The following is a 124482-nucleotide window of genomic DNA, read 5'->3' as shown; positions in this document are numbered from 1 at the left end:
CCTAATGGGGCGCACTCCTTGCGCGTGGGGCTCCCCTACGCAGGGTTCACCCCTGTGTGGCACGGCACTCCTTGTGCGCATCAGCGCTGCTCATGGGCCAGCTCCACATGGGTCAAGGAGGCCCGGGGCTTGAACCGCGGGCCTCCCATGTGGTAGACGAATGCCCTAACCACTGGGTCAAAGTCCGTTTCCCCCCCCCCCCCCATTCTTGAGAGCACCATAATCCACAATCCTAATTACCAGCCTGACTTTTCCTGGGCCCTCACTGCAGTGGCGCCAGCCCCAGGAAGGAAGGAACCTTGAACACAGAGGAAAGCAAGCCCCAGGAACGTAGGAACCCAGGAAGCCTGAACACTCACAGACATCAGCAGCCATCTTGCTCCTACAAGTAAAAATAGCCTTTGGTGAGGGAAGAACTTATGCTTTATGGCCTGGTATCTGTAAGCTCCTACCCCAAATAAATACCCTTTATAAAAACCAACCAATTTCTGGTATTTTGCATCAGTACCCCTTTGGCTGACTAATACAGATGGCAAATACCTAAGTTAAATAGCCTTATACATGAAAAAGGGAAGGAGAGGGGAACTATCTGGAAAGTTCATATAATTAATAAATGAAGGGAAGGGCAGAGGTGGGCCTCCAAGATGATAAATGCCAGGACTAGAATTCCACTGGAATTCCTCATCTTGCATCTCTGCCTCTTCTTGTGTGGACTTCTTACTTCACACCCACTCCAGTGTCTTTCATGAGAGGGGGCATGTGCAAGGTTTACTCTGAGGTGCATTTCCATCTATCTTCCTCAGTGGGTAGACAGCACTGCCACATATGGCTGTGCAGGTTGTGCACAATTCTTGGAAATACCTTTCACATCATGGACCGTGGCTGAGAAGCAGAGATGCTGGAGATGCTTGGTTGAGCCAATGCCCTAGAAAATGCTGAAAGGAAAGAAGAAAAGGACAAGTTTTCCTAGCATGTCCTTCTCTGGTGGAGAATGGTGAGCCCCATTCTAGGGGAGCTGAAGAAATCCAATCTTAATCCTTGATGCTTAACCTCTCTAATAAAGCTGCCAGGGCATATGTCAAGTGCATTGGCTCTGTGAAGTTTTGTATCCCCAGGCTTGAGAGCAGAAGACAGGTAAACCTGACTGCTGACCCTGTACAGGGCCTATTATTAACAGAAATGGGGAGAGATTTATAAGGGCCATTTCTGAGAAAAGCAGCACTTAACAGCAATGCCTGACACTGGAACAAACTTCAAAATTGCTTAGAAATTGGGGGGATGGGGGGGCAAGGAAATGTGAAAGCTAAATTCCTACATGATATTTCACTATAGAAAAGCTGTCTGCCTTGGGGTTGGGAAGGAAAATATTTTTTATTACAAAACTCCTGCCCCAATCAAACCAGTGTCTCAAGCAGATCTAAATCAAACAACATAAAGGCTGGTGTCCTTCATCACATCCTATGATATCACAAATGCAACATATTTCACTAAGCAAGGATGGGAAGACTTTCTCATTCCTTTTCTTTGCACATTCAAATATAATCTGTCTTGTGACCCATTTTACTGAACTGTTGGGCCAGTCAACTTCAGTGGGTATCAGGATTCTGATACCCTCATAGTCCGACAAAGGGCCTCAGGGGCACTGAAGACCAGCACATTGGGGAGAACCCTCTGATCTCCTGTCTATACCTACCATTGACAGTAAATTCCCCATGTGAGAATCCATATGCTCCCTCCTGGTGGGAAATCAGTCCTAAGAAAGCATTTGAGGGAGTGGAGGTGGCTCAGGCAATTTGGTGCCAGCCTCCCACATGGGAGGGGCTGGGTTCAGTTCTCGGTGCCTCCTAAAGAAGACAAGCAGATGCCGCAACCAGCAGACACTTGCAGACATGGCAGTCAGCAGACTCCACAACCGCCTGAGCAGATGCTGTAAGCAGCAGATGATACAACCAGCAGGGAGCAGAAGTGGCTTAAGCAGTTGGACACTCGCCTCCCAAATGGGAGGCCCTGGGTTCGGTTCCCTGTGCCTCCTATAGAAGATGAGCAGACAATTAGCAGACAGACGAGGGAGCCATTGGGGGGGGGCAGAATAAAAAAATAGAAAGCATTTGAGTTTATAAACTTCTCCTTATATACTGTTTTAGCTACATTACACAAATTTTGATATACATTATTTTCGTTATCATTTCAGCCTAAGTATTTTCTACTTTTGTTTTTGTTTTGTTTTGTTTTGATTTCCCTTGGACTTTAACTATGTTTTAGTCATATATTGTAATCTGTATGATACTGGTTCTTTGTAGCACAGAATGTGATCAATTTTGTAAGTGCTCCAAAAATAGTAAAAAATTAAAATTGTAAATGCCCCAAATGTGCTTGAGATATGTATGTATTCTCCGACTGTTGCATAAAGATTTCAAAATATATTCTTTTTATAAAGTATTTGTTTAAAATCAAGCTATATACCAAAGGCTAAAGTATGGAAGGTGAAAATAGTAAACTTTATGGTGGAGAAACCTGGCAGTCACTACCGTAACAAAGTGATGGAGGTTAGCATCACCAGTGATGAGCCATGTGGATATCATGTATATCCTGACGGATGTGATGAGAAGGGCACTTTACCTCTGTGATCTTCTTCCCAAAAACCTATAACCCCAATCATGAGAAAACATTAGATAAACCCAAACTGAGAGAGATTCTACAAAATACGTACTCTTCAAAACTGTCAGGTCATAAAAAACAAGGAAAGATGGAGAAACTGTCCCAGATTAGAGGAGATTGAGGTGACACAACGAATAAATATAAAGTTGTTTTCTGGATTGGGTCCTGGAACTGAACATGGACATTAGTGGGAAAACTGTGAAATCCAAATAGAGTTTGTAAATTGGTTGATAGTAATGCACCAGTGTTAATTTCTTAGTTTTGACAAATGTATTGCAGTTAGTTACATAAGACTTTTTTTTAAGATTTATTTTATTTATTTCTCCATCTCCCCATTCCCCCATTCCCCCTGTTGTCTGCTCTCTGTGTCCATTCACTGTGTGTTCTTCTGTGTCTGCTTTTCTTTTCATTAGGCAGCTCTGGAACTGATTCTGGGACCTTCCATAGTGGGAGAGAGGCGATTACTCTCTTGCGCCACCTCAACTCCCTGTTCTGCTACATCTTCTTATTTTCTCTCCTCTCTGTCTCTTGTTGCATCATCTTGCTGCACCAACTTTCCACATCAGCTGGCACTCCTGTGTGGGGCATCTTTCCTGCGGTGGGCAGCATTCCCATGCAGGGCAACACTCCTGCATGGGATGGCATTCCCACTTGGGCCAGCTTGCCCTTACCAAGAGGCCCTGGACATCGAAACCTGGACCTTATATATGATAGACAAGAGCCCAATTGGTTGAGCCACATCCGTTTCCCATTACATAAGACTTTAATGTTAGGGGAAGCTGGGTGATGGGTAAATGGAAACCCTCTGTACTATGTTTACAACTTTTATGTAAATCTAAATTTATTCCCAAATAAAAATTTTATTTTAAGAAATCAATCATGTCAATTAACTGTGTTGTTCAGGTCTTCTAATAAAAATAAAGAAAAAATAAAAGAGTGAATTCTGTCTAGATTTCTCTAGAAACTTCTACTCTGGGGGCTTCAACTCCAAAGTCCTCAAAACAAGGAAACAAACACAAAACTTGGCCATCTTCTTATTATGGTATAGAACTTCTGATTAACAATAACAACAGCAGGAGAGGGCAATAATTCAACAGTCCATCAGAGCGTCCACCATACCAAGAGCTTTCACACACCACTCTGTTTAATCCTCACCACATTCTATAACTGAGGCCCACAGAGATTGAAATTGCCCTAAGTCACTTGGCTGGGTAGACCCCAGGTTTGTATGACTCCAAAACTAGCGTTCTGACACCCCCTCCAGGATGCTACTGTAATCATCAGGGTTGCATGCCTGCCACACCAGCTGTCCTTAAGCTCCTCAAATAAGTCTCATTCCTCCGTGCATCTCCTACACTGCTTTTGCACATAGACCACACTCTCCTCCTTGCAGTTAACTGTACTTCTTCAGGAAGACATTCCCTGACCCTCAAGAGGCCAGAGTTCCTTATTTATACTGACTTTGACTTATCTGTCATAGCATTTCTTATAGACTGCACTGATTTCTTCATTTATGTGTTACTATATTAGTCAGTCAAAGGGGTGCTGATGTAAAACACCAGAAATTGGTTGACTTTTATAAAGGGTATTTATTTGGGGTAGGAGCTTACAGATACGAGGCCATAAAGCATAAGTTACTTCCCTCACCAGAGTCTATTTGGAGCAAGATGGCTGCTGACGTCTGCAAGGGTTCAGGCTTCCTGGTCTCCTACGTTCCTGGGGCTTGCTTTCTTCTGGGTTCAAGGTTCCTCTCTTCCTGGGACTGGCTTCTCTTTCCTCTGTGAGCTTACTTCTCAGCTCTTCAGCATCAAACTTCAACATCAAAACTCCAGCATTAGAAACCCTCAACTCAGCTCTTTGCCATGCCTTTTGTCTGTTGAGTTCCCACCCCTTGGTGAATAAAGCCCTAATCATAACTCAATCATGCCCAGGTACAGATCAGATTACAAGCATAACCCAATATTTCTTTCTGGAATTCATCAATAATATTAAACTGCTACAGTTACTTGGCTCTGTCTTGCTAGACTGTGAACTAGTGACTGTCTTACATTCACTGCTGTGTTCCCAGTGCTTAGCACAGAAGCTGGCACTCAGTAGGTGCTCAATAAACAAGTAGTGAATGAATGAATGAACAACTTTGGACACAATAAGGTTAATTCCAGTAGGTGGGACTTACACTGGAAAATCACACTTGGGACTTGGCATCCTGCCTATAGAAGGCTCTGAAACATAAGGTGAGACACACCTGATATACCTGGCCCAGTTCTGCCCAGATCTGGGAAAGAGGATGATTTTCGGGGATGTGGGACCCAGGCTGGAGCAGCTTCCTTAAATCTGTACAAGATGCAGCAAACTTTCTGTAAAGAAGGCATCCCAGCAATACTTTTATGGAACCCTCCATAGCCTGGATCTGTGCTGTCCAATATGGTAGCCACTAGCCACATATGGCTATTGAGTGCCTGAAGTGTGGCTAGTTTAAACTGAGATATGTTACAAGAATAAAATATACACCAGCTTTCAAAGATTTCATTTGGCAAAAAAATGTAAACTATCTCATTTTTAAAATAATGATTATATGTTAAAATGATAATGTTTGGGATAGACTGGATAAAATAAAACATATTACTGAAACTTATTTCAATAGTTTTGAATTACATATGTGACTCTTATTACATTTCTATTGGACAGAGCCTATCTAGACTTTTCTTTGTTCAGAGCTGTATGCCTAGCTGAGAGCAAGGCCCAGCATACAGTGACTGCTAAATAATATCTGGGCTGTGAAGTAACAGCATTTATTAACTACACATTTGTCTGTGATCTCCTCGAGGGCAAAAACTTTCCTATTCATCATTGTAGCCCTATTCCCAGCACACTGCCTAATAAATAGTATTTGAATGGATGAGTGAGCCTTCATTCTGTCCAGCTCTCCATTCTCCGGGCTCTCAATGTCAATTCTATATAAACTCTGCCCCACCCCCACCCCATTTTTCATCCAGTTCTCCAGTTCCAAGGGGGTGCATGTCAAGGTCGTGGCTCTTCTTGACCCTAGGTCTGCTTCTTGGGCTACCTCAATAATATCCCTCTCAGGTTTCCTCAAGCACTGAGGATGTGGATGATGCCTGCTTCAGACACAACAGCAGAGAGAGGGATGGTTGATATTTTGGTGTCAGCTGAAACATGCCCATTGCCCCTGTACATGTCAGACTCAAAAGTTCAGCCCTCAAGTCTGTTGATTTAGATGGGAGTATCTTAGAGAGGCTGGATAATAGGCAGCAACTTGAAGCAGATGGCTGAAATTGTAAAACATCCTAATTTCCAATTTCCCAGTACAAACAAGCATCTGACAGCCTGGTATGCAGGCTTATGCTATTTATGAAATCAGCCTGGGACATTTTCACTATGTAATACACTAGGAAAGGCAAAACCAGCTAAGCCACTTGTTCAGGTATGAGACAAGTCCCTTCATGTCTCTGAACTTTAATTTCCTCATTTGTAAAATGGAGGATAATTAAATTTACCTCACTGGGTTGTTGTAAAGATTAAATGAGGGAAACAGACTTTGGCCCAGTGGTTAGGGCGTCCGTCTACCATATGGGAGGTCCGCGGTTCAAACCCCGGGCCTCCTTGACCCGTGTGGAGCTGGCCATGCGCAGTGCTGATGCGCGCAAATGAGTGCCTTGCCACGCAAGGGTGTCCCCCGCGTGCGGGAGCCCCACGCGCAAGGAGTGCGCCCGTGAGGAAAGCCGCCCAGCGTGAAAAGAAAGTGCAGCCTGCCCAGGAATGGCGCCGCCCACACTTCCCATGCCGCTGACGACAACAGAAGCGGACAAAGAAACAAGACGCAGCAAATAGACACCGAGAACAGACAACCAGGGGAGGGGGGGAAATTAAATAAATAAATAAATCTTAAAAAAAAAAAAAAAGATTAAATGAGGTAATTATACACACACATACATGTATAGTGCATGGCATTTAATAAAAGTTTGATCAATAATTAATACCAGTCCCATTAGGATGTTTGCAAATTAGTAAAGAAGAAAGCATTCATAGTGTCATGTTAACAGATGAGTTTGTCATTGTATTAGTTAGCCAATGGGTGCTGATGCAAAGTACCAGAAATCTGCTGGCTTTTATAAAGGGTATTTATTCGGGGTAAAAGCTTACAGTTACAAGGCCCTAAAGAGTTCAACTCAAGGTTACTTCCTTACCAAACTCTGTTGCCACATGTTGAAGCAAGATGGCAGGTGATGTCTGCAGGGTTGAGCCTTCCTCTTTCCTCTTAAGGCTCCATAGGTCCAACTTCTTCCACTCTCAGCTACAGGGTAGCATAGGGATTGTCTCTCTTCCTCGGGCTCGTTTCTTTCTGGACTCAGCTGCTCTGGTCTCTTCATAAAGTCAGCTGTAAACTATCAGGCGAATAGCTCATCTCTCTCCCCAGAGTCCCAGGATCCTCTTCTGAGTCTATGGAGCTCCCTTTCTCTGTGTACCTTCTTGGTATATCTACTTTTGTGTTCTTGATTGAGTGTCCATTTATATAGCCCACCAAGGGAATGGGGACTCAAACTGAGTCACCCTAGCAACATGGTCGAATCAAAGCCCTAATCTTAACATAATTTAATCAAAGACATCTCAGCTGAATCTAATACAATCAAAGAGTATCATGCTCAGAGGAATAGACAAGTTTACAAATATAATTAATATTTGTTTTTGGAATTAATAAATAATATTAAACTGTCACACTCCACACTGGATTCCAAAAAAGAAATTACAATATTTAAAAAAACACCTTAAATCCTTTCAGTTAGCAATGCTGAGTACAAAATCACATCACAGTTATTTACAGAAATGAAGTTTGTCTTGGGGGAAAGTCCTGTCTGGCTGTAGATCTGTGAAACTTAAAAAACAATTTATCTACTTCCAATATACAAAGGGACAAAGGATAAACATTTGCATTACCATAAGGAGAAACTGGAAAAGAAACACGAGTCACTGATTCCCTAAGGTTTCGAAAACCTGCAGGGTGTACTTCATTAGATTTCAAAGTTTGAGAGTCACTCTCAAGATGATAGTTTCTTTGCCCCAGGGCTTCATGGAGACCCACCCTTTCCTCAGGCTTGTCCAATGGCCATTTTTTTGGTTCCACCCTCATCAAGCATCTGTGTGGAGACTGAGTTCCAGACCTCACCCTCCAAGAACATTGGGGTGATGGCCACATTTTCCCTGACCTATGGGGAATAAGTCCACCCCTCTCACAGCATATCACCCTTGGGGAATGTGCTCCACCCCCTCTGTAGCCTGGGGTGCCAAAACTCTCCCTGAACAGCGGGCTGGGACATGCACCCTCTTCAAATGCTGGGGCAAACTCACCCTCTCCATACACCTGGGTGGGGTCCTTCTCTTGGCCCAAAGAGATGTCTTAATTCCAGACCTGAGCTTCCATGGTTTTCCTCCTAAAACCATTTTCCCTTCTACCTTTCCCCTCCATGTCCCTTTCAGTTCAGGCTGACAGTGGTTTTGTTCATACAGCTTTTTCAAAAAGCTTGTTGGTGGGAAGCGGCTGTGACTCAATCAGTTGGGCTCCTGTCTACCACATGGGCCTCCTTGTGAAAGCAAGCTGGCTCAAGTGCCGCAGAGAGCTGATGGCCCATGCACCATGGAGAGCTGGCACAGCAAGATGATACAACAAAGGGAGACAAGTAGATACAGGAAAAAAAAAAACACGCAGAAAATGGACAGAGAGAAGAGACAGCAAAGAAAGGAACAAGCTGCAAAGGGGGAAATAAATAAATAAAATACATAAATCTTTAAAAAAAAAGTTTGCTGGTTTAGCATGCAGGAAGCAAGAGTCTAAGCCATCAGACAGTAAGACTTTCCACAAGTCCTTCTTAGATAATTGTATTTTCAATTCCAACTTACAAGTTCCAAGTTTAGTTAATCCGTCAAATGGGGTACTATCATCTGGGGGCTTATTTCCAGAGGATTGGAATTTCTGGAATCACTTTCTGTTTTCTTTGTGCCCCCAAATCCAGTTATCAGCTTATATGTTTCCTTTAACATTTTGCTATAAGCTGCAAGGCTGCATTTTCAACATTTAGTTTGGAAATCTCCTTGGCTAAATGTCCAACCTCATAGTTTACAAATTTTGCCTTCTGTACAACATCAGGAGTCAATCATGCTATGTTCTCTGCAACTTTAAAACACAGTTCGCCTTTCCTCCAGTTTCCAAGAATGGTTTCATCATTTACATCTAAGGCCTCATCAGAAGTCTCTTTTGTGTCCACATTCCTTCCAACAGTCTCTTTAAAGCAATCTAGGCCTTTTCTATCAAGTATCTCACAATTTCTCCAAAAAATACTCCTTAAGCATTTATAAAACCATTGCAGCATTTTGGTAATTCAAAAGCACAACTCCACACCAGGTACCAAATTCTCTGTTAAAAGGGGTGCTGATGCAAAGTACCATAAATCTTTTGGCTTTTTAAAAAAGATATATTTTATTTATTTCTCCTTGCCCCACCCCCCATTGTTTTGAGCTCACTGTCTGCTCTCTGTCTGTTCGTTGTGTACTCTCTGTGCCTGCTCATTGTTTTAGGAGGCACAGGGAATCGAATCTGGGACCTCCCATGTGGGAGAGGGGTGCCCAATCACTTCTGCTTCCTGCTTTTTGTGTCTCTCATTGTGTCTCCTCATTGCATTATCTCGTTATGTCAGCTAGTCACATCAGCTTGCTGTCTTGCTTGTCTTCTTTAGGAGGTACCAGGAACTAAACCCAGGACCTCCCATAGAGTAGGAGGGCACCCAACTACTTTAGCCACATCTGCTTACCTCTGTTGGCTTTTTTTTTCTTTTTAAAGATTTATTTATTTTACATGGTTTATTTATTTATTAATGTATAACACCCCCTCCCGGCCGCCCCCTGCCCCGCCACCCTGTGATGGTTCTCTTGTCTGTCTGCTCATTGTTTGCTCACCTTCTCTAGGAGGTACTGGGAACCGAATCTAGGACCTCCCACATGGGAGGGGAATGCCTAATGGCCTGTGCCACATCTGCTCCCCGTGGGCTGTGGCATTGGCTGGCTTGTGGCATCTGCTCATTTAGGTGTCTGCTCATTGCTGCGGGGTGTGGTGTCTAGCTCCCATTGCAGTGGGTGTAGGCGTCTAGTTCTCATGGTGGGTGCAGGCGTCTAGCTCTCATGGTGGGTGCCAACATCTGCTTGTCTTCTTTAGGAGGCATCGGTACCCAAACCCAGGACCTCCCATGTGGTAGGTAGGTGCCTAATTGGTTGAGCTACATCTGCTTTCCTGTTGGCTTTTTTTTAAGGTTTATTTATTTATTTTTCTTGTCCCCCCCCCATTGTTTGCTCTCTGTGTCCATTCGTTGTGTGTTCTTCTGTTTCTGCTTGTATTCTCATTAGGTGGCTCCAGGAACCAATCCTGGGACCTTCTGGAGTGGGAGAGAAGAGATAATTCTCTTGCACCACCTCAACTCCCTGTTCTGCTACATCTCTTATTGTCTCTCCTCTGTGTCTCTTGTTGTATCATCTTGCTGTACCAGCTCTCCATATCAGCTGGCACTCCTGCATGGGCCAGCACTCCGCGTGGGGCAGCTTGCCTTCACCAGGAGGCCCTGGGCATTGAACCCTGTATCTCCTATATGGTAAACGGGAGCCCAACTGCTTGAGCCACATCTGTTTCCTTCTGTTGGCTTTTATAAAGGGTATATATTTGAGGTAAAAGCTTATAGTTACAAGACCCTAAGAGTTCAACCCAAGGATACTTCCTTACCAAACTCTATTGCCATGTGTTGAAGCAAGTTGGTGGATGACACCTGTGAGGGTTCAGCCTTTCTCTTTATTCTAAAGGTTCTGTGAATAGAGCTTCTTCGCATCTCAGCTGTAGGCTGGCATAAGGCTCGTATCTCTTCCCGGGGCTCATTTCTTTCTGGGCTCAGCTCCTCTGTTCTCTTCACAAGATCTCTTCACAGTCATAATGACGTTTTATATTTGCTCATCATTTTAACTAACAAACTATATATGCTCATCAAAAAATAGCTGACATTTATTGAACACTCAGTATGAGACAGGTACCATGTTATGCATGTAAAATGCATCATCTTAATCACTTACTGTGACAGTTTGAGATCACTTTTGTGAATCCCCAAAAGGGAAAGATTATGTTTATAAACTAATCTCTTCTGGATGTGATATCCTTTGGTTATATTGGATTTGGTTGAGGGCCCCTTGATTAAATTACTTGTTAAGATGAGGGCTTTGATTTGGCTAAGTCAGTAAGGCATGGCTCAGGTTGAGTTCCCACCCCTTTTTGGTGGGCTGATATAAACGGACACTCACTTGAGATGCTGGAAGAGTGCTCTGTCATTTTTTATCCTGGGGCCCTGGGACGAGAGATGAACCATTTGCTTGATAGCTTGCAGCTGAACTTGGGAAGAGAACAAGACAGCTGAGACTGATATAGAAAGCCCGGAAGAGATGAGTTGTAGGCCAGGAGAGAGAGGAAACCCTGAGACAAGCCCTATGCCTGCCTGCAGCAGAGAGAATGGAAGCCCAGAAGGGAAGGTTGAACCCTCACAGAGATTAGGGCCATTTTGCTTCAACACGTGGCAACTGACTTTGGTGAGAAAGCAACCTTGAGTTGGATTCTTCAGGGACTTGGAACTGTAACCTTTTTACTCCAAATACCCTTTATAAAAGCCAACAGATTTCTGGTACTTTGCATTAGTACCCCTTTGGCAGACTAATACACTTACCATTTGCGATAGGTGCTATTCTGATGGTCAAATTTCAGAGCCAGAAACTGAGGTTTGGGGAGGCCAAAGAACATGCCCAAGCCCCACAGGGATTAAGTGACCATACCAGAACTTGACAGGCTCTTAATGATTTCACCAGGTTGCCTCCCAATGTGGGCCTTGTTGAGCATCCTACGGACATGGCAGTTGTAGCCATGGGGGCAGGAAGCCTGGGTGAGCCATCCCTGGTGCAGAATGACAATGCCACCACTGGCTTCATTCCTCATCCCTGAGGCTAACTGAGCACCTTCCACATGCCAGCCACTATGCTGTTAACTCCCTTTTGGTTGTAATGAGCAGAGATTTGTTTAGCTCACTCTAGTAACGGGCACAGTGGTGGCAAACGGAAGGTCTCTCGTAAAAATGGGAATACTGGAATCTTAGTCTCATAGCTATGCCTTATAAAAATTTAGAGAAAGCTGACCCCTCAGGTTGTATGGCCAGTACAAGTACTGCTCTGCTCATAGCCAGGTTTGTGGTGCCCAAAATTGGTTTGGAAATGAATATCGTACTCTACCCAAGAGTTCTGGAAACTGGGTTATCTTGCCTGCAGCAGGAGCTCAATACTCTGCACCCTTGGCTCTACTGTTTAGGGGGCTCACCTACTCTGTCTCTTCCCGAGACCAATTGCTCAGGCTCTTGACACATCCCTGGGTGAGGCCTATCAATGGCTGCCCTTGGAACACTGCATTTTCCTAGTCCAGTGAACTAGGCTAGGGAACAGAGAGATGCAGAGCTGACAGGTATGGTGTTATCCCCGAAACATGCACAGTCACAACATGGCAGACATTCAAAATCAGGGCAGCACTGCAGTGGTTTTAGACTCTTCATCTCTCTAGTTTGATGGAGCTGGTATCCAAAAGGAAAGCCTTCCATCATTCCTGGTCCATGCACATGCTTTGGGGAACACCCAGAGGTGGAGAGGTGGAGAGGTGGAGAAGTGAGCACCCCTCACTTTACTCAAATACCTTCCCTGTGAGGCCTTCCCTGTCTACTCAATTTAAAATGCCACTCCCCCCTGATGGCCCCCATACTTTTCTATCTTCTTTCCCTGCTTTATTTTTTCCCCTTAGTATTTCTCAACTATACTATATATTTTAGAACTTTATCTTAGTTTCCGGCATGCTTCTCTGTCCCCTAAAATTTTAGCATTGTGATTGATGGCAGGGGTTTGCTCTTTTGGCTGCTCTGCTTACCAGTTCCTAGCATTGTGCCTACACATAATTGATACTCAATATGAATGAAAGGAAGGGTAGTGAATCCAGTCTGGGTGGAGGTTTAGCCAAGGAAGGCTTCCTAAAGGAATTGACAAAAGCTGAGTCAGCCAAGTGTCTCAAGTGGAGAATGCATTGCAGGCACACAGGACAGGAAAAGGACAGTGTGTTCAGGGCCCTTAAGTGGTAGTGTGGCTGGGGAATAAGGTGCTTGTGGGAAGTGACGTGTGAGATGAGGGTGGACAGGACAGGCCACAGGCAGAATGAGGAGGGTCACATGTGTTTCCTCTGGAGAATGGGCAGCCTCAGCTAGAGACTGTGTTGTCAGGTGGGGCAAGGGTGGCAGAAGGCATGGGAGGGAAGGCTGAGGCTGGTCTGGCGATGAGGATGAGGAATTTACTTAGCACATATTTTATTATGTTTACAACACATTTATTTTAAAAGTAAGCAAGCTAATGATTGAGAAGGGCTGCCCTTTATTGAATGCTCACTTTCCTGAGTGCTCTGTGCTAAGTGTGTCCAATGTATTAGTTGCTAAACTAGGGTGCCATAGAAACAGGACAAGGGTTGAAGGAAACCTCCATGAATTGACAGTCTGGCTTATTAGAAAGGAAATTTTGATAACCTTGTGCCAGTCACCCAAAGTGATCATGCCCCTCCTGCCCTGAGACCCCTCCCCCATGACATCAACCACAGTGTGCTCCCCTTCTCCCCACTTCTCCAGTACTCCATCACCCTACTATACAATATAGAGTAAACGGCATCAGGGACCTCCCAGACTATTGGATTGAGATAGAGGGTGAACAAAACTGTTAGAATTAACAGACCTAAAAGCAGGGGAGGGGGATTTAGACCCTACTGCCCAGAGCAAATGGGAAGCTGCTTCACAATGAGAGGGCACCATCAATCTGTTCAGGAAAAAGAGGTCTACAAATGTCAAGGCAACAGCAAATTGTAAAACTTCTCTAACAGTTGTCAGTGGGCTCAGGAAAAGGGGGGACTTTGGCCATGCTGGGGAAAATGAGTTCATTTTTTACTAGTAGACAGGAGCCATGGTTGGATGAGACTGGCCAGAGACGAGTTGGGGTAGGGTGGGGGATCTTCAAGAGAGAAACGGGAGGTGCCAGATGGTCCTTGGGTAGGAATGTAGAAGCAAGACAGGAATAAGGATCTGCAATTTCTGGATGCCTCTGCTGGAAGTGACTGGCAAAGAGGACTCTTCTGCCACCAAGAATGCCTCCTACTGGCACAGGCCATTAATGGGCTCAACTCAGGAAGCGGGACCCCAGACAAGGTGATTCCAATTTCAACTGAAGTAATGGACCAATCCATTCCTTTCCCCCAGTGGCTTCTGGGAGAATTCCTGTGTGGACTGAACCTGAGAAAATGAGGACAAATTAACATGTACCACATAGGCTGGTGATGCATATACATGCTTAACACCTCACTGCAATTACTGCTACCAGACATCATCCCCAAAGACCAATCTACCTTGTGGTAACAGAAACCCCGACACCTGGCATTTGGCTGACCACATCCCGAATTCTCCCAAGGGCAGCTGCTCCTCATATACCCCACTCCCATCTCTGCTCAAAATCAGTCTCCGGAAATTCCCCCCAATGGAGTTTCATCACCCAGAGCTCAGAGCACTTCCTTGGGGAATTCAGCCTCTGCTGTGGTCTCTGAAGTCCACTTTGTCATCATCCCTCCCAAAGCACTGGACAAATATTCCTCAGCCAGCTCAATTCTAATGTTCCTTTCTCTCCTAAACTGAGCTACCCAGCAGCACCTGAGAGCATTCAACTCCTAACCTAAATTCTACATCCCATTTCACATCCCATATGTCAAGTCTTAGGTGTGTGCTACGCAGAAAGTCTCGAGGAGCAGAAATAAGAAGAATTGTCCCTGTGGCCCATCCTCCATACCAAAACTTGCTGGAATATTACTTAAAAACAAAAAAGAAAAGAAACCAAATGAGCAGCAGGACAGTTCCAAGATTTATTGAGGGAGATGGGAGGACCACAATGCATAGCACAGTAAATTTCAACATTCTTAGTTCTTAAAAATTATACCAGGTGTCAGCAGCAAGTCAGGGAGGCTCCCACTGCATTACCCAGGTAGACTACAGGAAACCAGCCTTCCTGGTCCCAGGTGCTCTGTGGTACTGCTGTTGAGGGGCAGAGCTGGCTGAAAGGTCTCAAATTCTGGATGCTGTATCCCCACAGTCCCAGGGCTCCCCCTCTGGCCTCTCATGTAGAGTGAAAAGTGGTTCCATGCAGTACTGAAGTGAAGGTCTGATGATGCTTTGTGCAGCAACGCTGCTCCTCACTCTGTACTCCAGAGTCCATGATCAGCCCCAAAATAATGTAAAGGAGAAAGTCAAATGAGGCCGGAGGTTTGGCATTTCCATCTGCAGAAACACAGAGCAGCATTGCCTCCTGGCACTAACTTACCACGAGGAGGGCCCTCCAGGGGAGCTGGGACCCCAGGTCATCATCCTGAAGGCGTAAGTGCCTCATCACCTTAGGGCTGCCTGTGACAACCTCTGGATCCATGGCTGTTCCCCAAGAGTGGGGAGGAGGCCCACAGAGCAGGAGGTCACTAAAGTATTTGGTCTCCAATATTATCTTCTCCCTCTTTGAGTTGACATCAAGGAGAATGCCCAATTACTCAAGCATGAGCTGCCAATTTATTAACACCAAACTCATCTTGAAAAGGAATCTCAGTGCTCACAGAGAAAAAGTCAAATGAAACATCTATTAAGAGTCCAGGTTTTCCAAAAATTATTTTATTTCAAACAGTGCTTTTGAGGGCCCAGAATAAATGGCAAAGAGCTTGCTCTCAGGAGCTCTCACCCTTCATATTGTCACTACTTGGCCTGTGTATGTCTCCCTGGTGGGACTGTGAGCTCCTGAGCAGGTGCTCACACTAACTCCAGCCTCAAAGTTCTGCTCCTGCTGCTCCCACTTCCGAAATACCTTCCTAATGCCCAGTGCATTTCACTCTTTCAAAGCCTGGCCAGAGCCACCAGCTATAAAGCCGCTTCTCCCTGAAATTCTTATGATAATCACCATCCACCACCGAACATCATACTTACTCACTATATGTAATTCATCTTGGCTCCTTAAAAAAGGTATTGTGGGTCATAAAAGTAGGACTAATGCTCTATAATCCTCAACTGCCCTCAACGTATCTAAATATTGATATATACACAGCCTGGTCTCTGATAACAGAAGCTAAGAAAGAGCAAGCTACAAAATCTATCACTCTCACACAGCAGCCCACAATGCCCCCATGGCTGCAAAGAGCTGGCAGGAGAAAAGCAAGAGTGTGTGAAAGCGCCAGCATTTGAAAGGGACAGGTGTGGACCCTCCAAACACGGGAAACTGCTTTCCACAATTCCTCTCCCTGCATTATCCATGACCAGGACACAGGCAGCCCACGATCACTTTTGACTGCAGGTGCATACGAGGGCAGAGAGAGATCCAGGAAAGGAAGCAGCTGCCAGTGGCTTGTGGAATAGGTTGGTTAATGAAGAACTCAGCTGTACAGAGGACCCCAGTAGCAGCCATTCTTTCCTGCAAAAGACCCCAAAATCTCCCTGCCAGGGGGAGGCAAAGAAAAATCACTTGGGGCACTGGAAAAATATTAAGGTTGGAGAAGAACAATGTGGTCCTAAGTACAACAAAAGTCACCTCTATCACAGGTTTGTTTTTTCGGATAAGAAAATGAGGTTCTGAATAGCTCATGGACTGACACAGTGGCAGAAAGGGAATTCAGACCCTGGGACAGGAGTCTCTGATTTGAGACCCACCATCTTTCACTGTAACATGCCGCTGCTGACACTCCAATACCAGGGAAGGCAGATACTCCAGAGAGCTTCCAGTGCCCAAGGCAGACTCTGGAGGTCCTTCTCCTGCAGGAGCTGCTCAAGGCATGTGAGGGGCCAGAGGTGTTCTGGGAGGTACAGGATTGGGGTGAGGGGAAGATCTGGGGACCCTGGACACCATCTTCATCTCACCTCCCAGCTCCTCTACATCATCATGCAAAGCCCCAGGGAACATGCATATGACTTACGAGAACGAGACAACGGACTGGAGATCTTACCTCAAGGACATCAGGGTCAAGAACGTTCCTGACATGATAACCCCCATGGAGCCTCTGCAAATAGCCTTGTCTGCAACAGATGATAAGCCATTAGTGAGTAGCCGACTTGTCCTCACTCACAGCAGCGCCTGATAGGCAACAAGAAAGGACTTTGTGCAGGAGTTACTGGACAGTAAGACTTCCACAAATGTTGGCTGTTGTTACTGCCTGAATAGACACATTATTTTCTCATGGAAAAGAATAGCTCTAAAGGCTGAGACAGTGGCCCATCTCTGAGAGGGTGGCCAACTCTGATAAAGGTGTAGTTACTCAGTGACAGGTTGAAAAGGACACTGAGGCCAAGTTTATAGGAATGCGCCATGGCTGGCAGCGCCTCTACTGGGCACTGAGGGAACTTAAGCAACAACATAGCCTGGTTTCCCACAGAAGCCTCAACAATGATACTTAGTAACGATAGCACACATGCAGGGGCTCCCGAGGTCTTGGAGGCCTGAGGTGGGTGCATGCATAGGAGAAGTGTTGGAAAGCTCCGGAACTGGAAAGGGGGATGCAGACCCTCCAGAACACGGGGTGACCCTTTCCACATTTCCTCTGCCTGCATTACCAATGACCAGGATGGGGGTAGCCCATGATCACTTACGAATGCAGGGGGCAGAAAAGGACAAAGCATTTGCTAAAAAGGGGAGACCAGCTGCAGAGGCCTGGAGAAATCTCGTAACCAAGCACAGGACTCCCTCAACATACCCAGCCAGGAGAGGTTCACAGAAGATACTTCTGAAAGAAAACTGACAGAGTTCTTAGGTTGTAGAAGACAGGGAGTGTGTGTACGTGATCCTAATAAAAACTGCCTCATTGTATTCCTACTTTCTAGATAGTGAAACTAAGGATAAAGACATGATTCCAAAGCTAGGAGTTATGAGATCTAAGGACAGGAAGATCTGATCCTAAAATCTTCTCTGCTTTAATTCAGCTCTTCTGTTGCCTATACTACAATTTGAAGGACGGTTATCCAAGGGTTCTCAGAACCCAAGCAGGATACATAAGAACCAGATACATTCTCAAAGGCTCCAGAGATGGTAAAACTGGGGACCAAGACAAAGCTACCCTCATCTTGCCTCCCCTTCCCAGACAGCATCATGCCCAAGGAATCTGCATGCGCCTTTATGGGAATCAAAACCCCAGAGCTCCAGAGAACAGCCTCACTTTGGGAGCACCATGGTTCCTGACATGTTGGAGACACCTTTCGTGAGTGTCTCTGCACCAAGTTGCCCCTAGATGAGCAACCTAGATGTCACCTGGTCACAACACTTCCTGCTAGCTAAGCACATCTGAGTAGCTCATTGCCTGATAGTAAATGTTTCACAAATGTGGTTTTGTTGTTTTTAACCCACGAGTTATACCATCTTCTCATGAAGAAGTTTAAAACTCCAAAGAAATAAAAGATCATCTATGGCAAATATGGCTTTCTGGTATCATCTTATGTGCAACCTATGATTAAACTGTAGACACTGACCTTGACTTCAGAGTAGAGAGAGGTAGAGGGACAACAAAAAACAACTATTTTCACAAGGTATGACTAGTGCCCTCACTCAATACAATTCCCCACACTACATCAGACCCAGGGAACCTAAGTGGCTAAGGACTTGGAAAGGGAGGGTGGGGGGTGGGGCAGAGAGGGCTTTCAGGGGTAGGGTCCCTAGCTGAAGAATAACCCACATGGTGGCTCCACAGCCAGCCCATAAGCTCTTTAAGACACAGCCCATGCTTCAGCACTAGGCTGCACACAGAGGGCACTCAGAATGAATCAGAATGCACCAAGTGGCACACAAACAGTGGTGGAAGGAAGAAGTGTGGGAGAGCTCCAGGATTTGGAAGGAACTCAGAGAATTGCTTTCAGCAATTCCTCTCCCTCTGCTATTAATGATCAGGGCACAAGATAGTCCATGGTCACTTTCGCATGCAGGGCAGAGGGAAAGACAGAAAGAGAAGCCAACGTCAGCAGTCTCCTAACGTGCCCAAGTAGGAGAAGCAGTCCAGTCAAGCCCTGGACCCTGACAGCTACCAGCACTTCATATAAAGATTCCATCTCCCCACATCAAAAGATTTTTACCTGGAAGACCAACTTCAGGTAAAAATGCCTAAATTGTTGAGTCATCCCACAAACATTTATTAAGTACTTACTGTGTTCCAGACACTGTGGGTTCAAAAACAAAGAAAAACCAAGACAAGATCTCTGCCCTCACAAAACTTCCATAATTTTTCTCCTTACAGACACTAAAGCTCAGGAGAAGGACAAGGTTACACAGCTAATGAGTGACTGACAGTCTTCTTACAGACACTAAAGCTCAGGATAAGGACAAGGTTACACAGCTAATGAGTGACTGACAAAGACAGGTCTTTCTGACTCCTAATCCCATCTATTACACCAGGCTTCTGTCACTTACCAGGTGCCTGTGTGGTAGGGGAAGTGCTGGCTTCCAGGTGCTCACAGGGCTCACCCAGGAGGAGAGCATTTCAGGGAGTGCCTGCAGGGTTTGCAAGAAAGAAGGGGGCACTGGAGGACAGAGAACCAGCAAAGCAATCCAAGGAAGATTTTCCATGGCTCTGCAAGACTATCATATATCATAGTCCAGCGTGGCCTAGAGGAAGAGCAAGGGAAAGGACTTTAGTGTGAAGCAGGTGCAGGAATCCAGACTCTTCTTCTCTGGTGCCCCAGGAGCATCCTGAATTAAACCTCAGCAAGCGGTCTGTAAAATGGGGAATTTATCATTTACCTTTCAGAGTTATGAAGGGAAGAACGAGTTAACAGTCATAAGAACATAACACAATGTCTGGCAGTTTTGTAGGCAACAGACAAATGGCTCTGCATCTTCAAATACCAGGAGTCCCCAGAGGTCCCCAGGGTAGTGAACCTCGCAGGGGCTTTGGTGTCACTACCAACGGCTTTAAGTCCTTTCCCACAAGATGGTTGTGAGGACAGATGATCTGATACGGGGCCTGCTCTGAACTAGCTCTGGGCTGACGGTGACACAGACATGACAAATCTTAGGTCTAGGAAACACGAATACCTTGAGGTCCAAGGCCGGTGGAGGGGACGGAGCATCAGAAGCTGGGGTCTGGGCTCGCTCGGGCTCGGACCTTCGGCAGGAGTTCTCCCCTCCGCCCTTCTTCCAGCCTCGGTTTCCCCTCCTGTCGAGAAGGCGGCGCGGCATCGGTTTTGGGGACCGCCCAGGTTTCCGCGCACACGACGCACCCAGCACGGCCCATAGGGGACTCACCCGGGGCTGGAGAAGCAGGATGGCTGCAGGGCCAGAGGGACCTCGCGATTAGGTGCAGAATGTCAGGAGAGAACGCCGGGAGGTACAGAATGGCGGCGGAAGAGACAGGACCGCAGCCTCAAGCTCAAAACACACACCACTCGATCCGCGACGGCGGAAATGCAGCGGGAGGCTCGGGAAGCTGCGGAGAAGGGCGTCTCCCCCGGCGCAAATAGGCAAGCGGTCCTGCAGCGCCCCCTCGTGGATCGGAGCTGAAACTCTGACTCGACATTGAGGACCACTAACCATGCATTCAACCCAGCATCTATCTTACTCTCTTACTCTACCCACCCAACCACCAACTCATCCATCCATCCATTTAAACAGAAAACATTTCTGGAACTTCAGCTTCCTCATCCATCCATCCATCTTCCCAAGAACTTCTTCATCTAGACTCCCATTCATCCGTTCAATCTTTATTGAGCATCTCCGTCATATCAGCGTCTGGCCTAAGCATTGGAGATGATTGAAGAAGACAAAAATTGTCCCTGATTTTATGTTAGATACATTCTAGAGGGAATAGTACACACGCGAACAGTAAATGCAATAATTACAATTCGTGATAAGTGCTACAAAGGAAATGGACAAGATAGTATCACAGTAACAGTGGGGACCAACCTAGCCAGGGTGGGGATCTCCAAGGAAATCTTATTTAATTTGATGGAGAAGAAGGAGCTAGCCATGAGAATATTAACAGATTATGTCCAGGAATATATGTCAAAAGTAAAACATGGTGAAGATGCAAAATTCATGGAAGCATGTCAACAATGTTTTTCATAGTATTATATCTGACACTCTAATACTTTCCGAAAATACTAGAGGAAGGCAACTGTAATGTCAAATAATGACTAATAGTTTTGAGCATGCACAATATTTCAGGTATTTGAAACATTTAATTATCATACCAATCCTATAAGGTAAACATTATTTTATCCACATTTTACTAATGAAGAAATAAAAGCTTAGAAAGTTTAACTTACGCAAGGTCACAGAGTTAATATGTGTCAAGAACTGCACGTGGTCTGAGAATTAACCCGACCCACCAGCTAATGAGTTAACCTGCTACTGTTTAATGGCTGCTGGCAGAAGGCACAGAATTCCTGAGTTGGCGTTTAAGGACTTTGTTGTTTATGGCAGAGCAGTAGGTAGGGTTTCATGTTTGTGTTGGTTGCCCATGCCCTACAAGCCCCACCATGGTGGCACAGGGCCCACAGTGTGCTGTGTTACTGGAAAGGAACGCTGAGCTTTGGGATGCACCATTTTTATGGCAGCAAAAGCATGCCTGCTTTTAGCCTGGAAGGAAACTTTACCCCATCCTTCAAGGCTGTTCGCTGCAAATGACCCAGGTGCAGAGCAATGGGGGACTTGCCTTCTTGGCATACCTAACAAGAATGTGCAGAAATGCTCAGGGTCTATCCCAAGTTGTTTTGCCCAACAGTAGGTAGCATAGCCAAAATTCAAATGAGAAAGCGACCTAAGAGGAATTTAAGAGATACTCAAAAATGTATTTGATAATATTCAATTTCTATTACTGATCTGAAAAATATTTTTTGTAATACTTGGTCCACAAGGATATTTCATCATGTGATACAAACCATAACCAATCAATAACATTATACTTAGAGGTAATACCTTAAAGGCAACACAGTGCTTAGTATCACATAATCTGAATAGTAAGTACTGAAGACATCTGTGGTTTTGACCTACCCACCACCCGGCCCCCACTCATTATTAGAAAAGGACCCTGCTTTTTCTGAGGCTTCCACTGTTCCTGTTGAATTCATTCTTGTTGAGAATATCAATTATGGTGTTCTGCTCCCCCCGGCAAATGGTTGAACATGAGACACAAGCTGGGTAAATTTTATTTTCTTCCTTGTATTTGTATCTTGTGTGTGTGAAAGTATGGATCCTAAAGGAGCTTGGAGGCTAGTTGTGAAGGCATGAGCAGGGTCAGCTCTCATTCAAGGCCTCATATTCCAGAAACTTGGCCTGCTACACACTCCCCTCTCTTCCCTTGTCCTTGACATTTATGACATCTCACTGTAATCATTGGTTTGCTGGTCTCTTTCTCCCTCTCTTGAAGAGAGATTAAGATCTTGGGATCTTGAAGTCTGTGTCTGAGCCTCTCTTCTTGTGTGCCAACTATTCAGTGTTCAATAATTGTGGAACCAAAGACAAAGGAGGAGAAAGAAAAGAGTAAGAGAGGACGAGGAGAGACCCATTGTTGGAAACTGAGGCACAGTGGCCTCACAAGGAGAGACGTGCTGTCTCCATGGCAACGCTTGCTACCTATGGAATGCGGTAATTAAGAGTTCCAGGCAAATGGGATGAAGCTGTTAAAAGCTGAAAGAAAAGATGAGCACATATCTTTTATAGTAAATAGAACACTTAGACTTTGTACCTTGAGATAAGATTTTTTTGAGTTTCTTAGACTTTGAGTAATGCTCATAGTTAACTGCATGTTGCTGCTTGTTGTCACGCAGGCTATGTTTTCCTGCTTGTTGTCACGTAGACTGGGGTATATAGAGAGCCCCTTGTAAACAATAAAGTTGTCTGATGAGTCTCTACTTGCAGACCCCTTGATCCCAGCTCTCTCGTTCTTCCTTTCTTTTTCTTTCTTTCTCTTTCTTTCACTCTCCTTTTTCTCTTTCTTTCATTCCCGATACCCTTCGGGTCCAAATCTCCAACAATCCATGGCTGTCACAGTGCCCATCACACCTTAGAGCATCTGGGGGAAATGCTACACTTCAGCAAACGGAGCTACCTGGGGACGAGAAAGTTCCCAGTTGTTCCTCTACTTGGAAGTGTTCTCTCTTCAGGGACACATTCATTAGAGTCTGCTTTAAGTCCTTCCACGTGTGGGAAAGTGGGAAAGGGGTAAGTTTAATTTTCACAAGGGGACGCCGGAGCTGGCTCCGCTGCTCGAGGAGGGAGGGTAGGGGTTCCAGCAGCTTTCGCGCGCCAAGAATTTGAAAAGTGGCGCCGAAATGAGGAAGAGCCAATGGTGAGTGCTGGGGACGGGGCTAGAGCAGGGAGAGCCAATGGTGAGTGTTGGGGGCGGGGTTAGGGCGGGGAAAGCCAATGGTGAGTGCGGGGGGCGGGGCCAGCAGTGAAAGCGATGCCAAATTTGTGAAGCGCACGAGGGGTGAAAGCGATGCTGAGCCTGCCCAGCCTGGGGGAGTGTAGGGAACCGGGAGGGGGAATCAGAGCGGGAACCGTAAGTTAGTTAGATCTCTCGGATAGGCTGTAACCCTTGAAGTAACCAATCAATGGGGAACAGAGGAGGGACCCGCGTGTTAGGTTTAGGTTATAAATATCAGTTTCTTGTTGTTTGTCACGATGGCCATTTTATCTAGGTGGAGAGCCCAGTTCTTGCAAGATCGTTAATGAAATTCTTTTCTCCTCCACAATCAGGTGAGCTTTTGTTTTCTTATAAGTACAGCTTTCTTTCTAACACATGGGAAGCTGTTTGGCATGCAACAGGTACAAAAGCCTCCAGGAGAAAATTTCTCCCCCTGGCCTTTTAGATGGCAGGGGCCAGAGCAGTAAAGAGGTGGTCCAAGCAGAATATAATCCAGGGATCTATGAACACAGCCCTACACAGCAGCACGTGGCAGACCTGAGGCCCTCCTGCCACCAAGAGGGCTCAGGTCCATGCTAGTCACTACCAGTCAGCCATGGCACAATCCCACAAACTTTGTGGCTCGGAGCCCTTTTCAACCCATCCCTGAGTACTATGCATTGATCTGAGTTGGCCACTCTGCATTGACTATCCACTGTCTCCCTCTTTATGGTCAAACTGCTTTTCTTTTTCATTCTGTTTAGGTAACAATAATAATGGTGAGCACTTGCAGAATGCTTCCTGTCTAGTATCTACCATGCTGAATGTTTTCTTTGGACCCACAGGACCTGCTGTGAGCAGGGACCAAGTCGGCTGCTCATTTGCAGCTTCTTGTCTGTTGTGGATGAGCCCACTGGGTGCAAAGTCTCCTTGGGAGTGGCCGTTGTCATGTCAAGAGAACGCTAGACCCTGGTGCCCTTGGGGTAAGCTCTCTGATCTGTTGTTTGAAGTGTTGGTTCCTTGCAGCTGGTCAATCTTGTGCCTGTTCCCTGGGGGTCGTGGTGTCAGGGGACCTGAGAGGCAGGGTTGCTGCTCCTTTGGTCCTCAATTTTGCCCCTGCTGAGCCACTATCTGGGTCACATCTGACTCCTTCAGAGGCTGCTGCTGTAGGGGAGGCACGTCCAGAGTCTGATTCGGGTAGAGAATGCCCTAGGGTCTCTACCTTCCTTCCTGTAGCAGAGTACCAGCAGCAGCGTGCTGTAATGGAAATGGGTGCGTTAGACATCAGACCATCCTGTCTCTGGGTTCCAATTCCTCCCCTACACCGTCTAGTTCTGTGGCCTATCTGAACCCATTTACCCTTCTAGAAAACAAAGCTAGGTAGAAAGGAATTTCTATTTCTGCTGTTAATGACAGTATCTTTTCCAATGCCAAGATATTCCCTCTGTTTTGCCAGAAATATCTTCCCTTTCATTCCTCCTGGCAGGGACATGGTTTTTTTTGTTTGGTTTGTTTTTTAAAAATATTTTTATTTATTTATTTAAATTGTATTTTTTAAAGATACATAGATCACAAAAAAAATGTTACATTAAAAAATATAGGCGGTGGACTTGACCCAGTGGTTGGGGCATCCGTCTACCACATGGGAGGTCCGCAGTTCAAACCCAAGGCCTCCTTGACCCATGTGCAGTGCTGATGCGCGCAGGGGATGCCCTTCCACGCAGGGGTGTCCCCCGCATGGGGGAGCCCCATGTACAGGGAATGTGCCCTGTAAGGAGAGCCGCCCAGCGCAAAAGAAGGTTCAGCCTGCCCAGGGATGGTGCTGCGTACACGGAGAGCTGACACAACAAGATGACGCAGCAAAAAGAAACAGATTCCCGTGCCGCTGACAACAACAGAAGGGGACAAAGAGGACACAGCAGAAGGAGACAGAGAATGGACAACCGGGGTGGGGTGGGGGGGGGTGGAGAAGGGGAGAGAAATAAATAAATAAATTAATTAATTAAAATATATATATATAAAAGGTTCCCATATATCCCACCCCCTACCCCTTTTAATATTTTTTATTTATTTTAAAAAGATACTTAGATTACATAAAATGTTACCCAAAAAATATAAGGGATTCTTATATGCCCCACTCTCCACACCTCCTACATTTGCCCCCATTAACAACATCCTTCATTAGTATGGTACATTCATTACAATTGATGAACACATTTTGGAGCATTGCCACTGAGCATGGATTACAGTTTACATTATAGTTTATTCTCTCTCCCACTCCATTCTGTAGGTTATGGCAGAATATTTAATGGCCTGTATCTGTCGTTGCAATGTCATTCAGGACAATTCCAAGTCCTGAAAATCTGGCAGGGAGGTTCGAGGGGTCTCTGCAGGACAAGACAACACTTGCTGGCAGCTCTCTCCAATTCTGGCCATCGACATCAGCATTGGCATTGGCCTCCCTCCCTGGCTCTGCTCATCTCTGGCACTGCGTTTCAGGGCAATCGCTGCTGCTTGTGTCCTGGTCACTGAGAGTGCAGTGAGAAGAATTGCAGAAAGCATTTCCCCAGGTTTGGAGGGCCCATCCCCATCCCCTGGGAAGACAGGCGCTTTAACACACTCTGGCTTCTCTTGCCAATGCTTTCTGCCTCTGGGGCTTTGTGAGCTGCTGTTTCCTCATTTGACCTTTCTCAGCTTGACCTCTTGGTAGAAACTTGGCTATGTGTATCGAGGACTATTTGTTCCCCAGGACAGGTTAACTAGTGTGAGGGTGGCTGAGGATCAAAGAATCCTGCAGAGAGGAAGGAGGCAACATTCCATTTCACTAGCCAGATGAATTCTAATAACTGAATGCATGAATAAGTTTGACGTTAAGTGCATACAGTGGTTGCCATAGGATTTCTAAAGAAAGATGACCATTTGGAGGTAGTGTGCCTGGATAAGGTTTTTGAAGGACTCAAATAGGAAGGGACATTGGGAAGGTGATCAGGAAAAATGATGAAAAAGCAAATTTTGGTTTTTGGGGAAGAGGGGCTCAACTAATTCTGAAAAAAAAAAATTCCTCATGTCCCAGTCTGCTCTTGCCTCTGAGGGATTAAAAAGTAAAAAAAGAATAAACCAAACTGATCCAAATAAAGTGATATTAATAAAATAACAAAAGCATAAATCAAATGGCAGAAAATGAATGTAGCTTACTTGAGAGCAATAGCCAAATGATTTTAGGAATGAGAAAAAAGACCCAGTACAAAGTAGAGAATAAAAAACTAGTTGGAGAATAACATGTTGGAATTTTTACCCCAAACTTTAAAACTTCAGTAAAATGAATACATTCCAAGAAAATATTTAACAAAACTTATTTAAGGAAAAAAGACAGCTTGAATAATCTGATAAGAAAATTTGAATCAGTGATTAATCTTTCCACAAGTAAAACACCATATCCAGGCAGTTTTATAGGTGAATTCTACAAAGTCTTTAAAGCATAGCCTTAAAAAAAAAACCCATAGTACTGTAAAATACAAACTTGAATTCAATTGTAAATGATGGACTATAGCTAAATAGTACAATTATAAAAATGTCCTTTCATGAACTATAACAAATTACCACATTAATGGAAGGTATTTACAATAGGGTGTATATGGGAATTCTGGATTTTGTTAATGATTTTTCTGTAAACCTATGACTTCTCTAAAGAAAAAAGAAAAAGAAAAAGAAAACCTTACACAAACTTTCCCAGATAATAGAAAAAGAGGGGACAGTCCCCAATCCACATAATAACTATGGATTTCAAATTTAGACAAGATCGATAAAAAGAAAGTAAATTACAACCCAATTCACACATGGATGTAGATGTAAACATTCTAAACAAAAACTCTGGGTGGAAGTTCATTTCCCGAAGGCACATAACCTGAAAACCAAAACCTGCTAAAGAAAAGTATAAAAAAAGAAAACTTACTTGTAAACAGCTTGGCTTATGTAAGCATTTGTATATGTACATATGTTTGTACATATTCACCAGTTCTAAATAAAATACTAGAATAGAATTAAAAAACAAAAACCAAAAAGCTCTGGGTGGAAACTGCCTTGGCTCTGATGCCATTGAAGGGCAGGATTAGTGAGGAGGAAGATACTGCCAGCCACTTGGAACCACTGATAACCACTGATGATCAAGACAAGATAACATGGGAAGTGGATGTGGTTCAAGTAGTTGGGAACACGCCGACCACATGGGAGGTCCCGGGTTCAGTTCCCAGTGCTTCCTAAAGAAGACGAGCAAGACAGAGAATTGATGTGACAGGATGGCACAGCAAGATGATGCAACAAGATGACGCAACAAAGAGACACATCGAGGAAACACGAGAGACACAACGAGCAGGGGGAGGAGGTTGCTCAAGTGATTGGCATCTCTCTCCCAAACGGGAGGTCCCAGGGTCAGTTCCTGGTGCCTCCTAAAATGAAGACAAGGAAACACAGAGAGCAGACAGTGAATGCAAACAACGAGGCAGGGGAGAAATAAATAAAAATAAATCTTAAAGACAGGACAGTAGCATCAAAAAGGGGGGAAGAGCACTGCTGAACCTTCTGTTCATTCATTTGTTCAGCCATCCATCCATCAATTCATCCATCCATTCATCCATCCATCCATCCATCCATCCATTCATTCATACCTTTTTTTCTAATGGTCCTGCACAGGTTTCCTTATTGCAGGTTTAATTATCTTCTGCTTGACCTGAGTTTGGGAATAGAAAATTCCCCCAAAACATTGTTCTTCTGATATTCACAAGAGTCTTTTATCAAAAATCCTTTGCTTAAGGGTCGGAGTGGGGATTTTTTTTATCTCCCCCACAAATGTTATAATATAGGGTCACCAAGCTGCACCAGAGAAGGATGTGCTAGGAAAGTGTCTTCTTTCTGTTAAGTAAATCATTTTTCTATGGCATTGGCTCAGCCAAGCCTTCTTAGCATCTCTGCTTCTCAATAATGTGAATGGTACTCCCATGAGTTGTGCTGTGCACAACCTGAACAGCCATATGTGGCAGGCCTGCCTACCCATAGAGGAAGATAAACAGAGGTGTGCCTCAGGGTAAACCTGGCATGTATCCCATCCCACCCCATGCAAGGAACTAGAATGCGTGTGAAGTCAGATATCCACACAAAGTGAGAGGCAGAGTTGCAGGACAAGGAGTCTCAGGGGGATTCCAGTCCTGGTGTTTGTTTCCTTGGAGGCCCATTTCTACCTCTGCCCTTCCCCTTTTTGATTACATGAACTTTCCAATAAAGCATTTCTTTTTTAGCATAAGTTTGACTTTTGTCATCAATGCATCCTGGCTAAATTTGGAGTCTTTTCCTTAACTTGCACTAAGTGGCCAATTATTCCGGTTTTCCACTGGGAGTCTGGCTGATTCATGAGACAATGCAGGCATTTTGCTTATCCAGGTTGACTTCCCATCTGCAACACTGGCCTAGCTGACTAGGGAGTCCAATGAACAGGGTGGTATACTCAGCCTATGAAATAAAGGTGTCATGACAACATTCACTCATGTGTCAGGACAGCCATCGCTCAGGCCATTCATTTTCAGCAGCTCCCCCTTATTTGTCAGTCACCCAGTGTATCTGCTGATGTTTAAAACAAAGCAAAACTGCAGGTATACTCTCTGCAGGGGTAACATATCAGAAGTGGGTCTTTTTGAGTGAAGAGGTGCTAGCTCCTTCCAGTGGTGGTCCAGGCAGGTATGGGCTCAAGAGTGAGGGAGGTGGGGCTTGAGGAGGCTGTAGGAAGAGGAGGAGGCCCCCAGACACTTGGAGCCACTAGTCATCAAAACAGAAGAATAGTACTGAGAGGGATGTTGTGTGTGTCTTAGTTTGTCAGGCTGCTAAGACAAATACCACATAATGGGTTGGTTTAGATAACAAGAACTTATTGGCTCATGGTTTAAGAGGCCAGAAGTCCCAAATCCATGGATCAGCAAGACCAGGCTTTCTTCTGGAGTTGGAAATGTCCTGGTGCTGGCTTGCGGCAGGCCCGGGGGTTCTGGGGCTTATGTTCCTCCTCCTGCCTCCTGGAATCCCTCACTTCTTGGGCCTGCTCTTCCTGTTTCCACTGACTTCTGGCTTCTTGCTGTGGCTTTCTCTGACTGCATCTAAATTTCCTCTCTTAATAAGGCCCCCAGTAATATGGATTAAGACCCACCCTGATTCAGTTGGGTCACATCTAAATAGGATCTCAGAAGATCCACCTCACAAATAAGTCCACACCTTAACTGATAATACATCTTCCAAGGATCCAATATACAAATGGGTTCATAACCACAGGAACACAGACTAAGAACAGGTCTTTTGTTGGGGTGCATCACTCAACCTACCAACGAGGTAGGGGGCAAACACTGTTGAGCCAATGCATTCATTATTTGCTCACTCACTCTTTCGTTCATTCATTCCTTCATTACTTGGTGACTGAGCACCGACTCTCTATTTGACAATGTGCTAGGAACTCGGAAGCCTAAGCGGCCTACTCAACAGATACCCTGATGTCTACCAAAGCCTGATTCTGTAGGAAATTAAAAAAGGGGGAGAAAAAAATCCCCCCAAAATGAAAAATGACTAGACTTTTCTCCCCATAACAGAACTTGAAAACTTACACTATTTCCCTAACAACTGTCTTTTGTTATTGTTGTTTTGTTTTGTATCATAACTGGGAGGTGAAGGGATAAGTGAGAGAAACCCATGGTGTCTGCCTTCCCCCCAACTTGAAATCAAATATAATAACCCACCAATATCAAATGAGGTTTGTCCCATGAATGAAAGCATGACTTTATTTTAGGAAGACTAGGAGTTTATCACATTAGGAGGTCAAAAGTGTGGTAAATATCATAGTGTTTGGAGTAAGACAGACACACAAAATCTTTCTCTACCACATCTTAGCTGTGTGTTTGCAAGTTAATCTTTCTGAACCTCAGATTTTTTTCATTTTAAAATAGGTAAAATAATAAATTGAAATACTGTTTTACTTTTCTAACTGCTAAAACAAATACCTTACAATGGATTGGCTTAAACAATGGCAATTTATTGGCTCACAGTTTAGAGGGAAGGAGAAGTCCAAAATCAAGGCATCAGCAAGGCGACGCTGCATTTTGCAGCTGGCTGCTGGCAATCCTTGGGGTTGCTTGGCCTTTCTGCCACATGGCAATGTGCATGGTGGCATCCTTTCTCTTCCAGGTTCCGTTGACTTCCAGCTTCTTGCTTCCCCAGGGTCTTCTAGCTGTGGCCTTTTTAAAAGGTCTCCAGTAATAGGATTAAGATCCACCCTGATTTAGCTGACCACACCTTAGCTAAAAATAACCTAATCAAAAGGACCTATTTACAAAGGGGCTTCATATCCATGGGATTGGATAATGGTTAAGAACATGCTCTTCTGGGGTACATAACTCCAAGGCACCACAAATACAGTACCTCAAGCATAGTTGTTGGCTTATCATAAGCTACTGTAATAAATCATAGATATCATCAATAGCCATTTGACAAAATTTAATGTCATTCATAATTTTAAAAAATACTCAGCATAGCATAAATAGACTTATGTCTTTGACCATCAACCAATATCATACTTATTGATGAAATCATAGAAATGTTCTTTTGAAAGACCAGGAAAACCCAGGGTACTTAACAGTGAAGAATGACATGGTCAGCTAGCATGGTGAAAAAGAATAAACCAAGTCAAGTATTGTTAGAGGTTTGCAATAATTAACAAGCTGTAGCTCAGTTTCCCCTCTTATGCATTGGGGAAAGGCTAACCCCATTCCCCATAAGCCTACGAGCCTAAGGGCACGACACTTCCCCACAAGTTAAATAAAGAAGTCACATAGAGACAGGAGAGTAAAGGGAAATGGACACCTTCCCTACCTACATATCAGAGGGAGATAAAATCCCTACTGATCAGGGAAGTGCACTTGGTCCAATGGATAGGGCGTCCGTCTACCACATGGGAGGTCCACGGTTCAAACCCCGGGCCTCCTTGACCCGTGTGGAGCTGGCCCACGTGCAGTGCTGATGTGCACAAGGAGTGCCACACAGGGGTGTCCCCCGCATAGGGGAGCCCCGCGCAGGGAGTGTGCCCTGTAAGGAGAGCTGTCCAGCGCGAAAGAAAGCGCAACCTGCCTAAGAATGGCGCCGCACACCCAGAGAGCTGACACAAGATGACGCAACAAAAAGAAACACAGATTCCTGGTGCCGCTGATAAGGATAGAAGTGGTCACAGAAGAATGCACAGTGAGTGGACACAGAGAGCAGACACCTGGAGGGGTGGGAAGGAAATAAATAAAAAATAAATCTTTAAAAACACAACAAAACAGAACTCTACTGATCAAAGAAACCTCTGCTCCTGCAGCATTCCAAGAAACCATAACTCCCTTAACCCACTATCTTGCAGTCACTATCAAGGAAAGTTTTTATCTCTAGAGCTTTCTATTGCCCTGCACTTCACTCAGACCCTCAACCCTCTCCCACCAACTATCATTTCCCCGCCTAGGAAAGTTCTGTATAAATTCAAATCCCCCCTTCCAGGGGCAGGCTGAAGTCTCTCTTCAGACCCCAGCCATGCTGGTGGGGGGGCTGATGTCTGTTCTTCTGACCCCGTCCGTTGGGAGAGCTTCTCAATAAATCTCTCTTTGTCTATAGTCACTTCAGTCTCCATGTCCCAGTAAGTGCTATATTTTCTCCAACAAATATCATCATGTTGGAATGTCCAGCTATTTAGGCAAGAAATTTATGTTTCTCAAGACAGGAAAGTTCAAGTAATTACCAGAAATATCTCAGTTAGTTAGTGAGGAAGATATAAAGCTGTTGCTCAAGAAGGCTGAAGTTAGTTAGCTGAGACCTTCCAGATTCATTAGTCAAGAAGGTTATTTTCTGGGATTGTCCACTATCAATGAGCAGGAAAGTCCAGTGTGACTGACAGAGGTTATCATCTTTAGCAGGGCTCCAGCTGCAGCTCCAGCTTTCCGAATGGAGAGGGCCATCTTTTCTAATGCCTTTCTCTAGCACATGTGCCCTTCATCTCAGGGCAAAAATGAACCAGAAACAAAACTAGTGACTGAGAGACTGTGGGGGCCCAAGGATGCAGCTGGGGGATCAAGGAAGCAGAGGTGCTGAAAGCTGGGTGGTGGCTTTTTTTTTTTTCTCTCTCGTTATTTCCTTCTTAAATTCTGCATCTGGTCCAATACTTTCTTTGGAAGGCAGCTGCCATTCTATCAGATGGAACCTTAAAAGTTGTTGCTATTAGATGATTTTTGACCTATATGGTTCATCCTTATATCTTGGTGCCTCCCTGGTGTTTCCACCGAAACTTTCATTTTAATATCCTGTTATACTAACACTTAACATGCATCAGCCACTCCTCTTAGATGCCCAGCCTCCTTTTGGCATTGTAGATGCACAAATGAACTGACCAAGCTCCCCTCCCTGGACTCATGGGAGCAAGGGGTGTAGACAAAAAAAATCCAGGTTTGAATTGTGGCTTTGCCCTTTCCCAGCCTCAATTTCGAAGCATAATCAGATCCCCAACATGAGAGGTGCTGGACACCCAGATCCCCCTAGGATGTCCCAGGCTCACAACTGGGGGCACTATGGAACAACGTGCTTTCAGCTTCCCATTTGCTGCATCTCTCTTATGGCTCTAAAGGGCTGATCAGAGCCAGATTGCCATAGACCTGCATTGCTTAATGTACATAGCACACGTGGCTATTGAGCACTGGAAATGCGGAAAGTCCAAATTACAATGTACCATAAGTGTAAAATGCACACTGGATTCCAAAGACTTAGTAGAAGAAAAATAATAGTAAATATCTCATGAATAACTTTTAAATATTGATAACATGCTAGATAATATTTTGTTTATACTGGGCTAAATAAAATGTTATTAAAATTAATTTCACATGTTTTTACTTTTTAATGTGATTATCAGAAATTACATATGTGGCTTGTATTATATTTCTTTTTAAAGATTTATTTATTTATTTATTCCCCATCCCCACTCCGTTGTTTGCGCGTGCTGTCTGCTCTCTCTGTCTGCTCATTATGTGCTCTCTGTGCCTGCTTGTTTCCTTTTTAGGAGGTACCTGGAACTGAACCTGGGACCTCCCATGTGGGAGGGAAGCACCCAATCACTTAAGCCATCTCTGCTCCCTGCTTGTTGTGTCTCTCATTGTGTTTCCTCGTTGCATCATCTCATTGCATCATCTTGTTGCATCAGCTCGTTGTCTTGCTCATCTTCTTTAGGAGGCACCAGGAACTAAACTCGGTACATCCCATGTGGTAGGCAGGTGCCAAACTGCTTGAGCCACATCTGCTTCCCTGTATTATGTTTCTGCTGGACAGCATTGCCTTGAACTTTTCCAAGTCAGCATTCTCTCTCTGCCTTGGAAATAGTCCCACAGAGTTCTCAGTGCCAGAAGCCTCAGCTTCTTCAGAAATATTAAAATATAGCAACTACTGTGCCTCAGACATTTGTTCTGAGTTACAGTCTTGATATAAAACATCGTACTTAATTCTCACAGCTATTCTATGAAGGAAGAACTAAGACCCTGCCCAGGAAACTAAGGCTCAGTAGAGAAGTTAGGCCACTTAGCGGAGGTCATGCAGAGAGTAGGAGCAAGAGGAGAAGGCAGGAGAGGACACCAGGGCCCTGTGGCCACAGTGTGCCTTCGACCTCACCCAGTGTTCTCACAGTCAAAGCATTCCATAGCCCCTCCTGTCACAAAGACCCCCAACAGTCTGAGAATCCTGTGGGCTTCTCCTAGATACAGGATGCAGAATCTTATCCTCAGGGACCCGTTTCCATCATGGTTGCATTGATCAGCCCTGGATCTCCACGTCACGCCATCCCAGTGAGATCCAGGAATCTGACTGAGGGATCCCCACCCTTAGGTCCAAGGGTGGGCTGTTTACACTTCAGAATGTGGGCAGAGTTAGTGGCAGGGTAGCCCCAGGTCTGAGAGGCACACCTGATTCAGGATGCAAGCAATGCTGGTGTTTGTGAGGATTTGGGGACCAAACTGTCTCCAGGGTGCTGGACATCTGGTGTTGGGAGCATGGGACATCTGTGTGTCTTCTCAATCTCATTAGGTCCCTTGAATGCAAATATGATCAGGTTACTTCTATTTCAAGGACCTTCTCTATTCCCCAATCCCATTTATTTTTTCTCTTTTTTTTTTTGAGGTACCGAGGGCAGGAGATTGAACCCAGGACTTCGCATGTGGGAAGCCAGCACTCAACCCTCAACCACTGAGCCATATTGTTTTCCCTGAGTTGGTTTCTTCGTTTTTTTTTTGCAGGCAGGAAGTTTACTGGGAAGCTCTCCCAATGGAGGGGATCTGAAGATTAGACTTCAGTCCCCCTACTGGCATGTCAGGGCTCCGAAGAGAGATTTTAGCTCTCTTCGTTCATTTTTGCTTATTTTTGTTTTTGCTCCTTCAGGAGGCACCAGGAACCAAAGCTGGGACCTCCCATGTGGGAGGTGGCGCTCAACCGCTTGAGCCCCATCTGCTCCCCCATTTACTCTTTGCCCCCCTTTTATATAAAAGTCTTTAATAAAAACAGCCCTCTCCAGTTTTTTCTTTTTCTTTTTATATAAAAGTCCCCCATTTACTTTTAGCATGAAGTTAGTAAAACATCTGTCTTCTGCTCATCTCTCCAGGCTCCTTCTCTTCACATCCTCACGCTGGGTCTCAGGCCATTTGAAAAATATTTTAATCCCTCAGTGTCTAAATAAATATATGGCCAGAATTCATTAATTTGTTCAGTTTACTAGGTGAATCATAGTGGTGGATCAAACATATAAGATCCCTATGGTCCTTTGCAGAAAAAAGTCCAAACCAAATAAAATCCGCATAAGTGCATGCTGGCACGTGGAAGATTGTCCTTTCTTACAGATTACTGACAAACCAGTGACCAAGGAACACTTTCAGAACAAACGCAAAAACAAAGCAAGTGAGGGAATGTTATTTCCAGTACACTAGCCTGGCAAATTATCCCACACTCTTCTCTAGGTAGTGATTTCTTCAGGAAAACTTCCTGAGTTGGCAGATGCAGGGGGTGAAAATATTTCTAACGGAATGAGATACCTACTGCCGTGTTGCTTAGCCCTGTGCCTGATATAAATGTTTTATGGACGGATGGGTGGATGGGTGGATGGATGGACCGACGGATGGATGGAGGGATGGGTGGGTTGAATGATGGGAGCATAGATGAATGTTTAATTGGATGGATGTTTGGATGAAGGAGGGCGTTGACCTGAGAAATCGAGCCGGAATTTCAACTCCACTCCATCAGGGGGCGCTGCAGGACGTTTGCTCCGCTGAGGTTCCGCTCTAGGCCGCTGCCCACACCTCCCAGCTGCGTTTCCGCCGAGGCCGGGCAGGTGAAGAGATTCCTGGCGAGCGGCCATGGTATGGTGTGAGTCTTCGCCGACTTGCACCATCGGGCGGCATCTCCCGCCATCCTACACCCTCTGGCGCCTTCCCTTCTGTCCCGCTGCCAACCCGCGCCGTAGGTGTCGGCGCTCCGGGTGAGTCCACTGCAGCTCGGCTCTGGGCATCGTGTGCGCGGGGAGCGGTCCCCCAGGCCCTGCGGCGGCCCTCCCCTCCCCCCTAACATACACCTTCAGAGGGCGGAACCCGAGAGGGCAAGGGAGGGGAAATCCTGCCGAGCCCGAGCCCACACCGGCCGCTCGGGATTCGCATTTCCTAGAGAAAGCGGTTTGTCAGTTCATCGTGACCGTCGGCCGAGCGCTGGTTCTGAGCAGACCCCGTGCGGGTGCCAGATCCCCTGTCTTTACAGCCACCCCGTGGAGAAGGGTTTAGTGTCCTGTTAATGACGAGGACGCCAGGGCCCAGCCACGAATGTGCCGAAGTCCCGCAGTGAGACGAGCCGAGTTTAAACCCGGTTCTGAGGGGCTCCAAAGCCCTGTGGTTTTCCCTTACTGCGGGACCTCCGATTTTGGGCATTTTAAGCCCCAGAAGTCACCTTGTTGGATGCTTATAAAGAATTGGCCATTGTGCTATGTCCTTATGACCTTTAGCTCATTCTTTAGTAACTTAAAGTCCAGTGTTAAATCCCCCACTTTACAGACTGAAGTTTAAATTCAGGACCCCCTCTCCCTCCCAGGGCCCCAGGGGGATGGAGTCTGGGTTCCAGGTCCTGTATCAGCCAACGTCCCCTTCTCTCCTGCAGGACCCTGATCCACACTTCTGGATGTGCCTGCACTCTGGCCTGGGGATGAGGATGCCCCATGGGTAAGTTCCTCTGCTTGTAAGCACCTTGCAGACCGGTGGTCTCCAGGCCGGTGTGTGTTCTGAGAACTGTCCAGCAAATCCCTTGTGTCTGAGTGTAGACAGAAGCCTGGTGTAGAATTGGGGGACTGAGTTTGGGGGCCAGAAAGACTCAAGTTCAGGCTTTGGCTAAGCAACTTATTAGTCATGTGATTTGAGGTAAGATACTTCCTTCTGAGCTTTAGTTTCTGTAAAGTAGAAAAACTGCAGAAGCTCTCTGAGGGCGGAGACCTTGTCTGTTTTCTTTGTATGTGAATCCACAGTGCCTACAACAAGGTATGTACTCAATAAATGAGGGACGAGTGAAGAATTTTCACTTGGTCTTCTTGTGGCCTCTCCCGATGTGGAGAGATGGAATCTTTATATGAAGTGATGGTAGCTTCCAGGGTCTGGGGCTCAGCTGGACTGCTTTCTCCTACTTGGGTGGGTTGCAGGCTGCTAACGTGAGCTGCTTGTCCTGGCTTGCCTTCTGCGCTCTTACCCCTGCATACGAAAGTGATTGTGGGCTGCCTGTGTCCTGGTCATTGATAACGCAGGGAGAGAAATCACTGAAAGCAATTCCCCGTGTTTGGAGGGTCCATTCCTGTCCCTTTCAAACCCTGGAGCTTTCCCACACTTCCTCCTTCCCACCACCTTTTGTCTGCCTCCTGGTGCCCAGTACATTCTGGTTCATTGAGTGTACTTCAGGTGCCTACCACTGCTGGTTCCTGTGAGGCTCTGAGAAGGGAATATGGGGTTGGGGTCTTGCTTCAGGGATTGGTTTTGAAGACACAATTGAGGTCAGCCTTTTTGAGAGCTCCCCACCAGGAATACTTTTCTGCCTCACCTTACCCTTGCCTCCCAGCACTAGTCACACCCTGTGACAATTACTGGTGTTCCTGCCTCTTTGCCTCGAGCTATTGCCACCTTGAGGGCAGAGTCTGAATCTTTTCTTTTTGATTTGCCCAATGCCAGTCAGATGGTTACAATTGTAGAATAAATGAAAAACAGGAGATGGGGAAAAGGTTGTTGTAACATGTCAGGGCTCATTGCCTGGTGGCTTGTCAAGGAAATCCTTTTGAGCAAGGCAAACTGTGTGGACAGGGGGAATAAGGGATTTCCCCCAGTGGCCTGGTGCTCAGCCCACTCATGCCCCCTTGACGGGGGTTGGGTCTGTGGGCCACCAGGAAAGATGCCCCCATGGATTGTAGTTGTGATGTGAGGCACCAAAGCAGAAGTACAGCCGGGCAGGGCTGATGTAATTGAGCAAGCCATGAAACTGGCTCTGACTCAGATAGAGATGAGCCACTCCTGTTCCTGATTGACCTCCTTGTCCACACCAGACCCTGCTGTGCCAGGATGATGCACTCCCAGACTTGTCCCAGGTTTAGCATGCTATAGCAGTTTGATATAGTTATGAGTTCCAAAAATAGATATTGGATTGTTTGTAATCTGATCTGTACATGAGTGTGATTAAGTTATGATTAGGACTTTGTTTGGGCTACATCATTAGGGTATTGAGAGCCCAACCCTTTGGTGAATGGGGACTCCCAGATAAAAGGCATGGCAAGGTAGAGATTTGGAGGCATTTTGATGTTGGGGTTTTTGGTATTGGAGTTTGATGCTGAAGCCTTAAGTTGGAGCCCCAGGAAGAAAGCTCATAGAGGAAGGGGAAGCCAGCCCCAGGAAGAGAGGACCTACGCCAGGAGAAGAACACGGAGAAACAGAGATGGCGCCTTAGACATGGCTGAAGCCCCAGGGAGGGAGACAGAGCCATTTGCCTGATAGTCTACAACTGACCTTGTGGAGAAACTAGACAATCTATGCCCAGAGAGAAGTAGGACCTGGGAAGAGAGGAACCCTGGAAGCCTGAACCCTGGGAGACGTTTGCATCTATCTTGCGCCAACATGTGAAAATAGACTTTGGTGAGGGAATTAACTTATGCTTATGGCCTGGTAACTACCCCAAATAAATACCCTTTATAAAAACCAACTGGGAAGCGGATTGGGCTCAACTGATAAGTGTGTCTGCCTACCACATGGGAGGTCCAGGGTTCAAACCCAGGGCCTCCTGACCCATGTGATGAGCTGGCCCATGCGCAATGCTGATGTGTGCAAGGAGTGCAGTGCCACGCAGGGGTGTCCCCTGCGTAGGGGAGCCCAATGTGCAAGGAGTACGCCCTGTAAGGAGAGCTGCCCTACATGAAAAAAAAAGCACACTCTGCCTAGGAGTGGCGCCACACACATGGCAGAGCTGAGGCAGCAAGATGATGCAGCCAGAAAAAAAAGAGACACAGATTCCCGGTGCCCCTGACAAGAATGCAAGCGGGCACAGAAGAATACACACAGCTAATGGACACAGAGCAGATGGGGGGAGGCGGGGGGGGGGGGTAATAAATAAATAAATCTTAGAACAAAAAACAACCGATTTCTGGTATTTTGCATCAGCACCCCTTTGGCTGACTAATACACATACTGTTCATTATTGTACTTCAGGACCAGTAGAGTGTACATAAGATGAAGCTTAGAAGCTGCAGAGGAGGTAACTCAGTGCAGGAAGACCCAGGAGAGGTGTCTTCATCCTGTCAGGAAGCAGCTGGACCTTGAGGACCGGAGGTGAGGTCTGTTTTCTCTGGAGTTCTTGGGCCTTGTGTCCCACTAGGGTACACATGGGTTCTCAGGGCATGATAGATTCTGGGAAGTAAACTGAGGTGAGATGGAGGTGGCTTTGTCTTGATCCCCAGTTTTATATCCTCTGGGGCCATCATCAAGAGTGTATTTGGTTCCTCTGTGCCTACTTGGGTTCTGAGAGTCTTTGGGGAATCTTTAGATTGGTGTTAGGCATCAGAATATCTACCAGGACTCTCTCAATTCTCTGCTCTGGAGTTTGCTATCCACTGTTTCCTCATCTAGAAAGCAGGATTATAGCAAAGTGATTTTTAGTTAGGATTAACAGTCCCTGTCTTCCATAATGTAAAAATTCCGTCAACTTTTGTCTCCTACTGGGGAAGGTTAAGTTTATACAGGACAAGATGGCAGCTGCTGGGTCCTATGCTGTGTTGCTTTCCCCAGCTCAGACTGTTTTTTGGGCTTCTGATACTTTCAGCATGCCCTGGGTCCTTTTTTGTCCTTCTGTCTGATGTGATAACAGGCTGCCTGAGTCCTGGTCATTGCTTATGCTGGCAAAGGAAAAATTGCAAAGGTGTTGGGTCAGCCTTAGGTGACGCAGTGGGGAGAGCATGAAGTAGGCAGGGAACTGAGGAAGCTGTCAGCAGATTCGCTTCCTAAGGCCCCGATTTCCAAGGATTTCCCTATTAATGAGCATAATGGTTTCTTGGACATGTTGTAAGCAGTGCCAGGTGGGCTGATCACATGCTGGCTTCTTGTCCTCTGCAGGAGTGTCACATGTCTGCTGTTCGGGTGTGTGAGCGGTGGGTGTCCTTGGGTCCAGGTAAGCAGTGTCCTGCCTTGTTCTCTAGAGCTCTGGTTCTGTACAGGCTGCAAGGCCAGAGGTGTTTAGGTCATGTGATGTGGGGCGAGAATTCATACAGGAGAAGGCTGCTTCCCTCTGCTCCCAGCTTTATCCTTGTCTGCGCAGTGGGTCCAGGTCCAGGCCGCCTTCTACCTTTGTAGAGCTGCTGTAGAAAAACTGCTTCCAGAGCTCTGGGCTCTGAGAGACCCTGAGGAAGGCCTCTTTGATGTTGAGAGGAAAACAGCAGCAGGTTGAAATGGACAGGTGGCTGCATTTTGGTGTCACTTAGATTTATAACTAGCGGTCAGCTGAATGCATTTCTGTGAGCCTGAGTAGGAATATTGTTAAACTTTGATATTAGTACCGCTCAATTCCAATCTTTTAGAGCCCAGGGATTCTCAGTATTTTTTGCCAAAGTTAGTCTTCCTTCCAACTCCTAGCAGGGAAGCGGTAAATAATCACTGAGAGAACCAGGGGCAGCTTCTGTACCTGTAGGCTGTGACTCTGCTCCTTGACCTGTTCGCTGCTCTGTTGTTCAGTTCCCAGGTTGCTGTCATCAGCCTCCCCTCTCAATTCACCATCTGCCCTTTTCTCCTGCATTTGAAAGTGATCATGGGCTGCCGGTGCCCTGTCACTGATTGTGCATGGAAAAGAATCGCTGAAAGTATTTCCCCATGTTTGGAGGGTCTGTCCTTTTCAGACCCTGGAGTTTGCTATAGTTTTTCCTACCACCTTTTTTTTTTTTAACCTTTTATTTTGAAATACTTTCAAACCTACGGGATAGTTACAAAAAATAATACTATCGTGCCACGCAAGGGTGTCCCCCGCGCAAGGAGTGCGCCCGTGAGGAAAGCCGCCCAGCGTGAAAAGAAAGAGCAGCCTGCCCAGGAATGGCGCCGCCCACACTTCCCGTGCCGCTGACGACAACAGAAGGGGACAAAGAAACAAGACGCAGCAAATAGACACCAAGAACAGACAACCAGGGGAGGGGGGGAAATTAAATAAATAAATACATCTTTAAAAAAAAAAAAAAAAAGATAACAGTTGTGAATAAATGCACTATGGGGTGCATGCAGTGATTTCCATAGACTTTCCGCAGAGCAGCTTCCTGAAGGTGGTGTGCCCAGGTAGGTTTTTAAAGGACAAATAGGAAGGGCACATGTGTCAGGGAGAGGGAACACCATGAGGGAGACCTTAAGGCTGGAGTGAGCAGGGCTGGGTGGATGGAGGGGTGGTGTGTGTGCATAGAAGTTAGGAGCAGGATGGGGTAACATCTTTACATGTCATTGGTCTGAAATAGATGGCCATTAAGTGTTGGGAAGAGAGACGAAAGGGCAAGTATGCACAGTTACAGAAAGAGTGCAGCTCAGTTCTGAGATGTAAAACAAATTCCTTCTCAGCCTGCAGGGGCTCCTGAGTTTTGCCTACTCCCTGGCTCTTTGACATGTGCATTGGCATCACTCACTGGCCTCTGTTCCCAACTCTTCATTCCTCTGCCATTTTTCTTTTGGGGACTCCCCTTAGAAGGGCTGTTTTTTTCAGGTCATCCTGGAGGAATCGGTTGGAATTAAGAGATAAGAATGAGATGAGAGAGGGAGGATTAAAGGGAATCCTTTGATGCAGCCACCTTCTAGTTCCTTCCATGCTCTCCTAATTTAGAATTTTTTCTTCTCTCTATAATCTTGGCTTGTTGAATATGCTATGGGAAATGATGCATTGCAGGGTTTTTTTTTCAGTGTGGGATTGCCAGCTAACTGTTGTCCTGTGTGCTCAGGACCCCGTGTAATGTGTTTTCAAGAAGAGACTGGACCATGGTGCTTTTAAGGTGTGAATCGGTAGTGCTTCTCTAGAGCACGAATATTCAAGCTGCAAAGTCAAGGTCACTAGAGGGGAGGGGAAGGCTGCTTCTAATTGCTTGCCTTCCCCACTGGGACCACAGGGGCATGTGGTACTCCCCTCCTTTTAAAAAAAATTTCTTTTTTCACAATTCCTGAGGCACAGTAGGTATTCTAAGCACTCTGGGAGAAGCCATGTATCTTGTCATGTTAATTTGGATCAGCAGTAGCTTGTCGAACTAGAAAGAGGGCTGGATTTTGGAGTCAGGCTAATAAGCTGAATGGTTTTCTCTGGTAAGAATACTTGTTAAAAAGTTACTTGTGGTATCATCACAATCCCAGACTTCCTGACACAATGAGTTCTTAACATTTGCCCACAAGTGATCTTTCCTCTTATTCTCTTACTGGGGAAGCATTAAAGAGTGGTTCTCAAAGTGTGTTGTCTGGACCAGCACCACCACCATCACCAATTCTTGATCACACTAAAGGTTGAGAAGCACTGTGTTAAGAATCAGTGAGAATCAGAGGCAGCTTGTCTTCTTTTATCCGAGCTTGGGCTGTTTCCCAAGCTGTTGGCAGTGACTGCCCTTCTCGGCACACTCACTGCTATTTTCTTCACCTGCATTCGAAAGTGATCATGGGCTGCTTGTGTCCTGGTCATTGATAGTGCAGGGAGAGGAACTGCTGAAAGCATTTCCCCGTGTTTGGTGGGTCCATTCTTACCCTTCCAAACCCTGAAGCTTTCACACACATCTTTTTTTCCCACCAACTTTTTTTTTTTAATTGTGTGTGTATGTATAAAAGATAAAATTTCCCATTTAACTGTATTTAAACATTCATTTCATTTCAGTGGTATTAATTACATTTACAATGTTGTGTTACCACCCCCGCTATCCACTGCCAAAACATTTTCATCACCCAAAACAGAAATCCTATAGCCATTAAGCAGTAACTCTGTTCCCTTACCACCAACACCCCCAGAGTCCCTGTCAACCTCCAATCTAGCTTCTGTCTCTATGAACTTGCTCATTCTAGGTATGCCACCTAAGTGGATTCATACAGTATTTGTCCTTTTGTTTGTGGCTTATTTCATTCAAAGTGTTGTCTTCAGGGTTCATCTGTGATGTAGCATATTTCGGAACTTCATTCCTTTTTATGCTGAATAATTTTCCATTGTATAATATACTATATTTATCCATTCATTTGTCAATGGACATTTGTGCTTCCATCTTTTGGCTCTTTTGAATAATGTTATCAACAGTAATGTACAAGTGTCTGTTCAAGACCCTGCTTTCAATTCTTTGGGATATATACCTAAGAGTGGTAACTTTTGTTATCTCCTGGTTCCTGGTGCTGTATGTATGATCTGAGTGCCCCTTCTGGCCTGCCTGGTGTAGGGTACTCTGAGGCTTCAGGACGGGATGTTGAGGCATGGGCCCTGCCTCAGGGACCTTTTGGGCTGGTTGTGGAGGGCTTTGAGAACTCCTCCCTGAGGTCTCCTGGAAGCTTTCTCTGCCTCCCCATCACATCTATTTCCATGCCCCTGTGGAAATTGTTGGGTTGCTTGTCATTCCCTTCTGCTATGATGTTCCTGAACACAGTTCCTCTGTCTTGCACTGTGCCTGGTGCTTGACAGGAGCACCTGGACAGAGAGAAAATGAGGAGAGACAATTTATTGTAAGGTGACAGGACTCATCACATTGTGGAGTGTCAGGGAAAGAAAGTGCCATTGAGCAAGCCATCCTGCCCAGGCCTGAGGAATTTTCCTCGTTTTTCTTCTCCCATTCTGTGTTTTCCCCCTGGTGACCTGGTTTATTATAGCCTGCCTTTAGCCCTTGCCCTGGATTGCTCTGTGGCATGAGAAGAGCTCATGGTCCATGAGGGGTGGACTTGCCCTCTGGCTTGGATTAGGGTGGCAGGGACTAGAGTGGCAGTCAAGGTGGGCAGAGCACAGGCTATCAAGGAAGGTGTGAACACAGCCCTGACGCACCAGAGGTGGACCTGAGGCCTTCCCGTCACCTATTACCCTGCTGGGTCCACGACTCCCCAAAATCTCCTGGCCTTGTCACACACACTGATTAGCAATCCACTGATCACAGATTGTCATATACAGTGAGACGTGTTATTACTGGCACAGGTGATCTGCAGACTCCTTCCTAGAGTTACACTTTCCTAGTCCCTGAGAAAAGAATGGCAGTTCAGGGACTGATGGTAATAGCCAGCATTTATCTGCACCACTGTGAGTGTGGGAGGTGTTTCTTTTTTGTTTGTTTTTTCATCCTTAAAGTCATGTGCATGTTCCCTGGACTTTGGAGGTTGATGATCTAAAGGGAATTGAGATGAAAATGGCTTTCTGTTTCTTTCCAGTTTTGTCCTTGGAGCCTCTTCCTCTTGGGTACTGGAATGTCAGCAGGAGTATGTTGTGATGGAAAATGGGTGGATTTAGGCAGCAGACTCTAGTTGCTCCTTTTAACCTACCTAGCTCTGATCTGTGCCCAACCTCTATTTCCTCTCCCAAAATACAAAGTTAGGAGAGCAGTGAGTTGTTGGGTGTGTGTGTGTTTGTGTGTGTATGTGTATGTGTACTTATGACCACATGATCTTAATCTTTTCTAACCCTAAACCCCAAACAATTCCAATTTCCTGGCAGGGCAGTTTTATGTGGGGCCTTAACAAGATACCATGGTAGCTTCTGGGGCTGTATGCTTGACTGAGCTGCTCTCCTTGACTCAGCCATTCCCCCGGCCTCTGGCATCAGCCCCCCTTTCTGGCTCTCCCACTGCCCTTTTCTCCTCCTGCATTTGAAAATGATCATGGGCTACCTGTGCTCTAGTCACTGGCACTGCAGGGAGAGGCATTGCTGAGAGAATTTTTCCCTGTATTTCTATTTGGGTTGATGGAAAAGTTTTGGTAATGGATGGAGATGATGGTAGCACAACATTGAAAATGTAATTAACAGCACTGGATTATATGTTTGAATGTGGTTAGAAGGGGAAATTTTAGGTTGTGTGTGTGTTACTAGAAGGTAAAAAATTGTTTTAAACCTATAGGGAACCCTAATGTAAGTCAGAGACTATAGTTAATAGTACAGTTATAAAAAGTTCTTTCATCAGTTTTAACAAATGTATTACACTAGTGCAAGGTGGTAAGAGTAGGGTGGTGTATGGGAACTTGGTATTTTGTACCTGAATTTTCTGTAAACCCACAACTTCTTCAATTAAGAAAAAGAAAGTATTTGCACAAGGTGAAACATAAGATGAAATACTCCATAGGTTTAAAACTTTACCTTTCTGGTGATTTGGGACAGCCTGTGTCCAAGCATTTATTTGAAATATCTTCCACAAAGTAGAGCTGAGTGGGGCCAAAAAAGTCAGTTGTTTGAGAAACAATTGACATACTCTTGACTAAAATGTAGTAATCCCTCACTCAATCTGAGAATAAATGGAATGTCCTTCACTTGATGAAATTAAGAAATGTGTTTTATCCAAAAACAAACAAAAAAAGACCTCAGTGTCAAAAGCCCCTGATGAAGTGGATGTGGCTCAAGTGGTTGAGTGCCTGCCTCCCACATGGGCGGTCCCGGGTTTAGTTCCCGGTGCCTCCTAAAAAAAATGAAAAAATCAAAGCAACCAACTCAGGAAGTCAGTGGTTGAGTGCTGGCTTCCCATATATGATGTCCCATGTTCAATCCCCGGCTCCTAGAACCTCAAAAAAAAAAAAAAAAAAGACCCTGACAGTGCTAGTCAATTGCCGTAATTGTGAGAGGCTTGAAAGAAAATTGTTTCTTGAGACTAGTTTGTTGTACATGAACTGGGAGCTTTGGCATGGTTGATTGGGACCCCCTTCATGTCAGGTTGGGGAGGAGATGGTGCTAAAGACTAAGTACTCATATGCTTCCTTGACCTCCCAGGTCTCATCCTTAGATCTGGAGACTGAGGGGAGTCTGGAGTCAGTGACCCTCTGGTAACAAGGGATCTGGGTTTGCCTGGTTATTCTGACCATGGTGAGTTAATGCTGAGGGCTGGGAGCCCATAGCCAGAAGCTAAGCTGGGTTATCTTTATGTAGGTGGGAACCCTGAACCATTGATCTCACCTGTCTTTGTCTCTTTCAGATTCATGATGGTATTTGTGGACACCAGAGTGGCACAGAACCGAGATTGAGGCTGCCAGATGAAGCATCACCAGAGCTCCTTCATTCTGCACAAGAGAAGAGAGGGAAAGGCTTAGGGTCCAGACATTGGAGATGCTGTAGCTGGGCTCTGGATTGTACCAACAGGGCCAACAGAGGGCAATGGGCAAGGCCCAGTCCCATGTCCCTCCACCATACCTGGCACGGCTTTATAATAACAAAGAATTTTTCTCTTAGATTTGTAGCCCTTTTCGTCATCATCCTCTCCTCCCACCCATTCAATAAACAAACTTGCTCAACCTGCCTTTTAAATCAGTAATAACCCATGTGCCAGCAAGGCTTGGTATGGAGAAAGTGGGCCAGACCTGCGCAAAAGCAGGCCCTTGCTGTCCATGTTTGCAGGACATGGAACTTTTCAGTGCTGAAACCAGAAAAGTTCTGGGCAAACTGGAGTTTGCCTGTCTGGAAGGTAAAATTCAGGGTGTCAATCTGAGAGGATGGGTATTTAAATGTAGAGCAACTGTCAGTGAAACTTGGAGGGGAAGGGGTGTGTTCAGGGAAATGGGTCAGAATTTCTGTTAATGATGTGGTTTTTGGAGATATGGTAAAATCAATAATTGCAGCAGTGCATCAATCTGCTAAGGATGTGTGTGCACGAACTTTAATCCCGAGGTTACAGGTGGAGGGGACTGCACAGTGGAAATTAGTCCCAAAGGCCATTAGGGAAGGGTGGAGTTAATTGCCCCATTCCTTCATTTGAAATTCAAACCATCTTGGCTGAGGTTGAGGTAGAATTCACGTTCTCAAGCCTGCCTTGATGAGGTTGGCACCCTGATAATCTGCTGGGAGTAGACTTTTTTTTTAAGGAGGCACTGGTGATTGAACCCAGGACCTCCTCATACATGTGAAGTTGGTGTGCAGTCGCTGAACTACACCGCTCTCTGGGGTAGGCATTCTTGATGGTTGAAGTGCTCCTCTCTGCCAGCCAGTTCTTTGCAAGAGCCATCTGTTAGGCCTCAAAGCAAGGCCTTTATGGATAACCAGAGATGGCATGAAGAAAACTTTAACATGAGAGTTAGGCAAACTCACATTGATTATGTCAGCAGAGGTAAGGCGCCAAGGCCAGTCCAAAGTGACTCAGACCTGACTTCCTGTGTTGCAGTTTCACCCTTACTTAAATACCCAAGTTACTACTTAGCATTTGCTTTGATTATGCATTAGTTTTTATACATATGGATGAACACATATAGCTGGTTATATAATTGTATGATGAGCATGTTCAGGAAATCACGCTTGTACATACATTGCTTGATCAAGAAAGGGGCAGATAACTCCACCCCTGGGTAGAAATTTTACTATGTTAATTAAGCAAGTTGAAGTGAGGACAGCAAGGGCCTGCTTTTGCGCAGGTCTGGCCAACTGGTAGAAGCTAGTTTTCATACTTCATTGCTTCAACAGGGTATTCTTGACCACCAAAAGCAGAATTTGGCCCAAAGAGGGTTGCATTTCATTACCTTCTGATTTACATACACTTCTTTGTATCCTAGCAACAGGGAGAGAAACAAGTTACTTTCAGGTATTCTGTCATCCTACATCCATCACATCCAGAAGTTGAAGTTCCTTTTTCTGCCTTCCCCTCTCATGCAACTTTAATCAACTAGTTGTGGCTCCCAGAAGAGGGCCAAGAGGAGTCTGGGGCCACATGAGAAAGCTGTCTGCTGGTATGGATGGGTGACAGCAGAATACAGGCTTGCATGGAGACACCAGGTGTGTTTGACCTGGAACCGCATCACCATGTAGAGCCTCTCACTATTGTGGCTGAGGTAGGAGCCATCCCAGCTCTTCAGGGCCTGAGGAAATTGTAGAAGGGCATTAGAACCAACATGGCCCAAGAACCAGAAATGAGGTCAAGGAAACCAGAGCCTGAACTACATACAGGGCCTGTAAAGCAGCTGGTGGGAGGTTACATAGCAGGACTGCAAGGAGAATGGAGAACTGGACAGAAAGAAAGTTCTTTCACTCAAAACATTACAAGCCAGATACTGAGCTAGGAACAGGGATACAATGATTAATGAGTAAGACAGTTTCTGCCCTCCAGGGTATCACAGTCAAGTGTGTGGATAATAGTGGGTAATAACTGCTGTTCATCAAGACAGACATGGTGCCTCATGGACCTTGTCTAGAACAGTGCTATGCAATATGGCAAGCCAATAGCCACGACAGGCTATTTAAATAGATTTTTTTAAAATAAAAAATTCAGTTTCTGTGACTGGCCAGTTCTGCGCGCCCAGCCTCCTGGGGACGCGGCCCCGCCCCCACGCTGTGGCCCCGCCCCCACGCCGTGGCCCTGCCCCACGACGTGGCCCCCGCCCCTGCAGCGGTTGGAATTTGAATCTCCCGCCGGTTGCGACGGAAGTGGTGGCCCCTGAGGCCTTAGACCGGCTGTGGAGAGGCTGGACCCCAGCGCGCGGTGCAGAGCGGGTGAGATGCTGAATGTTCCAGAGTCTTCAGGAGGCAGGGCCCCAAGTCTCAGGTGTGATTTTCCACACAAGCCCTGCCTTCATGTGCCTGAATTCACTCAGTAACTGTTCAGTGAGCATTTGGTGTGTCAGCCTCTGCTCCGCACTGGGCACAGGGTAGTCAACATGACAGACCTAGTTCACGGTCTAGGTGGGCAGAACGGAGACGACCCACAAATGAAGATATTACAAACCACGAGATACGCTCTGAAAAGTGAGGGAAAGGCTAGGGTACTATGACGCAGAATAGGAAGATTTGACCTTTAGAAAATCGGGGAAGATATCCCAGATTTGCCAATTTTGTCTTTCAGATTGTAAATCCCAAAGCTGAATTTTCTGTTGAAGCAAAAATAGTTCTCCTCCCACTCTTAAAATAGGATTTGTAAAATGCAGTGATTAAGCTTGATTCAATAGTATTTAGAAATTTTTACCCGCCCCCCCATGAGAGAATAGCTGTTTTTCTCAGTTATATAAGGAAAATTTACGAATACTTTTCACGTTCTAGATTTACGAAACAAGTAGCAAAGAACTGGTATCATCCAAACTACATTTGTGCTACAATATAAGAACAATTGCAACAAAAACAAAAGAGGTTTAAAAATTCCATGTATTTGGGAAATTAAAAACACTTTTAAATGACTCATTAAAGAAGACACTGCAAGGAGAATTAGAAAAGACTTGTAACTGAATGATAATGAAAATTCTATAAATCAAAGCTTTTGAGGTGCAGCTAAGATCAATCCTTAAATGCTTATATCAAAATAGAAGGACCGATATTTAACACATAATGAAAAAGTGAGAAAAATACAACAGTACTGCAAAAACTAGACGAGCAGAAACTAAAAAAGCAGAAGGCAAATATACAATAATGAAGAGCAACATAGCAAAAAGTTACTTTTTGAAAATAATAAAAGGGAGAAACCTCTGGTAAAACTTCTGGTGAAGAAAAATAATGACAGTCATTTTTAGGAATGAAAAAGGTGTTATAGGACAGAACTGGGATTAAAAAACTAGAGAATGATATAGATTACTTTTTGTCCATAAAATGTGAAACTTGAACAAAATGAACATATTTCTAGAAAATATCATTACATAAACAAAATTGCCTTAAAGAGAAATGGAAAATCTGGTAAAGCCCATCTGATAAAGACCACAAGGGACGTATCTATAGTTAAAAAAGTCAGATTTGTTGGTTTATTGCTATAAGGTAAGGAACTGCAGAGGAACTGTGCAGTCTCACCAAAAAAGGAAGAGTTATAGGATTTGGGGAATTTTAGGGAAAAGGGGAATTTTAGGGAAAAAGGGAATTTTAGGGAAAACGGAAATTAAGTACTGTTTTGATAGGATCAACAAAAACTAGGACTGTGTGTAGTATGCATATCAAGTCCGGACTGAGAAGCAGATTTGGGATCCTGTTTCCTTGGAAGCTACAAAATTAAAATAAATGTGGAATGCTGAGTCTGAAAACCTTTTATGCGAATCTGCAGAAACTGCTTGTCTGTATTGAAAAGTCTGACGTATCTCAGATCCTCCAGGCAAAAGTGAGAATGGCCATTCTTTCTGATATGATTTCAAATAAATTTTCTGACAATTGATGATTTTAGAGAACAAGATTTCTCAGTAATCTTTGTTCTGGAGATGGATGAGTAAAGAAGAGCTGGGGTTATCCTTGGTAAGAAAGCGTGGTCAGTCGAAAGAGGGTTGCACTTCATTACAGGAGTAATGCTGAACTTGACTATAAAGACTGTGGCTTGGGGTGGATTCTTTTGAGTGCAACTTGAGCACTTACAAAGAGAAAATGACAAATCGATTTGTTAATTCTTAGCTCAACTCATGGTCTGAGCACCAGAGAGCTTCCAACATAGCCTTACAGTAATTTCTTATTCTTATAGTGCAGATTAATTTTCCTGGAAATCAAATAAAAAATTTAATTGTGCAGGTTGCTGAATTACAGCTATAGTATGACCTTGAGAGAAATACTGTTTCCTGTTTAACTTTGCTGATGGCTTCATTTGATCTGTTACCCCAGTCTGGTTAATGGCTGAGCTGATTTTTAACTTTCTCAGTCTGAGCTGATTTTTGTTCAGTTTTAGGTTCAATTTTTTTTTTTTCAGTCCCCTCCTGGCCAAGGGCAGACAGTCTCCCTATGGGACATTACTCTTTCCCACAGATCTTCACTATTGTCCTGTTTTCATTGATCAAAATGATTTTTCAGCAAACATGGTTGGTAGTTGGACAAAAGTCAGTCCTTCACATTCTTTTATTATGAGTTGTTGAGTTATCTGACATGACAGTAACTGCATAGTAGCATTTATGATTCTAGAGATCAAACATTTGAGCACTTCATAGATCTTGGGTAGAAGCTGTCTGTGGTGAATTAATTATGTATCCCAAGTTAGATGTGTTCTTGGTCTTGTTCCTCTTTCCTGTTGTGAACAATGAGATGTTATTTTAGGTAGGATGAGGCCCAACTGAATGAGGTTGGATCTTAATCCAGATCTCTAGAGTCCTTTATAATCAGAGGAAATTCAGACAGAGAGAGAAAGTCACAGGGAGGAGCTGGAAGTCAGAAGTCAGTGGGAACCCAGAAAAGAAAGGAAAGAGGACATCATCTTGTGTTGGGAAATTCAGAGAACCCTAAGACTGCCAGCCAGTCGGAACGCTATTGACCCCGCAAGAAAGCAAATCTTTCTAGCCTCTGAAACCATGAACCAATAAATTTCTATTATTTAAGCCAACCCATTGTATGCTATTTGTGATAGTAGCTCAGAAAACCTAAGACACCATCCACTTCTTATAATTATTTCCTTGCTGGGATGGTCTTGGATGTGTAATTCCTTTATACATTTATTGGCTTCTGAAGAAGAGGCCTTTGGCTAGGATGGTATTCCAGTGATTTGAGGATGGGCTATATCTTTTTTTTTCTGTTTTGGAGGTACCAGGAATTGAATATGGGACCTTGTACATAGGAAGCTGGTGCTCCAATCACTGAGCTATACCTGGTCCCTGGGGTTGTAGCCTTTGAACTGAGAAACGCTGGATCAATACCCTCAGGTTTTTACTGCTCTGTTAGTTATGAATAGTACCTGGTAAGACCCTTCCCATTGAGGTTTGAGGTAGTCTTTGTCTGATGTCTCTTCCAGAGAACATGTCCGAAAAAAAAACTCATGAAGAGATTGTTTCAGAGGATGATTTTGAAATGCTTCTTTCATCTGTGAATATAAAACTATGTGTGCCACATGAGTTACTTACACTAGTTGTCTGTATCAGCCTGTATAATAAGGCAGTCTGGGAGTGGGCTGATATTCACAGATGCATCGGATGCCCAGTTATCAATCCATAGATGAAAGAGCTGATGGACTCCTGAGGGAGGTGGACCTCATGGTCATTAAGCACCAGGTAACACTTTAGGCCAAGGGAATTCAATAATTTATGAAAGCCTGTTTAATTTAAGTATGGCAGGCTGAAAAGAGAGCACTCTATGAGTGAAAATGCTGTTCGCCAAAATGGACAACTGGTCAGAAATGATACCATGTATGGCATTTCAAATATAGATACTTCAATTGAAGGAACTTCAGATGACATGGCTGTTGTAATGCAACTTCATTAAGATGACAGATAATCAAACTAAACAGACATCTACATGTCTCTTCTAGAAGAGGAGAACAAAGAATGTGCTAAAAGAGAAATGGTCATGTATTCAATTACTGTAGCATTCTGGCTGCTTAATAGCTGGCTCTGTTTCCGCCGCTAGAGGTAACCTCAGCTTTCAAGAATATTTGTCTCAACAGCTGGAAATATAAAGAATTTGAAAAAAAAAAAAAAGTCCATTTGTCCTGTTTTACCTGAAGACTGAGGGTGGTGTGCACAGTGGGGGTTTCGAGTAAGAGGAAATGTCATGCAAAGCTCCTTAGCAACAGTTCCAGTGAAGGGAGTGTTTCCATCATTAAAGAGATAATTTGGGATTTCCCAAATTCTTGACACAAAGTCAAGAAACTTTTTTGTCATTGTTGAAGCTGTGTGGCTTTCTGAGAAGAGAAATTTTGATCCATCCTGGAATAGACATTTTATGACCCAAACATATTTATATACCATTTTTAGATGCAATTGCCTTTTTGGAATAGTTTAAAGGGTCCCTGAAGCTTTGGCTTCAGACCCTGTTCCTTTTTTTGAGTTTTGTTAAAATTAAGTCATAAGCAGTTAAGATGTGTTTTTAAAAAATGGATCTTAATCTACATTTATTTGTTTAGACATAAACAAATATGTAACTGTGTATATAGATGATAAAATTAAAGCTTTTAACTTTAATTTCAAAAGATAATTAATCATATCAACATATTAAAGAATGTGAATATTATATTGAATTTACCCTAATAAATTGTAATAATTCCCTTAATCAAATGACATTATCTTCAATACGTATTTGTATCTCTCTGTAATTATTATAGCTAATATAACCTTATTAATTTTTGTTAATTACTACTCTTAGCAAAGTAAACAACCTTTGTTTTCTCTAGACACAGAAAACTAAGACAGGAAACCAAGAACTGTCTAGCTGTTTTTTTTCTTTCTATTTTATATTATCTTTATATATTGTAATGTTACAAAAAATTATTATATAATATTAATCTATAGCCATTTGAAATATGTTAGAATAATAGTAAATTGAAACTATTTAGTAAGCAACATTTTTAATCTTTTTTTTTAAACTTTTTAATTGTCCAGCATCCAAAATTATTTATCCATTGACTCAATTTAACTTTGTCCAAGGTTTTAAAAGAAGTTAATTAAGGATCTGGAAGTTTTGATTTTAGCTAATACAATAAACCCTTATGATTGGTAGTATTATAAGAATTTTACAAGATTTTAGAAGGCATCATTACAATTTTATGTAGTGAAATACAATTTTATTTTTGTAATCATAAACAATTTATGAAGACAGTGATAATATACTTACCAAACCAGTGTAGGAAATTTAGAAAGTTTAAATCATAGGAAGTTTAACCGTAGTCTTATGTAAATGAGGGTATTGTGTTGACATTAACTTTATTTAATAGAACTAGGTAAAAGACATGGAGTTTCTGTAAATTAATATTACCTCATTTTAATTTTTAAAGATTCATCTCTCTCAAGAATATTACATGAGCCTTATAGGACTCATATTTATGAACTAAATTTTAAAGATTCTTTAAATCATGTTTAAAAATTCTTATTTTATCATGGAACTAAGATGTTTGTTTTAGTATGCTAAAGGCTGCTAAGCAATATACCAGAAATGGATTGGCTTTTACAATTAGAGCTTAACAGTTCTGAGGATGTGAAAGTGTCCAAATCAAGGCATCATCAGAGATGCTTTCTCACCAAAGTCAGCTACTGGTGAACCTGGCACAGATGCTGCAGCTGTGGGTGATCAGGTATATGGGAGGATACCATGACACATCTACTTATTTCTCCCTTTCCCCCAGGCCTACTTGCTTTCAGCTTCTGGCTTCAGTGGCTCCTCAGCTTCTAGGAGTTTTTCTTTCTGTCTCTGCAGCTTTTTTTGGTCTCTGTGACTTTTTATACCTCCATATATAAAGGACTCTGGTAAAAGGATTAAGATCCACCCTGGGTCACGCAATCTAATCAAAAGCCCTTAACTGACATAATTTAATCAAAAGGTCCTACCTATAATAGGTTTACATACACAGGAAATAATTGGCTTTAAGAACAGGATTTTTTGGGGGCCACAAAAGACTCAAATTGCCACAATCTTTTTTCCTTAATTTGCAACTCTAGTGACAAAGACCATTATTCAAATACATGTCTCAAGATCCACATATTTTAGAATAAAAGAGACACAAACAGTTTAATAACTTAAACTCCCCTTAGGAATTCTTAACTGAACTAAATACTTAAATGTGGGCACATCAAGACAGGATAATTGTGTGTTCCTGTGATCACTTAATTTTTAAATTTTCCAACAGAACAAGAGGGAGAGGAACAGAGCAGGGAGAAATAAGAAAAAGTGAGAGGGAGCCAACTTCTGACAAATGTAAAATTTAGATATAAAATTTAGACACATGCAAAAGAGTGAGAGTCATTATATATAACTTCAACAATAACTTGAGCCTTTGGCAATTTGATCAAGTTGTACAATTAAAAAGCCAGTACTTATTAATTCCTAATGTACAGAAACATAGGAGGGGGTTGCCTCATATGCTAAACAAAGTGATCTGTCTCTTAGACAAGACAATTTGCTTTAAGGGGCTCTCCAATGAATAATCTTGTTCATGTCGAAAGTTTTCAAAAGTGGCCAGTACAATTCCAAATTGTCCTTTTTAAGTTGTGCCATTTAGAAAGAGAAATGCAGAGATGAGACAATAGCCAGAGTTCTTTCAGGAGGAAATACACATTTATTAACCCAAACCTAAGAGGCACTGGCTGACAATTGGCGAAAACAGAACCTTGTGTCTCGGGCCCACAATCCCTAAAGTTATACTATTCCAGTTGATGGCTCAACGAATCGGAGGCCTCACAGAAGGTGGAGTGTGAAGAGATCTCCTCCAAAACCAATTTCTCATGCACAGACCAGACTGAGGAAAAATGTGGACATGCAGTCAGATGAGAAAAGGTGGTGTTAAAAGTCAGATTTTCCCAGTGGATTCTGCACAGAGATGCAGGGGTTCTTAGAGGTACACATCATTCCAAGTTGAGAGTTTCAGTCCATGGCAGTGAGGGTCTTACTAAATCTTTAATAAAGTCCATCTGATAGAGACCACGAAGGACAAATCTGTAGTCCAACAAAGTCAGGTTTGTTGACATATTGCAATGAAAGCAGGCACTCCAGAGGAACCATGGAGTGCCTTTCATCAAACAAAGAAGAGACAGGACTACTGTAGAATTTGTTGGGAGAGTTGAGATTAGTGTTTTGATAGGCTCAAAGCAAAGCAGGGCTGTTTATGCAAGTACTAACAAGGTAGAGGTGGAGACGTCAACCAAAGTACTCCAGCTGAAGAAACTCATGCTCTATGCATAGCTGGGTTTTTTCCCGTCGGCAACCTCTCTAAATCTCTTAAAAACTGATCTGTGCATAACACATTTCCACTTGTCTCTGAAAGAGGCAGTTCTGCTGCTGTGACTATCCTGGGGTGGTACTTGAACTCGGTCTGGGTCAGGGACAAGATGCTTGTCATGGACGAACAGCTTCATGCCTCCATCACACTCCCTGGCGGGCTTCAGTTTAAGCTGTGGTGGAAGAACAGCTCTCTCTTGACTTGTAAGTAAAAAAGTCTAGGCCCCATTGTCCTTTAAGAGTAATAGTATTGCTCACTCCCCTCAAATACTCACAGTCTTGTACCAGATGAGGGAAACAGGAATCAGGCAGAAAGAGATAAAAATGTAGCTTTACTACTCAGAAGAGCTAGAAGGAGGTTGTGGCTTAGATATGCACCCATTGTTGGGAGGGCTCCTTAATACCTACTATCGCTTGTTGCAGGCTTGCTGTCCACTGCCTCACAGGGACAGAGCTTGCATGAGACCCAATAGGCTGCTTCATTTGGAAGACTTGCCCATCTCTGACACTGGCCTAGCTAACCAAAAAATACGGCAATCAGGGTGATGTGCTGAGCTCTTAAAAGTGTATCAGTTGTTGATCACAGATGTCAGCTGAAAATCATTAAGGCGTTCTGATGACTGGCCAACCAGGGAAACCCTGGAGGAGCTGACTCAATGCATGCTCAACATCTCCCACATCCACCCATGAGACAAGTCAGATGAGGGAGCCCCTGAGATGGGCCAAGCTATTCTTCCAGAACTACTTCAGAAAAGGGCCAAGACAGGAGTGTAGGAGGAGAGAGAGGATGGTGACTTCACAGGCTTTTTGAGGAGAACACTCACTGAGCTGTCCCAAAGAATTGGGGTTGGAAGTAAGAGCCAAGGGAAGCAGAAACCACAAAACTGGAAAACTCACCACTCTCTAGGAAGGGGACAGGGATGCTGCAGGTTCCCTACCCAGCAATGACCAGGTCCCTCACAAAGCTCATTTCTCTCTCCATGAGAGGTAACAGACCCTCTGATGGGTGAGGTGCCAGAGGGTTGACTTTGGGTAAAAGACCCTCATGCCCAAGCCTGGATTGGAGACACAAGAATTCCCACCTTCAAGGGATGGTGTGGATTCATTAGACCGGGAATTTGTCAGCACACAACAGTGAAGACTAGAGACCACAGGCCCCCCTCCTCAAGTATTCTGGACTAGGAATCACCCCAGGACCTTTACATGTCCCTAATGGAATAAGGAATCCTATTATCAGCAGAGGTTGAATTTCCTGGTAGTTCAATAAAATGGGGGCACAGAGGAGATTATATTGGATTTAGCAAAGGTAAAGGAATGAGACTGTTTTGTGGAATAAAACACATACCTGATATCTATAGGAGGTGTTGAAGCAAGGCAGGCTTTCTGTTATGTTTTATTTATATCTGCTAGAGATACTGGTTTTTGTCTTTTTGTCTTTTTTTTTTTTTAGATACTGTTTTGTTTGATCAATATTCCAATAATAGTAGTAGAAAATGTTTTCCTCCCCAAATCCAAGGCAGACAGATTTTTTTTTTTAGCAGTGAAACAGATAACTTAAAAAAAAAAGGAGTTGTGAGTTTATAAAACAGTCATGTGGTGGATTCCCATATACCATCCACCACCAACAACTTGCATGGTCATGTTACATTTGTTACAACTGATAAAAGAATATTACTACCAACTATGGTCTATAGCAGGGGTGCTTAACAAGGGGTCCATGAGCTTGAATTGAAGTAAAAAAACCATTCTTCTTGTGGGAATGTGTTGGTGTGAGTGTGATATATTCATTAAGTAGTACACAGTTAAGTGTGGACTTAATAAGGAGTCTGTGGTTTTCACCTGTCTGGCAAAGGGACCCATGGAACAAAAAAGGTTAAGAACCTCTGGTCTATAGCTTACATTAGGTGTATTTCCCCCATAAACCACCTGCATTCATCAGCCGAAGGGGTGCTGATGCAAAATACCAGAAATCAGTTGGTTTTTATAAAGGGTATTTATTTGGGATAGAAGCTTAGTTACTAGGTCATAAAGCATAAGTTACTTCCCTCACCAAAGTCTTTTGCCATGTGTTAGAGCAAGATGGCTGCTGACATCAGCCAGGGTTCAGGCTTCCTGGGTTCCTCTCTTCCCAGGGTTTGTTTCTCTCTAGGCTCGGGTCCTCTGTTTTCTCCACAAGGTCAGCTGTAGATGATGAGGCTGTCTAAGGCTTTGCCTCTCTCCACAAGGCCAGCTGTGGACTATCAGGTGACTGGCTCTGTCTCCTTAGGGCCTTCTCTCTTTCCTCCCAACCAAGCTCCTCTGTGTGTTCACTTCCTGGGCTCCGGCTCAAGACTCCAGCATCAAAAACTCCATCTCTGTCCTTTGCCATGTCTTTTATCTGTGAGTCCTCACCTACCAAGGGGGCAGGGACTCACTACCCTACTGACATGGCCCAATCAAAGCCCTAATCATAATTTAATCAGGTACAGACCAGTTTACAAACATAATCCAATATCTATTTTTGGAATTCGTAAACCATATCAAACTGCTACACCACCCTATTATTAACACCATGTATTAGTGTTGTACATTTGTTATAATAAAGAATGTTCTCATTTGTACAAAACAGTCAATTTTATGTATATAGCTTTACCAATTATCTTTCTGGCTTGACCACTTCAGTGACATAGCTTTGTAATTAAGGGCAACACTTCTTAAAGAGCTCCTATACTTTTTGTAAAACCACCTCCATTTCTATTAAGCCCTGTATGAGTTTGGCTGTAAGCAGGTTTAGTTGTCCTTTGTTTAAAGAGAGTGAAGTTTGAGAATAGAAAACTCCACAGGGGCTTGGCTCGAGATAGTTTCTGGTGGCTTTATTAGAGAGAGTGGAATTTCTTGTGCTTCCCTGGGATAGGGTAACTTAGGACCACCCTTCTCAAGCAGAGGAATTGGTGCTAGGGGAAGCTCTTCTTTTCTTTCTTGTAAGTCAGTGGTTCTGACCCTGCAGCAATCTTACCCCTAGGGAACATTTGGCAATGTTTGGAGACATTTTTGGTTGGCACAGCTGGGGGTGGTGTTGATGATGCTACTGGCATTTAGTGGATGGAGGCCTGGAATGCTGCTAAACGTCCTGCAATGCACACGACAGCCCCTGCCACATGGATTTATTAAGCCCAAAGTGTCAGGAGTGCTGAGGCTGGGAAACTCTGGTTTTAGTCATGTTTTCTATGGCATCCCCTGGCATTTCTGCTTCTCAACAATAGACCATGCTGTGAATGGAGCTCCTAAGACCTGTGTAATGCACAGCGTGCATGGCCATATGTGGTAGTCCTGCCTACCCACAGAGGAAGATGGAAGTGTGCTTTGGGGCAAACCCATCATTGCCCTCCACCTGCTGATGCAGGAAACAGGAGTGGGTATGAGAGAAGAAAGAGGCACAGATGGCACAGAGGCCAAGATGAAGAAGAGAGTCTTGGTGGAATTCCAGGACTTACAGTCTTGGAGACCCAACTCTTCCCCTGCCCTTTCCACTTGTTTGTTAATATGAAATTTATGATAAAATTTCCTATTTTCTGCATAAGCTCAGTCAAATTGGGTGTCTATCACCCACAACCAAAAAGACTCATGGCTATAAAAGGTCAAGTCTCTTTCTAAACTTGCCAAACATGGGTACTTATAAGTGTATTCTTTTATGTGTCTGGCCCTTGCGTGGTGCTGGAAGGCTTGCTAGTCTGTGACACTGGCCTGGCTGAGGAATCACAACAATTAGGGTATGATGAGCTCTTAAAAGTGTTTGTCAGCCTTTGATCACAGCTTTCAGACAACAGCTCAGTGGCTGTGACTCAGCTCTTTTTTTCCATCTGCACAGATGCCTGGTGACTTAATAAAACAGCAGTGTGTGTGTGAAGTGGGTCCTTTTGACTGGAGGAGGCATGTCTCTACTTTGGAAGATCCAGACAAGTAGCCAGGATTGCTCAATGTCTTTGGCCAGGAAAACTCAAGGCAATTATCCACAAAGAACAGGAGAGCTTGCTGATGCTGAAAAATACAGAAACAAGGAGGAGGCAGTGGATGGTCAGTTTTTATATTAAATTATTTTCTCTCAAAACAGCCCATGATCAAGGCAATAGAGTAGATACAGTAATCTGCAGGAAAAATGGAAATTCTCTTGGCCAGTTAACTGAGTCTTCCAGGATAATATTTGGCTTTGGTACATTATTTTTCACCATCCTTGTTGACAATCTCCCTTCTTCACTGTTTTGACCTTGGAATTTCTTGGCCAAGGGCATTGGACATCCTTGGCTAATTTCCTGGATCTTCCAGGATAAAAACAAAAGAACATCTCTATGAGTTCTCCATTAAATACAATATTATTTGATAGTTTAAGGCAGATATTTTTATTAGAAAATATAAATGTTATTCTAATCCAACTATATTAAGAATTAAAAAAAATTAGGAATGGATGATGATGACAATGATAACCATGATTTGTTGATCTAACTTAATATAAGAATTGTTCTGAGCAAATTACATATCTTATTCAAATTTATTTTCCCTGTTTTAAAATGGAAGAATCTGAGGTTCAGAGAAGTTTGGTAAATTGCTGACTAAAGAAGAAATGGTGGAGCCAAAATTCTAAAGCAGGCCAGTCTTCCCTGAGTCTGTATATCTTTATTGCTCTTGCAACCAGTGTGATATATTAGTAAATCTCCTAGGTCTAAACAAGGCTTGCATTCATGATTTAAACCCTTTTTGTTCTTTGGTGCCTTGTACTTTTAGAATGGGGTTTGGCAAAGTTTGACTCATTAGATAAATTCAGCCTGCTGTCTGTTTTTTGTAAATGAAAAGTTACTATAAGACAGCTACACTCATTTGCTGTCTGTGGCTTTTTCTGCTCCAGCGGCAGAGTTTAGTAGTTGAGACAGTGACCATATGGGCTGCCCCGAAAATATTTACGATATGGCCCTTTACAGAAAAAGTTTGCAGTTCTCTGTTTTTGACTGTAAGCTTAATGAAGACAGAAACCATGTGTTTTACTCATTCACCTTTCTACTCTCCAGCACCAATCCAATAGGTAGATGCCAATATAGAAATGCATCAGAAAGTTGAAATCAAGTTTTGTCAAATAAATGTGTAACCTATATAAAGGCTGGATAGTCTTGTGGTCTCATTACACACTACATAATTATTACACACTACATAAATGGGAAAATAAGGCTTTGACCCACATCTGGCTCTTTCTCCCTTGACCATGACATCAAATGACATGTACAACTAAATCATTCAACATGTTTAATGTTGAGCAGGATGCTTTGGGTGGCATAGGAATTGGCCTTTAATCATGCTTTTTTATTTTGCCAAAGTTTGTTCTACTGGCTGCCTGGTAAGGAGTTGGGGCTGAGTTCCCCAGAGTAAGACTGAGGACGACTTTGCAGAGAACATAAGGACATGGGATGAGTAGGGGGAAGAGGAGAAAGGATGGAGAGGTGTTCTATGGTCAGGTAAGTCTTCAGGTGCCAGAGACTCTCTGGTGACCAGTATACATGGGGACAGAGGGAGCTCAGGGGAGGAGGCAACATGACTGCAGCCTTGCTGCCTCCACGAGGGCAGGACAGGTCCAGTTGTGGTGTTCACTCCCCCAGAGTTGCTCCTCCTCCTCCACCTTCAGCCTAACCAATGTTGGCCCCAATGAGCAAGAAGTTCTGGAGGGAAGGACAGACAAGAAAGATCATTTTCTGAGCTGTACAGGAGCTTCTGGAAATGCAGACCTTCACTGGGAGAGGCAAGTTCTCACTCCATCTGAAAGCCAGGCCACTGTAGAAACCAAGTCCTTAGGCTTTGGAGGACTTTATAAAATACTTTCCCTACCAGCTGCCTGCCCCCAGGAATTTATCTTTATTTCCCAAGCTGCAGCTTTCTGGAAGACATCCATAAATACCACCTTCTTCTTCCAGAATTTTCTCTCCCAGGAGAACAGTGCACACCTGGGTGCTAGCCTGAGGCTACTCCCCTGCCCCTACCAGTTTTCTTATACCTAGAGAACATGGATTCTGGACATGAAAGGCCATGTCAAGGACCTTCCCTCACTGCTGTGGACAGGAGGTCTGGCTGGTAGCCCAGTGGAGACCATCACACCACCAAGGAAGTTCTGTGTCTAAGCTGATTCTTTTGCTCAGTCTCATTCCCTCACATAGCTACATTGTAGATGTACATTGTAGATGTTTAAGCAAGGTTTTTAAACTGATTATTGGAAACTGAGCAATTACACATAAAGCCAGGATTCCAGTTAATCGAAACCTGGTATTAATACTCAACAGTTTAACACACAAAATATATTATTTTCTATAAAAATTGGGTTCAGGATGCAAGTATGAGTTAGGAGATCCCCCTGGTCACCACCAGCCCCTGAGGCAAGCCCTCCCAGCAGGACTTTGAGCACTAGCCCAGACCCCACTTCTCACTGACCTCATAAATTTGGACCACCGCATGCGTGAGGTTGGTGGACTTTGGCAGAGGGAGTGGGAAGCCCTCCTCAAGCTTTTCTGGAAGATAAACAACAGAGACGGGGACTGGACAAGAGAGGATGTAGAGGTGTACAGACACAGCATTGCATTCACAGTTACCCCGGAGAGTGAGCCATTCTTGAAACACAGTATAGGCTATTGGATTAAGGCCTGTTGTGGGGGTGTAGAGGCCTGGGAAATGCAGCCCCTTCAGGCATGGACCAAGGTGGACAGCCTCTTGGGCCTCTGTCAGCCTATTGGAGAGCCAGCCCTAACCCAACAGCCAAAGTGGCCACGCCATGAAGGACCAGGCCCAGAACCAGGTGTGCTGACTCCAGGTGCTCTCCTCGTGCTGCCTGGGATGCTGCTCTTCCCTTGGCCCAAATCCTTACCCTCCGGCCTCAGCTTGGACTCACCTCTTCCTGGCAGCTTTGCCTGACCTCTAAGTCCATGTCAGTGCCTCCTCCTAGCTCCCGCCATCCCCGGGATTCCTTCTGTCACTCAGTTGTCACACCTGTGCTGTCATTACCTGTCACATGTCTGCCCTCCCAGCAAAGTGTGCATTCCATGAGGCAAAGATCACCCTTGCCAGTACCCAAGCTGGTACTGATGAGAGGCTCAACTTGTTGAATGAATGAATGAATGAATGAACCACGAAGCCCACAGCAGGGTAGACTCGAACCTTTGCATGGAGCAACCAGTTGCAGCTGTTCCTTACCATTGAGAGAGGGGATTATGGTGTGCTGTGCGTAGTAATTGAAGATGGTTTCCATGGGCTGCACCTGGAGCAGAGAGGATGCCAGAACAAAGGGCTCAAATAAGACAGGAATGAACACCTGACTCCCACCTCTGGAAACACCCCGTTTCTAAAATAGAGGTTGACCTTAACTACCACAGTTATACATACACAGCCCCTTATTCACAATTCCAAACTTCCAAATCTTTGAACCTTAGTTTTCCATAAATGGGTAAGGGCCATTTCATGGAAAATCTAACAGGAACTGTCACAAGGCTATTTGTTGTTTCTTTATTTCACTTTATGCAAATACTCATAGATGTTATGCAGACTTATCGATGTGTTAGATTAGAGGACTTCCAATAGTGTTAGAGAACACGTGTGGCAGGCACCCTGTACCTCTCAAATATTGTCCATCCTGAAACCACCAGGGGTTTGGAGGTGGAACAGCACACCTGGGATCCACTATTACCTTGTGAACTTTCACTGAGTGCTCACTATGTGTGACATATTGTGTCCAGGTGTCTTTCTTCACTGCTTTGCTTCACGTTATAACCCCTACTTGAGGTAGATACTATTATTATTCCCATTCCACAGACCAGAGAACTGAGGCTCAGAGGGGCTAAGTGATTTCCTCAGTGTCACACAGCTAGAAAGCAGCAGAGCTGGTATAAGAACCCAAATCTATCCTACTCCAGAGCTCATGCCCTTAATGGCCATGTCTAGTCATCCCTTAGCCCCCAGAGGGGGTCCCTCATGGATAGTTAATGCTCAGACGTGAGTGTCCTATTTCCTCCAAGAGTGTGGTGCATCTCTTTCTGGGACTTTCTGCTTCTCTTGTGACCTATGAAGCCCTGCTTGGAGAACACGGTCAAGAAATGCTGAGAAAAATACTCACATCAAAGAAATCGACGTTGGATTGTTTCAGTTCCAGTTTCAGCCAACTGTTTAGAGAAAAAGAGAATCATGGGTCACTCCCTGCCATGGCTGATCCTTTCTCACTGTTACTCTGTCGTGTGGTGCTTGGGTTCAAGGGCATTCCTGTGGGCTGGGAACCCAAAAGTTCTCTGCAATATGTTGCCTGTGGGTTTAAGACTTTAAGCATGTTCTGAGATTTAATCAGCAACAGCATTGGTAGAAATGTTTACTGAGAATTTTTAATAACTTGAAGAAATAATTATGGTGTATTATGTGCAAAAAGGTGTATTACAAAAATGTATGTACTATGTGACTCCAATTACGTAAAAAATATTTTTAAAAGACTGGTGGACACATGAAACTGCTAACAATGCTAGTCTCTAAGTGGCAAGGTTATAGGAGATTTAGTTTGCTTTTCACACTTTTGTACTTTCCAATCCTCTTTTTTTCAACAGGCATACATCACATTTGTAATTTGGAAATAGACAATAAAAACAAGAGAGAGGCCTTACACATGATATTGGCATGTAGTTGCACCTACTGAGTGAAGGAAGGCAGAGTGACTTAGGGTACCTGGATCACTCTCGCTGTAGAACCTGAACCCAAATTTGTCCATGGACCCACCTCCCATCAGGCTTTCTTCTGACCTGCTGACCTGGTTCCTGATTCAGGAACTTCTAATTACCTTAGACAGATCTCCTTGTTTTCTGTTCATCCGGGACACTACTTTTGATATTTCGTTGGTGAAGTCATTGCATAAAACCATCTCAAATCCTTATCAAAGTTCTTAAAGCTTTGCTGTCTCCCCACAGTCTAAGCCCTTGGGCATTTCCCCTGATAGGGCATAGACCCCAGGCCAGGTCCCTGCATAAATTTCAACTCCAGGAACCTCAAAAAATCCATCTGTTCCCAAAAAGCTACCCGCCAGTCCTCCTCACTGCTCCAAATGCAAACCATTAGCGTCTCTTTTCAAAGACCTCTTAAGGAGATGCTCATTTTAATGGGGTCAGGGCATTCTACCAGCCAGCAAGCATCTAATCCCAAGGCCAGCAATTAGTCCCTCTGATGAACCCCTTGTATCTGTACCTTAGTGGGGGTGGGGTCAAAACCAGACACTTGGGTGTCAGGGGAGGGCTTGGCACAGAAGATACCTCTGGGGTGAGTGCTGGTTCCCAAGGTAAGGACATAGTCCCTGCTCCCCCACCTGTAAGTTTCTTGAGGACACTGGGCCTCTGAACCCATTCGACCCTCTCTCACCGCACACCCACAGTGCGAGTACAGTGCCTCTCACCCCATAGGCTCATAGGAATAGCTGCTAGCTCTCTCTGAGCACTTACTGTGTGTCAAGCCACATGCCAAGCTCTTTATAGACAGTGCATCATTATCACTGGCAGTCACCCTTGATGAGTTAGGTACCATACTGACCCATTTCACCAACGGGGGATATAAAGCTCAGAGAGACAAAGGAACTTGTGTGAGTCCCAAAACAAGTGTGGGGCAGAACTGGGATTCAAACGCAGAGCATTCTGGCTCCAAAGCCCAATCTCGTTCCCTCTGACTTACTGATTTTAAATAAATACCTGCTTGTTGATTGGGTATCTGGCCAGTGGAGTCAGTTAGGAGTTGGCTTGAGGGTTCCTTTAACCCTTCATCCAAAATCCTTTCAGGTTTTGATTTGTACAATTGACAGAGTTTCTCCATCTTATATGAAGAATGAAAGCTTTTAACTTAATAAATTCCCTTTATAAAAGCCAACCCATTTCTGCTATAATGCTCCCAGCAGCTTTTTAGCAAACTAAGACTCCTTGTAAACACAGCTTCAATCCCACTCCTCCAGCCTGGATATCGTCTCTCACTGCCTCCTTTGTAGAAATTCTAGCTCCTCTAGCTGACACCTGAGTGTGGGAAGCGAGGAGCCCAAAGCAACAGGGGACCTGAAAGTAATATCTGCTGCTAGGAGTCTTTTCCCAGCTTTGTTATTTTTCCTTGAGGTGCTGTCAATATGCCTTTCCCAGAGTGTTGGCTTGGATCAGAGAATGAGCTGGTCCTGGTGGGGATCTCAGTTTCCAAGGCCCATTCCTAGTTCTTTCCATGATCCAGATTGGATGCTTAGGCCGCTGTGGGCATGTTCTCAACAACCCCTATTCCTCCCCTCTCCTATGGCCTCTTACCTTTCTGTAGTCAGAAAAGCAATGATTCTGCCAGAGGTCACATTGAAAGTAGGGTGGAGGATGGTTTTCTAGAAAAGCAAAAGAGGATCACTCAGATGCCTCAGGCAATTCAGGTATCCTGTTGTTTCTGGGGACAAACTTCCAGAAATGGAAAACACAGCCAGATGTGGTACATATGAAAGCACCTACTCAAAGTTTATGGACTAATGTCACAGAAAGTGGGTGGCTGCATGACCGACTTTAAGAAGGTTGAGTCAAGGTTGTGAGATCTCCATCTTGATGGAAGCATCAAGAAGGGGAATGGAGCATTCAAATAGGGATACCTTCTGCCTATAAGCACGAATTCTGGAGCAGGTTTTACCAAGGAGATTCAAAAAGACCCTGAGCCCTGGGGGCAGTTTAAAGAATCAACTAGTACCTGTCTTTGAGGGTGAGGACTGGCTGCCACTGGGTGGGGTTGGATCAGGAGGCCTCTGGAGGCTCTTTAATATTTTTTTAAATTTCTCTCCCCTTCCCCGCCCCTTCCCTGTTGTCTGCTCTCTGTGTTCATTTGCTGTGTGTTCTTCTGTGTCTGCTTGTATTCTTTGTTAGCAGCACCCGGAATGTGTGTTGTGTTTTGTTGCATCATCTTGTTGCGTCAGCTCTCTGTGTGTGCAGCGCCATTCCTGGGCAGGCTGCACTTTTTTCGTGCTGGGCGGCTCTCCTTACGGGGCGCACTCCTTGCGCATGGGGCTCCCCTACACAGGGGACACCCTACATGGCAGGACTCTCCTTGCGTGCATCAGCACTACGCATAGGCCAGCTCCACACGGGTCAGAAGGTCCTGGGTTTGAACCTTGGACCTCCCATGTAGGCGGATGCCCTATCCATTGGGCCAAATCCGCTTCCCTCTGGAGGCTCTTTAAAGCCCTATCCTTTCTATGATGATCAGCTGCTCTACCTGAGCCCATTTCCTCTTACCAATAGGTGAGCTCTTACATGCAACACCGGGGAGAGTGTTTGTAGCAGCATCAATGAACAACTCCACTTTGACATGCCACAGAGGCTGGTGGAAGGTAAAAGGGAATGCTGTTGTGTCCATCCAAAAGATAGAAGGCTGATGTCTGCTGAGTCTGGACAAGCTCAGGATTGCCTTGAGCAGAGGCCAAGAAATATTGAAGATGGACAAGGAAGGTGCTGGGGCAGAGACTGCTGTGTGTTTACTAAGACCCATTTCCTTTATCCACTGAGCACCCAGCTGGACTACATTTCTCAGCCTCCCTTGCAGTTAGGTGTGGTCATGTGCCTTGGTTCTGGTCAATGAATGTGGGCATCAGTGATGTGTGCCACTTCCAGACCTGGTCCATGAAAACACTTGTGTGATCCTCTGGCCACTTTTCCTATTCATTGACTGTATGGACAAGATTCCAAAGCCCTGGAGTAGGTAGGAGGCACAGAAAGAAGGAGACTTTGTCCATAAATGAGCATGTGGAATACCATCTGCCAACAAGGAACACCTGATTGGGCTTTATTGTAAGTGAGGAGTAAACTTCCTTTGGGCAAGACTATTAAAATTTGGAGGTGATTTATTAAAGCACTTGGCCTGCCCTAACTATGCATGGCTAATTGAAACTATGCTTTCTGAATTCATTAGTTTTGTTTTCTTTAAACTTTTAATTTTGAAATAATTTTCAAACTTATAGGCTAACAGCAAAAATAATATAAGCCTCAGAGAGAACTTAAGCATACCCCTTCCCTCAGATACTAAGATCCACCCATTTAACATTCTGCCACATTTTCCTACCTTCCTCCTTCCCTGCTTCCCTCCCTCAGTCACTCCTTCCTTCCATCTATCTATCTATCTATCTATCTATCTATCTATCTATCTATCTATCTATCTATCTATCTATCTATCTATCTATTTTTCTATCTACATCCATTCATCCATCATCTATCTATATCTAACACCTATCTCTTCTGAAAATTTAAGATTGTATACATCATGCTCCTTGAACACTTAATACCTCTATGTGTATTTCCTAAGAACAAGGATATTCACTTATGTAACTACCTTAAGCGCAGTTATTAAGTTCAAGAACAGCAATACATAGCTTACAATTCATACTCCAATTTTTCCCTATTGCCCAGTAATGTCTATGGGATCTTTCTCTCCCTTACTAGATCCCGTCCAGTATCTTATATTGCATTAAACTGTCAGTCTCGTTAGTTGCCTCCCTTCCTTTCCCCTCCCTTCCTTCCTTTCTTCTTTCCTTCCTTCCTTCCTCTCTCCCTCCTTCCTTTCCTACCTTCCTTTCCTCACTCTCCCTCCCTCCCCCCTTTCTTTATCTCTTTCTATTGTTGAAACATATAGACAACATAAACTTATCCCTCTCAGCCACACCCAAACATACCATTTAGTGGGATTAATCACATTCATAGTGTTGTGCTGCCCCTCGCCCCTATCCATTGCTAGAACTTTCCCGTCATCCCAAACAGAAACCTTACACCATTAGCATTAACTTCTCATGCCTTCTCTTCCCCGCCACTTTGGACTTACATTTAATGTCCTAAATCTATAGCAATCTCATTTGCTTTGATACCAGTGTAATTTCAACAGTGTACATAAACTATGTTTCTATGGTGTATAGAAACATATATACTGTATAGCTTTCTTGCCACAAATTACATATTTATATATTAAGTCTCAAATCACTGATTTATCATTACGTTTTATGCATTTGTCTTCTAGATCCTAAGAAAATAAAAAGTGGTATTATGTGTATAATTTTTGTGTATATTTTATGTGTATAATTTTGAGATTTATTATAGGAATTGGATGACATGGCCATGGGGTTGGCCAGTTCAAATTCCAAAGGGGAACCCACAAGCTGGAAACTTAAAAAGGTGATTCTGAAATCTGGCTCCTCTGAAGTCTGTAGGGCAAGATGGAAACTTCCTTGAAGATGGAGCTATATTCCCCAGGAGAAGCTGGCTGTTTGAAGAAGAGGGAGAAATTCTTTCTGACTTCTAATATCCTCAGTTCTTGCTTTAAGACTGCAAACTGATTAGATGAGGAGACTCCCTTCATTGCTGAGGGCAATATCCTTTTTCAATTGTAAATGAAATCAGCCATAGGTGCAATTAATGGACTAACGAGATAAATTCATCTATGAAATACCCTCACAGTAATAATCAGGCCAGTGCTTGTTTAACCAAACAATTGGACACTGTGATTTAGCCAAGTTGACACATGAAATTCACCACCACACCCTGTGAGTGCAATCCTGCCTAGCCAAGTTGACATATTTGTATACAGGTTTTTATACAAATTACTCTTCATTTCTCTGATATAAATGCCCAGGAGGGCAGTTGCTGGGTCCTATAGTAGTTGAAGGTTAAATTTTTAGAGTGGCTGTTTTTCAGAGAGGCTGGATCATTTTATATCCTTACTAAGAGTGTTTGAGAGATCCAGGTACTCTGCATCCTCACTAGCATTTGATGTTGTCACTATTTCTTATTTTACCCATTCTGATACGTAGGTACTTTTGCATTTTCCTTATGACTAATGATGTTCAACATGTTTTCATGTGTTTATCCTCTTCGGTGAAACGTCTCATGTCTTTTGCCTATTTTCTATTTGAATAGTTTTTTAACTGTTAAATTTGGAAATTGTTTGTATATTCTAGATACTAGTTCATTGTTGGATATGAGGTTTGGAAATGTTTTATCCCACTCTATAGTTTGTCTTTTCAACCTCTTAACAGGGTCTTTCATAGAGCAAGAGTTTTAATTTGCTTGTTGTTTGTTTTTGTTTTTTTTTAGGAGGTCCTGGGAACTAAACCCGATACCTCCCATGCATGAGGCAGGCTCTCAATTGCTTGAGCCACATCTGCTCCCATCTCATTGTGGTTTTGATTTGCATTTCCCTAATAGCTAGGGATAACTGAGCATCTTTTTATGTGTTTTTTAGCCATTTGTATTTCCTCTTTGGGAAAGTGTCTATTCAAGTCTTTTGCCCATTTTTTTTAAACAAATTTTAAAAATTTTAATTTTTATTCCTGCCCTTCCCACCCCCATGGCTCCCTTGTCTGCCTGCTTGTTGTCTGCTTGCTTTATCTGCTCATCTTCTTTAGAAGGCACCAGGAACCAAACCCCGGACCTCCCATGTAGGAGGTGGGTGCCCAACTGCTTGAGCCACATCTGCTCCCCCCATTTCTTAATTGGGTTGTTTGACTTTTTATTATTGAGTTGTAAAATTTCTTTATGTGTTCTGGATATTAAACCCTTATTGGATATATGGTTTCCAAATATTTTCTCACATTGAGTGGGCTGCCTTTTTACTTTCTTAGCAAAGTCCTTTGAAACACAAAAATATTTAATTTTAGGGAGGTTCCATTTATGTTTTTTTTGTTGTGTTGCTCATGCTTTGGGTGTAAAGTCTAGAAATCACCTCCTACCACAAGATCTTGAGATGCTTCCCTACATTTTCTTCCAGGAGTTTTATGGACCTAGCTCTTATATTTAAGCCTTTGTTCAATTTTGAATTTATTTTTGTATGTGGGATGAGATGGGGGTCCTCTTTCATTCTTTTTGATATGGATATCCAGTTCTCCTAATACCATTTGTTGGAGAGACTTTTCTCTCCCAGTTGGGTAGATTTGGTAGCCTCATAAAAAAATGAGTTGACAATAGATGTGAGGGTCTATTCTGAAATCTCAATGTGATTCCTTTGATTGATGTATATTTTTATGCCAGCACCATGTTGTTTTGACCACTGTAGCTTTGTAATATGTCCTAACATCAGAATGTGTGAACCCTCCAACCTCATTCTTCTTTTTCAAGATGTTTTGGCTATTCAGGGCCCATTTCCCTTCTAAATAAACTTGATAATTGGCTCTTCCACTTTTGCAAAGTGGGCTGTTGGTATTTTGATTGATATTGCATTGAATCTGTAAATTAAAAATTGACATCTTTACTATGTTGAACTTTCAAATTCATGAATAGAGTATGTCTTTTCATTTATTTATTTATTTATTTATTTATTTATTTATTTAATTTATTTCTCCCCCCTTCCCCCACCCCCACCCCTGTTGTCTGTTCTCTGTCTCTATTCACTGCATCTTCTTTGTCCACTTCTGTTGTTGTCAGCTGCATGGGAATCTGTGTTTCTTTTGGTTGCATCATCTTGTTGTGTTAGCTCTTCGTTTGTGCGGCACCATTCCTGGGCAGGCTGCACTTTCTTTTGCACTGGGCGGCTCTCCTTATGGGGCACGCTCCTTGCGCATGGGGCTCCCCTATGCGGGGGACACCCCTTCGTGGCAGGGCACTCCTTGCGCACGCATCAGCACTGCGCATGGGCCAGCTGCACATGGGTCAAGGAGGCCCGGGGTTTGAACCGCAGACCTCCCATGTGTAGACCGACGCCCTAACCATTGGGCCAAGTCTGCCGCCCATCCATGTTGTTTTATGCTTCACAAATTCACTTCTTACAGCTGCATAATATTCCATCATGTAAATACACCATAGTTTGTTTATCCATTCATCAGTTGATGGACACAGGGTTGTTTCCATCTTTTGGCACTTGTGAATAATGCTGCTATGAACATTGGTGTGCAGATGTCTGTTTGTGTCACTGCTCTCAGTTCTTCTGGATATATACTCAGTAGTGGTATTGCAGGGTCATGTGGAAAATCTATATTCAACTTCTTTAGGAACTGCCAAACAGCCCTCCATAGTGGCTGTATACCATTCTGCATTCCCACCAGAAATAAGTGTTCCTATCTCTCCACATTCTCTCCAACACTTGTCCTTTTAATAGTGACCATTCTGATCAGTGTGAAATGATATCTCATTGTAGTTTTGATTTGCATTTCCCTAATCATTAGTGCTGTTGAGCATTTCTTCATGTTTTTTGCCATTTGTATTTCTTCTTTGGCAAATGTCTAAGTCTTTTGCCCATTTTTAAATTGAGTAATTTGTCTTTTTATTGTTGAGTTGTAATATCTCTTTATATCTCCTGGATAGTAAACCCTTATTGGACATGTGATTTTCAAATATTTTCTCTCATTGAGTTGACTGCTTTTTCACCCTTTTCACCTGAGAGGTGCAAAAATGTTTAATTTTGAGGAGGTCCCATTTATCTTTTTTTTTTTCGCATGTACTTTGGGTGTAAGGTCCAAGAAACCACCACCTACTACAAGCTCTTGAAGATGTTTCCCTACATTTTCTTCTAGTAGTCTTATGGTCCTGGCTTTAATATTTAGGTCTTTGATTCATTTTGAGTTAATTCTTGTATAGGGAGTGAGATAGGGGTCCTCTTTCATTCTTTTGCTTATAGTTACCCAGTTCTCCCAGCACCATTTGTTGAAGGGACTGTTTTGTACCGTTAACATGGACTTGGTAGGTTTGTCAAAACCAATTGGCCATAGAGATGAGGGTTTATTTCTGGACTTTGAATTCAGTTCCACTGATTAATGTGTCTATTTTTATACCAGTGCTGTTTGACCACTGTAGCTTTGTAATATGTTTCAAAGTCAGGCAGAGAAATTCCACCCATGTTGCTCTTGTTTTTTAGAATGCTTTGGGCTATGCAGGTACACTTTCTCTTCCAAATAAATTTGGCAATTGCCTTTTCTAATTCTGTAAATTAGGCTGTTGGAATTTTGATTGGTATTGCATTGGATCTATAAAGCAGTTTGAGTAAGACTGACATTTTCATGATATGTATTCTTCCAATCCATGAACACAATGTTTTTCCATTTGTTTAGGCCTTTTAAAAATTTCTTTTAGCATTGTTTTGTAGTTTTCTGCATATAGGTCCTGTACTTCTTTGGTTAAGGTAATTTGAGTGTAGGTATTTGAGTCTTTTTATTGCTATTATAAATGGAATTTCACCTCCCCCCAATTTCCTCCTCAGATTGTTCAGTACTAGTGTACAAAATCATTACTAATTTTTGTGTGTTCATCTTATATCCTACCACTTTGCTGAACTCATTTATTAGTTCAAGTAGCTTTGTCGTGGATACATCAGAATTTTCTAGGTGCAGGATCATGTCATCCGCAAACAGTGAGTTTTACTTACACTTTTCCTGTTTGGATACCTTTAATTTTTTTTTTTCTCATCTAACTGTCCTAGCTAGAACCTCTAGTACAATATTCAATAACAATGGTGAGAGTGGGCATCCTTGTCTTGTTCTCAATCTTAGGGGGAAAGCTTTCAAACTTTTCCCATTGAGTATGATGTCGGCTATAGGTTTTTAGTATATGCCTTTTATCATAATGAGAAATTTTCCTTCTGTTCCTATCTTTTGAAATGTTTTTATCAAAAAAGGATGCTGGGGGAAGTGGACGTGGTTCAACTGATAGAGTGTCCACCTACTATATGGGAGGTTCCAGGGTTTGATATGCAGGGCCTCCTGATTCGTGTCGTTGTGAGCTGGCCCACGCGCAGAGCTGCCGCACGCAAGGAGTGCTGTGCCATGCAGAGGCGCCCCCACGTGGGGGTGCCCCACGTGCAAGGAAAGCCGCCCGCGTGAGAAAAGCACAGCCTGCCCAGAAGTGGTGCTGCACACATGGAGAGATGATGCAGCAAGATGACACAACAAAAGAGAGACGCAGTTTCCCAGTGCCGCCGAGGGTGCAAGCGGATACAGAACACACAGCAAATGGACACAGAGAGCAGACAATGGGGGTGGGGGATGGGGGGTGGAAATAAGTAAAATAAATCTTTAAAAAAAAAGGATGCTGGATTTTGTCAAATGCCTTTTTGGCGTTGATTGGGAGGATCACTTTTTTTTCCCCTTCGATTTGTTAATGTAGTGTATTATGTTGATTGATCTTATGTTTTTTTTTTTACTTTGCATTTTGCATTTTTAAAATTTAATTTTTTAAATTATTTTTTTAAAAGCTAATAGGTCACACAAAATGTTACATTAAAAAACATAAGAGGGAAACGGACTTTGGCCCAGTGGTTAGGGCGTCCGTCTACCACATGGGAGGTCCCCGGTTCAAGCCCCCGGGCCTCCTTGACCCGTGTGGAGCTGGCCCACGCGCAGTGCTGATGCGCGCAAGGAGTCCCGTGCTACACAGGGGTGTCCCCCGCGTAGGGGAGCCCCACGCGCAAGGAGTGCACCCATAAGGAGAGCCGCCCAGCGCGAAGAAGGGAGCAGCCTGCCGAGGAATGGCGCCGCCCACACTTCCCGTGCCGCTGATGACAACAGAAGCGGACAAAGAAACAAGACTCAGCAAATAGACACCAAGAACAGACAACCAGGGGAGGGGGGGAATTAAATAAATAAATAAATCTTTAAAAAAAAAAAAAAAAAAAAAAAACATAAGAGGGAAATGGACTTGGCCCAGTGGTTAGAGCGTCCGTCTACCACATGGGAGGTCCGAGGTTCAAACCCCGGGCCTCCTTGACCCGTGTGTAGCTGGCCCATGCTTGGTGCTGATGCGCGCAGAGAGTGCCCTGCCACACAGGGGTGTCCCCGCGTGGGGGCGCCCCATGCGCAGGGAGTGCACCCTTTAGGGAGAGCCGCCCAGTGCGAAACAAAGTGCAGCCTGCCCAGGAATGGCGCCGCACATGCGGAGAGCTGACACAACAAGATGATGCAACAACAAGAAGCACAGATTCCTGTGCCGCTGGCAGCAAAGAGGCGGACAAAGAAGGCGCAGCAGGTGAACGCAGAGAACAGACGACCGGGGTGAGGGGAGAAGGGGAGAGAAATAAATAAATAAATAAATCTTTTAAAAAAACAAACATAAGAGGTTCCCATATACCCCACTCCCCATCCTCCCACCCCCATCATTTTTTAAAAAATTGGATGTTTTTGAAGATACATGATTTTCTTATGTTGAACCAGCTATGAATAGCAGGAAGAAACCCCCTTGGTCGTGATAAATAAATCTTTTGATAGGCTGTTGGATTTGATTTGCAAATATTTTGTTGAGAAGTTTTGCATCTGCTGTTCATTAGAGAGGTTGTTCTGTAATTTTCTTTTTTTTGTAGTATCTTTATCTGGCTTTGGTATTAGGGTGATGTTGGCTTCATGAAATGTGGTGGGTAATTTTCCCTCCTCTTCGGTTTTTTGGAAGAGTTAAACAGTATTAATGTTAATTCTTTTTGAAATGTTTGGTGGAATTCGCCTGTGAAGCCATCTGGTCCTGGACTTTCCTTTGCTGGGAGATTTTTTATGATGGAGTCAAATCTCTTTAAATGTGATTGGTTTGCTAAGTTCTCGTACTTCTTGTAGCATCAGTGTAGGTTGTTTGTGCATTTCTAGGAGCCTGTCCATTTCATCTAGGTTGTCTAGTTCAATGGCATACAATTTTTCATAATATCTTCTTAGGATCCTTTTTATTTCTATGGGGCCAGTTATAACTTTCCCCTTTTCATTTCTGATTTTATTTTTTTTTCATCTTCTATCTTTTTCCCTTTGTTAGTCTAGCTAGGGGTTTGTCAATTTATTGATCTTCTCAAAGAACCAGCTTTTGGTTTTGTTGATTTTCTCTATTTTTTTTTTGGTTCTTAATTTCATTTATTTCTGCTTCAATTTTTATTAATTCTTTCCTTCTGCTTACTTTGGGATTAATTTGGTGTTCTTTTTCTAATTTCTCTAGTTGTTCAGTTAAATCTTTGAGTTTAGTGCTTTCTTTTTTTAAATATAGGTGCTTAAGTCTATAAATTTCTCTCTCAAGATTGCCTCTGATGTATCCACAAGTTTTGATAAGCAGTGTTCTCATTTTTATTCATCTTAATATACTTCCTTATTTGACTTTTATTTCTTCTTTGGCCCAGTGATTATTTAGGAGCATGTTGTTCAGCCTCCATTCATTTGCAAATTTACTTTTTTCCTGTCTATTACTGATTTCTAATTTCATTCTATTATGATCTGAGAAGGTGCTTTGTATAATTTCAATCTTTTTAAAATTTTTGAGAGCTGCATTGTGGCCTAACATGTGGTCTATCCTGGAGAAATATCCATGGGCACTTGAGAAGAATGTATAACCCACTGTGTTCATAGCAGTGTTCTGTATATGTCTGTTAGGTCTAACTCATTTATCATATTGTTTAAATTCTCCCTTTCCTTATTGATCTCCTGTCTAGTTGTTCTATCTAATGATGTGAATGAGGTGTTGAAGTCTCCAACGATTATTGTACAGATTTCTCCCTTCAGTTTTCCCAGAGTTTGTCTCATGTATATGTACCTGGTTAGGTACATAGATGTTTATGACTGTTATATCTTTCTGTTGGAGTGTTCCTTTTATTAATATATAATGGCCTTCTGTATCTCTCATAGGTTTTTTTTTAAAGATTTATTTATTTACTTATTTCTCTTCCCTTCCCCCACCCCCACCCTGGTTGTCTGTTCTCTGTGTCTGTTTGCTGCATCTTCTTTGTCCGCTTCTGTTGTTGTCAGTGGCACGGGAATCTGTGTTTCTTTTTGTTGCATCATCTTGTGTCAGCTCTCCGTGTGTGTGGCACCATTCCTGGGCAGGCTGCACTTTCTTTTGCACTGGGCGGCTCTCCTTATGGGGCACACTCCTTGCGTGTGGGGCTTCCCTATGCAGGGGATACCCCTGCGTGGGACGGCACTCCTTGTACATCAGCACTGTGCATGGGCCAGCTGCACACGGGTCAAGGAGGTCCAGGGTTTGAACCATGGACCTCCCATGTGGTAGATGGATGCCCTAACCACTGGGCCAAGTCCGCTGCCCTCTCATAGTTTTTTGCCTTTAAAGTCTGTTTTGTTTGATATCAGTATAGCTACCTCTGCTCTTTTTTGGTTACTATTTGCATGGAGTATCTTTTCCCAACCTTTCGCTTTCAGCATTTTTGTTTCTCTGGATCTCAGGTGAGTCTCAGCAGTGTATGGATGGCTCATGTTTTTTTAAATTCATTCTGTCAGCCTCTATCTTTTGATTGGGGGGTTTAATCCATTCACATTCAATGATATTACTGTAAATGCATTATTTCCTCCCACCATTTTATTCTGTGGTTTTATATGTCATATCATATTTTTGTCTGTCTTTTTACTCTTTTGATTAGCTTTTCTCTATTCTTTCTTCTATATTCTCCTCCAGGCCTCTCTCTCCTGTCTTTTTATTTCAGGTTCTAAGGCTTCCTTTAATATTTCCTGCAAAGGTGAATTATTTTTACAAACTCTCTTAGTTTCTGTTGGTGAATATTTCATATTCACCTTCATATTTGAAAGACATTTTCTCTGGATAAAGAATTCTCAGCTGGCAGTTTTTCTCTTTCAGTATCCTAATTGTATCATACCACTGTCTTCTCACCTCCACTGTTTCTGAAGAGAAATCCATGCTAAGTCTTACTGGGTGTCCTTTGTATGTGATGGTTTGCTTCTCCCTTGCTGCTCTAAGAATTTTCTCTTTATCTTTGCCTTTTGACATTCTGAGTAGTATGTGTCTTGGAGTAGGTCTATTTGGATTTCATCTGATTAGGGTATGGTGCACTTCTTGGACACGTAAGTTCATTTCTTTTGTTAGAGTTGGGAAATTTTCAGCTATTATTTCCTCAAATACTATTGCTGCCTCTTTTCCTTTCTCCTTCTGGAACTCCCATGACACATATACTATTGTGCTTTATGTTGTCATTCAACTCCCTGAACCCCTGCTCAATTTTTTTCCATTCTTTAAAAGCTTCTGTTTTTTTCTCTTCAATTTCATCTGTTCTGTCTTATGTATCACTTAATCTTTTTTCTATCATTTAGAGTCTTCTTTTGTATGCCTTTATTGTTTTTTTCATCTCACCAGTTTCTTTCATTCCAATGAGCTCTGTTACTTTTCTGTTCAGGATTTCAATTCTTCTTTGCACTTGCCCAGTGTCTTCTTGATGTCACTAATCTCTTTAGCCACATTCTCTTTCAACTCATTAATTTGATTTTGTAAATTTGTGTGCACCTCGTTAATTAGTTCTCTAAAATTCTGCATCACTTCTGCAGCTTTTGTATATTCCTTTTCTTGGGCCATGTCTTCCATTTTCTTAGTATGGCTTGTAATTTTTTGCTGATGTCTAGGCATCTGATTAGGATGTAGTTTACTCAGTTTCTTTTCCTTTTGTAGGGATTTAGTGGCATGAGGCTGTTTGTTACCACTGCTCTTTGATTCTTGGCTCTACTTGGATTGTTAGGGTTGTGCCTGCTAGTTCCTCAAAACTGGACTCTGGACCCAGTAATTGGTTGCAGCCACACTTCCTAGGGTCTTGGGGAGGGAAGCTATAAAGGTGGGAAAAAAACTCTCTTATTTTTAGTTTTCTCACATACACTTCCTTGGTCTGTCAGCAGATGGTGCTCTTTGGCAGCTCTCAGTTCAATGCCTGGTTGGAGTGAATTTGTTGCAACACAGACTACATCAGTGTGATAGAGCTTCCTGCCCAGAGGTTAAGAGACTTGTAATTCATACTTTCTCATAGACAGTTCTCTAGCCTTCTCTGATAGCCCGTCTCATTTTCTGGTTAAGAAGTAATTCCACTCCCCACTGAGTCTTCAACAATCGGTCTGTTAGTAGAGGAGATTGGGAGGGTCATATATCTTTAGCCCATTGCCGGCTTCCAAGACAAACAATTCTCAGCCCTACACAGCCTGAAAGAGCTCCTGAGACACAGCAGACCAAATTTGTGAGTCAAAAATGGAGTCAGTCTTAGGCTGTGTCCTTCTCTTTCCTCTTTCCTGGGAAGGTGTGTTTTCCACAATCAGTCCCGGCTAGTAAAGGGAGATTGTGGGGATCGATTTCTCCAGTCCTGTGCTGGCTTCCAGGGTAAACCATGGCATGGTCCTACCTGACCTGGAAGGGCTGGTGGGACACAGCAGACCAAATTTTTGGGTCAGAAGTTGTGTCAGCCTTAGGCTGTGTCCCCTCTCTCCCCTTTCTGGGGTGGTGGATCCCTGGAGCCCCCTTTGTCTGTAGCCACACGTCAGAATTCTAACATATCTAGTGTGGGAGAGAGTGCCTGCAGTAGCAGCTGTTGGTTTCAACTCACAGTTCTGTTGTTGTGATTCCCCTCATTTGTTCGTCTCTCCTCTGGGTGTTGCCCAGCTTTTTCCTGGTGTCCTAAACCTTAGAAAATCTTTTTCCAGGTTGTTTCAGCCTTACTCTAGCTATTTTTCTGGAAAAGAGAGTCTTTCTAGTCTGCCATCTTCCCGGAAGTCCTCTCTATCATCTTTTTTTAAAAAAGATTTATTTCTCTTCCCTTCCCCTGTCCTTCCTCCCCCCCCCCCGCCCCGCCAGTTGTCTGCTCTCTGTGTCCATTCGCTATCTGTTCTTCTGTGTCTGCTTGTATCCTTGTCAGCAACACTGGGAATCTGTGTCTCTTTTTGTTGCATCAGCTCTCCGTGTGTGCGGTGCCAGTCCTGGGCAGGCTGCACTTTCTTCACGTGGGGCGGCTCTCCTTACGGGGTGCACTCCTTGTGTGTGGGGCTCCCCTATGCGGGGGACACCCCTGTGTGGCACAGCACTCCTTGAGCGCATCAGCACTGCACGTGGGCCAGCTCACCACATGGGTCAGGAGGCCCTGGGTTTGAACCCTGGACCTCCCATGTGGTAGGCGGACACCCTATCCATTGAGTCAAATCTGCTTCCCTCTATTGTCTTTCAGTCACACTTGCTTGGTTCTTTGTATGATGAGTAATTTTTCTATGGAAACCTGAACATTTTCATTTTATGTTATGAAACTCTGGATCTTATTTAAATCTGTTTTAACTGGATTTTTCTAATACTGTTCCACCAGGGGGGCGGAGGGGCGGATGCCACTTTCCTGCTGCCATATGGAGGTAGAAGTCTGGGTTCCCCACTCTGCCTCTGTCTGCTAACAGCCATGAGGGGGTATATTAGTCAACTAAAGGGTTGCTGATGTAAAGTACCAGAACTCTGCTGGCTTTTATAAAGGGTATTTATTTGGGGTAAAAGCTTATAATCACAAGGTCCTAAAGAATTTAACTCAAGGTACCATAAGAGGTACTTGCTTACTCAAAGTCATTTGCCATGTGTTCAAGGAAGATGGTGGGCAATGTCTGCAAGGATTCAGACTTCCTTCTTCCTCTTAAGGTTCTCTGGTTTCAGTTTCTTCTGATCTCAGCTGTAGGTTGGCATATAGCTTGTATCTCTTCCCAGGGCTTGTTTCTTTCTGGGTTTAGCTGCTCTGGTCTCTTTACAAGGTGAGTTGTAGACTATCTGGCTCATCGCTCTTCCCAGGGCCTCTGCCATGTCTAATGAACTGTCTCTCTTATACTGCTGTGTCTTTCTCTGTGTGAGTGTCCACCCACCAAGGGAGCGAGGATTTCAATGCCCTACTGATGTGGCCAAATTAAAGCCCTAATCTTAATTTAATCAAGTAAATGTAACCTTGGAATTTAATACAATCAAAGGTTATACTTTAATATTTTTACAACATACAAAACTGAGTATTTTTACAACATACATAACAATAAAAGGTTATGCTTTAATATTTTTACAATATACAAAACTCATCTTAGATAGAGCAAATGACTTTTAAGGTTTCCCACAATCAGGACAGTATAGGCCTTAATGATCTATGCTGCAGGCTAAACTGCCTTCTCAGACCAATAATACAGGGCCCACTGATGCCACTGTTGAAAATATTCTCCAGCATCTATCAGCTCTGTAGTCTCCTGCCAGGCCTTTTAGCTAAGGTCAACATCACCATTGCTAAGGGAGTGGCCTACTCTCATGGTATTCATGACCTTTTGCTGCCAAGGCGTGGATCAGACTTACCGCCCTGATCTGGAAGAGTGATATGTGGTCAGAGGTTTTAGGACGGAGCGCATAGGCATGGATTTCCATCACTGCCATGAGGCTTGCATTTCCAGAGTTGAAGATCAGGAATGGTGTTGTTTCAGGTGATACCTCAAGCTCCATCTTCATATTGGGGTATAGCTTGGCTAGCTAGAGAGAGAGGGCAGAGACTCAGGGGAAGGAAGCCAACAAAGAGAGGGAAGCCATATAGATAGGATAGGAGGCTAAAATCTCTGAAGACACTAAATCAGTACTGGAAATATCACAGGTTGAAATGAATTGTATTTATCAGAACTCCTTTCCAAGAGAGGTCTGTTGTGTTTGGAGGGGGGTATTTTGAGAAAATGTCTGGGGTAGGTGAGATATCCCTAAAAGGCATGTGTGACTAATAGGAGATTGTGACCATACTGCTTTCTATGCAGGACAGCTGATGTTTACTGGTGTGCAAATTTGGGACCAGAATTGAATTGCCTGGGTCAAGAGAACCTTAATGTAAATAAAACAAAAATGTGCTTCCCAGAAAATAGAAAAAAAGAGAGGCACCCAATTATTAGCCTGCTCAGAGGGACCCTACCCTGTGTTTTACAATGGTTAAGTGTGTGTTGTTGTTTTTTTTAAAGATTTTATTTTTTATTTATTTCTCTCCCCTTCCCTGCCCCTCCCCATTGTCTGCTCTCTGTGTCCATTTGCTGTGTGTTCTTTTTTGTCTGCTCGTATTCTTTGTCTAGTGCCACCTGGAATGTGTGTCTCATTTTGTTGCGTCATCTTGCTGTGTCAGCTCTCCATGTGTGCGGCGCCATTCCTGGGCAGGCTGCACTTTTTTTCGTGCTGGGTTGGCTCTCCTTACAAGGCACATTCCTTGCACGTGGGGCTCCCCTACACAAGGGACACCCCTGCGTGGCAGGGCACTCCTTGCGTGCATCGGCACTGCACATGGGCCAGCTCCACACGGGTCAAGGAGGCCCTGGGTTTGAACCTTGGACCTCCCATGTGGTAGGCGGATGCCCTATCCATTGGGCCAAATCCACCTCCCAGTTAAGTGTTTTAATCTGCTATTTGATTCTTCTCTTGGCAAACCAATGGGATAGTACCATTATTGTCCCATTTGACAATAAAGAAAGTGGGGTCCAGCAAGATTGAGTTCTGAAGCCAGGTAATAGCTGATTCGGGATTCAAACCCAGGCAGTCTGAATCTAGAGCCAGTGTTTTTGTGCCACAAGAAGTCATAGAATAATGAAGATTTTGTACAAATGTAGTGTCATAATACCTACTGCTCCAATAGGCAAGATGATTGGACAAGTCTACACACAACCAATTAGTGTCCAAATCCAATCTCCAGATTGGGCTAGGCTGAGGAGCTTGTCTTACCTGCTATGATGAGGAGGCAGAAGTCTTACCTGGGGAACCAGGGTCTTAAATGAGTTGGTGTGCAGTTGGATTGGAATATTCATGGGAATCTGCAGCAGAAGAAGCAGGAAGTTACTTGAAAAGCAGGATAGGGAATAGTTAGAGGTATTTTTTGGGGGTGGGGGGGTGACAGATAATTTGGGTTCAAATCCTGCTTCTGCCACTTTTAGCTGACTGATGGTTGGCCAGCTTTGTTAGGTTCTTTATCTGTAAAACGGGGATAATAATTGCACTAATCTCACAGGTTGTGTGAGGATTAGAAGAAATGATATATGCAAAATATATATTATGTAAGATATAAAATAGTGCTAAGGACTATGCCTGGCACATAGCGAATGCTTAATGAATGTTATTGTTATTTACTCTTTCTTGGGACTCTCCTCAAAGGGCCAACTAGAGTTTGTAAACACCACATTCTGGCATTTGATGCCCTTTCCTGTATGGCTCCTCCAACCAGCTTTTCCAGCATCTCAAGGCGTCCATTGTCGACAGCACCTTTGCCCCCATCGCTTGCTGACCCTTCGCTGTGCACACCCTGTCTGTCCCCGTGCACATTCCCCTTCCTTGACCTCTCTTTCTGCTTAACCTTCTCTCTTTGCCTGGCCTGCCCCTATACAGCTGTCTCCGGATGGTGGCCGTGAGGGCACAGCTCAGATTGCCCTTCAAGAGGATCAGCTACGAGGGGGCAGCAAGCTGACACTGCCAGCTGCCTCGCGTTGGACCCCCACACCATTCACATGGAGGCCACGCTCTCCCCAGACTGCTCCCATTCCGTGGCTGAGCATGGCAGGGCCAGCAGAGCCCGGCAATTTCTGCCTGACCTGGGCCTCCTCTGCTAAGAAGCCTTCGCTCTGTGTGTCCCCAGTGGCTTGGCTGAGACGTCCTCAGAGCTGTGCAGTCTGAGGTTCCTGCTGCCCCATCCTCCCTCCTGCCCTCTCTCCCTTCACATATGTCCAAGGCCCACCCCACTGACCTGTTCTTCTCCTCTCGCTTATCCTGCACAGGCATTTCCCTGGTCAGCCTCTAGCAAGTCTAATGCTCATGGCATCTGCTCCTCAGGGGTCCTGATACGACACACCATAGTCTGTCTGTCTTTAAAAAAACTGCTAAATGTGCGCATATGTATTATGTGTCAGACACTAGGCTCTTCACTGACAATACCTCATATAATCCCAGGGGAGAAGATATTAATACTAGTAGGATCTACATGTTTAGGTAAGGAAACTAAGCTTAAATTTGAACCTATGTTTGGCAGGCTGCAAGTTCCATGTTCTTTCCTGCTTCCTCTGGCAACCACTGTAGATCTACAGTCCCACATGAAGCTCTCTCCCGAGGTCCCCAACTTCCTTCCCTCCCCTTCATACTTGTGCAGTTCCGATGCTGAAATGCATCTGTCTGGCATGTTCGTAAACCCAGTTGGCCGTGTTGAAGACATACTCAGAGACACCAAAGTAGACCATGTGGGCTTTCTTCCAGGGCATCTCAATGACTGGCACATGAATTGGGGCTGGAATGTGCCTTTTTCGGCTGAAGAATTCACCCTGGAGACAGAAGGGAACATCAGCCACCCAAGGTTCCTACCAGAGGGAGTGTGGGGCAGAAGCAACCAAAACCTTGTGGGGAGACGCCTGGGCTGGGGGTAGTGACCTGGGAGGCGGTTCCTTTCCAGAATATGGACCAGACCTGCTGAGAGATTCCCTCCCTCCCCACAGCACTGAGGCTTGGCAGGTGCCTAGAATCTTGCAATTACAGCATCATCCCTTTGGGGTGGGGAATTGAGTCCTGTGTTCCCACAGGCCTCAGAGGGTGGCAGAGGAAATGCAGCCTAGTGGTGCATACAGGGGCTCATGAGCACAAAAGTCTGATTTTGAATCCTGGACCCAACCAGCTTTGGGACCTGGGGCAAGTCATCAGCTTTCTTGTGTCTCAACTTCCTCATCTGTCAAATAGGGATAATGCTAATAGTTCCTACTTCACAGGGGTGGCATGAAATTGACATGCATCAGAATTTGTACAAACACTTAGAACAGCACCTGGCATGTAATAAAATGCATATAAGTATAGGTTAAATAAATCAAACTGGTGGGGAGGGGGACTCCAGGGCCTGACTCAGCACTCAGAGAAGCTGTGGAGGTGACAGGCGTGAAGATGATGTATCAGTTTCCCACTGCTGATGTAATAAATGACCACAAACTTAGTGTCTTAAAATAACATGTTTATTCTCTTACAGTTCTGGACATCAGAAATTTAAAATCAAGGTGCTTGCATGCTGTTTTCCTCAGGATTCTCCTGAGAAACAGAATCAACAGGTAATATGTGTGTGTTTATATAGATTTATATATAAACAGTATAAACAGATTTATTATAAGAAATTGTCTCTGGCAATTGTGGGACCTGGCAAGTCCTAACTTGTAGGGTGGGCCACAAGCTGGAAATTTGGAAATTCTGGTAATAATTATGTTTAAGTCTTTAGGTAGAATTTCTTTTGATTTCTGGAACTCTCAGTTCTTGCTGTTTTGACTTCCAAATGGTGGATGAGGCCCAGCCATATTATAGAAGGTAATCTGCTTTACTGATTATAGATGCTAATCTCATCTAAGAAATAACCCACAGTAACAGCTAAATGAGAATTTGGGCAAATAACTGAATAATCTAGCCAAGTTGATACATAAAATTACCCATCACAGTCCATCCCTTGTCAATTTGGCACCCATACACATCCCTTAAATCATACTTAATCTCCAAATAAAGACATAACAAAGTCTAACATCCCCTTAATGTCATATAGCTATACTGCATGCAACCAAAAATGTACTAATTCTTTCCCAGAAGAGGATGCATGTCCTTGGGTGATATCCACTCTTCTCTTGTTATCTTGTAACTTAAATACTATCAAGTAAAGTTATATTATATGATAAAGGGATAAGAGAGAAGAAAAAATTTGTATTATATACGTATATGTATACATATTTTTAACAAAAGAAATACTCATAATAATTATAGTCTTCATTTCTGCAACTGGTCATGTCCTCATACTTGGTATTTATAGCCACTGTTCTTTCTGGAAGCTTGCTCTCCAAATTTCTAGAGGCCGCCTGCACTGCTTGGCTTGTGACCCTTCCTTGCATCACTCCAACCACTTGCTTCCCTCCTACTCTGGCTTCTGTCATCTCATGACCTCTGTCCCTCTGATCTCCTGACCCCTCTTCTAAGGACCCTGGTGATCATGATGGGCCCTCAGGATAATCCAGGATAATCTCTCCACCTCAAGATCCTTACATTGCCCTCACGTGCACAGTTCCTTTTGCCACGTTAGGTAACATAGTCACAGGTTCCAAGGATTAGCCTACCACAAGGAGAAGTAGTGACGATAGTGCTACCATCTACATTTAATATGTGCCAAGTCCCTTTTGAGCTCCTTATACGCATCAGCTCACTCCATTCCCACCACAACCTTACAAGGTAGACTGTGATTACTATTCAAACTTAATAGAGGTTCAGGGAGGTTAGGTAACTCTCCCAAGGTCCCACAGCACAACTCTGGTGGAGGCAGGATTTGAGCTCAGGTGCTCTGGACTCCAGAGAGACCATGTTTGCTGAGATATCTGGCCTTAGGTTTTGCTGGACAGGGTTTATTTATTTTTTCCTTTTTTAAAAACTAAAAAAAAAATTTTTTTTTGCTGGACAGGGTTTAGTACCCCACCATTGTCATGGGTCAGGGATATAGACTGACAGACAGATGGACTGGAAAGGAAGGAGAGGAGTCAACCCTGGGAGCTGGAACTGATTTCCTGTTAGTCCTCAGCACCACAGCACTTTGCCCACAGTCTCTCACCTTAAAGAACACATCCAGGCCTTTGGCGGACACCATGGGGTTGCTTACCAGCCTGTAGTCAATGCTGGCAACATAGTCAATCACTGAGGTGACTGTGGAACAGGAAATAAGCAGGGTTATGAAAGGGTAGCCAAACACAGTTTTGCACACCGTGCTCTGCACAACTCCAGAGAGCTCCATCTAGTGCATTATATTGGAGAATGGAAATGGGGCTGGGGCTGAAACATGGTACCCTGTGCCAAGCAGAGAAATTGCTTCATTCATTCAATCAATATTTATTGAGCATCTCTTGTGTCAGGTACCATGCCAGGGCTGAAGAACCTAAAGTGCCTGGCTTCATGGAGCTGAGAGTCCAGAGAGGAGGTAACAAAATAATTGAACAAATAAATGTAAAATTGTTACTCTGGCTGGAGAGGTCAATAGGATGATGACAGCCATATAATGGTGGGTGGACAGATGGTGGTTGGGATGGATACTGAAGGAGGAATAGATGTTAACTGGGTAAAGAGGGTGGATGTAGGGGAAGGCATTGCTGGCAGAAAGAATAGCATGCTATGAGATCCTGGAGGACTATGGAGTATATCAGGGGAACTATTGGGGACCAGCGTGGTTGGACACAGAGGACAAGTCAGGGAGGGGAGCACGATGAAGCTGGAGGCAGGGGTGGTGGGTTCGCCTGGACCACACAAGGTCTTGTCGCCCTGGTTGGGCTGAGTATTGTGAGAATCAGAAGGACCTTTGAAGACTCAAGAAGGGGGCCTGACCTGACCTGATGTAGGACTGGAGAAGCCTCGGTGGCAGCCAGAGGGGCAGGGCTGGGAGGTCCCCCAGGCCTGCGCAGGGAGCTCTGACCATGCCTATGTGGTCAAAGCAGCCAGGACATAGCCCACATGTGATTCCACCACGTATGTGTAACCACCCACCACCACCTCCTGCCCCTGGCAGGTTTCCCAGTCACAACCTCTGAACCCTTCACCTACCACCACTACCTGCACCACCCAGAGACAGCAGAACCTCAGGGAGGGGCTGCCCCATGCCCAACTATAGATGGAGAGGCCCTCGATGGGGAGGGTACGGGCCCTTGAGGCTAGATGTTTCCAGGATACCAGGCACTGTGGTGTTTAATGGCTTCCAGGGAGTGAGAGGCTCCAAACCTGGCAGAGTCCGAAGATAGGGCTGCAGTCCTGAGGATACTGCTCTTTTGATTGCTTCACAGACCTGCCGAAAGTGAGGGAGAACACCGGGTGAGCCCCTCCTCTCTCCTTGGGGAGGCGACCCTTTCCCACTCCCATCTCCAGGCCCTAGAGGGAATGGCCCTGCCTTGAGGGCCTGTGTGGAGGGCATGGGAAGATGGGGGAAGGGTCCCTGCCCCATCAATACTCAGAACCCGCTCTCTTCCCCATCTGGGCTGGCCTCACACACAGGTGGGCCTGGCTTAAGTCCCTGGAATTTGGGGCATCCATATTAAAAGCAGGTGCTTATAGAGTTGACACTACCCTGGTGTCTGCTGTATATCCTGGTCCTCAGCTCAATATCTCGGCAGTTAAAGTGGCAAGTGGTGCAGGATACATAGACGTTTCTTAACAGACGGGAGAAAGCAGAGCAGCTTCCCAGGGTAGGAGGCATCTCCTGACCCTCAGTCTCTGCACCCCATTTCCCAGCGCCTTTACCATCTCTTTCTGCTCAGAGATTCTAGAAATCATTGCCTTTTCCTGGCCAAGGTGATTGGGAGTGAGGCACCTGAAAAGGACTACGGCCTGGTCTGCAGGCAGTACTGGCCGAGGCCACCAGAGGGACCCAGAGCAAAGGAAGGAGGAGGTCCAACCCAGAATGCGGTTCCTCAGTTACTTACTTCCTCCTGCGTAAGGCATGGAATTCCAGGCTGGGCAAAGTCCCAGGAGCCCCTAGTCCTGGGATTTCCTAGCTTCCGCCATTCCTATGCCATCCTTGTGATTTTGCGCTTACCATTTCTCTCCCTTAGTTATTTATTTACTCCATACCTGCCTTACACCAATAGCTTCTAAAACGTTACCTAAGTTTTAATAAAAAATACAAAAACTCTATACGCTCTCATCGGTGGAAAACTGGTATCCCTTGACATGAAGAGGAAATATCTTGAAAAATGAATACAAGGGAATTGAAGAAACGCTGAGGATGGCTTTCTAGATGCTGTTTCCTGGAGAGTAAATGCCAGTGTTTCGTTTCAGAGAAGTGTTCAGGATACATTAGTCTCAAACTAAGACTCTCCCTTTGACACAACAAGGAGTAGAGGGAGGACTGCTAAGGAAATCACTTGTTTATTCTGCTTTCTGCACAATTTAATAGCAAGGTTTCACATGGCATAGCTTCAGCTCTCAGCTGAAGGGAAGTTTCCCCGTTTTGAGACCCATCGTAGTACAAACTCCAAGCAGGCAAGAGTGCCTCTGTCCGTGGCCTGTCGGCCTCTCCTGGAGCAGCGGGTAGGCCAGCGTTGCCCAGGCAGCCATGCCTCCCGGGGCTTGGGGTGTGTCCTCCCTGGGGCCAACGCCTGTCCACCCCCAAGTCCCAAGGCAGGGGTCCTCTACTGCACAGCCTGTGAGAGCTTTGTCCAGAGTCTCTAGACACTGAACCCAATGACTATGTCCTCTGAAACTGTCCTCTCCTCGGCTTCAGCCTCCTCTACCCCCCAGTTACATGGGATGCAGATTTCTCTGGCCTTTGATTCCTGTATTTATAGGGCAGAGACCACTACCCACCCCTGGCCTCAGCCTGCCACATAGGAGGACTGTGGAGCATAGATGACAATTGAAGTTGCCTCGCCCCGTTCACCCAGCTCCTACTCTTTGCAGGCACTGGTGAGTGTCCAGGTACGACGGCATCAGTCTTCACATCAGCCATGAGGTAGGTGCTATGGTTATTCCTGTTTTATAGATGAGAATCCTGTGACTGGAGAGATAAGCCAGTCACCCAAAGCCTCACCGCCAGCCAAGTGGCAGAGCTGGAGTTGAACCCCAGAGTGTCTGACTGTGGGGCTCGCCATCTCAGCAGGAAGATTCAAGGGGGTGAAATCCAACTGTGAAATGGCTCTGAAACTGAAATAGTGATGACTGCTCTGAGCAGACCTTGTGTGCCAGGTACTTCGTGGTTATCTCATTGATCCTCCCCAGTGCTTCGAGGTAGGGGCCATTGCCTCCACCCTAGTAACGAGGAGACTGAAGCTCCAGGGGTGCATCACCTCACCCAGAGTTCCACATGGTGAATGGAAGAGGCACCCCTTTGCCTCCACAGTCAAGCCTTTTCCAGAGGTGAGTGACCCTGTGGGCCAACCTCACTGCTGTTCTCAATATGGCAGACATTTTTTAAGGTGTCTTATTCAAGAAATATTTTCCTATCATCAAGGTGATCAAAATATACTAAGTTTGCTTCATAAAGATTTTAAGATTTGCTTTGGCATTTAAATCCTTAGACCATGTGGAGTTGAGTTTTGTGTATGGTGTAAAGGTGGGATCCAAACTCATTTCTCCCCCATATCTCTCCAGTTTTATATGCGACTACATAATCAAATAACACTCTATCTATTCCAAATGCTAATTTAGCCTATGTAGTCATAAGAAATTGGGACTGCCTTGAAATTAGTCTTTGCACCAGAAATGATGAATGTTCTGCCAAGCAAATTTAAACTGGGGTATACTTAAGAGAAAAGACTGTCTCCAAACATCAATCATGTACATACCAATGATGTACTAACTACAAATCTGCTCATCCATTTGTTTACCTTTTTGTCCAAAATCTTTATGGTTCTTTTTTTAATTATATCAAGGAAGTGTTTCTTGATCCAACTGCAGAAGAAAGCAAAGAGGGTTGAGTTATAAGCCATGGATCTGTTCTTTCCCCATCCTGCCCTAGAAGGGTGCCAACCTGACAAAATTAATCCTTGGAGGATGATCCATGATATTCTCCAATCAAAAAAATAAGTCGGAGTAGGCTAGCTGGGAAGGTGGTATTATCTGTGCACATCTGTAGATTTAACTTCTCCAGCATTCTTTCCCTTCCTTCTTTGGAAACCCACGCCTTTCCCATTTTCATTCCTTCCCTCAGCCCTAAGGGTGGGTTGCAGACTATGGCCCAGCCATCATAGTCCATAATAATGGGTCAAGAGATGCGCATATGACTTAACAGCTTTTCTCAGGGTTTTTCCTGGAATTGTTGTGGGAACTACTTTTCTCCTTTGCTGACATATTGAGCACTAAGGGCCAGGGAAGCCTGGAGCTCTAGAGTAGGGCACTCTGAGGGAGAATGAAGCCAACAGAGATAAAAAGCCCAACCATGGTGACATGGATGAATCATAAGTAGCCAGTGATAGCTTTGTATCCATTTATGGACTTTATAGCCATATGTGAGCCAACCAATCCCTTAGTGCTTTTGAAGTTTTGTAACTTGCTACTTAAAGGAGTTGGGTGAATTTAGATCCTAGAAATCTTGAGAACTGTTTAGGAGGGGAAAAGGTGGACTGCAAGGATAGGAATAGTCATGAATAGACTGGAAACTATGAAATATATGTGGCTCTGAAATATACAAAAACCTCCTTAACATCACTTATAACTAGAGAAACACTAATTTAAACTGAGATATTTCATCTTTCACTTGGAAAATGCTAAATCTTTGGGTATATGCCATGTTAGGGAAGGTGTAGAGTATTGACACGGTCATATATTGCTAGTGGGAATGTAAAGTGACAAAACTTCTTGGAGGGCAATTTGTTAGTATGTATTAAAATTACAATTAAAATTACTCTCTGTCTCAGCAATTCCATTTAAAATATTTAACTACAATATATTTGCCCAACTGCAAAATGATGTTATGCACAAGGTTACCTGTGTAGCAGTATTTGTAAAATCAAAAGAATAGAGAAAAAAGACTAGGGGGGAAAGCTCTCCAAACTAAAATTCCATCTATGGAGAACTGGTTATATACATTTCATTGTTTTCATAAAATGCAGTATTTTGAAAAGGAAGCTCTTATATTCTGATGTGGAAGGACTTCTAAATTTACATCAAGTGAAAAAAGGTAGGAACCTAATATTGTATATAGCATGCTACTATTTGAGTAAAAAGCAAAAGAATAGAATATCTAGATGTGCAGGCATAGATGCTCACAGAAACTATCTCCAGGGTGCTGTTAATATTGGTTACTTCTGGCATGGGAACTGGTCGGTGGGGGAACAAGAGTGGGGAGAGATGTTTTTCACTCTGTACCCCTTTGCAGCATTTGAATTGTGAACTATGTAAATAAACTGTCCATTCAAAAACATTTTAAAACTTGAAATATAGAAGGAGGGGGTAAGAATCATTCTGTATACCTCCAAACTCCGCAACACATTATCTGGCAGTCCAACAATTAGTTGTTCATTCACTTATTCACTCACTCACTCAATCAACAAACGTTTTCCTCTCTTACGTACTAAACTGTTTTAGGTGTGAAGGGACAGTGGTGAATAGGACAGCCTTGCCTTCTAACCTCATGGAGTTTGCGATGGCAGTCTAAACCACTTCAGATAAAGCTGCTCCCTGAGAGCCCCTCCCAACCATGGCCACCACTCTGGTGCCAGCCAGTTGAGTTAATTTTGATGCATATTATATTGGTCGTGTTCAGCTCTACAGGTTTGCTCTTTTTTTTGAGGTATCAGCGACTGGGGATTGAATCCCGGACCTTGTATGTGGAAGCTGGTGCTCAACCACTGAGACACATCAGCTTCCCTGAGTTGGTTTTTTGTTTGTTTGATTGTTTTCCTTGTTGTTTGTTTTTGTTGTTTCAGGAGGCACTGGAAACTGAACTCAGAACCTCTGATGTGGGAGGCAGATGCTCAATCACTAGAGCCACATCCGCTCCCTGCATGTTTGCTTTTGAAATTTGATTGGACATATCTGCTTGTGCTTGGGATTTTTTATTCTTAGCTTATAAATTAATTATATTTTTCTCTCCTTATGATTCATTCCCTAATTTTGTGCTGAATAAGGCATGTGTAAATCAGACAATCATGTCCTGGGGTTCTGCAGAAGCATCAGGCTCTGTCCCCTGAGCATGCTGGACCCAAAGCCTGGATGATCCTTGGTCCCTGGTACCCAGCTCCCATTCACAAACAGATGGGAGCCCCCTGACTGTTGCCATAGAGAAGACGGCTGGTGTCCCTGACAGCCATGTTGGAGTGTTAATTCCAGACCTGCCCCCTCCCACACTCATGGGTGCTTCTCCAACCACGGATCAAAGTTAAAGAGATTGAAGCAGTAAATGATTTTCCATGAATCATGGACTACATAAAGTCTTCCTGGACTCCTTCCCTCTCTTGTTGCCCTGGTTCAATCCAACCTCCTAAATATGCCTGGCCACAGTCCTTTCTCTATCTCCACTGCCATCACCTGCAGGGGCATCATCTTTTTTGCCTGGACAACTGTATCTGCCTCCTTCTTGGTTTACCTCCATATACTCTGACCCATTCTAATCTCTTCTAAAGGGAGTGATCTTTTTTTTTTTTTAATTGATTTTGTAAAAATATTACATTAAAAAAAAAATGAGGTCCCATTCAACCCCACCCCCCCCACCCCACCACTCCCCGCCCAGCAACACTCACTCCCATCATCATGACACATCCATTGCATTTGGTAAGTACATCTCTGGGCATCTCTGCACCTCATGGTCAATGGTCCACATCATGGCCCATACTCTCCCACATTCCATCTAGTGGGCCCTGGGAGGATTTACAATGTCCGGTGATTGCCCCTGCAGCACCATCCAGGGCAACTCTAAGTCCCAAAGGCGCCTCCACATCTCATCTCTTCCTGCCATTCCCCATAACCGTCAGCCACCATGTCCACTTTTCCCACTCCAATGCCGCCTTTTCTCTGTGGACCTTGGATTGGTTGTGTCCGTTGCACCTCTATGTCAAGAGGAGGCTCAGATTCCACATGGATACTGGATGCAATCCTCCTGCTTTCAGTTGTAGGCACTCTAGGCTCCATGGTGTGGTGGTTGTCCTTCTTCAACTCCATCTTAGCTGAGTGAGGTGAGTCCAATAAATCAGATAGATTGTAGGAGCTGAAGTCTGTTGAGGCTCAGGGCCTGGCTATCATATTGTCAGTCCAGAGATTCAAATCCCCTAAATATATCTTAAACCCCAACACCAACTACAATTCCAGTAAAGTAGCATGAAAGTCTTATGAAAAGAGATCCCATCGGAGTCCAGTTTCATCACGCAGAAACACCAGCTCCAAAGAAGGGCCATCTGACATAGCAGTGAACCCCATCTGCAATGACCATAGAGCCCATGGGTCTCTTTAGCCCTCAAAGGAACCAATATCTGGGGTTGTATCTACTTTATCTGTCTCTTAGACTCTGCTCAGTTGTGCATAAGGGCAATCCTTCTGACAGCCTCCAGACTCTTTTTTAGAGACTCGTAGCCATATAAACTCCTTTCCATTTCCCCCTTACATTAGGTCAAACAGAATTTTAAAGTCATGTTATTATATGTAGACAGGGATATTCTGCTGATCTGCATTGAACCTTCAATTCAAGGTCATTTTCCAGTTGCATCATCAGTTGGTACTTGATAGTGATCCCTCGATGCCAGGGAGGCTCATCCCCGGGTGTCTTTTAAAAAAGCAAATCTGATTATTCTATCCTTCCTCCTTAAAACCATCGAAAGGCCTGCTGTTGCCCATTAGGATGCAATCTTGATTCTGCCCATGTCTTTAACTTCTAATTCGACCTCATCCTGCCATCTGCTCTCCATGTTCTCGTCCCCCCGCTTGTCTGTTCTCTGTGTCTGTTTGCTGCGTCTTTTTTCTTTGTCCGCTTCTGTTGTCCTCAGCACGGGAAGTGTGGGTGGCGCCATTCCTGGGCAGGCTGCACTTTCTTTCGCACTGGGCGGCTCTCCTTACGGGGCACACTCCTTGCGCGTGGGGCTCCCCTATGCGGGGGACACCCCTGCGTGGCACGGCACTCCTTGCGCGCATCAGCACTGCGCATGGGCCAGCTCCACACGGGACTGACCTACTTTCACTTCTTGGAAAATACAAGCTTCTTCAGGCCTCAGGATCTTTGCATATTTCTGCCTCATCAGAAAAGCTTTCCCTTCATTGTGTGCCTGAATTCAAGGCTTATTCTTTCCTTGAATATATTGCCCTTGTTCCAAAGGCTCATTAACTGTGACTACATTTGTGGCTTTCAGTACTCTTGAGCAGGTTATCACAGTTATATTGAAGGTAATTCTTTACATAGTAAATTATTAACTGTCTTCCTCTCCCACTAGAATACAAACTGCATTGGGACAGGGACAATGTCTGTTTTATATCCTCTTGTTTTCCTAGCATTTAGCTCAGGATCTGGCAAATAGCAAGGGCTCAATAAACATTTGTTGAATACATTAATGAGTAAAGCGGCAAACTCTTCCTTTTTGGTCAAGACCATGTTTTCTAGAGTTCATATCTATTGTACCCTAACCTTTCAACCATCACAACCATAACAACAAAAAAAAAACACATTGTATTCATCCCACTGTGTTTATTTTCACCATGTGCTATAGCAGTCAGCCTGCAGACTGCTATCATTCAGTCCATGTTCACTTAACAGTCCATATAAGCATGGCACATTGATATTCTGGGCTTCCATTAAAGACAACCTGGATGAGGAATTGGCAAACTTTTTCAATTAGGGCCACATAGGAAATATCTGTGACACTGCAGGTCTTACAGTTTTGCAAATTCTAATCTCTGATGTTGTAGTACTAAAGCAGCCATAGACAATTCATAAACAAATGAGCACGGCTGTGTTCTAATACGAAAATTTGCCACAACAGGTGGCGGGCAGATCTGGCCAGCAGACCATGGTTTGCCAACCCCTAACCTTGACTAATCTTAAAATATTGCTCTAATGTCCATTGGGGGCATCTTTTGGGAGTTGAATGCAGAGGCAGCTCTGATATCCAGTGAATGTGTGGGGTCACTTACCGTATGTTTTTGGAAAGGTCAATGTTGATTTTGCCAACAGTGTTTTTGCAGTGGGCCACAGAGGCAGTGGGTTGTCCACTTTGGTCCTTGCTCACGTTCAGAGAAAACGATATGGAAATGTGACCCAAACTCATGTTAAAGGTTCCCATCGCAGGGCTGGTTGGGAAAAGTGAGAATCAAAGTTTGTATAATCTGGGCAGTTCCAGGAAGAGGATCCAAAAGAACACAGACCTAAGTTTGACTCTCATGTCCCTACTAGCTATCTGTGTATCCTCCCTGAGCCTCAATTTATCACAATAGAAACAGTCAATATTTATTGAATATTTTTGGTGTCTCAAATGCACTGATAAATGCCTTACAATGATTGTTCTGTTTAATCCACAACTGCATCTAATGAAGTGGGTTAACTCCATTTTACAGGTGATGACATGGGCTTAGGAAGAGTCAGACATGAGTCCCTTAATAGAGTAGACTTTTAAGAACCCAAGAATGGAAATGAAGGGTGGGAGGACATGCCCTTGCCCAAAGCTGACAGATGTTCTAACCCAAGTACTACTTACAAGAAAGTCTTTTTCACCTTCCACATTCCATAGACAGACACCTGGTTATTGGACAGGGAAACTCTCACACCGTGCAGTGGGAGTAAACTCAAATTTGAGTTTCGGAGTATGAAGTGATTGATCTTCAGGCTGGGGAAGGGAGTCAGACTGTCAATTCCAGACAAACCAGGAGCACATCAGTCCCTTGAATGAGTCCAGAGAGTCCCCTCGGACCTCTCACTCTGTGTTTCAAATTTATTGACCTAAACCACAATGGACAATCAAATCATCTTATCCACTTCTTTGAAGGTCTGCTCAGGCTCTGCCTCCTCCAGGAAGCCTGTATAGTATGTGTGTTTGTGTATGTACATTTAGAATAGTTGCTCTTTGCCCACTGCCTTCAGGAATTATCTCAAAGGACTTGGGGTGTAGTCTGAGTCAATTTTTCTTGTCAATGATGGTTAATGATCCTTCAAGGCCTAATATGAACTCTAATGGGACAGGGGAAGAAAAATCCATGTAACCAAGGAATGCATGAAGAAAGAGTAAGGGCTGAGACCTCTGAGGACTAAATGAATGAAAGCTTGAAGAGATGGTCATTGGAGGTCATTGGAGTCCTTCAGGGAATGGATATGAGGAACCAGGGCTTGTTCCCCAGGACCAGGACGACCCCTGGCTTTATTTCTTCCCTGGGGATATGAATGGATGCTATGTCCAAAAGAAAATATATAAATTAAATATAAATAATTTCTGGTAAGACTTAAAATCCTTGACTAAAGATGCCTAGCATGGAAGGTTGGTATGTTTCAAGTAGATCTCTAATCTGGGCAGTGAGAAGAATATCCAGGGGCCTTGGAAGACCAAAAATCCAGGATTAGAGTCTCTGTAGGACTGACCTATTGATGAATGGTTTCTCAGGGTCTCTGTGGTGACTTAGTGTTATGAAAACCCCAGAAAAACATGTTCTTAATCCATTCCTGTAGGTGTGAACCCTCTGTAAATAGGACCTTTTGATGAGGTTATTTCAGTTAAGGTATGGCCCAACTGAATCAGGATGGGCCTTAATACTGTTACTGGAGCCTTATAGGGAAGGCCACAGAGACAGAAAACATGGGGAGCAGCCAGAGCTGGAAATTAAAGGAAACTGCAAGAAAAAGGAGAAAGTGTTGCCAAATGCATTGCCATGTGATGGAGCCCTAGAATGCCACAGTTTTTAGGAAGAAAACTTCACCTTGCTGGTACCTTGATTTTGGATTTCTCCTAACCTCAAAACTGTCAGCCAATTCCCATTGTTTAAGCCAACCCATTGTATGGCATTTGTTTTAGCAGCTGGGACATTAATACAGCTTCCCTTCTGTACTGACAATTCAAGAAACATACAGCACTTTCCAGAAGACCCACAAGAGCTGGCCATGATGCCTCTGTCTTTAGTCTAGGAGATGACCCCATCCCAGCTCTTGATTACTCTCCCCCCTTGACCCTAGGCCCCCATCCTTTTGCCTTGGCAGCCCCTGTGATGAAGAATGGCGACCTTACTTGTGGACCTCGTAGTGTATACTTCCAATCCAACTGTTTTTGAATTTCCCTGTGAAATTACGCAGCTCGAGTTTGGAAAACTCCTTCTTCAGGTTGGCAACTCCATGATGGCGGGCTGGAGAGAAAAAGAAGATGATTTGTGTTAACTCATTTAGTGGGATGCAGCTTAGTATAGTAGTTGGGTTGCCAGGCTTTGGAATCACAGGGACTGGTATTAAGTCCAGGATTTGCCATTTATTCTTGGTATAATTCTAAGAAATTTCCCTAACATTCCAGAGCCTCAGTTTCCTCATCTGTAAAATGGGGATAATAATGATACCAAACCTGATAATTAAATTAGTTCATGAATATAAAGTGCTAGAAAAATGTCAGTAATTTTTATTAATTCATTCAACAGGATTTTGGAAGTAATGATAAAATACATTGAGGCTTTTAAGTAATCATGTACTGCAATTTGGTTTTTCAGAATTGCCTGGGCCATATACCAACAATGCAGACACCTAGACCAAAATCTAGTCAGTTTTAGGTGGATTCCAGGAATCTGTATTTTAACATGCGTCCCAGCAATTCTAATGTCAGAAAAAATGCTGGGGACAATGCTGATCTAGTCCTATTCTCACCCTCCTGTTTAAAGAGGGGAAACTGAAGCCTGGAAAGTGACATAGCCTTGTCTTTGTTACCACTCCAGTCTGGTGGGCAACAATGGGCACCAGAACATGACCAAGCCCCCTTACCATATTTCAGGCCTTTTTTGGTGATCCTGGCTATAATCCCAGCATCAGAGTTGTCTTCTCCAAAGCTGGAGACCTCTGCCAACAGCAATAGGGCCACCACCACACAGTATAGTCTGGCTATCATCTTTGTCCTCAGCTCTTTCCTGGGAAAGATCGGTCAGAATCTCTTTGTATTGACAGCAGAGGCTGGGGTGCTAGATTAGGAGGTGAACAAACTAGGAGGCAGAACAATTCAAGGCTTTGGGGCAGCCCAGTTCCCAGCAATTTAAGATGGGGAGAAGGTTGCTTGTGAAACTGTTGGAAGTTTATTTCTGGCCCTGAGAGCAGCGGATTTGGTACATGGCCTCCATCCTCTTCCTCCTCTAAGCTGTCCTGCCCATAACTGCCAGAGGAGCTTCCCCCATCTCCAAGGCCTCTCTCTACCTAAACAGCCTCCATTCATTCCCCCTTATCTACAGTCTGCAATCCAATTACTCAGTCTGGCAGGGAAGGCAGCCATACCATGACTACAACGGACATGTCCAACCAGATCTTCCACTGCCCCAGACTGCCTGAACCCTGCACTGTAGCTCTGCTGGAATCCTACTGTTCTCCACTTACATCACGCACATTCCCATATTTGTCTGCCCCCCTTTCCTGCCTGGAATATTTCCCCTTTCTTTAGTTGCCTTCCAAGACCATCTCAGGTCTGATCACAAATACAGTGGATGGAATCCACAACTCTAGGCTCTGGACACTTTCACATTTTCTCTTGATCAAAAACATCTGTTTTTAATCACCTTTATTCAGGTATAAATTATATGCAATTAAATGTACACATTTTAAGTGTACAGTTTACTCATTAAACTGTACACTGTATTTACTGGAGTAAATACCCTATAATTAAGATAAAGAACATTTCCATCACCCCAGGAAGTTCTCCTGTGCTTTTTCCCAGGCAATCTCCTTAGACATCTGCTGCTCCAGACAACTACTGGTCTGCTCTCTGTTACCATAGATTCTTTTTGTGTGTTCTAGAACTTCATATAAATGGAATCTTATGGTATGAATTCTTTTGTGACTGGCTTCCTTCATGCAGGATTCTGTTTTGGCGATCCATCCATGCTTTTGCCTGTATCAGTACTTTATTCCTTCTTATTGCTGAGTAGTAGTCTATAAGGCAGCTAGAACAATACATTTTTTTAAATCACGTTTTAAATTTTCTTCAAATAGGAAAAAATTGACATGGTTCAAAAATCAAATGATGTACAAAGACATACAGTGAAAAGTCTGGCCCTCAGCCCTCCTTTGCACCTTCCAAGTTCCTATCTCCTTTCCATCAAATCAGTGTCATCTTCTATTATGATAAGTACCTGGAGTCAGAAGGTGCTTTGAGAATTTACATTCTAGGGGTGTTGGGAGCACAGAGAAGGAAAAATCAAAAGAGCAGAAGTGCTTGAGCTTAGTTTTCAAGTATAAATTGGAATTTGACAAACAGACTTAGAGAGGAAAGGTATCCTACCAGAGAGAACAGCAAGAGCTAAGGCATGGAAGCCTGAGAAAGACTGCATGTTTGGGAAGGAACAAAGAATTGTGGGAAAGTAAAGGGTTAAGGGTGGGGATGGAAAAGAGTGGTGGAAGGGGAGGCACAAACCTGGGCAAGACTCTTCTTGAAGGGCCTTATTAACCAGTCCATGTTGAAGTGTGATGTGGAATTGTTTTCCCTCCCTCCCTTCCTCCCTTCCTCCCTTCCTCCCTCCCTTTCTTCCTTCCATCCATCACTATGGTATGGGGTGGAGGAAAGTGTTGGGTCCATATTCACACATATTATTTGTGTGCAAATCACATCATATATATATATGTTTTTTAATTTTTTAATTTTTTAAAGAAGGTTCTGGGGATTGAACCCAGGACCTTGTACATGGGAAGCAGGAACTCAACTTCTGGGTTAAACTTACTCTGCCCTTATATTTTTTAAAAAACATTTATATTGTGGTAACATAGATAAAATAAAAATGTCCCCATTTTACCACTTTGAAGTATACAATTCAGAGGTGTTAATTACGTTCATAATACTGTGCCACTATCATCACCATCCATTACCAAAACTTTTTCATTACCTCAAACAAATTCTGTAACCATTAAGCAATAACTCCTCATCCCCTACACCTCTTAGCCCCTAGTGATCTGTAATCTACTTTTGGTTTCTGGTTTCTAGAAATTTGCATATTCTAGGTATTTCATGTAAGTGGAATCATGCAATATTTGTCATACAGTGTTTGTTTTTGGATTGTTTCACACAACATAATGTCTCCAAGTTTCATATATATTGTAGCATATATCAGAAATTAATTCCTTTTTATGACGAAGCAATATTCCATTGTTTGTCTACACAATATTTCATTTATCTATTTGTCTGTTGATGGACACTTAGGTTCCTTCTGCCGTTTGGCTATTGTGAATAGTGCTGCTATGCCAATGATAAACAAATACCTGTCAGAGTCTCTGCTATCAGTTCTTTTGGGTATATACCTATGTGTTTGATTGCCAGGTTATATAGTAATTCTATGTTTGACTTTCCGGGAAATTACCAAACAGTTTTCTGGTGGCTTCACCATTTTCTACTCTCACCAGCAATGTACAAATGTTTCGATTTCTCTGCATCCTCCATGCTAGGCATGTGTGAAGTTGTGTCTCACTGTGGTTTGTTTTTTTTTTTAAGATTTTTCATTTTAAAAAATTTTATTTATTTCTCTCCCCTTCCCCCTCCCCCATTGTCTGTTCTCTGTGTCCGTTTGCTGTGTGTTCTTCTGTGTCCACTTGCATTCTTGTCAGCAGCACCAGGAATCTGTGTCTCTTTTTGTTAAGTCATCTTGCTGCGTCAGCTCTCCATGTGTGCAGTGCCACTTCTGGGCAGACTGGGCTTTTTTCGCACGGGGTGGCTCTCCTTGCAGGGTGCACTCCTTGAGCGTGGGGCTCCCCTCTATGGGGGACACCCCTGCATGGCACAACACACTCCTTGTGGGCATCAGTACTGTGTGTGGGCCAGCTCACCACATGGGTCAGGAGACCCTGGGTTTGAACCCTGGATCTCCTATATGGTAGGCGGATGCTCTATCAGCTGAGCCAAATCTGCTTCCCTCACTGTGGTTTTGATTTGAATGTCTCAATGAAAAATGAGGCTGAGCATCCTTGCATGTGCTTATTGGCCATTTGTACATTGTTTTTTTTGAGAAATGTTTACTCAAGTCCTTTACCCAAGTTTTAAATGGATTGTTTTCTATTTTATTGATGAGTTGTTGGAGTTGTGTATATATTTTGGGCATTAAATTATTATCAGATATGTGATTTGCTACCATTTTATCCCTTTCTATAGGTTGTCTTTTCACCTCTTGAACGTTCTTTGACATTCAAAAGTTTTTAGTTTTGATGAAGTCCATTTTATCTGCTTATTTTTTTGTTGTTCATGCTTTTGGTGTCATAGCTAAGAAATCACTGCAAATCCAAGGTCTCGTAGGTTTTCTCCTATGTTTTCTTCTAAGATTTTTATAGTTTTAGATCTTATGTTTAGGTTCTTGATCCATTTTGAGTTAACTTTTGTATATGAGGTAAGGTAATGATCCAACTTCATTCTTTTGCATATGGACATCTAGTTTTCCAGCACCATTTGTTGAAGAGACTATTTTTTCTCTATTTAGTGTACATGGCATTCTTGTCAAAAATCAGTTGGCCATAGATGTTTGTTTTCATTTCTAGCCCCTCAACTATTCCATTAGTCTGTATGTATATATATATAGTGTATTTAAATATATATATTTAAAGATTAATTTAATTTATTTATTTACATCCCCCCCCACCCGCCCCATTGTTTGTGCTTGCTGTCTATTCTCTGTTCATCTTCTTTTTAGGAGACATTGGGGACCAAAAACTGGAACCTCCCATGTGGTAGGGAGGCACCCAATCACTTGAGCCACTTCTGCTCCCTGCTTGTTGTGTCTCTCATTGTGTTTTGTCACTGTCTCTTAGTTACATCATCTTGCTTCTTCACCTTGTTGCATCAGTTTGCCACGCCTGCCTGTTACATCAGCTTGCTGTCTTGCTTGTCTTCTTTAGGAGGCACTGGGAACCAAACTCAGGACCTCCCATGTGTAGGTGGGCGCCCAACTGCTTGAGCCACATCCTCTTCCCTGTATGTGTATCTTTATGTCAATATTTAACTGTTTTGATTACTGTGGATTTGTAGTAAGTTTTGACATTGGGAAGTGTGAGTCCTCCAACTTTTTTTCTTTTTTTGGGATTGACTTGGCTATTTGTGTCCCTTTTTGATTCCATATGAATTTGAGGATTGACTTTTCCATTTCTGCAAAAGAGGCTGCTGGAATTTTGAAAAGGGTTATGTTTTACCTGTGGATCACTTTTTTTTATACTGACATCATAACAATATTACAACTTCCAATCCATGAACATAAGATGCCTTGCCATTTATTTAGGTCTTATTTAATTTCTCCCAGTGATGTTTTGAAATTTTTAGCATACAAGTCATTTACCTCCTTGGTTAAATTTAGTTCTTGATATTTTATTTTTTTAGATGCTTTTGTAAATGGAGATGTTTTCTTGGTTTCCTTTTTGATTTATTCATGGTTGGTATATAGAACACACCTGATTTTGAGTTTTGGTTTTGTATCCCACAACTTTGCTACTCTACTAGTTTTTTGTGTATGCTTTTGGGATTTTCTATATAAAAAAATTATGTCGTCTGTAAATAGAGATAGTTTTACTTCTTCCTTTCCAATTTGGATGAATTTTACTTCTTTTTCTTGCCTAATTTCTCCAGCTAGAACTTCCAGTACACTATTCAATAGCAGTGGTGAAAGTGGTCATTCCTGTCTTGTTCCTGATCTTAGGGGGAAAGTTTTCAGTCTTTCACCATTGGATATAATGCTAGCTATTTAATATGCTCTTTATCATATCAAGGACATTCTCTTCTATTGCTATTTTTCTGAGTGTTTTTGTCATGAAAGGGAATTGGATTTTGTAAAATACCTTTTCTGTGTCAATTGAGATGATCATGTGATTTTTTCCCTTCATTCTATTAATGTGTGTGTGGTTGTTTTTTTTTTTTTTTTTGCATTGCTTGATTTTCTTATACTGAGCCACCCTTGCATTCTTGGGATAAATTCTATTTGGTCATGATTTAAACTTCTTTTAATACACTTTTGGAGTCTCTTTGTTAGTATTTTGTTGAGGATTTTGGCAATTATATTCACAAAGGAATTTAGTGTGCAATTTTCTTTTCCAGTGATATCTTTACCTGGTTTTGGTATCAGGGTAATCCTGGGCTCATATAATGAGTTATGAATTTTTTGGAAGAGTTTGCTAAGTTTGGTGTTAATTATTTCTAATGCTTATTACAATGTACCAGTGAAGCCACCTGTCTCTGGATTTTTTTTTTTTTGGCAAGGCTTTTATTACTCATTAAATCTCTTGACTTGTTATTGGTCTGTTGAGATCTATTTCTTCTTGAGTCGGTTTTGGTAAATTGTATGTTTCTGGGAATTTGTCTATTTCTCATAGATTATCTCATTTGTTGGCATGTAAGTGTTTATGGTATTCTCTTATAATCCTTTTAATTTCTGCAAGATCAATAATACAGTTTCCACTTTCCTTTCTGATTTTAGTTATTTGCATCTTTTCTCTCTCTTTTTCTTTGTTAGTTTAGCTAAAGACTTGTCAATTTTCTCCCGGGGATGAGCTTCCCTGGCACCAAGGGTTTACTACCAAGTACCAGCTGATGATGTAACTAGAAAATGACCTTGAATAGAAGAGTCAACTCGGACCAGCAGAATATCTCAATCTACATATAATTCCAGGAGTTAAAATGCTTTTTGACCTGAATAAAAGGGGGAAATGGAAAGGACAAATGAGTTTATATGACTATGAGTCTCCAAAAAGAGCTGGGAGGTTATCAGAGGGGTTGCCCTTATGCACACCTGAGCAGAGTCCCAGAGACAGATAGAGTAGATACAACCCCAGGTATTGGTTCTTCTGAGGGCTACAGAGACCCACAGGTTCTATGATCATGGCAGATGGAGTTCAGTGCCATGTCAGTTGGCCCTGCTTTGGAGTTTGTGTTTCTTTGTGATGGAGCTGGACTCAGATGTGATCTTTGTTCACAAGCCTCTCCTGTTACTTTTACCAGAACTGTAGTTGGTGCTGGGGTTTAATGTATACCCAGGGGACCTGAATCTCTGGACTGACCATGTGATAGCCAGGCCCTAAGCCTCAACAGACTTCAGCTCCTACACTCTGGTTTATTGGACTTACCCCACTCAGCTAACATGGAGGTGAAGAAGGTCAGCCACCACACCAGGGAGCCAAGAGTGCCTACAACTGAAAGCAGGAGAATTGCATCCAGCATTCATGTGGACTCTAAGCCCCCTCTTGATATAGATGTGAAGTGGACACAACCATTCCAAGGTCCACAGGATGGAGGAATAGAGTATGGATTAGAGTAGACTTACTGATATTCTATTCATGAACTATTGTGATTAGTAATCACAGAAAATGTGGCATTGGTATGGAGAAAGTAGCCATGGTGGCTGCTGGGGGTAAGGAGTGGGAGGAAGAGATGAGATGTGGGGGTGTTTTCGGGACTTGGAGTTGTCGTGGGTGGTGCTGCAGGGACAGTTACCGGACATTGTATGTCCTCCCATGGCCCACTGGGTGGACTGTGGGAGAGCGTGGGCTATGATGTGGACCATTGACCATAAGGTACAGTGGTGCTCAGAGATGTATTCACCAAATGCAATGAATGTCTCATGATAGGAGATTGTTGTTATGGGGGGAGGAGGGGTGTAAGGGGGGTGGAGGGTATAATGAGGACCTCATATGTAATATTAAAAAAATAAATAAAGACAAAAATATTTTTAAAAAATAAAATAAAATAAAAAATGACTTGTCAATTTTATTGATCTTTAAAAAAACAAATTTTGGTTTCATTGAGTCAATTGTTTTTCTATTGTCTATTTCATTTATTGTCACTCTAATCTTTACTATTTCCTTTCTTCTACCACTTTTTGATTTAGTTTGCTCTTCTTTTTCTAGTTTCTCAAGATATAAGAATAAGCTATTTTCTTGAGATCTTTTTTTGGTTTTCTTTTTTTTAAACGTAGGCATTTACAGTTATATATTTCCCTCTGAGATTGCCTTTTGTTGAATTGCATAAATTTTGTCATGTTGTGTTTTGTTTTCTTAACTCTCAAGATATTTCCTAATTTGCCTTATGATTTTTTCTTTGACCTATTGTTTGAGTGTCTTTTAATTTCCACTTATTTGTGAATTTTCTAGTTTTTCTTCTTTTATTGATTTCTGTCTTCTTTCTATTTTGGTTGGAGAAGATGCTGTCTTAGTTCTACAGGGCTGCTCTAACAAAAACCACATACTAGGTTAGCTTAACAACAGAAATTTATTGGCTCATAGTTTTGGAGTCTAGAAGTCCAACACTAAGGTGTTGATGACTGGTCTGTTTACTCCTAGAGTCTGTAGTGTTCTGATTGTGGCCTGTATGTGCGTTCCTTGGGTCACACGGCAATCTGTTCCTCCTCTCTGATTTATTCTAGTTTCTGTCTTCTACTGACTGTATCCAAATTTCTTATCGCATCATAGACATGGAGCTCTACAGACATGGAAGAGGAAAAGATTTTTAAAATTTTTTCACTTTCAACTTATTTGTGTTGGCTCTAAAGTAAGTCCTTGTAAACAACATATATTTGGATCACACTTTTTAAATCTATTCTGCCAACTTTGCCTTTTGATTGGAGAATTTAATCCCTTCATATTCATAGTAATTACTATGTTCATTGAACTTTTAGGAAAGTTGGAAATGCCTTTGTAGTTCCAATGTCTGGATCTCTTCAGTGGATACTTTCTATCACTTTATTTAGTTTCTTTGAATGGGCCATTACTTCCTATTTCTTTGTATACCTGGTGATTTTTTTGTTGTTGTTGAAGTCTCAACATTTGAATATTTTGATGTCTTAATTCTGGAAGTCAGATTCTTCTCCTTCTCTAGGGTTTGCTTTTTTTAAAATTTTCAATTGTTGAAGGCTGTAGTGTAGATTGGCTCTGTGTTGGGCCTTTCCTTCAATACTTAGCTCAGTTTGTGCTGAAGTTATAGATTAGCCCATGGTGAACAGGTAGGTTCTTCTCATGACTTTGTGAGCATCCATGGTAGCTTTGAAAAATCCCACCATATGATTGAATGTTTTTCTGGGTTTCCTAGTTTCCCCTCTAAAAAAAAGAAACTCTCTCCCCAGCTAGTCTTCCTGGGCCTCAGGCACTGCATTTTATGCCTCAACCACAATCTTCCACTCCAGGTTGCTTCAGGTTGCTTGTTTCTGTACCTCTTCTTATCACCTCTCCATCCTGAGTATATTAAGGATAGGTGACGCAAATTAATTCTCTGAGTCAGTCTTTCAGGGAACAGGTTGGAGGACATACAAACACACTAAGTTTTCACATTAGATGTGTTAACAACCAGTTTCAACTTTTTCATCATCCCAGAAGTATACCCAAACCCTTTAAGTAATCACTCTATTTTCTTCCCTCCTCAGACTCTGGCAACCACTAATCTTTTTGTCTTAATGGATTTTGTCTTAATGGATTTTGGATATTTCCAAAATGGAATCATACAATGTGGCAGTTTGATATTATTTATGAATTCCAAAAAGAGATATTGATTATATTTGTAAACTGGTCTGTTCCTCTGGGTGTGATGTTCCTTTGATTGTATTAAATCCAGAGGTTTCACTTTTACTTTATGAAATCAAGATTAGGGCTTGGATTCAACCACATCATTAGGGTGACTCAGTTTGAATCCCTGACCCCTTTGTGGGCTATATAAACAGTCACTCAAGGAGAACACAGAATAAAATTCACACAGAGGAATATAGAGCACCACAGGTACAGAAGAGGAATGAACTTTGATCCTGCGGACCTGGGAAGAAAAGTGAGCCTGATAGTCTAGAGCTGACCTTGTGAAGAGACCAGAACAGCTGAGCCTGGAAAGAAACACCTCCCGGGAAGAGAGATGAGCCCTATATCCAGCTGAGATTGGAAGAAGCTGGACCCATGGAGCCTTAAGAGGAGAAAGGAAGGCTGAATCCTCATGGATATTGGCAGCCATCTTGCTTCAACACATGGCAACTGACTTTGGGTGAGGAAGAAACCTTGCGTTGGACTCTTTAGGGCCTTGTGACTGTAAACTTCTACCCCAAATAAACACCCTTTATAAAAGCAAAGAGAGTTTGGTATACTTTGCATCAGCACTCATTTGGCTAATCAATATGTGATCTTTTGTGTCTGGTTTCTTTCACTTAGCATAATGTTTTCAATGTTCATCCAAGTCCCTTTTATGGCTGAGTATTAGTCCATTGTATGGATATACCACAATTTATTAATACACTCATCCATTGATGAATATTTGGGTTGCTTGCACCTTTTGGCTATTATGAATAATGCTACTATAAACATTTGGGTATAAATTTGTTTGTGAACATATGTTTTCATTTCTCTTGGGTATGTACCTAGGATTGGTATTTCTGGCTCATATGCTATATTTACAACATAGAATAGTTTAATTTTTGCAGTAACTGATACTCCTTATGCTCTGTTGAACTCTCTTTTTTCCCTGGGTAGTGCGTTCCCTTATGACATCTCAGTTCTCATTCCTTCACTTTCCAGTCCTGTTTGGTTTAGTTTAAGACTTGGTCCTGTTCATGTTAAAAACCTCAATCTCATATTCTACTCAAAGTCTTCTTCCTGTCCCCCATTGCAGGCTTCCTGTGGCTCTCATGGTTTTCAGCATGCATGTGTGAGTGTGTGATCTTCTCTTTCACATACCCCTCCCTATCTCTTGTTCTGTTTCCATAAGGAAGAGGAAGGGGAAGCTGCCTGGGGTGTCTTGATGGCTTTCTTTATTTATCTCACTGGAGTGATGTTGCTATCTCCTTGCTGAGAGTCTTGGTCACTGACCAAGCTTGATATTTGTCACCTCATTGTGGGTAAAAGGGGACTCCCCCCCCCCCAAGACCTGTCAGTGAGGGACTCAATTCCATGCAGCTGCTCTAGGCAAGGATCAGTCTTCTGGGGAATTATCCTCTACTTATCCTCAACCATAGGCCTATAGCCAGACTTGAATCCAGCTTTCCCTCTTTTTGGGAGGTGGAATTACAGAGAGGTGGTCCTTATCTCTTCTTCACCTTCCCATACCACCATTCCAAACCTCAACAATGTTCTTTTTTCTTACTCTGGGGCACTGAGGGCAGCTCAGTAAGCCCTGGTTCAGCTAATAACCAATTAGGGAATGAGATGTCAGCCTCTCTTTGTTGCAGAACCCCCACGTCTCTTAAGAGGATCTCTCTTAGAGGCTTTTCTCCCTTGGCTTTGTTTAAGGAAACACATAGGGAATTCTTTACCCCTACACATAGGATGGTATGGGAAGGGGATAGCTGAGGCCCCCCCTTTTTTTGTATCCTCCTGGAAATAATTTAATCAGAAGACTGGTAGGGTCAGGTTTGGGTTCTCAACAGATGGGTAAAACAGTAGTTGGAGGATGAAGAAGATCTGCATTAAGGATGTAGTCATGTGGTTGGCCTCCAGAACTATTTAGGGGACAGAACAGAGTGACCATCAGCTGTGGAGAGAGTGAGGGTGTCAGTTAAAGTCAAGACGGTACTGAAATTTGAGTCCAGCTTCTTTACTGCTGTTCGTCTCTGAGGCCGTATCCCATCCCTAAATGGGTATAATGGTGCTGACTTTAAAAGGTTCTTGAGGTACTAAGTAAGATAGCATTTGAGGGGGTACTTAATATCTGCACCCACTGAGCCTGGGCAATGAGGTCATGTAAATCAGGGACCATCTTCTGAGCTGACCTCACTAGACACCACATATTGCTGTAAATGTAGAACCAGGGGCAGAGAAATACTCCTAATCATGGCTTTTGCTTCTCCTTTGGCTGAAGTTTGAAGCCAGGGCCAGGAAATTAGAAACTCATACTTGAGAGCTTAAGGATTAAAGCCCTTCAGAAGCCCTGGGCTCGAAAAAACTTCCTCTTAGAGATGTTTTTACAAGAACTGTTCTCTTTATTAGATCCTCCAGAACATCTTGGACATGTCTGACTTGCCACCCATCCAGGGACTGGTCTCCCCATTCCAACCAAATCCCTCTTCTCTTAAGGACAGAGCACTCACTTCATCCTGTGAGTACCCATGGCTGGCCTAGACTTTGCATATTTCTCCTCTGATCATGAAGGGGACTACCTGACCTCTACCTTGCATCTGCTCCAGTGCCTTAAAGTTCTTGACCTGCAGCAGGGCCTTTGTGTCTTCTATTGGTCCTTTATTCTAGGCTCAATTTCATCCATCTTCTTCTTTCAGATTAAAAAAATATTTTAATAGGTAATACCTGTGAAAGATAAAAATGATATAAAAAGGCGAAAATAACTCTTCCTTCCATCCTTGTCCACAATCCTCCAGCTCTCTTCTACAAAAGCAGTCTCTTTTTTATCTTCCAGAAGCACTTCATGTCCACACAAGCATAAATAGCCCTCTACACCTTATTTTTTGCACTTAATATTAAAGTTTGGAGATGGCTCTATATCAGCACCTACAAACCTGGCTCATCTATTTTAATGACTTAGAGTATTCCATTATATGGAAGTTCAAAATTTATTTAACCAGTCTCCTCCTGACAGACATTTTGATTAGTTGCATTCTTGCTCTGAAAAACTAGTAATATCAATGTGCAAATACATTTGTGTACATATTTGAAAATATCTATTGGAAATATTTTACCACCCAGAATTATTTACATTTACAGGTTTTGTTAGATTTTGCAATATTCCTGTCAAACAAGTCATACTCATTTACGCCTGTCTGTTTCATTTAGGGAAGGGCTGGGGACTTTTCTCGAAAGTTGGGCCAGTATCGAGAACCCACTTCTCATTTCCCATCACATGTGAACTTCTTGCCCACGTGGACCACTTTTTCTTTTAAAATTTTATTGTGATAACATGCATATATATTATAAAACACTCCATTTTAACCAGTTTTAAGTATACAATTCAGTAGTATTAGTTACATTCACAAAATTGTGCTATAGTCACCATCAACTTTTTCATCACCCCAAACAGAAATGCTGTACTCTTTAAGCAATAAGTTCCCATTCCTCCCTACTCCTAGTATTTGGTAACCTCTAGTCAACTTTTTGTATATATGAATTTGCTTATTCTAGATTTTTCACATAAGTAGAATCATACAATGTTTGAAGGGCCACTTTTTTTTTATAACTCTTTCCTTTCTAAAGTGATATTTGCTGTTACACCACCAAAAACAAAAACCCTGGGTTTTGTTACAGTGTCTAATCTTCCCCAGTGTGATTCTAGGAAATTCTGATTTGTTTTAGCCAGTCTTGGTAATACAAGTCCCTTGCCAGTGATTAGCTTAGAAGAGGCATGTGATTCAGTTCTGACCAATGAATAGGTATAGAAGTCTTCTGAGTAAGACTTCCTGACTGATTTTTAAAAAATCTGTGTGGGAAGATATAGCCCTTCTTCTGTTGGAGGTTGTCACTTTAGTACGTGATGCCTGGACCTGTGGCAGCCATATTGGTACAACCAGGTGAGCCAGGCAAGGACAAGTTGACATGCTGAGGATGGAAGAGCAGAAAGCTAGAGAGAATCTGTGTCATTGATGGAACATGGAGCCACTGAATGAACCAAACTGGAGCTTATAACTGGACACTTGCTGTTATGTAAAATAATAATTCACTTCCATTTTCTGCTATTTATAGCCGAAAGCCTAAATGAAACCTAATATTCGATACTGTATGAAACTCACATGCCTGAATTACACTAATAAGCATATTGATAGTGATTTTTTTTTTAGCAAGCGTGAACATTGTTATTCTCTGTCATCAAATGGCCTTTTATAATACAGATTTTGGTGGTTGAATGTATTTCAGGGAAATGCCCAGCTGGATTCCCTGTTGCAGTCCCTTATCCTTTTATTGGGAATACCTGGTTACTTCACCTACCACTTCTCTGCTTGCTTATAGTCTGAAGGGTGGTAGTCAGATGTTGTGATGAATGTGTGCTTCTCAAAGTGTTATCTTCTAGTCATCTGAATAAAAATCACCTGGTGAACATCTTAAAATGCAGATTCCATGTCCTACCACTGCTATATTAAAGAAGATTCTGTGATGGGGCTCAGAAATCTGCAACTATAACCAGCTTACCAGATAATTGTGATGCACGCTGAAGCCTAAGAACCTCTATTGTAATCTTTGGCCACTTGCTAGGTGAAACCTGTCTACTCAGTGCCTAAGGTGGGATATCTCTTCCCTGTCCATCTTGGGTGGGGTAGGTTTTATGCCAGTCCCTCCTGCTCTCAGCCTGCACTTTTCTTCCTCACTCTATATTGAATTGCCCCATACTTCAGAGAATCTTATCACTCTTTTTTATTATCAAAATGCTAATTGCTAACTCTTTCCTGCTTCCCTGTAACTTCCACCTGTTGGCCCCAGTTCTGGCCTCTAGAACTGTCAAGAAAAGTTCTAATATCAAAAAAAAAAAAGTTCTAAACCTTTTCACATATAAGTATGAATACAGAATTCATGAATTCTGTATTAGTCAGCCAATGGGGTGCTGATGCAAAGTACCAGAAATTTGTTGAATTTTATAACGGGTAACTATTTGGGGTAGAAACTTAAAGTTACAAGGTCTTAAAGAGTACAATTCAAGGTTACTTCCTCACCCAAAGTCAGGTGCCATGTGTTAAAGCAAGATGGCGGATGATGTCTACGAGGGTTCATCCTTCCCCTTTCCTCTTAAGGCTCCATGGTTCCAGCTCCTTCTCATCTTAGCTGTAGACTGGAGGGCTTCTTTCCAGGCTCAGCTGCTCTTGTCTCTTCACAAGGTCAGCTGTAAACTATCAGGCAAATGGCTCATCTCTTTCCAGAGCTGCAGGATCCTCTTCCATGTCTATGGAGCTCCCTTCCTCTGTGTAACTTCTCTGTGTATCTATTTCTGTGTACTTGATTGAGCTTCTGTTTATATAGCCCACCAAGGGGGCGGGAATTCAACCTGAGTCACCCTAATGATGTGGTTGAATCAAAGTCCTAATCTTAACATAATTCAATCAAAGGCATCTCAGCTGAATCTAATACAATCAAAGGGTATTAACACCCAGAGAAACAGTTTACAAACATAATCTATATCTCCTTTTAGAATTCATAAATAATATCAAAATGCCACATATTCTTTTTTAAAAAAATTTATTCCCCCCCTACCTTGTTTGTGCTCACTGTCTACTCTCTGTGTCTGTTCGTTGTGTGCTCTCAGCTCTGCTCATCTTTTTTTTTTAGGAGGCACTGAGAAATGAACCCATGTGGGAGGCAGGTACCCAAATGCTTGAGCCACATCTGCTTGCTGTGTCTCTCGTGTTTCCTCATTGTGTCATCTCATTGCATCACTTTGTGTCGTCTTGTTCCATCAGCTCACTGTGCCAGCCCATCTTGTCAGCTTGCTGTCTTGCTCATCTTCAGAAGTCACGAAGAACTGAACCTGAGACCTCCTGTGTGGTAGGTGGGTGCCCAACTGCATGCACCACATCCGCTTCCCAAACTGACACACTTATTTTCACTTGTTCATTCAATACAAATGCAGTGAACATCTACCATTTGCCAATCACTCTGCTAGACCTAAGGTATAGTGGTGAATGAGACATTTCCCAAGGCTCACTGGTATTCATCCCTCAGGTTCCAGGTTAAATATCACCTTTACAGTGAAGCCTTCCCTGATGAATCTGCATAAATGGACCCTATCTCCATGCCATCCCCGTTATTCTCTACCTCAGCACCTTCTTCAAACTTTTTGTTTCATCTTAATTTTTGATATATATTTTTTGTTGCATGCATAATCCAGGTTTTTCTTCCAACACTTTAAAGATGTTGGTGCACTGTTTTATGGCCTCCATTTCTTCTAACAAGCCATTCATCATTCAGATCATTGTTTCCCAATGTGTAATGTGACATTTTTCTCTGGCTGCTATCAAGATTTTCTCTTAATCGTTATAAGCAGTTATATTATGATGTGCCTAGGTGTGGTTTTCTTCATATGTATCCTCCTTAGGGTTTATCAAACTTCTTAAATCTGTTAATTTAGATCTTTTACTAAATTTGAGAATATTTTAGTCACTATTTCTTTAAATACTTTTTTCTGCTCTATTTGCCCTCTTTTCTCCCTGTGAGATTCCAGTTACATATACATTGGGCCTATGGTCCCTGTTACATATATGTTGTATATATACATCCACATACATATACTGGTCCCCAGTTACATATCCATTGGGCCCATGCCCTGAAGCTCAGTTCATTACTTTTCAATTTCTTTTGTTCTTTTTTTTTCAGAATGGGTACTTTCTATTGCACTTTCTTTTTTTCTAAAGATTTATTTATTTATTTAATTCCCCCCCTCCCCCAGTTGTCTGTTCTCTGTGTCTATTTGCTGCGTCTTGTTTCTTTGTCCACTTCTGTTGTCGTCAGTGGCACGGGAAGTGTGGGCGGCGCCATTCCTGGGCAGGCTGCATTTTCTTTTGCGCTGGGCGGCTCTCCTTACGGGTGCACTCCTTGCGCATGGGGCTCCCCTACGCGGAGGACACCCTTGCGTGGCACGGCACTCCTTGTGTGCATCAGCACTGCGCATGGGCCAGCTCCACATGGGTCAAGGAGGCCCGGGGTTTGAACCACGGACCTCCCATGTGGTAGACGGGACGCCCTAACCACTGGGCCAAGTCCGTTTCCCCTATTGTACTTTCTTACTCTTTTTTCTACTACCTTCAATCTGCTATTAAGTTGCTCCAGTAAATTTTAAAATTTCAGGTATTGTAATTTTCAGATCTTGAATTTTGATTTGATTCTTTTTTTCTTAGCTTCTGTATTTCTGCTGAGATTGACTATTTGTTCATACATAAACATTTTCCTTTATATACTTGAGCATAGTTATAGTAGATATTTTAAAATATTTATCTGGTAATTCCAACATCTGCATCCTTTGGGTGTTGTTATCTTGATTATTTTTCTCATGAGCCTGGGTCATAGTTTTCTGCTTTTTCTCAGGTTCAGTTTTGTGTCCCACTGACCAGCAGCAGAACTAGCTCCAAAAGAAGAAATAGGGGAAGACCCACCCAGAATTGCTGCAAACTGGCCTACACCAGGGCCAGTTGAGATTCTGAAGAAATAGGCACTAAATGTCAGGGTGATCAATCCAAAAGCATTTATTGGGGGAACTTAACAAAAATCTGCAACTACCTTGTGGCAGACAGCAAGGCAGCAAGAAGTTCACTCTGCTATGTCTGCACCTATGGCATCCACTCTACAGATTATATATGGTTGAAGAACAAAGGTGGCTAAGAGCTAGGGGCTTGAGAGCAAGTATTTAGAATACATCTTGGTATGTGTGTTTTTCCTTAAAACAAGATGTGCTCAGGGCAGACTGTGTTCAAGGTTATGTCAGCACAGCTTGGCAAGATTCCAGGGTGTTATAGGAAGGGATGACTGAGGAGGTCAGGGACAAGATCAATCCTCGGTCAGATAGGAGATGCTGTATGTATCACACAATCCAACCCCCTGACTGGTCCTTACATTATCACATGTTCCCTCTTCCATAGGGGACCCTGGGCCATGGGCAGGATGGGGCTGTAGCTTGTAATGCTGTTTTTTTTCTGTTTATAAAGGCTATCGAAGAAACAACCTGCACCAACAATATACAGAGGTGCATTGAATAAGTCTAATTGCCATAGTACCTTGTAGACTCATCAACAGTGTTTTCCACCAGCAACTCCATCCTGTGAACGAGCCTTCATTTGAATGACCACAAGTCATGACCCACTTGATCTATGGGTTGTGGTTGTTTTTGAAAGTGTGCTAGGGACTTATACACTTTGGCTTCTTTATCTTGAGTATAGACACAGCACTCAGTTTTTTAATAAGGTGCACGTTTCCCCCTGTGCTGAATAAACAGGACCATGTGGAGTTTTTTTATGTTTGTTTGTTTTTTATTATCTTTTTTAAAAAAAAGATGAATAGATCACATGAAACATTACATTAAAAAACATAAGAGGTTCCCATATACCCTACTCCCCACCCCACCCCCTCTCCTCTCACATCAACATTCCCTTTCATCAGTAAGGGACATTCATTGCATTTGATGAATGCACCCTGGAGAACTGCCAGACCACATGGACCATAGTTTATGTTGTAGTTCACACTCTCCCCCAGTCCATCCAGTGGGTTATGGCAGGATATACAATGTCCTGCCATGTGTCCCTGCAATATCATTCAGGACCATGTGGTTTTGTAGCATCACCTTGCTCAATGCCCAGTTTCTTGATTTAGTGTGGAGAGGCTGTGCTCAGTGTCACTGAGGGCCATGGTTACAAATTTTTGGACCATTCCTATTTTAAGCATGTTGTCAATATCACCAACTTGGGTAACAAAAAGAGAGATCAAATAATCCCAGCAAGATGCTTAAGCGGGGGGGTGGGGTGGGGGGGGTGGGAAGGAGGGGCATCTGACACAGGGTAAGCTTCTAGGGAGTGTGTGAGAATCGGTAGCTCCCAATGGGTTAGGGCAGTCAGGTATGTCAAGCCCTCAACATTTTTGCAAGTATCTCTCAATATGGTCCCTCAAGTAATGAAGATTGATTGTCATGGTGGGCCTGAGGGAAGGGGGAAAGAGGTGTTGAATACATGGAATCAGGGTAACTGTGGGGTAATGGAAGTGTTCCACAAGATCATGCCATGATGGATATAGGTCATGTTAAATTATACCAAAAATGTATAAAAGCCTATAGGCTAAAATGTTAACCATAATGTAAAACATAAGATAACTAAAAATTTAGAAAATTCTATAGTCCAAAATATAAACCATAATGTAAACCCAAATGGAACCATGATTGAAAGCTTTCGTTTCAATATCTGTACATTAGCTGCAGCAAATATAATATGAATATGTAAAAAGATCACTGTTGGGGAAGGGACAAAGGGTTTGATGTTGGATGTGTGGGAGTACCATATATTGTATATGTGAATTACTGTGACCTAAAACTAATGTCAAGAGAAACTTAATAATCAGGAAAAAAAAAAAAAAAAGAAAAAGAAATGAGGTAGACACTGAGGAAGAAATGGAAGAAATTGCCTTGCCACTGTACATACAGGGCAACACCTGTAGCAGTGATGAAGGGCAAAATGTCAAAAACAAAGCATTTTCATTTTTTCATTTCTTTGATACCCCAATTTATTTTTCCTTTATTTAATTTTTCTATATTTGTATATATTCTATATCTAACCTTTAAACCCATCACTATGTTCCATTTTTCTATCAATGGAACCTGGCGATATATTGTGCTTCCTTTTTGAAGAAGTTTTGAACTACAGAGAGGTTCAACTAAGGCAGGGGAGGAGCACTTGTGTGGAGTGTCATTTGTGGGGGCCACACATTTGGGAGGGAGTTCTCCAGGGCATGTATACAAGGTACATAGAAAGGCTTGGATATTTTCATAGTGGTTTCAGTTGAAAACGACAGATGAGAGAGTGCTGAATTCATGACCAGGGGAGCTCTATCACATTCCCCAATGGAACGACAACAATACCCCAAGTGCAATGGCAAAGACCAATAAAGATGGGTGGTCCAATGATGAGCCCTTGATACTGATGGCTCTGATTTATGAGTCTGTGTGCCTGAAATATAAACTAGGCCTATAGCTGTGGGGTGCCTAAGAGTTACCTCCTGAGAGCCTCCATGTTGCTCAAATGTGGCCACTCTCTAAGCCAAACTCAGCATGTAGATGCATTGCCTTCCCCCCAGACATGACTCCCAGGGATGAGCCTCCCTGGGATGGCACCGAGGGATTACTACCAAGCACCAGCTGATGATGTAACTACAAAAAGACCATGAACAAAGAGGTCAACTCAAACCGACAGAATATCTCAGCCTACATATAATATCAGGTGTTAAAAACTGCTTTTTGACTTTGGATAAAAAAGGGGAAATGGAAAGGACAAGTGAGTTTATATGGCTAAGAGTCTACAAAAATGAGTCGGGAGGTCATCAGGGGGTGATGCTTATGCATGCCTCGGCAGGGTACCAGAGATAGCCAAAGTAGATGGAAACCCAGGTGCTGGTTCTCCTGCGGGCTGCAGTGATCCACAGGTTCTATGGTCAAAGCAGATGGCTCTGGAGTTCAGGGCCATGTCAGTTGGCCCAACTTTGGAGTTTGTGTTCCTGAGCGTGATAGAGTTGGACTCAAATGTAACCTTTCCACACATGCCTCTTCTGTTACTTTTACTGGGCCTGTGATTGGCGTTTGGGTTGGTGTATACTTGCGAGACCTGGGTTTCTGAACTGTCCATGTGATGGCCAAGCCCTGGGCCTCAGCAGACTTGCAGTTCCTACCCTCTGGTTTCTTGGACTTAACCTGGCCAGCTGACAGGGAGGTGAAGAGGGTCAACCACTACACCAGGGAGCTAAGAGTGCCTACAGCTGCAAGCAGGAGAATTGCATCCATCATCCATGTGGACTCTAAACCCCCTCTTGATGTAGAGGGCATAGTCATCCCAGGTCCACAAGATGGAGGAATAGAGTATGGATTAGAGAGGACTTACTGGTGTTCTGCTGGGGAATTATTGTGATTAGTAAGGGAAGAAATTGTAGTAGTGATGTGGAGAGGGTGGCCATGGTGGCTGCTGATGGTCGGGAGAGGGAAGAAGAGATATGGTGTGGGGGCATTTTCTGGAGTTGGAGTTGTTCTAGGTGGTGCTGCAGGGATGGATGCTGGACATTGTGTGTTTTGTTGTGGCCCACTGGGTGGACTGGGGGAGAGTGTGGACTACAGTGTGGCCCACTGTCCATGTGGTGCAGCAGTTCTCCAGAATGTATTTGCCAGGAGCAGTGGATGTGCTGCAATGATGGAAGAGGTTGTTGATGTGGGAGGGGTGGGGGGCATATGGGGACCTCATATTTTTTTTAATGTAACATTTAAAAGGAAATAAAGGAGAAAAATAAATAAATTGTCCATTAAAGTACCACTCCAGCTTTGAAAAAAAAAAATCCCAGCAAGTGAATACAGACCTGCTCCACTTCTCTCTCCAAATAGGCTCATTGAAGGGCACTAGAGCACATCTATGAGAAGCTAAGAGTGCGTCATCCATCCCCCCCGTGTGATAGCGATGGCCCCGTGTTTGTGCCACATAACCGCTGTGCATTGTTAGGGGAAATCCAATAGATGCCAGTCAGCAAACTAGTCATCGTTATCTTGGTAGGACAATGGCATGGGAGCGTACCATCTAGCTTTCATACAGGCTAAATTGGGCTATTGAAAGGACTCTGTGCTGGGTGGATAATTGTAGTACTTTTTGAATTTCAAGATCGTTGCAGATATTTCTTTGTGCTTCCCAGGCAGGTGATATTGTTTAATAGCCACCTTTCTCCTTGGTCATGATAGGAGGACAGGTTCCCACCTGGCACACCCCTGCAGCATGCATCACTTGCATGTCTCACCTTTAGGTGAAATTCTCCTATAGTGATATCTAAGGTGGCCCTCTTCCCTGGAGAGTTGGCAGCTGATTCTAACCCTTGTCTATGGGATCCTTTAGTGTGTTGTTGTTCTGGCTTTAGCCCTTTTCAGTCTTTCAGTAGGATAGCATTAGGTTTTTTGTCGATTTTCTCCTTCCCCACTCCAATTTTCACCACACTTTGCCACATCTAGCAATGGGAAACCCTCTTTGCAACGGATTTTAGGGGATGCCATTTTCCTTTTCCCCATGTTTCACTCTTCCATTTGCCACTCCAGACTCTGGATATCCCAGTATCTGTTTATATCTCTCCTGTCTGAGGAAGGGCTTGCCCTACATCATGAACAAGGATACTGACAAGAGGACTTGAAATAGGGAGGAGGGTCCTCTTCCAATCAGGAGGTGCCACTTGTAATCATTCATGCCTCATGCCTGCCATGAAACTGGTGTTGTTAGGACGCAGAAGAGTGGGGCATAAATGGCCACATGTATCGCTAGCTTTCAGTAGCACTTGCTCTTTTTCAGTACTTTTCTTGGGGGCGGTGGCATCACCTGGCATTTCCCTCTGTGAAGGCCATGCATCTGAGCAGGCATTAATGATCAACAGTAATCAATTAAGGCATTAATGATTCAATCGGTTAAGGCTTAGCACTATTCTCATTCCATGTATGTGCTGTCTGATGGAAGGGTGGGTGGTGATGCTACTTAACTTTTCAGCCTCACTTCCTGACAAGACCATCACATCAGCTCTACTATCCCACAGCCTTACTAGCCATGCCACCAGTGTTTCTTTAGGATTTTGGCAGAAACGTCTTGGTGATACCAGTCAGCTCCATAGATGTATAACATATTCCAGATAGAATATGCTTGATATGCTGGCAGAGGGCATTCTTGAGCTCTTACTGTTCTTTTCTGCTTTACCTTATTCTGTATCAGGGGATGAGTATGCGGAGATGCTTCCCCTCCCTTGTCCTGTGCACTGATTACCTGGACCAACTCCTTGGGCTCACTCTCAGTTTCTCAAGGATTCCATGTGTTTTAATGCCAATCGGAAGCCTTTTCTTTAGCCCATACCTTACTTTAGGGAGCCTTTTCCCTACCCGTTTGTGTACTGGCAGGCCAAGGTGTTTAGCCTAGACTCCCCTTCTTCCACCTTCCCTTCCATGTAAGAAACTGGGTAAGTTGCAGGTGATCTGATGTCTCTTTACAACCGCACCGCTTCCTCTAGTTTACATCCTCTGGCCTCAGCTTTTAACATGCTTCAGTAGCTATTCTTATTACCCACAACAGGGGCCACCCTACCCCAGCCACCAACCACTTCACCTACTTGCCAGCTAAGAGCAACTTTAACTCTTCCAGCAGGAAACCGAGAGCAGCTAGGGTCTGGGAGGCATCACTGCACTCCCAGGGCCATCCACAGATATCCGAGAGATGTGTAATGCAGTCCCACATAGATCCTTGCAACCAGCCTGGGACTTCCCCAAAGTTATTGCCTCTTTTCCTCACCCCATTTATCTGGAATCCTGCTGATTATACTAATTGTTGTGTTCAGGCAAACCAGCAGTGAGACTCACTCTGAGAAAAAAACAAGCAGAGGAAGTCCCCAGTGGGACTGCCCTAAACTGCCCCCTATCCGGACCAGTTGAAATTTCGAAGAAAAAGGCACAAAACGCCACTGTGTTCAGTCCGAACACATTTATTAGGGGAACTTATGTACAGAGAGCTGCAGGCACCTCTTGACAGACAATGTGACTGTAGGAAGTTCTCTCACAAATGTATGCTCCAGTGGCAACTGCTCTACAGATTATATATAGTTGAGGAACAAAGGCAACTGAGTGCCAGGATCTTGCATGCCATTATTCAGAAAACATCTTGGTATGTGCTCTTTTTTTCCATTTAAAATTTTATTGAACTATATCATTCATACATGAATATACGTAAACAATAAGTGTATAGTAAACATTGTGAACTTACAAAACAAACATATATAACATCATACAGGGCTTCCATACATTACTCCACCACCAATACTTTGCATTGTTGTGAAACATTTGTAACAAACTATGAAAGAGTATTGGCAAAGTATAACTACTAATTATAGTCCATATCTTACATTTTGTATATCTTTTCCCCAACCCACCCTATTACGTTTTTGTTCATAAACCATACAGTTTATCTAAAGGGTACAATCAGTGGCATTTGGTATAATCATAGAGTTGTACATTCATCACTTCAGTCAATATTGGAGCATTTTCATTTCTCAGAAAAAGAAGAAAGAACAAAAAACAAACCACTATCATACCTATATGCTAGTGCTATTAATTACAAATCCTGGGAAGCGAACTTGGCCCAGTGGTTAGGGCGTCTGTCTACCACATGGGAGGTCCACGGTTCAAACCCCAGGCCTCCTTGACCTGTGTGGAGCTGGCTCATGTGCAGTGCTGATGTGCACAAGAGTGCCCTGCCATGCAGGGGTGTCCTTGGCGAAGGGGAGCCCCACGCGCAAGAAGTGTGCCCGGTAAGGAGAGCTGCCCAGCACGAAAGAAAGTGCAGCCTGGCAGCGGACTTGGCCCAGTGGTTAGGGCGACCGTCTACCACATGGGAGGTCCATGGTTCAAACCCCGGGCCTCCTTGACCTGTGTGGAGCTGGCCCATGCGTGGTGCTGGTGCGCGCAGGGAGTGCCGTGCCAAGCAGGGATGTCGCCCGCGTGGAGAGCCCCACGCGCAGGGAGTGTGCCCTGTGGGGAGAGCCGCCCAGCGCAGAGGAGGCTGTGGCCTGCCCAGGAATGGTGCTACACGCATGGAGAGCTGACACAACAAGATGACGCAACAAAGAGAAACACAGATTCCCGTGCTGCTGACAACAACAGGAGCGGACAAAGACGACAACGCAGCAAATAAACACAGAGAACAGACAACCGGGGGCAGGCGGGGAGGGGAGAGAAATAAATAAATAAATCTTAAAAAAAAATTACAAATCCTATGATGTGCTTTCACCATTTCTATTCATTTCCAAGCATTAACAAACAACTTTTTTGGTATGTGCTCTTAACTTGAAAAAGTATGTGCTTGGGATTATAACAGCCAAAGCTCAGCAATACTTCTAGGGAGTTATGCAAAGGGACAGCTGGTGGGGAGTAGGGTGGAGAGTGAGGTCAATCCTCATTCAGGTAAGAGAGGCTATATGTATCACACATTGAGTAATTTAGGATCATGTCCTAAATGCTGTGAATGATATATTGTACATGCTCTGGATTCTTTTATGTTCCTCTGAAGAGTACTGATTTATTTATTTGTTTGCTTGCTTGTTTATTTATTTGAGGTACCGGTTTTTCGGATTGAACCTGCAACCTTGTATGTGGAAAGCTTGCACTCAACCACTGAACTATATTGGCTCCCCTCAGTTAGTTTTTCGTTTGTTTGTTTGTTTTTATGAGTTAATGGGGATTGAAACTGGGACCTTGTACATGGGAAGCAGACACTCATCTACTTGAGCTACATCTGCTCCCCAAGTCAATCTGATTTATTTTTAAAGGAGGCATTTACCTTGGTTGATCTCAAACTTCAAACTCTATCTCCTTTGTGCTGAGCAGCGGTTGAAATCTCAGGTTAATTTTAGCCATTATTGGGCTATTTGGAGTCTTCACAGTTTATGTGTTGTTGGTGTCAGCCAGAGATTTGGATAGACTTTATAAACAGAATTTGTGGCTCCACCCCCTCTGAGAGGTTCTTCCCCTCACTTTTCAGTCACTCAAGTTGCCGTGACCTCTGTTTTCAGGTTCTTCAAATCAGCAAAGCTGTAGGTTTTCTATCCATGTATATATCACATTTTGTTTATCCATTTATTGGTTGATGGGTACTTGGGCTGTTTCCATCTTTTGGTAATTGTGAATAATGCTGCTATGAACACTGGTGTGCAAATATCTGTTTGAGTCCCTGCTTTCACTTTCGGTTATATACCTAGTAGTGAGATTGCCAGGTCATATGGTAATTCTATACTTAGCTTCCTGAGCAACTGCCAAACTATCTTCCACAGCAGCTGCATCATTTTACATTCCCACCAGCAAAGAGTGTTCCTGTTTCTTCACATCCTCTCTAACACTTGCAGTTTTCTATTTTTTTAATAGTAGCCATCCTAGTGGGTATGAAATGATATCTCATTGTAGTTTTGATTTGCATTTCCCTAATAGCTAGTGATATTGAGCATCTTTTCATATGTATTTTTATTTTTTAAAGATTTATTTTATTTATTTCTCTTCCCTTCCACCCCACCCCTTGTCTGCTTTCTGTGTCAACTCGCTGTGTGTTCTTCTGTGCCCGTTTGTACCCTCGGTGGCACCGGGAAACTGCATCTCTTTTTTGTTACATCATCTTGCTGCATCAGCTCTCATGTGTGCAGCGCCACTCCTGGGCAGGCTGTGCTTTTCTCACGCAGGGCAGCTCTCCTTTGCAGGGTGCACTCCTTTGGCGTGGGGCACCCTCACGCGGGGGTGCCCCTGCATGGCAGGGCACTCATTGCACGCAGCAGTTCTGTGTGTGGGCCAGCTCACCACACAGGTCAGGAGGGCCTGGGGATCGAATGCTGGACTCTCCCATATGGTAGGTGGACGCTCTATCAGCTGAGCCACATCCGCTTCCCTTTTCATATGCTTTTTAGCCATTTATATAACCTCTTTGGAGAAATGTCTATTCAATTCTTTTACCCATTTAAAAAATTGGGCTGTTTGTCTTTTTATTGTTGAGTTGTAGGATTTCTTTATATATATATTGTAGATATTAAACCCTTTTCACATATGTGGTTTCCAAATATTTTCTCCCACTGAGTAGACTGACTTTGCACTTTTGTGACAAAATCCCTTGATGCACAAAAGTTTTTAATTTTGAGGAAGTATTATTTATCTATTTTTTCTTCTGCTGCTTGTGCTTTGGGTGTACAGACTAAGAAACCACCTCCTACCACAAGATCCTGAAGATGGCTTACCTACATTTTCTTTTGGGAGTTTTACAGATCTGGTTCTTATATTTAGGTCTTTAATTCATTTTGAGTTAATCTTTGTATGTGGTGTGATATGGGGGCCTTCTTCCATTCTTTTGCATGTAGATATCCAGTTCTCCCTGTACCATTTGTTAAAGAGGCTATTCTTTCCAATTGAATGGTCTTGGCAGCCTTGTAAAAAATCACTTACATAGATATGAGGGTCTCTTTCTGAACCTCAGTGCAATTCCATTGGTCTATGTATCTGTCCTTGTGCCAGTATCACACTGTTTTGACCCCAGTAGCTTTGTAATATGCTTTAAAGTCAGGAAGCATGAGTCCTCCAACTCCATTCTTCTTTTTCAAGATGTTTTTGGCTCTTCAAAGTCCCTTACCCTTTCAAATAAATTTGATAATTGGCTTTTCCATTTCTGCTAAGTAGGCTGTTAGAATTTTGATTGGGATTACTTTGAATCTGTAAATCATTTTGGGTAGAATTGATACCTTAATGACATTTATTCTTCTAATCCATGAACACAGACTGTCCTTCCATTTATTTAGTTCTTTTTTTCTTTTTTTTTAAAAATGTATTTTTCATTTATTTTTAAAAGATACAAAGATCACATAAAATGTTACATTAAAAATATAGGAGGTCTTTTAAAATTTCTTTTAGCAATGTTTTGTAGTTTTCTGTGTTCAAATCCTTTACATCCTGTGTTGAATCTATTCCTAGATATTTAATTTTTTAGTTGCTACTGTAAATGGAATTTTTTCTTGATTTCCTCATCACATTGCTCATTACTAGTGTATAGAAACACTGCTGATTTTTGTGTGTTGATCTTGTATCCTGCTACTTTATTGAATTCATTTATTAGCTCTAGTAGCTTTGTTGTAGATTTTTAGGGACTATCTACATATAGATAATATAATCTGCAAATAGTGAAAGTTTTACTTCTTCCTTTCCCATTTTTGCACCCATTTCTTTTTCTTGCCTAACTGCTCTGACTAGAATGTCCAGTAAAATGTTGAATATCAGTGGTAACAGCGGGCATCCTTGTCTTGTTCCAGATCTTAGAAGGAAAGCTTTGAGTCTTTTACCATTGAGTTTGATATTAGCTGTGTGGTTTTCATAAGTTCCCTTTATCATGTTGAGGAAGTTTCCTTCTATTCCTATTTTTCTAAGTGTTTTTATCAAGAAAGGATGCTGGATTTTGTCAAATGCCTTTTCTGCATCAATCCAGATGATCATATGTTTTTTCACTTTGTTTTGCTAATGTGGTGTATTACATTAATTGATTTTCTTATGCTGAACCACCCTTGCACACCTGGGATAAAACCAACTT

General features: G+C 43.4%; 2 protein-coding genes, 2 long non-coding RNA genes and 7 other non-coding genes across 12 annotated transcripts; 5 read left to right on the top strand and 6 right to left on the bottom strand.

The window, feature by feature from the left end:
* Positions 1–14660: 14660 nt before the first annotated feature.
* Positions 14661–20274, bottom strand: LOC101428352 (uncharacterized). Of its 2 annotated transcripts, none has more exons than XR_001117933.3 (5): positions 20062–20274; positions 19852–19972; positions 19228–19422; positions 16784–16853; positions 14661–15086 (listed from the first exon to the last, which is right to left on the bottom strand). It is a non-coding gene; the product is annotated as an uncharacterized lncRNA (long non-coding RNA). The 2 variants fall into 2 exon arrangements; XR_001117932.2 differs by having other exon boundaries at positions 19228–19308; positions 20062–20265.
* Positions 16006–16139, bottom strand: LOC111761577 (small nucleolar RNA SNORA71). Its single transcript, XR_002794907.1, has one exon. It is a non-coding gene; the product is annotated as a small nucleolar RNA SNORA71 (small nucleolar RNA).
* Positions 17301–17433, bottom strand: LOC111761578 (small nucleolar RNA SNORA71). The gene has a single exon (XR_002794908.1). It is a non-coding gene; the product is annotated as a small nucleolar RNA SNORA71 (small nucleolar RNA).
* Positions 18633–18748, bottom strand: LOC111761572 (small nucleolar RNA SNORA71). The gene has a single exon (XR_009183379.1). It is a non-coding gene; the product is annotated as a small nucleolar RNA SNORA71 (small nucleolar RNA).
* Positions 20275–25647: 5373 nt separating the features above from the next.
* Positions 25648–25780, top strand: LOC111761573 (small nucleolar RNA SNORA71). Its single transcript, XR_002794903.1, has one exon. It is a non-coding gene; the product is annotated as a small nucleolar RNA SNORA71 (small nucleolar RNA).
* A 9747-nt stretch (positions 25781–35527) lies between these two features.
* Positions 35528–46194, top strand: LOC101428056 (uncharacterized). The gene is made up of 5 exons (XR_001117937.4): positions 35528–35717; positions 36383–36444; positions 38956–39075; positions 39856–39910; positions 45879–46194. It is a non-coding gene; the product is annotated as an uncharacterized lncRNA (long non-coding RNA).
* Positions 36962–37095, top strand: LOC111761576 (small nucleolar RNA SNORA71). Its single transcript, XR_002794906.1, has one exon. It is a non-coding gene; the product is annotated as a small nucleolar RNA SNORA71 (small nucleolar RNA).
* LOC111761571 (small nucleolar RNA SNORA71) lies at positions 40524–40649 on the top strand. Its single transcript, XR_009183378.1, has one exon. It is a non-coding gene; the product is annotated as a small nucleolar RNA SNORA71 (small nucleolar RNA).
* On the top strand, positions 42384–42516 carry LOC111761575 (small nucleolar RNA SNORA71). The gene has a single exon (XR_002794905.1). It is a non-coding gene; the product is annotated as a small nucleolar RNA SNORA71 (small nucleolar RNA).
* A 14532-nt stretch (positions 46195–60726) lies between the features above and the next one.
* LOC101432619 (lipopolysaccharide-binding protein-like) lies at positions 60727–88787 on the bottom strand. Its single transcript, XM_058287365.1, has 12 exons — positions 88727–88787; positions 87769–87800; positions 86923–86986; positions 85769–85860; positions 83298–83474; positions 81924–81983; positions 80506–80676; positions 65776–65843; positions 63585–63630; positions 62669–62732; positions 61913–61989; positions 60727–61149 (listed from the first exon to the last, which is right to left on the bottom strand). Exons 1-12 carry the CDS (start codon positions 88785–88787, stop codon positions 61117–61119), a joined length of 945 nt encoding a protein of 314 aa, XP_058143348.1. The 3' UTR covers positions 60727–61116.
* Positions 88788–89378: 591 nt separating this feature from the next.
* LOC131275849 (lipopolysaccharide-binding protein-like) lies at positions 89379–98545 on the bottom strand. Its single transcript, XM_058287415.1, has 6 exons — positions 98466–98545; positions 97559–97701; positions 96825–96939; positions 95310–95438; positions 94750–94905; positions 89379–89586 (listed from the first exon to the last, which is right to left on the bottom strand). Exons 1-6 carry the CDS (start codon positions 98510–98512, stop codon positions 89469–89471), a joined length of 708 nt encoding a protein of 235 aa, XP_058143398.1. The 5' UTR covers positions 98513–98545; the 3' UTR covers positions 89379–89468.
* Between the last annotated feature and the right edge of the window lie 25937 nt (positions 98546–124482).

The sequence above is a fragment of the Dasypus novemcinctus genome, chromosome 24 (assembly GCF_030445035.2).
Source record: "Dasypus novemcinctus isolate mDasNov1 chromosome 24, mDasNov1.1.hap2, whole genome shotgun sequence".
Taxonomy (NCBI): Eukaryota; Metazoa; Chordata; class Mammalia; order Cingulata; family Dasypodidae; genus Dasypus; species Dasypus novemcinctus.
This window is presented reverse-complemented; position numbering and strand designations above follow the sequence as displayed.

Coding starts and splice junctions, on each gene's coding strand:
- LOC101432619 (XM_058287365.1), bottom strand. CDS start 88,787: ATGGCGAGCCCCACAGTCAGACACTCTGGGGTTCAACTCCAGCTCTGC. Junction 63,631..65,775: donor GCTTTTCTGACTACAGAAAG/GTAAGAGGCCAT, acceptor TTCTCTAAACAG/TTGGCTGAAACTGGAACTGA. Junction 62,733..63,584: donor CCAACGTCGATTTCTTTGAT/GTGAGTATTTTT, acceptor TCTCTGCTCCAG/GTGCAGCCCATGGAAACCAT.
- LOC131275849 (XM_058287415.1), bottom strand. CDS start 98,512: ATGTCTAAGGAGATTGCCTGGGAAAAAGCACAGGAGAACTTCCTGGG. Junction 96,940..97,558: donor CAAAAAAGGCCTGAAATATG/GTAAGGGGGCTT, acceptor TTTTCTCTCCAG/CCCGCCATCATGGAGTTGCC. Junction 89,587..94,749: donor GACCTTTCCAAAAACATACG/GTAAGTGACCCC, acceptor TTTCTTCTGCAG/TTGGATCAAGAAACACTTCC.